The sequence below is a fragment of the Paramormyrops kingsleyae genome, chromosome 5 (assembly GCF_048594095.1).
Source record: "Paramormyrops kingsleyae isolate MSU_618 chromosome 5, PKINGS_0.4, whole genome shotgun sequence".
Classification (NCBI taxonomy): domain Eukaryota; kingdom Metazoa; phylum Chordata; class Actinopteri; order Osteoglossiformes; family Mormyridae; genus Paramormyrops; species Paramormyrops kingsleyae.
Genome location: NC_132801.1, coordinates 24,104,798 through 24,247,079, shown reverse-complemented (window position 1 = coordinate 24,247,079; position 142,282 = coordinate 24,104,798). Strand labels below are relative to the sequence as shown.

The window sequence follows — 142,282 nt, the reverse complement described above, 5'->3', positions numbered from 1 at the left end:
AAGGACGGACGATCCACGAAGCAGCTCACCACAAACCAAAAGAATTAACTAAACTCAAAAAAGAATACAAAGGGGATAACCAGAAAATAAAGGTACTGTACAACAAGGGGTCAAAACCAGAAACGGTAATACAAGAAACTAAGTTAATCACAAAGAAAATGAACACTAATCAGGGAACCAGAGCAATATTTGGAACAGGACTGGGAGACAAACACACAGTAACAATTACAATGACTGACTGAGGAAACGAACAAAGGCAGACACTTAAATACACAGATAACAAGGACTAGCAAAGGGCCGGTGTGGGTTAACCCTTCTCTAACCTTAACCTCTTTTTTCATCCCTATTCTTTGTCCTTCCTTCTGAACTCTTAAATTCAAAATTACAAAATAAACGGAATCTGCATTTATTTACCTTGCCACTGATTTGAAAAGACGCTGCTGTTGCCACTGAATGAAATATTAACAACATAATGCCGGAAGGCCTTAAAACGTTTTAAATTAACTTATATGATTTGAAGAGGAATACATAAAAATAGGAATCAGAATAAATAAAAAAGGAATAAATAAAAACGATGTAGCCAGTGCAACATAAGCACAAAATAGTGTGAACTCCGGTGTGTGGTTCGATCCCAGCTAACTGTGCCAACTCTGCTATGCTCTTTCCTAGCTATGCCTTTGAAGTCTGTTACCTCTGCAAAGTGAGTTTTCAGGGCTAACTGTGTTAAATCTGCTACACCTGCTAATTGCTATCTGCTAGCACCACTGTAATAAAAATACAGTGGTACCTCAGAATTCGAATTTAATCCGTTCAGAACTCTGGATCGAATCCTAAAAAGTTCGAGTTGTGATCGATTTTGCCATAAGAAATAATGGAAAACCAATTAATTGGTTCCAGCCCCCAAAAAATTACACCTAAATATGTTTTTTTAGCATTTAAACACAAAATGAACCGGATAAAACAAGATGAGCATATACTGTACTAAACACATCTATCAAAACAGTAATTTGTAAAGTAAGAAAATAAATGTATCAATGTGTCCTGCCCCGATCGTCCGCTCCTTCGGCGTGCCAGGCCCCCTCGTTAACCCCGTGTGGAATCCCCGTGTGATCAGCTGTTTCTAGTTGTTGTCATTAGCCCTCTGTATTTGGTCCACATTTCAGTTTGTTTCCCAGCTAGTCCCAATCCAGTCCGTCTGCGTTTTGCCTGCCTTACCTGTAATTGAACCCTGTATTCCCCGATACCCTGACGTCTGCGCCTTTGTCACCGTTCCGTCCCCGCTTGGCACAACAATATTATTATAATTAAACGTATTAATGGTTTATTATTCATATATATATATATATATTTTTTACCCCTGTCGTGTCCGGCAGTTTAGCAAGCAGGATGATTATTAATTTTAAAATAATGAATAAGAAATCTTTATTTTCAAATGTATTTTATTATATAATAATAATTACTGTTACTGTCTATCATTGTCTAAATGTATTTTTACTGTCTAAATATATGTATTCAGTTAGTGTAAACATGCACGATGCTATCACAGCTAATGCCAGGCTGAGACTGAAGCGTTACCCTTTGTTTCCGCTGAGGGACGTGCCACGTGACTCATTTCCCCGCGCTGAATACAGTTATCTGAGGTAGGCGTTCACTGAATTCTGAGATTCAGATCGAGCTCTAGGTAATTTTTTTTCGAACTGGTTGGTTCGACTTTTAAGAAATTCGAGTTCTAATGAGTTCGAGAACTGAGGTACCACTGAATTACAGGAATACAGAGTAATAGTGATGTGAAAGGGATTGTTCTCCATTACTAGATTTCTTGAACCAAATTTTGAATTTGAAATAGATGTTTGCCACACTTCTGATACGGACCAAATGATTCTCTGTTTGCACTCAACCTTGCACCTTATACTGGGTTTATCATGTGTGTATATTTAAAAAAAAAATTCTTGTATAGTGTAACTTATTGTTTGTACAGTGTCATTTATTGTCTGTGTACTAGGGAGTCTCAAGCAACCGGAACCAAATTCCTTGTGTGCCCCAGTACACTTGGCAAATAAAGCTGATTCTGATTCTTCACGTCACAGTCATAAGTGATATATATTTGATATATAATCCCGAAAAATAAAAAAATTTACAAAAAGTCAAATATCCGTACAGTCTCTTTTCAGATTTATCCCAGTAGACGTCATGGCTTGAATCGCGGAATGTCCAAACTACATACTGTACAGATACACACCAGGCAACATAGCGACCTCCGGCCTGAACCACCGGGCCATCCGTTTTACAGCTGATGTTGACAGTATAAATATAACCTTTTGTATTTCTTGAATTTCCAAATTTCACTTGACTTAGCTTAACAAATGAAAATATGAACTCAATATATCCTTAAAAGAAACCCTATACAAGTGGTATACCTTGCAAGTACAATACTGTATGTTCATGTTAGGGTAGTAGCAGAGTTTCACCACAAGATGGCCCCATAACCCCATGCATTTCTGTCACGGTTCCTGGTAGATAACGTTGCTTTAGTAGGTAGACTTAGTATTGCTAATACTTTAGTGTTATGTCATGTGACACTTTCAGTGGTATTGCAGTGGAACATAGTATCTGTGGCTTTGTTCCCCCCCCCCCCCCCCCCCCCCCCATTTTCTTGGCCATCACAGGAAGTGAAGACGCCGACAGGCTATAGTGAGGACTGCTCTCTGTCCACCTCGACCTGCAGATCTGGAGCTCGAGGACCCTGATGAGGGCCATCGGTGGTGATTGGTGTGTGACTTCTGCCATGCCCCAAAAATCTCTTTTGTTTTATTGATAGTCAGGGTGAGGTTATTGTTATGGTGCTATTTCCACCAGAGTCATGCGTCAAGAGGGAGTACAGCCCAGGGCTCATGCAGCAGCCCTGCAGAAGTTTGAGTTTTTATTTTTAGAAATATCTTTATTGAAATTATCTCATCATGTACTCATACACAAACATATGAGATCAAACAAGAAAACGAGCATTATTAATCCCACCCCACCCTCCACTCTGCCATCATAGGGATAAAAAGCCTGACATTTAGATTTACAACAGTTTACTGGTATTTTATTATTTTATACTGATTTCCATTGATATTAATTGGATTGTTGGCATGCATCTTCCAAAACTTAGTTATCTGGTTACAAATTATAAAAATGGCTTTTGTACGGCCTGCTATAAGCCTGATTCCCTCTGATTATTAGTGTCAGTTTTTCTACATCCTAAATCTTTCCCTTTTATAGCAATCAATCGTTTGGCTCGCTGTGTTATAATACTTCTGTTACTAACGGAGTTGGTTTGAGTTAGACAACATGCCTTTTCCCAATCACCTCTAGTTATCTCAGTCCAAAGATAATTTTTTCTCACGCAGATAGATACAAAAAGGAATTTTCTTTAGATCCAGTTAGCAGGACATTATAGAATAAGCATACCCTGTCATTCAAGTGTTTTAGAGTGACTATCGTAGATAGTATGATTTAATTTTGGAAGAAAATGTTATCAAATGATAAAAAAAACAAGTATGTAAATGTTGGGGTCAGCCACTTACAGATTCACCCACATAGACGAAACAATGTATCGTGATAATGTGTCTCATTATCCATGTGTGTGGGAGTGATTAACTACACTCAGTAGGAAATCTTAAGGATATCAAGACCAGCATTAATTTCCAGCAAACTTACAGTATGTCGCTGGTTCTGTAGGGGTTTGTGTCCCTCAGAGGAAGTCTTCTGCCTCTTGTACCGATTTAAAGATGGTGTGCTGGCCGGCGTTCGTGATTATCAGGTGGGCGGGGGGAGACGTGCCATAGTGGATATCCAATATCCGCAAACTACCTCTGACGCTTAGATGTCTCGATGGAGAAGTCAGGGAAGAGAGGAGTTTGATGGTCTTCATACCGTGCTTCTTCGAGACGCCTTGCTGCTCTCAGCGTGTTCTCACAATCTTTGTCATTAAGAAACTTCCTCACTGTTGTTCTAAGATGGAGAGGTGATTTGGATTAAGTTGTCCCACACAATGTGTTTTGCCTTATAAGGGGAACGGACGTGAATACATCGCCCAGTTTTGTAGAAATGCACACATATCTGCTCCCCTTGCTTTTTCAAGCACACCAGCTATCCGCAGATTGGAGCGTCTCCCTGGATCTTCCATATCTTGCATCCGGCCGTTTAATGTTTCCACTGTATTCTCAAGTCTCATAACTTTTTGTTGGAGGGCCAAGACGTGCTCCTCTGCTTGTGTGATTCTATCCTCCCCTTCCCCAATCCTCATCGAGTTTAAATTAACTTAGTTTTAATGCCGTTTAGTGCCTCCATTACACCTGTAGACTGTTTAGCGGAATCTTCCTTCACTGAGTGGATAGCATTAATGATATCACTGTTTGTTAGTATATCAACATCAGCCTTGCTTGGCTTGCTGGTGTCTGTTTGCCTACTGTAGCATGGCCTTGCTATCCAACGTGGTTTGTCCAGGTGTCTTCAACTGCTGTCTGCTTTTCGCTAGTTTTTCCTAACATACCGTTAACACACCGTTACAATGTCTTTGAAGTTTCATTTCTAATCCACTGCAATCTGTTTGTCAGGAAGCCCAGGGCCCAAATGAAAATGGTGATACAGAAGCCCAGTTCCCTGAATTTCTCTCCTAACTGGTCTAGTATGATACTGGGCTAAAGTTGCTAAGTGGAGTAGGTGTTCCTTCTGCCCAGGTGTTCGAGGGTGGTGTGAGGAGCAAGTCAGAGAAAGTGACATCCTTTGACCTCCAGTACACAAACTGTAGTGGGTCCACTGAGGATAGTGCCACTTGTCAGAAGTTATTCAAACGTTAAACCTTTTCTGTAGTGCAACAATTACTATCCTTTTGATAGCTGGACAGGGACAAAAAGATGCTGTAGATGAGGGTAGATGATAGAGGCCAGTGATGTTAGCGATGGCTCCATAAGACTGTGTGCACTCACCCTTGCTGTACTCTCTGTACACAAATGACTGTACGTCATGAAGGTCTTACATTTTCAGGTGACACTATTCTGCTTGGACTCAATCACAAACTGTGAATCAGCTTCCTCCACTTACTGGGAGGAAGCTGATTGGTGGTGTTGAGTTAATGATGTTCATGATCTCCACTAGGAATTCAGTGCAGCAGAGTAAGCAGAGCAGGTCATTCAGACTCCCGGATGTCACTTCACAGGACCTCAAGTGGGACAGCAGTATCGCCCAAAATCACTGTTACCTCCTGAATCAGGTGAAGAAATGTGCTTATGGGCACAGCAACTGAACTAACCTCAAGGAATCAGTCACCACATCATCCATCTCCAATTGGTTCCACTCTGTATCTTCATACCCTAAGTGGAAACTGTAGTGCATTTTGCGGTATGCTGAGAAAATCATTGACGGCAGCTTCCCCTAATGACCCACTTTTTATTTCTGCTCCACAGTGGGTGAGGGCCCTACAAACAAGAGCTAGACATCATCCCTACGGCTTTTTCGGTGCAAGTCATAATGTTCCTAGATATGGGCTCTTTCACCATCCATCCCCATTGACACTTGCACTTAGTTGAGACTTCTATTAATAATTATTCAGTATGTCACCCACTGGACATGCAATACATGCTTACTGTAACTTTACCAGCTATTTTCACGTGCTTCTTACTTATTTACAAGCCATACTCTATTATTGACAGCTTGCATCATATCTTATTTGGAGCGGGCAGGGTTAAAAAAAATAATTTCTGCGTAATCACCTGTACCGAGACAAATTGCTCAACAGTTAGTGCTGGATAATAGCACAGATGCCCCGATTCAATTTGATTCTGATTCACGAGCTAACAATTCAATTCAGTCTGATTTAATTCAATCCCAATTCGATATCAATCCAAAAGGGATTATATACGAAATATTATGCAGCAGCTAATTTCCATGTCTGAAAATATGTTTAAACAGCCCTTAATAGAACACAAATTTGCAATTGAAGAATCACCGGAAGCAAACTGTGAAAACCACTAAAGAAAAGGCAAAAGACTTGTATAACAAAATCTTTTTATCTGAGTAACACATGGGTAGAGTTCGATCCTTAAAAACAAAACCCATCTGTCTCTTTCAAAGCACAAAAAAATGACTTCTGACTCAACAGAATAGCTGAAAATAAAAATGGGCAAGTCTAAAACTCACATGCCGTGTTTCAGAAGGATTTTTAACTTAAAGATATATGCCAAAACATAAATTATCTTGTTCATTAAGTCTTGTTCGAGGAACATACGGGTATTGTGCCAGGAATCAGTCATGATTCGCTTCACAAGTCCCCGACTGGATTACATTTTGACTCTAATCAATTTACATTTAGGACACATTCACTAATGTGCGATCAAATGTAAAAACAACAGACACGGCACTGTAGTGTTAACATCGCGAAGCAACGTCATTAAGTTACGTTACATGACTAAAATAAGATAACGAAAAACAATGTATAATAATAAGTAATTTATTCTTGTACTTACCCATTAAAACACCGAAATATTTCGCCGACACGTTACCTGTATACTTTGTCGCTTTCATTTGTTTCACTCTTACTCGCGACATTTGAAAGCCAGATAACAATATTCTCATAACTGACAGCAGGTCACATCCAATGATATCTGTTTATTCTTTACATAGTTTGTTTTTATTTCGTTTTATTTATTTTGCTTTTATATAACGTTATTTCGTGTCAGTTTCAGTGTACTGAAAATGATTGGTGTGAGAATAAAGTACCTATTTAATTTCTTCCTTATATTCACGTGCTTGGAAAAGACGTAAATGAACTAGATCGATGTCGAATTGTCAAAACCACGATTGCGATTAATTATTAAATCGATATTTTCCCCCCTGCCTAATTAACAATAAAACACGAGTGAATAATATAACACGAAACATAACATTTTTGCTGAAAAATCAAAAATGAAAACATAACACTTTACCAAGTTTTGCTTGTATGAATACAGTATTTAAATTCATTATAGAATTTTGTTGTATAGAACCGTTGCCACCGTAAACCTATGTATATTCATAATTGTAAAGGAATTAAAACTGACTTCTTTGCTGCAGTGTAAATATTTACGCCTTAAGTAAGCTTTAGCCTGCCTGCTAGTAGAATGAACCACGCACATCTCAGGTCTCTGGTTATCAATTATTTATAAGTTTTCACCATAATGGTACCCAGCCTGTAATGTGTACATGATGAGAATGACAGTTTTTCCCTAGTTATATCGGGCACTGGATGTTTTCAACAGTTCATGTAGACCTCTAGAGCTACTGTGTTTTGGGAGATTATACTACTAATTATGGAGGTAATTAAGAGTTTTATATTTTAGTTGTATTCTGGTGGTATTGTGCTGACTGGGATCAGTAACCAAAGGGAACGGTGTTGGACAAAAACTGCTGACATGTTTAACAGAGAAAACCTGACGGAAACCCCGTCCTGATCTTATTTGTCTCTGGCCGGGTTTCCATAACTACGAATTTGCATCAGATTAAAAGAATGACTTTTTATTATTAAGATATTAAGTATCATCCAATGCTTCCATTAAATACGGAGTGTAAGTTAACGGTCCTTATTACTCAGTGAGGTAACCCATGTGTCACACAAAGCAAGCAAGTATGATATGTCCCAGACTACTGCGTACATAGGTTACATGAAATATAACATTCATGGAACAGGCTGAGATAATTAGCATAGTAACTAAGTCATACATTTATAGGTGGTGCTGTATCACTTAGACATAAAATGTCGAAAACACCTGGGGAACTCCTTTGATTAGTCACATACTACAGATACTGAGCCCAAAGAAAAGGATCCAGGAAGTGACCTTATCATCTGACATCAACAACAGGGAACAAAAAGCACAAGGAACTATAATCAACCGACTGTAAGCAATGCTCAGAGGAGCGGAAGAGGAATTCCCGGCAGCAGACATCTGGATCCTTCTTATTAACTACTCCCTGAGCCTGGAATAACCTGGAAGAGAAAAGCAGGTGTATCAGAAGAAATATACCCTAATTGCTGTAGCTGTAGAGCTTTGATATGATCGTGCTGATGATGCACTGATCTCTGCACACTGTCAGGATGATTCCTGACCAGGTGGTGAGCTTGATAGGTGAAGAAGACTATTATCGTGCTGGCCACCAAATTCAATCTGAAAGAGCAGCGTTTCCCAGTACAGGCTGGCATGGGAACTACAGAAAACAAATGGAGAGATGAAAAAGTAAAATCAAGAAAGAATTTCAACCTGGGAACCAAGAGGTAAAGAAAGTAGATCTGAGAGGTAAAGAAAATACTTCACCTTTTACTGAAATTCATCAGGATCCAAACGCTGGACAATTCCTTATAGACTTTGAGCTGTGTAGTCCAACGTGTCATTGTCTGCTTCCTAAACCCTCCACAAAGTTAAATTTACATATGATTTTTTGTGGAAAAAATTAAGAACACCACAGTAGTTGAAACACATTTTCTTCACAATAGGCATTGACAGGGTGTACACAAACATACAAACAACAGTGGGATCAAAAGCTGTTTGAAAACCGACGAATAGGTACGTTGACAGCAACAGAATAGACAATGAGCTGATCCAGTTACTGGAGATTAGCCTAACAAGAATGACCTTGGATTCAATGGTCGGATCTGGTAATATTAGGGCATAGCAATGGGGAAGAAGTTTTCACCTTCTTATGCAAATATCTACATGGCTAACTGGAAAGGGAGGATATTTGAGACGTGTAAAGAAAAACCAGCATATTATATTGATACATACTCGGATGACAGTTAGGGCACACAGACTCACAACCTGAAAGAATTAAACACACACACACACACACACACACACATATATATATATATATATATATATATATACACACACACACACACACACACACATAGATACACAGGCACATCTGAAACACATGCCTCCAATTAATCACAGTAAAATTTTCAGTAAAATTTACACATCTATAGACTTCTTAGATATGACCACTTAAATATACTCGCTTTCCACTGTACATATTTAACACAAAAGTATTTTTTAAGACACAGGCATATATTAAGTTTTTCACAGAAAAAGTCTCCACCCCAAGCATCAATCCAAACGGCTGAAAAAAGAAAAAATCAGAGCTGCACAGAATGTGCACAGAATATGGAGACATTAAGAACTTTATTGAAAGCTCTGGCCACAAAGGGATTCTCCAGATCCTCCCGGAGGAACAGACAGAAGAGCTTCCAATACCAAAACAAAAAATCAAGGAAATGACTGACACTGCAATGACATAGCATGTCTAGCAGCAAATGTAAAAATGAAAATTGCGGGGAGGGAGAAGGTGACTTGAATGAGAGCTTTTTTATTATTCTTTATTGAAATGTTCAGCCTGTGATGCGTTGATGCAGTGACGTCCATTCAGGTGCAGCTGGCAGAGTTGTGGGCAGCCTCTCTGGAGGTGACAGGGCTTAAAGAGCCCACCCTTCCCCCATCCTCAAATCCCCAACCATTCCTCTTCACATGTCAGCATCTCGGGCATTATTAGCAAGAGCCAAGATGCCTCCTCTTCTCCTCTTCTGTACCCCCGTCCACCGATGCCAGCTCTGTAATTACCCCCCTACCCACTCGGTCCACAGCATCACCCCCAACCACTTCCCCGAAGGATGTTACCAACATATAATTCTGTCTGCAAAATGACATGAAATGCAATCACTCTGCACCTTGAAGCTAGAAGGATAAGGAGACAACTTGCTGGAAAAAGTGCAACACAAAAGATAAATGTGAGAAAATGTGATGTTAAAGAGAAATTTCCAAAAGGTCCCTGATTGAGGGATGACCATAAACATATGCATTCGTGCAGGTGTCTAACTTGAGGGTGAATGTGTGAGTGCATATGTGTGGTCCAGGTATACCTTACCTTGTGGGGACCGGTTTCCTAGTCCACATTTGAGAAAACTCTATTTTATAAAAATCTGTGACTACAATGAAAAAACTAAAAATGCAAAAAAACTTGTATTTTGTTTGGTTATTTATGGTTATGGTTAGGGCTGTGTAGGGGTTATGGTTGTCATAGTTAGCATTAGCATTTTTCCCATAGAAATGAATGAGCGGTCCCCAAAAAGATTTGATTACACGACTGTGTGTGTGTGTGCATGCGTGTGTGTGTGTGAGGGTGATTTAGATTGCTGTAAACCACATCACAGAAATGATATGGTTAAATCAATGAAAATTTAAACACATTGTCTGGTCCTAAAGAATTTTCTTCCTTAAAAGAAAACATTCATTCACATGCATATATCATCTACCACTAAAAGTGCAATAGCCCTTGGCCGTGTTTAGTGCACTGAGAAAGGCAATAACATGGACGTCCTTATGCTTCCCTGCCTTAACATGTGAAGATGCTGCATGACCCCAGCTGTGCATGTTTTCCCCCTTGATCCTCCTGACAGCATCAGGATGCCACACAGACGTCCCAAGGGACACCTGTACAACCACAGAAGCTCCATTAATCTCCTCCTGCCTACAACCTCAGTAAAGCAATTTGAAGTAAACTCTGACTGAACACTGACCCAATAATCATGGGGCAGTTAAATAATAATAATAATAATAATAATAATAGCTTTTCTTGTTGCTGTAAAATCTTGTGGAAGTGTTTAATAGTGTATGCAAAGCAGAAGCTCGGTCTCTTAGGGCTACAGTAATACTGCATCGGGAACATAAATATTCGAAATGACAAACGATAAATTCGGAGCTTCTTAACTGTACATTTGTTTGTTCGAGGCGCGACTGCACCTAAAGGCGTATAACCACGATGGAGGATTAAATTAGTTACACTACACGTGGATGTTGGCAAATATGTCTAGTAATTATCACGGCTGAACACACTCATGAGCCCTGATCATCCATTTTGTACTGAGACACAAACATGCTATCATCCACAGATGCACAAACATGTCTCTCTGTACTTCTCCGTTGCACTACCATGTTCTGCCCCAAAGCCCAGAGGAGACCTTTCGCATCCCCAGTACTCCAGCGTCCAATTAGGCTTCCTGAAACCTGGCACAACAGCGTAAGGTGCACTTTTCCACCGCTGCAGTAATTCCCCCTCCCTGCAGTGATGCGGTGATTTAACACCCAGCCCAGACAGAGGGCAGCCCGGCTGGTCCTGTGTGGGGGGGTGGGGGGGGGGGCTTCTCTGCCGCATGACACTCCACCTTCCGTGATGGTGATTCCGGTGGTTTCGGCCTGGATCTGACTGATTGTCGCCCCACCGCCATGATGTCTGTAGGGCTGCTTGCTGTTAACTGGGTTTGTAGGTCATGCAGACTGTTAGCATGTCAAAGGGACCAACAAGTTACTAAAGACTGAAGGAGCACGTTTGCATGTAAACAAGGCGATACATGCGAGCGTGTGTCTGTGCCAGACATCCCTAGTCATCTGACAGAATCCACCAGCATGCCGGCTGATCTGGGAGAAACAATGTGAGCCATGAATACTGAAGCGCTGTCAGGTGATATGGCTGCCCCACATGCACCTGCAGGCAGTCCTGGGGCTTGGGGGGGTTGAGGTAGCCCTGCCCCCCTCCCCAGGACATACAGAGCTCCACCCCCCAGCCCCCCATGATAAGATGGCAGATGTGCACGGAGGAGAGCGCCTGCCAGGAGAAGGTGAGGTCCCAGGTGGATTGAGCTGCCTCTTAATTAACCCCCAGTGAGCGTGTGTGCCCCCCCCCTCCGCGGCTGGCGCTCCTGCCCGCGGCCCCCGGGGCCCTGGGAGGTGTTCCCATTCACACGTTATGTCCACCTGCAGCTGCCTGGCCGCCGAAAACCAGCCTTTTCATCTCACAACTGCTAAATAATTAATCATTTATTAATTCATGCTAATATAAACAAAATCCCTATTACATTATAGTTTTGGATTTGGTAAATATACCATCATGTTTCATTTGCACAAAAAAAACATCGATTATTAAATATTGCAAAACACAAAAAACAGCCTCTGCAAACTAATTGCACACATTCTTCATTGTAACATAGGTCATTATAAAGAGATATAGCTAATTATGAGCTATTCATGGTGTAATATATATATAGTTCTTCACACATTGGCCACAATGTTTGTTTTGTATTATTTTTACATATAAACCATATGGACTACATCCTCAATCAAGCTATTGCATGCATTATCACTAAGACTGCCCGAACAATAATGACTAATTTATTTCTTCTGTGAAACATGACATCTAATGCATGCTTGTGATTTTTAAAATTAAAGAAGGAATGAGTGTTTTATACACTGGAAAAGATTCTTTCCCGTGTGACATGACAAAGGTACCTGGCAACAAGCAAAGGGCTACAGCATTTAGGAATCAAAATTACCAAGAACAGTTACAACCTAATATAATAATACATTGAGATAGAATGCAAAGAAAATGACTAAACATGGGTGAAAACAGTAAAGGTTCACAAATAAATATGCAAAAACCGTGTTAGAAATACAGGGTTAAATCCAGTTGCACAGGAGCTAAGGAAAAAACATATACCCAAAGTCATGAGAACGGCTGGACTTCATGCACATAACATATTGCCCTGTATGCATCTCTCTGAGCAACAAGAGGTTCTTTGTTATGCAGAGTTCTTCCCACTCAGAAAGCATGAGAGCTGCGAAAATCACGATAACAGGCACAACTTCTGTGCATCATTGAAATTCCCTAAGGCTGAAGTAACACATTTTTAACTTTGATGTGCAGGAAAAAACCTTTGGTGACTGTTTTACAATATATGCAATACGTGCCACATTTCCCTTGCATTTTGACATTTTCTTTGCTTCTGATATTTGTTCTCATCATTGCAAACCCACAAAGTCATGTTGTCTTCACTGTATATACTGTATATATTAAATGATATGCTCGGTATTATTTCTGGGTATATACTGTATATATTAAATGATATGCTCGGTATTATTTCTGGGTATATACTGTATATATTAAATGATATGCTCAGTACTATTTCTGGGTATATACTGTATATATTAAATGATATGCTCGGTATTATTTCTGGGTATATACTGTATATATTAAATGATATGCTCGGTATTATTTCTGGGTATATACTGTATATATTAAATGATATGCTCAGTACTATTTCTGGGTATATACTGTATATATTAAATGATATGCTCGGTACTATTTCTGGGTATATACTGTATATATTAAATGATATGCTCGGTATTATTTCTGGGTATATACTGTATATATTAAATGATATGCTCGGTATTATTTCTGGGTATATACTGTATATATTAAATGATATGCTCAGTACTATTTCTGGGTATATACTGTATATATTAAATTATATGCTCGGTACTATTTCTGGGTATATACTGTATATATTAAATGATATGCTCGGTATTATTTCTGGGTATATACTGTATATATTAAATGATATGCTCGGTATTATTTCTGGGTATATACTGTATATATTAAATGATATGCTCGGTATTATTTCTGGGTATATACTGTATATATTAAATGATATGCTCAGTACTATTTCTGGGTATATACTGTATATATTAAATTATATGCTCGGTACTATTTCTGGGTATATACTGTATATATTAAATGATATGCTCGGTACTATTTCTGGGTATATACTGTATTCCAACAGGCTGGGTTATGCGTTGCCATTTTTTTTTTTCATTTTTCAGCCTTATAACAATTGTTCCAGCTGTGTGTTCAATGTCTACAGGCTACAATCTTAGAATAATTACACAGAACAACGACGCCTTGGATAAATGGATAGATTAAATAAATGAGGAAATATATGTAAGCAGGTGCGTCCACATCTGAGCTCATCTCCACAGATAGCACTGATCACTTTCTTGCCTTAAAAATGTTTCATTACGGGGAGCCGTTGGAAGCCGTGGCAGCATTTATTCTGACTGCATAAAAAAAGAGGAATAAATGACTCCTGATAAATAAGCTCTCATTATGTTTCAGCCTGGCGTTTCTCTATCTGAGGGCTTGTAACAACCAGGAAAAGAGTGTTTCAGTATTTCTGTTCTCTATCGTGTAGAAGGTCTGATTAGACGTAGAATGTGCAGATGCAGTGGAATACGACACACACATACAAAAGCAAAATAATTTAACTTCAAAATGGCACATGGAAAGAAATGCAAAAAGATTCATAACTTTAATACTGGAGTTTTGCAGGAAGGAATCAATCTGACATAAAGGATGAGAGAGCAAGGCGCTTATGGGAGTCTTACACAAAAATGTTCTGAGGGTAGAAGGAAAGTGATTGGTTCAGAGAGATAACCAATCCAATTGTAGAGGAGGTGGGTCTAAGCAACTAGAGAAGGTGGGACGAACTAATAAGAAGTCTTGGTCCTGGCTCCTCTAGTTGCTTAGTCCCACCTTCTCTACAGTCTGATTGGTAATCCCTGTGAACCAATCATTTTTCCTTCTGTCCTCAGAATATTTTTGTGTAAGTAAAATGAGCGTGCAAAGCTGTAACAATGGCAGAAGCTGCACCCTTTTACGTGCTTGCAGAGTGTGTGTGCCTCAAGGCCCCCCTGTCTGTTTGCCTTACCCCACTCCCAAACAGCAGCGTGTGAGGTTCAGTCTCAGAAATTCCAGCGTAAGCCACTGGAACTCATGCTCACCCTGACCTAGCCACTTCACTCATGAAGTCATTTGGTCTTTTTGAATTGTTTCTGAATCCCTAAATGGTTTCATATTGTTATGATGAAGTATTTGTAGATTAAAATGGGAATAAATACACGAGTAGCCAAAAGTGTGGCTTTTTTTAGAGATTGCAGAACTTTATTAAACTATTGCTCCAGATACTTGTTTAATCATCCAATGTATGATATTTATAACATTCTTTGATTGTTTATACATTTTGTAGTAATTTTTAAAGTGTAATGCCAAAAATGCTAGGTGTTCCCACAATTTAGTGCCTAACATTCCCATGTTTTTTGTAGTGTGTATAACAAGCGCAAAATTAATGCTTTTCCTCTGTTTAGTTTGCTTAAGGCAGCATACGGTGGCAAGAAATGGCCTTTATTAAATGTCTCCTCTGATCAAAAAAGAAAAAAAGTATTGGACAGAGTTAACTAGACAGGTTCATAAACTAATATCTTCCTTTGTCTGCAGCCACAAAATCTAATCAGTGGGCCTTTTTCAATTGGACCCTTTCTATCATGTGCTCTGTGGTAACCTGCTAGAGCAGCAGCCTGTATGGAACAAGCCAGATCATCCTTCCATTATGTTTCATGTCTGTGATTTATATACAGTACATAAGAACCTTTACAGCAAGGGTGGGGAACCTGATCCGTGGAGAGCCGGTGCGGGTTTTTGGGAGGACCTCTCAGTCAGCCAGTAATAAAGCAGGGTTCTCACCTCCAGTCCTGGGGTCCCGCTGTTATTGGCTGATTGAGAGGCCATCCCAAAAACCTGCACCGGCACTCCATGGATCAGGTTCCCCACCCCTGCTTTACAGGATGTGCAACCCAGCATTTTTCATCAACTGTCTGTTGGCACCACATCAATCAAAACAAAGTCCACATTAATAGTATTAGTTAGTGTTTGAATGATGGATCTTACCAGAGCTATGCTCATCATTACTTTCACCCACATGGCCTATGTCATCTTTTTTTCACAGCTTGCACCTACAGATGATTTAGAATGGTTTTTATTGTCATTGCACAAATGTACAACTAAATTAGGTGTGTCCCTGAAACAGATTCAACACAACACTAGCATAGCTACACACACATACAAAGTAAAACCACAAGCAATTTAGATCTAGTTTGTAAAATGAAAGTGCCAGTTCATGTAGTTCCTATATATACACATAATTTTGATCAAACAGCAGAAGGGATAATTCAAATTGATTTCGCTGTGATTAATAATGTAGTTATTTGTATGTGTTTGTGCGTCTGTGTGTGTGCATGTGTCTTTATGGAAAATGGAAAGATAATAGCAAAATGAGAAAATCGTACTACCTACAAATGCTGAGCAAAATATAATGTATTCAGTTTTTAAATTATTTTTTATAGAACTGGGGCGCAAATATTCCACTTGCTGTCTCTGGATTTTTATTATAATGTAGTGGTGCTGTTAATATAATGACCACAAATGATACTAAATTGTGCAAGAAAATGAATGTTGGTGCTGTTTTCAGCTTTAATGCTGAAATAATGCTATATCACAAGAAATAAAGGCGCCGTGGGCAGCTTTGGCATTGGAGAGCGCAAGAGTCCACGAGGGCCTCTGCTTCGGATTACCTGCCGACTGCTTACGTGGTCAGCTTGAATGAAACTTCCCCTGTTTACACTGATAAATCTGTCATTTCTCTTGAGTAAAAGAACCAATAAGATATTTCTTTGCTTCTTAGAGATGTGTGCATCAGCCGTGGTTACGTGAGCCAATAGGGGCAATAGCAAAGAGCAGGTGACGGGGTAAAACTGATCACTTGCATCTCCATAGCAATTGATCACTAGCCCGGAGCCAAGGAGCTCTTCAGGAAATGAAGCCCAGCTGACCCTAATTAGGCTACCCCCACCCCACCCCCACCCTCCATCTTTGTTATGCTTTAAATAGGGTCAACTTCAGGAGAGCTGGTATGAAGTACTTTTCTAGTGAGCTGTGTCTTGCTGACAGGTATTCTGACGGAAGCTTGATGAAGTACTCAGCTCGCTCAGCTTCAGGTTTTTGTTAGGCTCCGGCTGATGCCTTTCATTAAAGGACCTTGTCACTTTTTTTTAATCGTTATGTCTAGCTCCCCATTCTGTCTCTGTGACAGATCTCTGCCCAAATCGCTACCACAGCTGTGTATGTATGTAGCAATGTGATTTGTTTTGCAGTATAATCAATAATGCAATAAGAATCTTTGTCCTTCATCATAAAAGAAATGTTATCTCCTTTCCATTCCGTAGAGAAATTAACAGTGAGACCTTAAACACAACTGTATGCAAGAGATCTTTCCATGGTCTTGGCAAATGGGGATTTTTGTGTGTCGGTGTGTGTCCAATTAAATGGAATTATACCATTAAAATAAATATTGACCAAATGCATTGGGTCCTGTGGTATTTGAGCTCTAATGTTAATCTTGGTATTACATTTGCAAGGAAGTCCTCAAGCTCCGTCCAGAATGCCATGTTTGTTTATCAAAACAAACTAAGCATACTATTTATGATACTTAAATGGCTTAAATTAAGTTAATTAAATATTAGCTCATTCATTATTTATCTGCTTATCCAGTACTGTTTTAGGCAGCATAAGGCAGGGCAACACCCTGGATAGGATGGTCGTCCAAAACAGGGCCCACATACACTATGGGCAATTTACTGATAACATTTCGCCTATTTGCATGTTTTGGACTGCAGTAAGTAACTGGTGTTCCCAGAGGAAACACAAGGAGAAGATGGAAACGCCACACAGATGGGGTAGGATTTGAACCCCAAACCCTTGCAATAGGAAGCAACAGTGCCATCTGACCCCTGTTACATTGAATGTTCTTGCATTGTTAGAAGATGTTGTGTAGCTCTTGCTTCAGCACTGTACATGGGCATCTATTGGAAGCTCTGCCTAGCTGTACTTATGTCTGATTTGTACATCCCTTTGGACAAAAGTATCTGCTAAAGAAAATAAATGTCAATGTACATGTTACTGCGCATCACCAGCTGTAACAAACTGTCGGCCAGTATTCTATTTATTTCTGTTCAATATTCAGCTAATAGCAAACATTCCTATTTTCTTGGGAATCATTCAATTTTTATATAATATTTTAGGAAAAGCATGTTATAATTTGACTCAGGATGTCCACTGATCAGCCATAACATGAAAACCCCCTGCCTAATATTGTGTAGGTCATCCTCATGCTGCCGAAACAGCTCTGACCCGTCAAGGCATGGACTTCAAAAGACCTCTGTAGGTATTCTGTAGTATCTGGCACCAAGACGTTACCAGCTGATCCTTTAAAATGTAAGTTGTGAGGTGGGGCCTCCATGGATCGGACATGTTTGTCCAGCACAAATGCTTGATAAGATTGAGATGTGGGGAATTTGGAGACCAAGTCAACACCTTGAACTCTTTTTCATGCTCTTCAAATCATTCCTAAACAGTTTTGGCAGTGTAGCAGGGCGCAGTAACCTGCTGAAAGAGGTCACTGCCAATGGGGAATACTGCTGTCATGAAGGGATGTACTTGGTCCTCAACAATGTTTATATGCCAGGACCCAAGGTATCCCAGTAGAACATTGCCCAGAGCATCGCACTGCCTCTGGCTTGCCTTCTTCCCACAATGCATCCTGGTGCCATCTCTTCCACATGATGTAACAGAAAACGTAACTCGTAAGACCAGGCCACCTTCTTCCATTGCTCCATGGTCCAGTTCTGATTCTCACGTGTCCATTGTTGGCACTTTTGGTGGAGGACAGAGGTCAGCATGGGTCCTCTGACCAGTCTGCAGCTATGCAGCCCCATACACAGCAAGCTGCACTGCGCTGTGTGTTCTGACACCTTTCTGTCACAGCCAGCATTAACTTTTGCAGCAATTTGTGCTACAGTAGCTCTCCTGCGGGATCAGACCAGACAGGGTAGCCTTCACTCCCCGTGCACATCAGTGAGCCTTGGGCACCCATGACCCTGTCGCTGGTTGACCAGTTGGTCTTCCTCTGACCACTTTTGGTAGGTACTGACCACTGCATACTGGGAACACCCCACAAGACCTGCTGTTTTGGAGATGCTCTGACTCAGTCATCTATCCATCACAATGTGGCCCTTGGCAAAGTCACTCAGATCCTTACGCTTGGCCATTTATCCTGCTTCCAACATAACTTCAAGAACTGACTGTTTGCTTCCCCAATGGTACCCTCAACAGGTAATGAATATTATCAATCAATCAATCAATGTTATTCACTTCACCTGCCAGTGGTTTTAATGTTATAATCGTATGCCGTATTTTCTACAGAAAAAAAAAATGAATCAAATACTTCGCTACTGATGAGTTACTCTAAGGTTCCTATGCAGTTTACCCCCTACCTTTAAATATACAAGGAATGTCCTGTGGTTGTTATGGAAACATTTTGGGAATGTTGAGCTTAAAATACTTTCCCAGAATATTGTAAATATTATTTATAATTGTTGTTGAAAGCCAATTTAATGTTATATGGGGTGCTAAGTAAAATGAAACTATTATCTGAGAAGATTAAAGATTAATATGACATCTTTTTGAAAGAACAAAAATAGAAACTAATGTATCTTTTAAAAAGCAAGGATTGCTGTTGTATGTTATTCTACTTAAAATCTAAATGAGAAAACCAATAATTTGAAATAATTGCAGAAAAAACATATTCATGATAAAAGTGTTGTAATAATTATAGCTAATTAAAACAGCACATCCAATTCTTGTTCCAACATATGTGCAGTAATTGTTTAAGTGTGCTGTATACTTTTTAGAGGTTCTATAAGGTTTTATTTTATTTTACTTTACTTAATTTAGTTTACACTAAGCTGTTCTACCATATAAAAACAAGCTATGATTAATTACCACTGTTAAACATATACCAAGGAGGATTTGGTATTGATTAACTTAGAGTCCTAAAATAATACGGGGTTGTAAGCCTGCCATCTACCAGTGCTCTAGTGTTATTTCTTTAAGAAAACAAATCTCAGGATGAGAATTAACTCGACTGAAGAGTTTTTGTCCTCGTTCTGTCCATTTCCCGCTTCACACAACAGTTGCATCCTTTCACGTCAACTCCTGCACACATCAGTTAATACGTTACACGTCCCACGAGAGAAACCTATCCGAGCAATTTAAAAAAAGCAGATATTTTATAACCTGCAATTGTTTTGCTGTATCGTGATGCAAATCAGAAACTGTAGTATATGAATGATTTGGAAAATTTTGGCTAATCTGTTTCCACATGGAAACAATATTAATTACCCAAATCACTGTGCCAGAATGTTAATTGGTCGACCTTCTTAGTAGTAGATCTTTGAGAGGGGCATTGGGCGGCCTCAGCGTCTTGACCCTTACTCTGCTGGCGATCAGCAGCACAGTTGAATTTTCCCTTAATCTCAGCAGCTGATGATGTATTTTAACTACACATTAATATACGATTGTTTTCAGAATCTATCACTGAATTCATATGAATACATCTGAATTTCAGTGTTTTATCTTGACTCATGCAGCAGGATAAATGAGCCCCTGTAAAATGAGATATTATAATGATATAAAACTAATACTATTAGTCACACAGTCTACAGATACAAATAACATTTATACCAAATGTTTGCATTTCAGACTGAAAAATAATTTTAATTTTTCAGTTACAGCTCTGTCTTGACAGCATCTTCTTTTCTCAGAAGAGCTGAGAAATGCTATAGAGAAGCGAGACAGAGGAGAAAACCTGTCCTTGGGAAGTCATCAGAACACTGCATATCCAGGGCAGCGGGGACAAGTCTGCCTATTCAGCTCCGGCCAAAGCTGCCTGTGCCCCTCCACAGCATCTTCCACAGCGGAGACGCTTCCGGGCCGCTATGGGCTCCTACCATGTGATCGCTATGCTAATTAGCCACGTTTTTGACAATCTTGGAGGAACATTTTCACCAAACTCCTTTGTAACTATATGCAGTCACCAGAAAGTCTTATTATCGACAGAATGTGATGATGCAAAGATGGTTTTTTGACATATAGAACCTATATACTAGTTATTCTCCATTTTCGCGTTTTCAGGCTAAAAGCTCTGGAAATGCAGAACTGCATTTTCCTTTAGGATCAGAGCTAGGATAAGGGTTAGGGTGTCTATTATGGTTAGAGCTAGGATTAGGGTTGCCATAACGGTTAGAGCTATGGGTAGAGTTAGGGTTGGTAATAGGTTAGAGCTAGGGTTATGGTTAGGATGCCTATTATGGTTAGAGCTAGGATTAGGGTTACCCAAAAGGTTAGATTTAGGGTTAGGTTTATGGTTGTTACAAGACTTTAAGGATAAGTTTAGGGTTACGGTTAGCTTGTGCTCTGTGGGATATTACCATATTGCTTCTTGATAGCTTAATGGGCTTTCTGGCTATATTTAAACTGGAATTGGTATACCTCTGCTGTTTAATAAAAATACCTGTCCCACAACACAGAGTAGTGTATGCCATGATGGGGCACCTACCAGTATAGCCATTTTTTGTGAAAATAAGTGTCCATCCCCAAGACCTTGGTATGTATGAGCAGTGTTGGCCTAACTATGAGTTTTTCTGGAATGAGCTAAATCATTTTGCTTCCTGTTAACTGGCTATACTAGCCCTCTGAGTCCCAAATATGTAACTAAGGGCACTTTTCCATTGCACAAGGTACTGTTGTTTTAGTACAGAAAATTCAGTACTTTCCCCTTTTCATTGATTTATGGTCAGGTACCAATGCCAAAAGAACCAGCAGGGGTCCTTCTTCAGGACTTTGGGGCAAGACTTGGGAACATGTTTATTGTCAATTGTTTTATGCAAATAACCTGCTGCACCAAACACAAAATACATCCACTGTAAGCCTGAAAAAGTGTAGTTACAAACTCAGAAAACAATGATAAAGTAAGTTTAAAAAATGTAATCATAATGGATGCGTGAACAAATGGAGACCCAAACTTTAATTGTGATTAGGTCGGAATAAGACATTCAATGAGATATGCATGACAAGAAATAAAAAAGTATTTGCTATAATATACTAGGGCTACATGATATTAGAAATTCTTCAAATATTGCAATGTGAATTTGCAGAAATAAATATGGGGATATTTGTAAAGTTAAAAAGGAGATCAAAATAAAAAAAATTCTCAGAATCCCACCTGGGAATGATTTAAACAGCAAGGAGGAAAATGATTATGATTGGCTCAGAGAGCACATGCAGTGCTCATGCAAAAGCACTGATGGTAAACTACAAACTGATTTTTTAAACATGTACTAGATAATCTTGAAAAGGAACAATCATGTCACTGGGGTTTGACGTAGGGTTAAGTTTGGGGTAGTCCTATGAGATAGAGCTAGGGTTAGGTTTTTTTTTTATAGTTCATGCACTTAATTCCAGTTCGTTCCACAAACCACTGGAATCAATCCAGCCATCAGTGTATTTGAAGAAGCTGAAAAACACACATTGTTGGCTCTAAACTTAAGTTTAGCACTTGAATTACCCTTCAGCGTACAATGATAATGATGTTGAAATATAGTTTAAGCAGCCCTAATGGGCACATTGTGGTTAAAAAATGCAGTATGTAGTGCCTTTTGGGCTGGAATGAGCAACTTTGCCCACTACATATAAACACAGATGAGCCATGTAGCCTTCGTTCTCAGTTTCTCTGTCCTGGATTGTAGCTTAGCTCTTTCCACCTCTGTAATTGCTCCCCACACTGATGTCCTGGGGGGACACAAAGCAGTGCAGCCTGGCCTGACAGCTGACCTTGTTGCTGCTGACAGATCTGTCTGCTGTGGCATTATGGCAGCATGGTGTGTGAAAGGAGCACTGGGCACTGCTTCCAGGGAGATAGCATTATCATCCACTCCAGGAGCTGTGATCTGAAGATTCATCTCCTCTGCCCTAACAGTCTGAAACATTACACTTTCAGCCCCATATCGTCACCACAATGACATACATCCCTTAATTCCCATATTAAATCAGATGTCCACTCACAAAGAAGCGCTTCCCTTTTATTTAACCCGAGAACAACTGAGCATCAGTCTTATGTCAAAAGTTATTGGTCATAGAGTTTTTCAGCACAGATTTCCATTTGAGCCTTTTATTTGTACAGCTCAGCGTTTCTTGGAATCGGAAATATTCCCAGAATTCTGCGTGATCTTTACGTTTGAGCTCCTGTCAGTGGGATTGGGACTGAAGTGATGTCATAATCCCCTTTCTTTTAATTTTGCTGCTTCTTAGTCTTTAATTAAAAAAAGATTTTAATGTAATTATGCAGGCAGTACATTTCTTTGTCACCCATATAAACATCTTTTCAGATGCAAAAGCAAGCAGCCTTTAATATAGATAGACATATAGATAGATAGATAGATAGATAGATAGATACCCACAAACACACACACACACACACACACACATATATATCTTTATGAAGAGTGCAATAATGCACTGTATAACCATAAGATGTTATTGGCATTGTATCATTGGGGCACAGAGAGCAATAACATTACAATGGCATTCCCTGTGTATTTAAAACGATACATAAAAAATACATACCAGCTAAAATAAGATTAAAAGAACAGCAGTCTAATTAATATATAGATCCTCAGGGTGATCACCATAAAGTATACTGAGCATGTATATTTCACAAAATATTGCACATAAGTGAGGTTAGTTTCTATTTCTCCATTATTATATTCAAAAACAGTTTTATTAATGATGTATGTGGATATGTCCGGTCATTCGGTTTTTGCTTGGTATTGAAATGCAGATTTTGTAGCCCAAATCTCATGCCAGGTGTCTAGTGTAGAACTAAGGTGACATGTACAATGCATCCAACATGCCTGGGCCTGCCCCACTACGTCCACCTGACACTTTTGCTGAGCACCATCCTCTACCTGTTTTAAAGTGGAGGCCAGAAAGAAGATCAAGTTCCACTAAAGTGATTTGTCCAGTGGATACTGTAATTTTTTCTGAAGCCAGACAAGTTTGGGCCTGACCGTGGTATGTTTGCCTTTGTCAATGAGCAACAGCCTTTGTTATTGTGTAAGGAGAACAGAATCAGTCAACTAAAAATGCTATAATGCTCAAAAGAAGGGACTCAAAACCCTTTTTGCAGGGGATAGTTATGTAGATGGCATGAGTGGAAAGTGGACAATAGCGGTTTATTAACTACAGCTCTGGAAAAAGTTAGAAGATATTCCAGCCTGGCTCTTCCCTGTTTCTCAGTGATGAAAGGCTTCTTCCTTGCTCTATGAGTCTTCAGTCCTGCTGATGAATTGTCCTAGCAGTGACTTCACATCACTTAATGTTTCCCATTCATCTTGAAGGTCACTTGAGGTCATCCTCCAATTTATGAGGCACTGCCAGATAAGTTGACGGTCATCTCTGGCATTAGAAAGCTGCTTCAGCCCTTTACTTCACTAGTTTCTGGTCATTCCCAGATACACAAAGTTCTTGTGTACTGCTGTCTTAGAAACACTGAGCCTGGAAGCAGCCTGCCTCGCAGTGTAGCTTCTATCAGCAGAACCAGGAATAAACCAGGACTTATAAATGCATATTTTCAAAAAAATATATAGAGATATATAGAGAGTGATCTCTTAATTTATTCCAGAGCTGTATATACAGTGAGGGAAATAATTATTTGACTCTCTGCTGAATTCTTAAGTTGACCCATTAGTAAATAAATGAGAAGTCTATAATTTCTTTGGTAGGTTTATTTTAACAACAAATGATAGATTATCAACAAAAAAAGCAAGAAGATATCATCATGTAACAGTTACAAACCAATTTGTCATTCATTTCAAGAAAGAAGTATTTAATCCCTTGGAACACATGCTTTAGTACTTGGTGGAATAACCATTGTTTGGAAGCACAGCTGTCAGAAGTTTCTTGTAGTTGGTTACCAGGATTGCATGCAGATCGTCAGGAATTTTCATCCACTCCTCTTTGCAGACGAAGCTTGAGTTCCCTCCATAGGTTTTCTATGGGATTAAGGTCTGGAGACTGGCTAGGGCACTCCATGACCTTAATGTGCTTCTTCTTGAATCACTCCTTTGTGGCCTTAGCCGTATGCCTAGAGTCGTTGTCTCGCTGGAAGACCCACCTGTTGAAGGGGTAGCTGAAGGAAGGAGGTTCTCATCCAAGATTTTACAGTACATTGCCTCGTCCATCTTTCCTTCAATGCGGTGCAGCCTTCCTGTATCCTTGGCAGAAAAACACCCCCAAAGCATAATGCTTCCACCTCCGTGTTTGACAGTAGGGATGGTGTTCCTGGGGTTACAGTCAGCAGTCTTTTCCCTCCAAACACGGCGAGTAGAGTTGATGCCAAACAGCTGGATTTTGGTCTTATCTGACCACATCACATTCTTTCAAGCCTCATTGGAATTATTCAGGTGTTCATTGGCATACATCAGACAGGCCTGAACATGGGCCCTCTTGAACAGGGGTACTTAACGAGCACTACAGGATTTAAAATCATAACGGCATAATGTGTTACTGATGTTTTCTTGTTGACTGTGGTCCCTACTTCTTTGAGATCTTTAACAAGCCCCTCCTGTGTAGTTCTGGGGTTAGCCCTCACCATTCTTAAGATCATTGATGCCACATGAGATGAGATCTTCCTTGGGACCCCAGACCAAGGGTAATTTTCTTCCATTTGTGAATAATTGCAACAACAGTTGTCACTTTCTCACCAAGCTGCCTGCTGATGGTCATGTAGTCCATTCCGTATTTGTGAAGGTCAACAATCTTGTCTCTGATGTCCTTAGACAGCTCTTTGTTATTTCCTATGGTGATAAGGTTGAAGACAGGTTAGTGACCCAAGAATACTGTTTAACGAAGTAATGCCATTATGACAATGCTGGTTTGGTATCTGTTAATACTTAATTGAGTACTACTTGTGTTGTGTTAGTGCATATGTACTTGACATAATTTCTTGCTGGCTTGTAGGGGATCAAATAATTATTTCCCTAGATAAATAACAAATTGATTTGTACCTGCTACATAATGATTTTTCTTGTCTGTTTTGTTGAAAATCTGTCTTCTGGTGTTAAAATAAACCTACCAGTGAAATTACAGACTTCTTATTTTTTTATATAAATGGGTCTAGTTAGTAATTCAACAGGGGGTCAAATAATTATTTCCCTCACTGTATAAAACTACATGCCTACTCATGTCTCTAATCTAGATTCAAGATTCAAAGAGTTTATTGTCATATGTACAGTAGAAACTGCATTTCTCTGTGCAATTAAATTCTTTCTTTGCTGTCCACACAAAATGAGGATACACTATAATAGAAAAAAATAGTAAAAAAATACTTTGAAGTGTAATGTGCAAAAGAGCTTAATGTGCAAAAAATTACAGTATGAGGTAGTATGGTATGGTAGTATGGTAGTATGGTGTCCACTAATCATACTCCTGTCAGCTGTTAAGGAGTTTGATGGCAGTGGGGAAGAAGGAGCTGGTAAGTCGGGAGGTTCTAGATTTCACACTTCTGTACCTCCGTCCTGTTGGGGGGTGTGTGTGGTCTTTGAGGATGGAGGCAGCTCTCCTCTGGACTCTGCGGTGGTAGATGCTCTGCAAAGAGGGCAGCGGAGTCCTGATGATCTTCTCCGCAGTCTTCACCACTCTCTGCAGGCGTTTGCAGTCCATAGCTGTAGCTCTGCCGTACCATGCGGTGATGCAGCTGGTCAATGTGCTCTCCACAATGCAGCTGTAGAAGCTGCTGACATATTATGTGACATATTACATATCTATACATATCTAGTGACATATTATGCTGAGATACACTCATTTAAAATATACCAATTTTCCAATATTTGGTCTACAATGGTGCCAAGAGGGTCTAAATGCAAATGGAACATAAAAAATATTTCAGCTTACCAGTGATAGACCTTGAGTACTGTTTTCTCTATAGACACATTGTGAGCATGCCTTTATGCAGGCTCTGGTATGGGTACTGCAACTACAGTCTATTAGTGCAGGATTTCAAAATTCAAGGTAAGTGTTAAGCTGGGACAGAAGACCTCTTTTGATGGCTCCCAGTGATTGGAGGACATGTGAAGAACGCTAGAAGTGTTGATGTATACATGGAAGTCATTGTTGGTTACTATTTTTGAAGAAACATTGCAGTGTTTTTCTAGCACATGAATGACAGGTCAAATAATAAGGGAGAATAGGGATGGATGTCACACATTTTTACTCTCTACCCAAAGTGTTTGTGCCCTGTGATGGACTGGCATCCCATCCGAGATGCAGCCCTAGCTTGTGCCCTCTGCTGCCTAGAATGTCCTGTAGCAATGCTTGGAAGATGGATGGAATGTGAACTATTCAAATGTTTTATGCTTAAAAATAAAGATCCTACCACCCGAGTTGGCTAACAATTGTTTCTCCTGAAAACATCAGGTTAAAATCCTCTAATAATTTTTTTTTTCTTAAAAGTTCTAGGAATACACAAACTAGTGCTGTACTTCAAAGAAAATGTTTCACATGCCAGACATTTTTGAATATCAAACCATCACTGCATTCACCTCCTGATGCCTATAAAAATGACAGAATGAATATTTTGCCTATAAATTTATGCTGCTGAAAACTGGATGTATTGACTTTTTAATGCCTTCCTTTGGGTGCTCACTTCATCTACATAATCTAGTTAACCTTGGTCCATGCACAAGAAAACCCAGTATTGCTATGGAACACGACACCATAAGACATTTTTAAAAATTCACTATATTTATTGCATGGAGTGCTTAGGAATACAAATAATATAAAATCACAACTGCACAGACTTCATAGTCCTTTGGAGGACCCACGAGTTCTAGTAATAAACTTCTGTCATTGTCTCTTCATGTTTTTCCATTTACACAATCAGTTTATGTCACCTTAAAAAAGAAACAATCCTAATGTATAATCAAAAAAAAAAAAAAAGAAGAAATTACCTCGGCATGTTGAAGCCATAATTGTGAAGAAAAAAAAACATTTTCATTAAATGTCTTCTCATGAAATTCAAATATCATTCAATATTTTTTAAACTTCATCATAAAAATGGAAGCATTACAATGATAGCTGAGCAGCGGAGCCACGCACTGGCACCTTGGCGCGAATCATTTTAAAATCTACAATAGGTACGTATACTTACAGACAATAATCATACAAAGCTATATGTAGCTACCATAGTTTCTTTTAAACAGCAGGACTAGCAAACAGCAATAATGATTTCCAGTGCATTAACGTAATCCTTCAGCAGTATTCTCAAAAATGTGTTGGATACAAATCAGTAACTCAATTTTTGTTTTAATCAAATAACAATAAAGTGGTAGGTTACATGTAACTTAGTTTCTATACGATAAAGGAGGACCAAAGTCTCTAATGAACATTTTAATTTATTGGGATTATATCACAAAAACATCAGGAGCAATAGTTCTTCGTGTGTGACCTCAGCAGGATACTGTACTTGTCAATCAAATTTCAAATGAATCAAGAATCAAGGTTATGCTTTTTACGTCTCATCAATTGTGTTTCGCTATAGCAAGTCTGAGAATGAGCAAAAACAGACAATCAATTGTAAACTTCATTACAAATTTCAAATACCCTTAAAGAATTTTCAAATCACCTGCATTGATGTGAACAGTTGTTGGATTTAATTCAAGTATAATAATGTGGCATTTCAAGCATTTGTGCAATGTTAACTGTGTAAAACTGCATTATACTGTGTTGCAATAATCTCTATTGGTCTTTAACATGTCTCTGTGAAACAATAAAGGAGAATGAATATGCAACAGAAGTAGATTTTTCTCTACCCTTCCATGAACTGTAGTCTGTCAAAGTGCGTGTGCATGGAAATCTGGAAGTTATTTTTTTGTGCTTCTTCATATGCTCCCTTTTAAAATTTGCAATATAATCTGGATCAGTAATTTATAAATGTCTCTAAACTATAGGTCATACATAGCTGACACATTTGAAAACAATGATGCTTCAAGGTGATGCCAAAAGCCCGACACAAGAATTAAGAATCAACTGCAAATTAATAAAGTTTCTGTTTGAAAAGCAACAAAGGACAAAACATACATCAAGAAGACAGATTGTTCATCTGTGTTTATGATGCTAATATAGCAAAACTGAAGTGTCTATTTAGGTCCAGCAGATCAGGTGGACATTTGAGGAGGGACTGGCACGGGGACGGGTGTCACAGATATGACTCTGGCCTTTCCCAAGGCTGCATCTCGTTCATGAAGCCCTCACAGAAGGGGAAGCTGTGCTCCAGTGGAAGTGGGATGACCTGCGCCTCCTCCTTGAACTCCTCCCATGGGTGTCGTGGAGGCTCCACAAACATCTCCTCGAAGTGCTGTGCCGGCACGGGGGCCCGCTGCAGGGCCTCGTACGGCAGGACACCCATGGCACTACCCCCCTCCAAGTAACCGCAAGGCTGCTCGAACCCGCCGCCGTACCACTTGCCGGCAGCAGCCATATTCCGGCCCTGCGTGGAGAGGTCCGGCTCACACCCCAGAGAGCTGAGTGCTGCGTTGATGTCCAGGTCCTCGAAGTTACTGCTGCTGCCGCTGAATACATCATCAAACACAGAGCACCAGTCAAAATCCCCCTTAAGCACCTCTGTCTCCTTCACCTCAGGGGCAAACGCCTCTTCTTTGGGCCTCCTTGTCACTTTACAGCTTCGCTTAGGGGAGGACTGCTTGCGTTTGTTGCCTAGTCCTGCCCCTCTCTGGAATCCTCCGTTAGTCTGAAACTGCCCAAAGCCAAGCTGGTAGCCATTCTGATACCCCAGGCCCATCGGACAGTAAGAAGCCTCTGAACCAGATAACGTCTTGCTCTGCCTCAGGGAGCTGAATTGATTAGAAGGCATCCGCCGGCGTTTGAAAACGCCGTTGACGAACATGTCGGCGTACTGCGGATCGATCTGCCAGAAGCCCCCCTTTCCAGGCTCATCCTTCTGCCTGGGCACCTTCATAAAGCACTTGTTGAGTGACAGGTTATGGCGGATCGAATTCTGTGGAAAAAATGGGAAGAAGTCAGGAAAAATTTACCAAATCACTAAAAAAGCAACAATCAGTGGTAAATAACAACTGATTTATTTTCCCTCCACATATTCCAAATATATCTAAGACCTTTTTCATCAATAGAAATACAAAAGATGCACCACATCATCAGCTCTTCCCTCCCCTGTGAGTAAGGCTGTTCTAGCTTTCCCCCAGGGGCTGTCTATATGTGTATATTTGCGGTTTCTGTTTAAATAAACAACAAATATAGGCTATAGGCCTACCAGAAAAGATGAGAATGGCTTTGTGTTACCCAGTGACTAGATGTATAAAGCACACTGCCATATCTGCCTGCACTTGCACGCAAATAATGGCCCTTCTTATTACACAGATTCATCAGGCTCCGTGTGGTCTATCACTGACATCCAGATTACCCCTGTCATTTGCATATGTTTTATGATTTCACTGTTGCCTCGCGGCACGCCGCCAAACACGGTAATTTAGCGCACTTGTTTTTTTGCGCGAAAACTCTTAATGCCAATCAAAATGTAAAAAAAAAAATCTTCACACACATATTTCATGCTAAATCAAAAACACGGAACTAGTCATTCAGCCCTAAAAGTGATATTCAGTTCCATTCCACTCAAAGATATCATTCGGCTTATTGTGTGATTCTGCATTTACGTCAATTTACTCAGTGACTAGACGGCAAACCCTTATCAGCAGCGTACATGGAGCACAGTCCCAAAAAGATAACAGTTTGCAGCACCCATGCTGTGTCATTACATATTGTATAGGTGAGGAGGCTTTTAACTGATCGTTAAAAGGAAGTAAGAAGCAAATGGGGAAAACACACCAAAGCATAAAACATGCCACGATTTCCAGTATGAAAGCTGTGTGGATTTCAAACATTAAACATCCAGATTTGCTTAGAGAAACAAAGACTCCCTAGGACAGGAGGCAGGGTAGAGCCAGAAAATATTACTGTAGCCTATAATCCACAGTTCAAGCATGCATCACATTCACTTTAAGATAAACTACTGTAATGCAAAGCATTTTACAGTATTATTCTTAATGTTTCGCCGTCAAAAGCAAAAGGTTTCTTCTTTCACGCACACAGAATACTTTTATTACTTAAAAAAAACAAAACAAAAAAACGTGTCCCCGTCTTGTTAATTGGCTACTACTCCTTTAGTATAGCCTGAATACAATAAAGGAGGTAAAACCCCAGGACCATTTTGGGCCGTACGAGCGACTAGCCCCTTTGTGTGCACCTGTCACACGCACCCTTCTGCTGCCAGGAACAGCTCATGCATTTTTTACCCTGCGGGTAGGGTGTTCGCACCATTTGCGGGGAATCGGTCCATTATTAGTGGCATCCGCTCCTGTGAATCTATATCGAATGCTGATATTATACCAACCAGTGCTTTTTCTTCACAGGTATTGCGATATAAACTCGAAAAAGCAACTGTCAAAACATCAAGTCGAAAGCGACTCTTTAAACATAGTTATTTAAATTATTAGTTTGCTATTCGTCTGTTGGGCTACATACGTCAAACACGTTTAATATAATTGCATTCAATATATATAGTTTTGTGTTTATATACTTTTTTTTATAACCTTCACCCCCACTTACCTTGTCCCTCGTTAATAATAAATTAAACAGAGTCCCTTACCTGCCAGCTGGGATCTGCGTGTCTGTAGTAGCAGAAGTTTTCTGTGATCCAGTTATATATGGCAGAGAGAGTGATTTTAGTTTTCTTGCTAGCTTGCATGGCCATGCAAATAAGCGTGGCATAAGAATACGGAGGTTTTACTTGGTGGTTGATCTTATAGTCTATTTCCTCATGGGGGTTGCTGGGTGTTGAGACTTGTTGATTGTGGGTTATGGGTTGATGCAGATAACTGGTGCTAGTAACGATGGCTGAAACGCTGCTGGAGGTGACAGGCTTTCCCAGACTCTGGGGCATCCCCGTAGCAGCCGTATCTCCTGCGGTTGGACTCGCCGGCGAGCTGCTACCCCGTGGACACACGTGTTTGTGATGCGCGACGTTTTGCGGGAGATCACCGGAGCTGTGGGGTATTTCCAGGCAGGCGCTCAGGATCGAAAAATCCTGAAGCCACTGGAGGCTGGTAAGACTGTCGTCAAGATGAACCGAGCCGCTGACATTGTCCACATCCTCCGGATGGAGCATCATCCATTTCTCCTTAAACTTGTTGGCAATCTCTGGACTCGTGAGCACGGGCATTGCGAGCAAATTACCGGCAATCTTGAAATAAGAGGTCTTGTTGTTTGACGCGCAGATAGTAACCTGAGAGATAAAGAACAGTCAATTTCTGAATATCACAATATTGTCAGTCTTCCTCGTCGCTGAAACGATATGCAATAAAATATATATGTATTTGTGTTAATAATAATGCACAGTAGTTTGTCGAACATTTCACATGCAATTCATTTAATATATTTCTTCATTTACATTAAACGATAATTTCGTAAATTACTTTATAATCTACCGGATTTCGAAATAAAAACAAGAATAAAGTATAAATGAAATGTCCCTCTAGAAAATAAGCGAACCTCTCGCAGTGACAATCCCGAGTTACAGTACATCCCTCTTTAGCTGATAGATGATGAGACGATCGCTAGATGTAGGCTACCTGTAGCAATACTGCAATCCTCGGATGTTACCTAGCTTTCACAAACGTCTCTGCGGTGCAGTTGTCCAATGTGCAACAAGTGTATAGAGATGATCTTAAGCAAACCTGTTCAAATAGTCGGATTTCTTCTTTTCCTCTATATGAAATTACAAACGTCTGGGTCTTTAAATGCAAACACTCAAATGAGCAACTTTATATCCGTGTGCATCTAAAATAATATCACTGAAAACGATTTGTTATTTACTGGCAATAACATACGAGGCACGAACGTTTCCTTCCCCTCCTTGCGAATGCTAAGGACTCTAATAATCCTATAAGCACATCGCGTGTCGCTGATTGGTTAAATGGTATCCAAGTTTCAGCTTTCCATCCATTTTCACTGGCTCGAACGGAGCGTGCCTTGGAACCATTAGGGAGCGTCAACAACAAAAAGCGCAAAAGGAAAAACGAAAGTGCGTTTCTATAAATGCACCAGTTTCAGCAGTACAAGCGAGATAGCACTACCGAGCCTCAATTTATCGTCAGTTCAGTTTTGTGGAGAAAAAAAATGCTTTTTCTCAATTCAAAAATATTGAAAAATCACAAACCAAAACTAGGCTATTAAAAGTAAAATGGCAAATGACTGAAAACCAAACACCAGTAAGTGAACTGGTGGGCATATACAGCTATGGGAAAAATTAAGAGACTACTCTATATTTTTAAAAAAATCTCTCTTTAAAATCCTGGTTCTGCTGGCAGAAAGCTGCACTGTGAGGCAGGCTGCTTCCAGGCTCAAAGTTTCTACGACAGCAGCACACAAAAACAAGGTGAAGCAGGAGACACTGGGAACGACCAGAAACCAGGTAGAGGGCAGAAGCAACTTTCTAATGCCAGAGATGACCGTCAGCTTATCTGGTAGTGCTTCATAAATCAAAGGATGACCTCAAATGACCTTCAAAACGAATGGAAAACATTAAGTGGTGTGAAGTGCACTGCTAGGGCAAGTTTGTTACAGGCTCCTAGAAGCAGGACTGAAGACCCAAAAAGCAAGGAAGAAGCCCTTCGTGAATGAGACCCATAAATTGAGAAATGAGTGAAAAATTTGCTGTGATCTATTAATTTTTCAAGAGCTGTAGTTAATAAACTGCTTTTTACCACTTTCCAATAATGTCAAACTAATTTACTTCTTTTGAGTAATTAATTAATAGGTGCATGATGTCTTACTTTATAGCTAGTCTAATAATACCTAGGCCTACTGCAAAAGTGATTTTTTTCTGTAAATCTGATTTTGTGGTTGAAAATTCCCGAGGCGGTATTAAACAATCTGGACTGCAAGAGTGACCACTGGTGTGATATTGTGCACCCTATTTATTTAAACTCCAACATTTGCCTTTAGACATATTGGCCTATACATGTAAGTATCTGATATATAAAATGAATCTTCCATTTGCATTATTTGTGAACTCATACAGTTTGCCTTAAATAGAAACTGTTTTTTTAGACTGTAAATTTCGGCTAGGCGATTAATGCCAGACCAGCTGCACTGGGAATTCGCGCCTCCAGACCTGCTTCACCCGGCAGGTTCTTGTCCACATACCACACCTACTGTGTGGCTTGTGCTAACTGAACACCAACCGAGAGGTGAATGACATCCAATACATATAAGCTAACACAAGGGTGTAACTTTGGTTTGAACATTGAAGGGGTTGAGATCTCCACCCATTTAGGGGGAGAACATGATTATTGGGGATGTTACAACCTCTCCACCCTCCCTGTAATTTATGCCCATCAGCTAACATTGGCTGGACTTTGTTGTCAGTTTTGCTTATATGTAAATATCTTCGTGTGCAATTGTTATTGTAAATAGTTGTACTGTGTCCCCGGTCTATGCAAGTGTATTTACCTGTGTGTGCTTCAGTCTGTGCCAGTTACTCGGTTACTCACGTGCTTTTGTGCCCTCTGTAAATAGTTACCACGTGTGCCTTATTGTCCGGCGTCAGACCTCCCTGTGTTGGCCTGTTATGTGTGTTGATGAGGTAATTGGTCTCTGTGTTAGTCCTTGTAAGGGCTATGATTAAAGAGCATGTTTTCTTTACGACCGTCTCATCTTTTACATTCCCACACCCGCGATGCTTCAGTCTGCTGGTAATTACATTGGTGTCAGAAACGGGATGCCAGAATTGACCTCACTGGCACTGCTGGGGCGGACACTCCTTGACATTGTTCAGCAAGCCCACTCCAGCCTGTCAGACCTGCAGGTAGCTGTAGAGTGGCGAATGGGGAGAGGTGGCAGTTTCATGTCCAGGCTGGCCCTGGACCACTGGCTTTGGGAGGAAAAACTTGTTTGCTGGAGCTGCAGCAAGAGGGGACACCAGGTAAGGTCTTTGCCTGGAAGTCTGCCTTAAAGCAACTAGCAGACGAGCTGGGAGCAGAGCAGTGACGGAGGTGCTGCCCAGTCCCTAAAACGCCCCAGAACCGTGCAGTGCATCTTCTAGCCGCCCTTGCCAGCTTGCTGGTGCCCTGTCTGAGAAGACGTCGGCTACCAAAGAAGGTGGTCACCACTGCGGACTCTGATCACTCACCGGCCATCGAGGGCTCCCTACTCGCCAGCTGTGACTGCAACCGACAGAGGCAGTGGGCAGAGGCTGCTCTGCCCGGACGTGAGGTGTGCCACTGGTGGAAGGCCCGCTGGCTCAGGAGCTAAACAAGCAGTGGGAGTGGAATCAGCAGGATTGGGAGCAGCGTTGTAAGTCCACAGAACAGGAGCAGCGCTGCCTGACTGTGCTGCTTAACTAGGAGGGAGCGTGCTCCATTCAGGAGGCCCAGCTGGCTAGGGAGCACTGCGAGCTTGACAACCAGTGCTGCCAGTTTCAGAAGGACCTAGAGCAGCTGCACAAAGACGCCCAATCCAGAGAGCAGGAGGGGCAGCAGGTTCCCACAAAGCCACGTGAGGTGAAGGGTTGGAGCCCAGGGAGACCTGCAATGCCAGCACCCATCAGTAGCTAAGTGTCTGCCAGCCACCTGGTCTCCTCAGCCACGCCAATGCTTGCAAGCGAACGGCTCCCCCCATCATCGGAAATATACCGGTGGCTATCACCGGACCTCTGGAACTTGTTTCAGAGCTGAGTCTGGACTGGGTGTGGTGGTTACAGGGACGGACAACCTTTGAGGAGGGGGCAGTGTAGCACCGGTGAGATGCATAATGGAGCCCATTAGGATTTTCCGGTAAGTGGCCCTGCATGTAATTGCTATTGTATATACACATCCTGTGTCCCCAGTTTATGTCAGTGTGTTTACCTGTGTGTGTCCCGATTCCATGCCCTCAGACCTCCCTGCCATTCAGGTGTCAGACCTTCCCATGTTTCCCCGGTATTCATGTCGATGAGGTGATTGGTGTCTGTCTTAGTCCTTCTAAGGGCTATAATTAAGGAGCATGTTCCCTATACAATCATCTCTTCTCTTATGTTCCTGCCTCAGCGATAGTAATTACAATAGTAATCTGTTTATAGGATTTGCTAATTTAAAATTTTCAACAAAAAATATTGTAGAGTTTAAATATTCTGGCTGAAAATTACTTAATTGTAGTAATACATAAAAAAACATCCAAATATTAAAAAAACATCATTCAGACATAAAGTCACAAAAATATAAAAATTTGCTAGCATTTGAATATGGCTACTAGGCAGATTGTGCACTTCTTGTTTCTTTATGCATAACATAACACTCACCAAAGTATGCTGATCTTGGCATTTTTATTACAGTAAGAGTCCAAAGATCGATATTGTTTTTAGGACTTTTAGGCTTAAAACGAGCTAAAATGCTCGAAAACAGAGAAAACTACCTCTATAAATATGGCATCTGTGACATCATCAGTTTTCGCCTGTGGATTTCAGCACCTACACTGTATATACATGAGCTGTTCAACACATAGCTCTCAGCCTACTTAACAAAAGGAGCCGGGATATGGGCCTATTTGTTCGATCCATGCCGCATGGCAAGACTTTCCAGCCAACCAACTCATAACATGGGAACTATTGACCTCCCTTTTTAGGCACCTCTAGGCCACCCAATAACCTGTAGCCCCATGAAACAGGAACAAAACTTAGCAAACAAAGGCAGTATTGGCAGAAAGACCTACAATTAATCACAGGTGAGGCACTTTTTAACACTTTTATTTGCGGTTTTTAAGACCAGGTAAACTGAAGGTGTTGTGGGAAAAGGTGACCAAACGGAGCAGTTGATTCAGGCAAGTTTATCCGTATAAGTAAGTGTTTGAGCGTTTTAAGCATTTTATTTCGTTAAGGTCCTGTTGCATGTGCTACTTTTAAATAGGGGACTTCTTCTACCTATTACCCCTCCTGGGGCAGAGCCCACCAACAAGGGAGCATCTCCAAGAATAATACCTACCTTCCAGGCATCTCGGTCCTGGGCTTTCCGCTCCAGCTGACTCCAGGTGTATCCCATTCTTTGGGTGTCTGCTTCAAGGTCTCAGCGCCACATATTTCTTGCCCGTCCTCGGGTTCTCTTTCCTTGGGGATTCCAGGAGAGCACTTGCTTGGTGATATTTGAGGCTGGCTTGGGGAGTGTGCAGCTGATCCATCTCCAGAGCCATTCAGGAATCTCATCTTCTACAGGAAGCTGGTTGGTTCTCTGCCAAAGGTCCTGGTTACTCATGGTGTTTGGCCAATGGATCCAGAAGGTATTAACGAAGGTCTGCACTTTCCTCATTGTTTCCACTGTTGTCCTCCAGGTCTCTGCTCCACATAGAAGAAACGATTTTATATTGGAGTTCAACAGTCTGATTTTGTTTTTAGAGTCAGTTACTTAGAGTTCCAGATGTTCTTTAGTTGCCTATTTGTGACATTGGCGTCAGTTCCACCTATCTCAATAACACTGCCCAGGTAGATATAGGCTTCCACCTCTTCCAAATCCTCACCTTCCAACAAATAGGGGGCTAAGAAGTATTCATTCTTACAGTGACTTTCAAGAACTGGCCACAGAAATGAAAAAGAAACAAAAAATGACATGGAGCATTATCATTTGAAGTGAGTAAATAACAGAAAATGCTTTCTTACTTCCAGTTCTCTCACTGGGTGAAGGAAACTCAGATCTTACACACTGTATGTTTCCATTCATTCTTTGGGAATTGTTGGCATACTCAGCTTCTCAGCATAACTAAAATTCAAAGTATAACTAAAACTGAAAACTACTCCTTATTAACTAGTGCTACCTTGCTGAACTACAGCACTGTTTTGTACTGTGTTCCACCCCTCTCTTCCAACTTCATGCTATGGCAAACAGGATGCTGAAGCACAAGAATTATGTTGTATTCACCAAATACACAACAATAAAGCTGGAATGGAGAAATCAAGCAACCAACCCATCAATCAGCTAATCAGTTAATTAACTGAAGTTCTGCAGTTCTGGCATTGCAAACAATGAATGCACAACACTATTAAATCACTCTTTGAAAATTGGCTGGAGACTATTACAGTTGACATTTGTTCCAAATGGAGAACATGGAGCGTTTTAACATTTTAGGCACTACGACAAGCATTCTGGCATTTAAAATCTTTGAATTTGAGAGCTTCGCTTTTTTTCTGAATACAGTTTTTGAGAAAAAAATCTCTTCCTTACTATTATTTTTCAATTTCCTTTCAATGTAAGGTTAGGCCATTTCCTGGATAATGTAGCACTTCAGCTGCTCTCTGGACCTGTACTGCACTACATTAGAGGCACATTTTATGTTGGATTGCAGGCAAATTGGTTTCTTTATGAAGTGGAGGTGACAGAAAATCAGTAGACTGCTGAGTAAACAACGTCTGGGGCAGAATCAAGCTGGGGATCCACCTTCGCTTCGTGCCTAATGAAATCTTAGCTGTTAAAGCCTTTCTTCAAGACATACAGCTCAATTTAGATAAATAAAGCATATTTTATATAAACTTTGTACCAAATGAATTAAAAAATAAGCAATTGATGTTAAATATGTTTTGTGCAATACTTTGCCAGTCAAAGATGCAGCTTTGCTGTCTAAGGAAAGTACCAGCCTGATATATTCATATAGAGAGAAATTATATGTATGAAAGCAGTGGCCCAGTGGCCTTCCCTACAAGCTTCCTCAGTTATCTTTCCCCAAATTGCATAAGAAACACAAAGTCATGGGCCACTGCCGTCAAACTTGCCAAGCAGGGGGATTGGTCACATGGACCAATCATTTGACTCTCAGGGGATCCCTGTCTGATTTTTGGCTCAGAGAAAAGGAAACAAGGACAAGCTGATGATGACATAATGTATAGATGGATGTGTACTTTTATATACTTAATTTGGTTTTTATATAGGCATGTGCATTGGATTTCATATTCTTAGAGAAGAGCGGCTTAACTTGACATCACTGGGAGCCTCTCCCCCCACCCCCACAGCACGCCACTTGGGCTGAAATAGAAATGAGAGAGAATTAAAAATTATGCAACACCAATAATCCACTAATCAGCGTGCAGGGTGCTGCCGGGACAGCATTTCCAGGGGAATGGTGGGTGCGGATAGAAAAGTTTGCGTAGTGTGTCCCCTTGTGTGCTACAGTCACACCAGTAACAGTATGGAATATCTAGGATATAATGAGAATCCCTGCAAACATTAGCAAATGTGGCTTTTTGGAAAAACACTAATCAGCTACAGGATTCACAAGTTGGTTTCATTTTAAAAAGGGGACCAACATTTATGCTCACTGACTAAAACAAATGCTGGATGATTCACTGCCATCTAGAGGTTGTTTTTGCGACAGCAAACAGGCTTACTTTCCTGTAATTAAAGCAGGAGCATCTGGCAAACGCTTTCCTGTGAGACTATACTGTGGGCCCATACTCCAGAAGTGCCAGGAAATACGTATGACACGAATAAACAAGGTTTTGTGTCAGTATGGATTTAAAACACTGCCTCCCAGAAATTGAGTAGAACACTTGCAATCTTCAAAGGCAAGGGTTTGTCTGGGGGGCAATATGGTGGCAGAGTGGTTAGCCCCACACCTCTGGGACTAAGGTTTGAGTCTCTGCTGGAATTCTTCTGGGTACTCAATTCCTATTGGCTGTTTTTCAGGGGTTGGGTTAGACCCCTTAGTTCCAGTGAAGGGAACTCTTAAGACATTTTGGACAGTTCTATGCCTCCAACTTTGTGAGAACAGTTTGGAGAAGGCCCTTTTCTGTTCCAGCAGGACCACGCTCCAGTGCACAAAGCAAGGTCCATACATAGATGGTTGGGTGACCTCAACCACATCAAACACCTTTTGGATTAACTAGGACGGAGATGGAGAGCCAGGCCTTCACATCCAACATCAGTGCCTGACCTCTGAAATGTGCTTCTGGATGAATCAGCAAAGATTTCTGAAGATACACTCCAAAATCTTGTGGAAAGCCTTCCTAGAAGATTTGCAGCTAATGTGATGTCATAAACATTGCTGTAGGTGTAATGGCCAGATGTCTCAACACATTTGTCAATATACTGTACATTCTTATGCGTAGCCATGTTTTGAGAGGAGACCTGAGCAACACAGAACATGTAAACTCTACGCACACAGAGCCGAAAAAGAATTCAAACCCCAGCTTTGAAGATGTGACGTGACGGCGCCCCCCTGAGCCACTGTGCCACCCTCCAGCAAGAACTTTGTAATATAAATTGTAAATGTATTAATTTGTCAAATAATGGATACTGATCCATAGAAAGCTTTAAAAAATTTGAGCATATCAGATTAACACATACCAACATTAATACTAATATTAATATAGCATTAGAGACTTGAAACAAGATTGTTAAAATCTACTGCTAATGCAAAATAGTGGAGGTGGGCTCCTTTGAACATTTTATCATAATTTTAAATGCAGAAGCCATTAAGTTCAATGTAGTCATATTATCCAGATCCCTGTTAAATTGAGATGCCACGCATTTCAATTAACTCTGCCTTCATTGCAGCTTAACGTCCAGTGAAAGCCAACACTTCAAAGACTAGATACTGCATATCCTTTTTAAAAATTGTTTAATAGTTTTAACAGAGAGTAAATTTCCATGCAAAATAAGCAAGAAAATAGGGCCCTTGCTCTCAGCTGTCATCTTGCAGATATAAAATAATGGAAGCTGCTTACTGACTTGTTTCCTACTTGGCAGAAAATATTTTCATTATATATTACTCCAAAAAGTGCAATCCTGCACATCTCAAGACATTTAAAAAGGAATCCCGACTTGATTAAAGAACTGCTTGCCTGTCTCCAACCTCTAATACGTGTTAAACTCAAGTTACTTCATTGCTCTACCAGTATAAATTGCTGCCAAAATACAAACTGCAAAAATTAATACAGGTATATGGGCAGTGAATGACTTTAGATGCTATAATATGTACTGGATGACATGCATATAATCAACAGTAAATATTGTGCAGTAAAAAAATTAATGAATTTACTGGGGGACAGAGGTAACTTTTTGTTTATTAAAATAAAATAGTTTATTAAAATAAAATAGTTTTTGGTTAACCCTCATTTAACACACCTGATTCAGCTCCTTGTGCTAATTACCACACAGCTCTTGAGCCAAATCATTTGTGGTGGAACAGGGAAAGAACTAAGCTACACAGGGCTCCGACCCCCCAGGACTGCAGTTTGAGACCCCTGCCCTACAGTGAATCATAATAAACAAGCATTGCTCACTAAAATGACTCTCTGGGACAAATAAGGCACCTTCTTCCTAGACCAGGGATTAGCAATCTTATCCGCAAAGGGCCAGTGTGTGTGCAGGTTTTTGGGATAACCTTTAATTCAGCTGTTCAAACCCAGGTGTGAGGACTCTTCAGCCAGTCAGTCCTCTAATTAGTAATCTAATTTGCAGTGAAAACCCACTTACAGTGGCCCTTTCTGGGTAAGACTGGCCACCACTGAACTAGACATTAATTCCAAAGCTGAGTAACTATTCCCAAAATAGTTAAAAGGTAGATGACTAAGAAAAACAGCAAATGGGTTGATGGAAATTGTGAAGTTAACCACTATCAGAAGTGACACCTCATTTGGACCCATCATCCCTGCCCACTTCCCAGGTGTATTTTGGATTTTTGGGTATATTCTTAGTTTGTGAATGACAGTTAAAAGACACTGAAAGTTAAATCTGACCCCCAGACAGCTCCTTCACTGCAGAATTCTATAAAAGCCCTTCAAAGCAACTCAAATGCGTAAGTTCTGGATACTTAAGAGTAGCGATTTTATTTTTGAAAGGGAAAAAAAAAACAAAGCCTAGAATTTCTGCCTGCGAGCCAGCCATGCCATGCCAGAGCGTGATGGTAAAGGCACACATACAGCAAAATGTGCGATTCCTGTGTCACATCAGCAAACTCCAGCCATGATTACTGCATGAGGGTGTAATACGGTAAATCCACAATATGTCAACTTATTTTACGGGTGAGATGATAATGGTGGACCCCAAAGGACCATTCTAGCTATATAGGCTCACACTGAACATAATGGCATCATTTTTATGAGGAAAAAGTTATATACTTTTATTCTTTACAAAGTTACTACTGAAGATTATACTGAAATTCCTGTATAGATGAAAACACTGTTAAATTGTTCTTATATGACAATATGCTGTTTACACAAGTGAATCAAAAAATATATGTATGCAAGAAGCCTTTATTTTTAATTTACAAATGCACTAGGTATGAAAAAGGTAACAGGGTATTTAAATTATAGCTATCCCTCAAGCTAAAACATGCATACTGGATAGCAGACTTGCTAAAATCTGCTACTCTAGTTAGCAAGTAAAATATACAAGTGTATGCATATATAAATCTTCGGCTAAAATCAGCAATATAAAACAAAGAATAAAAGCTTGATTCAAAAATACTATTATTTAGCGAAACAATGCTTAGATCTAAGTACTTGAAATGATTTTTTAGATTTTGAGCTTTGAACACAGAGAAAACAGCTCCTTTGGTAAGTCTGACTTTTCACTGGCCAAGTCACATGCAAGGATGCAATGTTAGCCAGACAGAGCAGGGAAACGTGGGGAAACATGAGCATAATGAGCACAGACACAGATCTTAGCGCAAATCGTTACGATTGTAGTTTCTGTTCTGACAGCCAGCATGCAGGTGGTACTTCACCAGCAGTGAAAACCACTTGAATACACAGTTTCTGATTTAGTCACTGTGAATAATGATGATTTAGGGTGACAGCTGGGGGGGGAAGATACTAAATGCAATAATCATTTAATTCACTACATGTGAATCTTCCACCTTTCCCTGTCCGAGTGTTGGGGGTTATGTTTTTCATTTTCCACCCTGGACATTAGTGCAATTTAGGTGTGACAACAAATATTTAATTTCCCTCAAATAAGGTCATGGGTCAACCACGTAACCTTGGGAGGGAACATCAGCGCGATAATTGTCAGCCATTAAAATCAGTTTGATGAAGAGCGAAATCAGATTTATCAAAATGGCAAATCAGATGTGTGTTTGTGCTGCCAGGTATAGATAGTCCTGTGCCATTTTCAGTTGTGATCTCTGCTGTCTGGTAGAACGATCCAGTCTGCCACTGGCACAGATTGGCCGAGTGCTGGCAACGGGGCCTCTCTGGCTGGGGCTGACTTTGGGGAAAAGTGCCTGTTTCCAATGCATTGGTTTTGCACTAAAAGGTAGCGTAGCTGCTCTTCATAGGTGAGAGAGGTGATTCCTGGAGTTTGGACAGTTTTCCACATAAAGACTAGGACACTGAAGACATGGTAGGTGACAACGACATTTGTACAAGTGCTGATTGGCACTAGTCATCCCAAGGCTGAATGCAACCAGACGTGCTCCATCGGACAAAAGGACAACAATAAGGACAGAGAAGGTAGACGACAGCTAGACCAGGCAGGTCTTGGGGCAGGGTGAGAGGGGTCTAGAGGACACGCCCACTGCTAGGGGATGAGCTGCTCATCCTCAATGTGCAGACTGCTGGGGGGGCACAGCAGAGGCTGGCTAGAGCTGTTGGTGCTCTGGCTCTTCAGACTTTCCGTAGACTCTGACGAGCCTGTGGATGCAAGGCAGAGCGAGGAGAGGTCAAGGGGAATTAAAGGAGCAGAAACGTACCCACAACATCCCATTTGTGTACAATCCTATCAGTACTATTCAGAATATACATAAGCACACGGAAGGTCTAAGGCCATCAAAGAAGATGATGTTTAAATGATCTCACGTTGGTGTAAAACTATGATGCGTCTGTCAAAATGTGTCAGCTTAACCAATTCCAAACCTCTCCTAAGGTTAGCCCATACACCAATGTATTTTTTTGACTGGACCGCTAGCGTCCCATGTTTGGTTAATTAATATGCCATTGAGTTAATTAATTTAATTAGTTAAATTAAGCGAGCTGGTGGTGAAATTTAACAAACACATGGAATGGCTGGAGTGCCCCTGAGGAGGGGTTTGGGAACTGGCGTTCTTCTGGCCATTCAATAAGACATCAGGAACTTTTCTTTGGAGAACATAAACAATTCTTGTTAGTTTTTATTAGGTTACTGTTAACTTGCTTATTTTCTCATGTTCAATTGTTTTTTTTCCCCTGAGCAAATACATGCTTATGACCCAGATAAATAGCTTTAAACATTTTCTTTGATTGTCTAAGACATACGCACAGTACTGTATATAATGCACGCAAGACATTTGTCTTATTATAGGACAGATATATTTGCTACAAGTACAACAAAACACAATCAATGATAGTATTATGGAAAAAAAAAGTTGCAAGTTGGTGAGAACGCCAGTGGTGGAGGAGAGAGGACAGCCGGAACCTACCCGTGTTATTTCTCAATAGCAACACGGCAGGAGTCAGGAGCTGGGGCTGTCCCATCAAGAAAGCAAGCAAGCAGGCAGGCAGGCAGGCAGGGAAGGGAAGGGCAGAAGGGTTAAAAAACCAAGGAGAAAAGCAGAGAGTACAGGTGAGGTGCAGGGACAATGCAAGAATAGTAAGCAATTTATACAACCGGAAAGACCATCTACACTGAAGCATTCATTCAACAATCTGATTCCTTTTGTGCATGCAAACTGCAGAACAATACCAAGATAAAGACCATGACAAAAAGCAGAAATTCTTCGTGCAGCAGCAAAGGTAGACAAATTGGACACGGATGGGAAGGGATTAGTTCTCCATGACAGCAGGAAAGATCCAGAGAAGGGAGTATGCACTGACAGCAAGAGTGGAACAGGCTTTGATGGGGAGAGACTGGGTCACCTGGTAGCGACAGCTCCACAGGTGGGTCACTCTCAGTCTTTGTTAGACGGCTGTGCTCACTGCTGCTGTCATGAAAGATCTCACCCATAGAGTGAAGTCGATCTTCTGCACAGTGGAAGCAGAGAGGGGGGTAAGGCATTTTAGCAAGATGTACAACTTAAAAAGTATGTTTGCAAAATGTGCTTAATGTCAAAAGGTGGCTGAGAACAGCTTCAACAAATGAAAAATGAAATGTTCTCATTCTTGTAATGACTTGCAAAAGTTAACCAGAAAAACAGAGTTAATAAGTAACCTGAACATGCACACTGCTAGTTCCTCCTATTTCCTTGTTTTTTTGTCTGTAAGTACGTAAAATCCCTTCTGGAAATTCTGAATTGTTGGTCGCAAGCTCTCGTTTTTAATGACTAAAATATCCCCACACATAACAGCCTAATAAGTATGGCTCTTAGCTCTGAAACATGAGCGGGCTTTGCCACACTCCCTGTGACCCCACCTACGCTTAGAGTATACCCTGTCACCCTGCACCCCATCACTGACCTTCATCAGGAGTGACGGACCCCGGGCCTTCCTCGGCAGCAATGGCCTGCAGGAGACAAGAGGAGAAACGGCTTCACTCTTAGCAGAATGCTATAGGGAGCAGCAGGCCGGGAGGCAGGGGAGGGTGGGGGATCTTACCTCGGTGGAAGCGGGACTGCTGGACAGCAGGGCGTGAGGCTGGCTGTCAGATACCTCGGACAGCTTCTCCTCATCCTCCTCCTGGATGGGCGACGACGGGGACCTCAGGGTGCTACTGGGAACAGACCCATGTGTCAGACATTTCACCAAATGCTTTACAGTCATTCCACATCAAATGGAGTCATTCCATATCAAATCTACAACCCCATTTCCAAAGAAGTTGGGGCCGTGTGAAAAACGCAAATAAAAACTAAAAACGATGGCTGGTAAATTCTATTTTACCTAAATGTAACTGAAAACACCACAAAGACATAAGTTTGAACTGAACTTTTAAGAGTTATTTTTGTAAATACATGCTCAAAAAGTTGAGACGGGGGCTTTTTCCTATCAGTGGGACTATGACCTATGAATAGGTAACAGGCAAGACTATTCTGACTGGTGTAAAAAGCAGAATCCACAAAAGGCTCAGCTGGGTACAAGAAAGGATGAGCTGAGGTCAGCAGTTTAGAAACAACGTTTCTCAATGTATGATTACAAGGAATTCAGGGATTCCACCATCTATGGTCCATAACATCACTAAAAGATTCAGAGAATCCAAAGAAACCACTGTGCATAAAAGGCAAGGCTGCAAATCAATATGGAATGCCTGTGATCTTCATGCCCTCAGACGGCACTGCGCTGAAAACTGACATTCTTTTGTGATGACTAAACAAACGTGCTTGGGAATATTCTGCAAAGCAATGCTGGTAAACACAATTTGGCACAGCATCTACACTGTGTGCGGAATCATTAGCCTAGTATTGCTCCTTGAGATAATTTTCAGCAAAACCTAGGCAGACTTATAAAAGTGAATTTACAAGTTCTCTTTTGCGGCAAGTAAATTTAGAGAGTCAATATCACATTAGTCTATCATAAACAGAAATAAAAGAAAAACACTTGATTATCAGTGTATAAAATTGTTAGGCAATCAGAAACTAAGCGGATTTTTCTCTCTCCAACATCTACAGAAATAATAATAAATTTAGTTGTTCAGTCTGTATTAAGAATAAACTATTGGTCATTCTATTCAGTGCACTTAAGTGAAGGTTGTGTTTCAGACTTTGTGACCTTAGCAGCGATGCATAGCACCTGGTACTTCCAGAAATTCGATTCATATTGAGGTTTTAAAGAAAACCCCCCTTTAATTTGACACATATCTTTGGCACTTAATTTGTGTCATCTTCTCTCTACTCACTTCTCATTTTGTGTCTTGCATTCCTCTGACAGGCATTTTACCATTTCCCCCCCCCCCAAATCTCCGTAAGGTACTTTTCTGACCCATTTTAATGCATTTGCTTAATAATTCTTCACTGGAAAGTGTCCATAGTTTTACTCCAATCAGAAAGTACTCAGAACTTCTGTCATGTGAAATGACAATATTGGCCTGAAGAGAAGAACTAAGTAACATACTTGCATTTATAGACCATGTGCAGAAATATTAGGCACGTTAAGAGTCTACTTTGCAAAGTGGAAGCCATACAATGGCTACATCCAGAAACGCCAACATGCAGAGGGTCATTAACTCAGCCCAGAAAACCATCTCCTGTCCTTAGAGGAGCTGCACAGGTCCAGCTGCTACAGAAAAGCCAGCAGCATCCTAAAGGACACATCACATCCAGCATCACATCCAGCATCCCACTTGTTTAAATTGTTGCCCTCAGGCAGGCAATTAAAGCTCGTACAGACAGACCGAAAAACAGTACATATCCCAGGGCCATCGCTGTTATGGACAATGAACTGAAATTAATGATTATCCAAACTCTCATCTCCACCATACTCTATTTTTTTTAAGTGTACAAACGCTCCTCTACTTACGAACGAGATACGTTCCGAACAGCCGTTCATAATTTGAAATGTTCGCAAGTCATTATTCAACATCATTTTAAGGGTATACGCAAGTACAAAAAACTAGGATGCTGGGAGTCCCCACGCTACACTGCTGCACGGCGGGAGTAGCGGCCAGATGTCGTACTCGGCGGAACTGGCGCGCAGAAAAAAAAAAAGATGTTGCAGACAGGAAACGGGAGCCCAATGAACACATTTTGGACTTAAAGTCCTCTTCGTTTGTGTGCCTGACAGTTCGTAAGTAGATGAGCGTCTGTATTTAATTTAGCTTTTTAATTCAAATTTTTATTGCACTCAAAGGGACTGCATCCAATTAAGTTGTACAATGATAAAGATTTTAATTCTGATGCACTGACATAGTGGGGACGCGCGGTGTGGGCTGACGAGTCCTCCTTTCAACTTATTTTTAAGGAAAACATGTGTCGTGTTTCGCAAGCCAAAGAGGAAAAGGATCATTCTTATTGTTATCAATGCTAAATTCATACGCCAGGGTCGGTCATGATATGCGGGTGTGTTTGACCCCCGGTGGTATGGGGAGCACTATGAAGACACTACAAACCCTGAAGGGTACATAGGCAACATAGGCTGGCATTTAGATGACATCTTTTCCAGGGACACCCTTGGTTATTTCAGCTAGACGCTGCCAAGCTATATTCTGCATGAATTACAACATTTACGCTGGATGGCCAGCAGTCCAGACTGGTCTCCCACTGAGAATGTGTGGCGCACCAAGAAGCGCAAAATATGGCAAAGGAGACCCCAGCAGTGGTAAAAAGTCCTATATCAAGCAGGAACGGGGGGGGGTGGGGGGGGTGGAATTACACTTTATTACAATTAATGTCCTCAAAGTTGCCAAACGATTTAATGTTATCGAAAGGAAAAGTTACGTAAAGCAGTGGAAAACATGCCCCGTCACACTTTTTTTCAAACATATTGCAAACTTCACATTTAGAATAAGTGTTTTATAAAAAACAAATGAAGCTGATTAGTTCAAACTTATTTTAAAATTATGAGTAAAACTGAATTTATCAATTACTATTGTTTGTTTTTTTCGTATTTTCAACAGTATAATAAATGATAATTTAAGGATGCACTCATTTGTTTTATTGTATTTTTACAAACTAAGTAATGTGACCAGGATATATTAAATATAGTAAACAAATATGTATTATTTCTCACACGGATTGCCTAATGTTTTAAACATACAGGGGAATCATATGCTTGTGTGTATCTGGGACACTTAATCCATAGTTATACCACTAGTTATATCAAGTCATAACAAAGGACTGATTTTTCTTTTTTTTTTTTAATTTGTCAGAAACACTGTGTACACCACAAATTATAGTGACACTGTGTTCAGACCCTCTGGCTAACCATTGCAAGTGTGCATTGAGAATTCTCCACTTTAATGTATATTAAGTCTAGTTTTGACTCTGGTGCTCTAATCCCTGAGCATTTTTGACTGAGGTTTTGGCTACAGTCTTTATTTTACGCACGAGAGAGACTGCCATTCCTGACCGGCGGAAAAACAAGCATAATTTATGGCTTAATAACTGTAAAACGCTGAAGCTCTGCTTCCAACCAAAAGCTTTTTTGTGTGTGTCAGCAGTGTGTCTAATCACATTTCAGTGCCAAGTACAAACTGGCGTATGGGTCTCGCGTAACACTGGACACTGAAGATGCACAGCTGAAGTCGCACATGCAGTGGGACACCGGAGGGGTGGGTCCAAACTCAAAATTCTCCATCTGCCTCCAAAAATGTTTTATCATTTGTGCTCCCGGTAGATAACGTCAGAGTACAGACTTGCTACTCTCGCTTCTATGAGCGTTTTTATTAAAATATACACATAAATGAAGAAAAAGGGGCTGTAATCATTCTATGTATTTTGTGGTTAGGGGAACTGGAGCAGAACACAGCCAAGGTTAATGTTTAATTGCGGGGCCATGCTCTCACCTGTCAGGTGACTTGCTGACCTTGCCCTTCTGACCCCGTCCCGCGTCTCCGGAGCGCTCCACCGATCCAAGCTGCCGGCCCGACAGCGGTAAGGGATCCCCGAGACCGCCAGAGAAATGGATGTCATCATAGAGGGGGACCAAGGGGATACTGGGGGAAATGGAGCGCAGGCCGTTGAGCGCCTCCAGGAGGGAGATAGGCTCAAAACCAGGTGGGACGTTGTCCGAATTCTGCAGCAAGATTGATGGAGTGCCAGGTTACATTCAGCGCATATGCACACATGCATGCACACAGACACAAACACCACACACACAGACACAAACACCACACACACAGACACACTCAAATTCCCAGTTTCAATGAGGTCAATGCGGAGGTTGTGCAATATCTGCCTGACTGCCTTTCATTCTCCGTCAGACACAACATTTCAGAGCATTGTTGCTCCATGGATGGCTGCTGGGGCCTGGGAAGGAAGCCAGAGCTATTTAAGGAGCCCACGTTTCTTGATGGTAAAATGTGCAATAAGCAGGCTGGGGGTGGGGCAGGGGGGGAGAGTCTGGCCCCTCCAGTTACCATTTTCCAATGTTTCAGCAGCACAGTACAGAGACCTGCACTCTAATGTGGAAAAGTACTTTTCTGTCTGATTTCCCACATTCAATTTCAAGCCGTGTCGGCAGTATTCGAGAAATTCCAAGGGACGTCAATACAGTAACAGACTTCTGCTGTCTGGCATGGAGCGATCAAACGCGCAGTCTTCCATTTCCAAAAGGTTCTGCTCTCTCTCTCCCCAGCCAGCTAATCCCAAGTTAACTGGGGCAAAGGTAGGGAGTGGGAGTTCCTATCAGTGTAAACCTTCCCAAAAGCAGCCATCCATCCCGACTCACGGGACAAGCTGTAATCTGTGAAAGACAACCCTGAAGTGCTGTACCGAATGCTCATCGTGCTCCATGGTCTGCGCCAAGACTGGGCTGAAGGACACAGGAGACAGCGCCCCGGGCTTCTTCCTAACAGCACGGATCTGGAGCAGGGCCCGGAAGGCTGCAAGGATGGGTTTGGACACGTCACATTAGAGTGCCACATGGCACGTGTAAAAAAGTCAACTCAGAATAAAAGCAGTGCCCGGTCACACTCTTGCAACCTGCAGTATCGTTCCTTCAGCAGCAGACACTTCACATAGGAGCACAGGCCAAGTTAAACAAACAACAAAAACAACAACAGATTAGGGTGAGGACATATGCACCTATGTAACTTACAATGACGGTGACACTGTGCTGTGAAAATGGTGCTGTCCTATAGATGAGACGTAAAACTGAGGTCCTGACTCTCTGAGGTCATAAAAGATCCCTGGGCATCTTTCGAAAGAGTAGAGGTGGTACCCCAATGTCCATGCTAAAACTGCCCACTAATGCCCTATGCAATCTGGACTCCTAATCATCCCCTATATCTAACTGGTAAATTCTCTCCAGCCCCTTCACCACCTTAGCTACTGTGGGGTGAGTGTACTGGTGCAGAATGGTTGCTGTTGCATCATCCAGGTGGGGGCTACACAGTGGGGGTAATGCTTCTGTGAAGTGCTTTGGGTATCTTGAAAAGTGCTATATAAATGAAGTGATTCATTAAAAACCATCGCCATATGGTTCTCTTTCATTACTAAAGTACAAAAGACTAACAGTCAGATAATCACTTGCTTGGGAATTTTTTTTTTTTGTTTAATGTAAACTGTAACACGGTTATGACATCTAGCAGAACACAGAACTAGATTTTGCTCAGGCAGGTTCTACAAATGATCGTGTGTAACTTTTGTGGATCTGAATAAACACACTGTCCACCAGGTGTCTCCATTTTTCCAACTGTTCAGTTACACGAGAACAGACACAGATGTGCTTACTGTGGATAAGAACTGAAAATCGCATACAAAACCATTTTGGCTTGACACCAAAATGTCTCTCTAGGGACAACTATTTAACAAATGACTATCGATACTGTGCTAAGCTACTTTATCTGAATACAAAGTATAAAAAATTAAACAGTAATCCTACCAACGCAGAATTAACTCCAGTTTAATTCTGGGAGGTACACATAGATACACCTTACATTTCAACACTTTCACATCTCTGTGTTTGTGTTTCGACAAACTCACGCAGTCTGCATATGGGGCAGTTGTTGGCCTGGTAGCGCAGTGTGTCTGCACACGAGTTGCACAGACACAGGTGCCTGCAGGGCAGGATGAGTGTGTCGCGCAGGTCCGACAGGCAGACAACGCACTCGTTGCTATTGTCGCTGTTCTCATCATCTGTGGGCTGCAAACAAAATGGGACGCGTGAGATTCAGTGACTGCCAGACGGCTCCCGACAAGCTTCGAGGAACCAACGGAGTGAATCAGCTACACTTCAACATCACAAACAAATGCAGGGTGAACAAGCACGTATCCACACAGGCCAATAATTCAGTGATTCCTAATCCAGTCCTTGGGGATCTGCAGACAGTACCGGGTGCTGTGAGGAAGCAAAAATGTGGACTGTCGGTGGGTCCCCGAGGGCACGGTTGGGAAACGCTGCTATAGACTGGCCGTTATATACAGTGCACTGCATAACTCAGTACACCCACTTTGAAAACTTTAGATTTGTATACATTTCTCAGTGTGCACCAGAACAATTATCCGAGTTTTAATAAACTTTCATTTCATTAACATAAAAGCTTCATCACCAACATTATTAAAAGAAAAAAAAATGTATTCAAGTTGTTGTAAAAATGAATACACCCTATAATTAATTCCGCCAAATTTAATATTTTGTATGGCCTCCATGATTTTTAAGAACAACACTCTTGTAGACATGGAATGAACAAGTTGTGGACATACTGCCACATCTATCTCTCTCCATTATTGGAGAACGATGAGCTCGTTCAGAGCCTGGATGGAGAATGGTGCTCAGCCTGTCCTTCCAGAACTCCCCGTAGGTGCCCTTTGGCTTGAGGTCAGCTGATATGCTTGGCCACTGAATCACTTTCACCCTGTTCTTCCTCAGAAATGCAGCAGTGGCCTTGGATATATGATTTCTTGTAGCCTTAACCTTTTTTTGTGTAAAGAAATGACTTGCTTTCTGAAATCTTGTGACATTTCTCTTCCATTACTCTCAGCATTGTGTGGGAGGGGATTTTATTTGTTAAATATCACCCTTAATTGTCAGTTATTTGGTGGCCACCTGTGTGATGACTGAGTAGAATTATCTGTTGTTGAATTCCTGATAACATTTCATCAAGTTTTATTCCTTAGAACTTCATTGGGCTCGTACTCATTTTTGCAACCAAAAAAAACTGATTTTATGGTATAGGATCCCATAGAAAGTATTAATTCTAAAGAGACAGTTGCTTTCCTGAGAAATCCTTTGGGGTGCACTCAGTTATGCTGGACACTGTACCTGAAAAACTGTTTTCCGCTTTTAAATTCTGGTTGACCAACCAGAGGATGGCAAACGGCCAAACAGCTGTACCTTGGTCTCTTGGTTGTTCTTGTTCTCAATCCCATAGATCTCCTGTAACAGGTAGCTGACTCGATCCACCTGGGCAGAGACATCGCAAAGAAGCAGAAGCTAGCTGTATGCTGTCTATCACAGGGAACCTGCAAACAAGCTCATTACTTGTTCAAACTGGGTTTTCCCACACATGGCATCCCCATAATACTGGTAGATATGTCACTGTGGTCCAAATCCAAATCTACACCGCTGCTTTGAGCACAGACTGTTGACACAAAAAGGTTTATCTGTTCTTGTCTGAATAAAATGCACATTATTAGACATCAGTGTGGGCTAAAGAAAGCAGCTCATAGCTACCCAGCTTTGAGACGACATGAAAAGGCCATTAGGAGCTTGCTAAAAATGTCATTTTCTCTTCAGAAAAGAAATTTTCCTTGAACAGTGACGGTCTCCTCCATGTGACCGATATTTACATATTCTCTCTTTTTAGACACTGTGAAATCTAATATCTCTTTGGAACAGGATCCTTCCACAGTTCAGTCTTTCCACACAGTTACCTCTCTGTTCCTATCTGTAGGGCAGAATCCCAAGCAAACTTGGGTTGATGTTTAACTCTGGTTGGATGCATAGAATTGGATTTAGAATTAAACAGTCAATGGAAAACCTAGTTATTTCATTATTGATACTATTTTTGGAATATCCAACAAATCCGTTATGTAATAAAGACTTCAAAACAAAACCCTGGGTCTGTACAAAACATGCAGTCCACACACAAGGGAGTATTTACTCACGATCTGCTTTTGCTTCAGTGGCTTCACAGAGAAACTGCCGTCTACATGCTGACAAGAGAAGAATTGTTTTACTTTCCAAATAAGTTATACTTGTTCCTGGAATTAACTACCTTTTCCATTGGCTGCATGCTGCCCCATAGCATCTGTGCTACGTAATGTCAAGCCCAGCATCTTTGTTAAAAAGATAATTGTTATTATATGTCTTTTTGAGCTAAACTCTTTCATAAGTGCTAATGACTTTTCCTGGTGGTGAGCCCAGCAAAGCCAGCCCTGGGTAAAATCAAACAAAACAGCATGCTGCTTTTTGTCTGGGAGTACAAACACATCATTTTTCTTTTTTTAATTCCTAACTTTTTTTTTTTTTAGTCCAAACAACAAAGTCAACCAAAAATATAGTGCTCTTAAAAAATAAAGCTAATGCAGATGATGCACCAAGAACCACTTTCACTCCACTGCGGTTTTCTGCGAAAGTAATTTGGAGTCACTGCAACGCAATAGGGTTTAATGTAAAATGCCATGCAGAAAAATTAGCCCTAAACCCAATGAGAACTTTGAAAATGATACTTACTCTTTCAAAGGCAGCCAGCAGCACATGTGCATGTCCAGAAACTTCTATAAAAGGAGAAGAACATTAATAATAAAAGATGAGTGGTGTGGTGAATGAGGTCACTTGTTGATGACATGGCAGAGAGTTGTGCCTTTAACTAGCAGAGAGTGCAGTGGACACAGATGCGTTCTGCCTCCAGTTGCATGTGCGTAGTGCTCTGGAAAGCACTTACCGTCGCCTTCATCCACCACGGCCTGAATCACCATTGGAAAGACTCCTCTGTCCAAATCAAAGCTGAGCTAGAAAGGGGAGTGGGGGAGACATATTTCCGATAACACTCTGAGAAACTCGCACACAAGCAGGACTATGACCAGAAAAAATGTTCTGGATAGATGGGAAATCTCTCTGGCCTAAAAACACAAATTCAGGTCTATAAAGCCACGCAGGGGCACTTGTGTTTACAATGGGACTTTAAAGGCTGTCAGTTTTCTGTATTCTCCAGTCGTGTTGCACAAATCAAAATTTTCCTTTTTCCATCACCAGCCACCATAAAAAAACAGCACAGCTGCTTTCCGCTGCACCCAGTAACCCAATAATAAGTGTGGCGGGAGATGATATCGCAATTACACAGAAGATAACGATGTCGGGGGTAAAATGGGGCTCCGTCACGTCTACAGATGATACGCAACACTAGACCATTGAGGGAAAAAAGCAATTCCGGGTCATTCTTTGGTTCGGCGGCTGAAGCTTTTCAGCAGCAGAGGTCATTAGGCTTATTCGTGGTTGAATTTTTTATTTGACAAATGCACAGCTATGCTGGTACTTTGCAGTGAAATTAAAATCTGGCTTTTTCTCCTGCGGCTGCAGCAAGAATGAAGATGAAGTCCATGTTGAGAAGCCTGATGGCCTGAGGGTATAAACTCCCCAGTTTAGTTTGGCAGGGAAGGGGAGGGGAAGCGCTGCCCCCCTGCTAGGCCTAAGAAGCCTTTGAGGGACACTCACCTCTTCCTCTTTCCACTCGGTGAAATCGATTTTGAAGGACGGGAGGGAGAACTGCTGGCTCACTCCTCGTTTGTAGTGTACTGTTTCTGACACCATCATGGGATTCTTGGGAGAATAACTTCAAAGGAAATAAGGCAGTTTCCATTCTCAGGCCTTAGCAGTAGACAACGAAAATGTTGCTCCACTCAACGGTGACGTGAGCTCATCAATAATGCATGGTGATGGTGCGGATACCAGTTACCAGAGTAGGAGAACTCAAGCAAATACCTGCGTTTGACACACCAAAAATGCTGAGGGGAAAAAAACCACCCACTGACAAAGCCTACAGATATGCACAGTTACTACATAAAATGCTAAAGGCTAAAAGCAGCCTTAATTGAAAGTTCAACATGACTCTGCTGGTTTTAATGGTCCGGTCTGCTATCTTACATGGCCATGCCGTTGGTGAATTCCTCAAAGGCCTGGCAGTACAGGGTGATGGCCACCCGAGCATCCGCATCAAAGGTAAACTCCACGCTATATACCACTCGGGGCCTCCCCCCGTCCTCCGTAGGACTGTCCGAATCATCCTTATACCTGCCAAAAGGCAACAACAACCTTCATAAGCCCTCCTCGTTCTACCAAAGAGAACACTTCTAATGCAGAAAACACACAATTCTGCACATACAAATATTACAGGATTTAACTGCTATAGTTACCCTACAAATATTACGCTAAAGCTCTGACTGCTAATGGTGCAAGCAGGTCCATGTCAGAGGACGGCAAGACATATATTGGACACTATGATGCAAGGCTTCTAGCTGTGGCCTGGTGGATCCATGGTATCACCTGACGAGTCGTAGAGAGTCCTTCCTGATGTTCACCAGGCTTCTCAATGTCTTCACAGCTTCGTGTGGAGCTGGGGTCACATAAGGAAACTGGGCACCAAGAAGAGATACCGGTTAATGTGTTCCTACACCTTAAGCTCCATTAAATATCCCTTTCCACATCATTTAGACAACATTAAAAACAAAGGAAACAGAAGCGTCGGCTGGTGAATGAGTTAATATTTATTTTTAAATATCCTTTGCAAGATCAGCCCTGTGAACTGCTGCATTCTTATCAGTGGGTGTACCTTCCTGTGAAATCACAAATAAGAGGTCAGTCTGAGAGTTCCCCAGACAACTGCACAATAAGAAACATGATCTAATTCGTTAAGAGCCTTTATAATGATTAACTGTTGTAGATGTAGTCGGCGCTATGCGAGTGAAACCCAATATAGCGTCAGCACTATGGTGGTTTTACCTAAAATGTTCCATATACTATGGACATATAAACACCACAATGACTGCCAGTCTATTGCCAGATTGGCCAGGCTTCACAACAATGAGTAAAGGATGCGACTAAAAGCAATAGGGAATAGTGCAATTAAAGCCCTGTGCTCTTCTGTAAACTTCAGAAAACAAGACTGTTTTCCTTTCAGACTCTATGTCCCTTTGCCAGTTGGGGCTGCTAGGGCTGGGAAACTTTGAATTTGTATAATATAACAGATTTATCATTCAAATAAATTCTAGAATTAATTACAATCATACTATGGATCCAACCCCTCACTGCACAAAAGCCTAAGCCAATTGTGTGCAACCAACTGTGAAAGGTGAAACTGGCAATGCTTGTCTACTATTGTCTTAAGAGAGGAAAATGACGGGACAATAACATATAACAACATGTGTATTTTTTAGTTGCTTCAGGGTCTGCACGATACAAACTGCAGGTAAAATAAAAAATTTCCAGACTGCACTTTTCAGGTTTTTGGTTTTCTGATTCACACATTATTTCACTAGTTTATGTGCTGGCTAGTTTCAACCATTTTGGCTAGCACAATTAATATGGCAGTCAGCCCCTAAAACCAAATCCAGTATTCTGCTTAAGCAAAAAGGGCAAACAAAAATGTGGAAATATGATGACTTAATGGTTGCTCATATACATCTTCAAAAATTTGAATATGTAATTCTATGTGTAAATATTCTTTAAATTCAAATTACATGATTCAAATAAGATTAAGGGGCATAAATGAATCTCATTAGAATAACAATGTTGGACTCCCAGCCCTATTACCTGCACAGGTCTGTTGCCAAGGAAGTTCAGGTCCATGTTTTCCCCAAACAGGTATCCCTCAGGATGAGGGGTGTCGAACTTCTCCCCACCCATAAAAAAGTGACTAGCAAAATAGTTTCCTTGAGGAAAAGAAAAGATGATAAACTGTCACAAAAAGAATTTCCCAGAATACTCCATGTGAAACATCAGCTGGGATGCTGCATGTCACACTGGAGGACACGTACACTGCACCCAAACTGCATTGCTGTGGCTCAGTGCCAGATGGTGTCTTCTGCATCAGCTTGTTTTAAAGCAGGATGCCATCTGAATCAGAACAGCAAATCGAGCGTGCCTTGACATAATGACATGATACCTTGAGTAATGAATAAGAAAAGAGATCTGTACAGCATTCTTGTCATTTTTGTTCCGGCTGCAGAATGACTAACACAACCCACAGAAGCTTTCTAGCACTGGAACCATAAGGAGAACTACTACATACAAGTAACAACATGAGTAATCTCAGGTCTCAGCTTTGCCCGTTTCAGCACCGGACGTAAACTGCAAATTAATCCAGAGTCATTCCAAAGCATAATGATTTTATTTTCCAATATGCTGCATGACAAGACACCTACAGAAAGCCAACGGCCTTGGTTTGGGTTACACTACGACTTAACTGAATTCAAAAGCATATGGGACCATCTGATTTAAATACACATCTACTGAACATGCAGTACACTGACTTTTCCGGTCACCTTTCGATTGACATTCAAAGTTTGCAATAGAAATTACAAATTCTAACTGCACTCAATTTAGATATTCATAGGCTATGACCCATTAAGTAATAAGAGTAATTAAATAATCATAATTACATTTAGTAGTTATCCTTTTATCTTCCTAAGTTCAAACATCTCCGAAGGTATCACCAAAAAGAATGCAGAAACATAAAGAAAGTTCTGCATTCGACTGTATAAAATTCTTTGCTTTGGATTTTTGTTCATTTTTAAAAACATTTTCAAAAAGCCAAAAAAGTGATCAGCAGTAATCTCTCCTTTATCTATCATTATCCTTGAACACCTAAGTATTTCCTTTAGATGGTCATTTGGCTCAGTCTAGATGGATACAGTGAATTTTAAGGTGAATCACTGTTCAATAAAACCCAGAGTAGCTGCATACATCACGAGCCCACAAACATAACCCCCCCCCACCCCCCCAGAGCGCTTTGACAAAGTCAATGAATTCCAAGGTCAGGTTCACCCCACAGGGAGGCTTCATGCTTAACTTCATGCACTGAAGGTGTCCTCGAAGCTTTCATGCTAATCTGTTCACTAAACTTTTAACTTGTATTGGGTTAGCCCATCACCTTGGAAACCGGGAAATTACTCCTAGACTGACTCACAATAACTCCAAAAAAAAAAAAAAAAAAGCTTTTTGGACAAACTTGAAACTGTTTTAGAGAAATGTAAATAATTTTATATGAGGACATAAGCCAAACTCAGGCTCTTCTAAAACATCCCTCTTTGTGGACAAAATGCAAACATGAGACTCTGCATGGGTCATCATCGGTCTACCACTCTAAGCAATGATTATCTTTTCGGGTTTTACAGCCCCTTACCAACAGCTGAAACATGCTAATGTAAAATGTTTAAAAGGTTACACAACCAGGAGAAAGGTTAGTTTTTAACATCCCACAATTTATTTTTAACTTGGGAGCAGTTTGTTTAGAAGTGAGATTCATGGTGACTGCTTAAGGAACGGACCACTGAAAATTTTTCAGTCAAGTGAGCCAGGGCACTCCAATATTGCATTTATTTTTTACTGTCGTTTCTGATCAAGTTGTCTTGTTCAGTATTACTTTGGTAAGTATTACACATCAGGTGAAGACTGATACTCATCTTTGGTTTACAAATAAATTTACTAACTTTTAAAAATGCATTTAATCACATAATATTAAACCAGTGGTATCGGGAGTAAACTTGATTCTAATGTAGAGCAGTTTCTTCAAAACTAACTAGAAAGCAAATTAACACAAGTCCCTTCAATTACAGATAAGCTATAAATAATTCATTCAGTTCCATAGGTTGGCTAACAAAAAGCTTTCGTTGTCTTAAATATAACTAATTTTATTCCAAGAGGGAACATGGTCTCCGTGTACATCAACTAGTCTGCTCAATAGGCCAGTACAATTACTGGGAGGCCATTTCCACAAGGACTGATACAAAAAGTTGGGCAGTCCGAAACACCAATGAATATCTGTTTCGATTGTGCCTCTGTTCATTTCAGGGGTTGAAATAACAAAATCGAATGAGATGAAATCAGTTTACAGCTACTTACCAGATTTTGGAGGGTATCTGTAGGCTGAATTTGCTTGGATATCGATGTCCTCAACGCCAGCAATTCTTCGACTGAGAATGGATCCCATCTTTACAACAGATTAAAGCCTACACCAAAGCGACAACGACAGCTCTCACGAAAGGTCGCGCTTTCAGTATTTTTTCTCAACACAAATACATCGTGTATATGCAAGCCTAACGTTATATCAGTTTAACACTAACTCCTGCCTGGTCCACCTACGTCGATGTTTTCCAGGGTAACAAGTCTGAGTAGCTGCTCTAGTTACAGAGACAATTTTCTATGTTGCCTTCGCCAGTAACGGTTTTAAAGAACGTTTCCTTATGCCCAAGTGTATTAAGCTATAATAAATACGATTGTCGTTAGTTACGGAACATTTACGAAAATAAAGAAAAGAAAAACAAAACAAAAAAACTAAACACAACACGGGATGGTTTTTTCACCCCCCCGTTTCTAGCACTTCGCGCGATGAGTGGAAGTCTGTGGGAAGGATTGTGGGAAGTGTAGTTCAAAAGTACCACTGTTCGCCGTGCGTTATGCGGGGTCAATTGCATCTAAAAACTGTACTTTTTTATGTGTTTCTATAAGAAATTAAACTCTTTTTTTCACTCGGACAGACATCTTCGAGCGGGTGGTTCAGCGAGTTAGGATGCTGTCACTATGATCAGAAGCTGGATGGTTCAAATCCCTGATTCAAAAAAGTAATTTTGTTGTTAGGGCCCTTAGAAAAGCCCTTGATCCCTAATTTTCCCTATCACCGCTCTCTTTTAAAAAATGTATGCTGCTGTGGATAAGAACTGTCTGCTAGATAAATAAAATTACATATAAATATTTGGGGAAAATACCATAACTTTAATTCACTTGTATGTCACCTAGCCATTAATATTAATTTTGAATGTCAGTAACATTTCAGTCTGTAATGTTAATCCTTACACTCAAAGGACACCCCATCTGACTCCCACGTTTCTTGCATGTGGTCCATCCACAAGATGGCTCCACGTAGCCATTTTGGGAGGAGCCCGCCTGGGTTACTGGGCTGCTCACTGATGAACATCACCCCAAGGTCTGCCTCCAAAGGTATGTCCTTGCAGGGGCTGGTGTGTTGTTTCTCGGGCTCCACTCAAAAAGCCCCCTAGTGTAGTGACTGTTTGTGGCTAACAGAGGCCCCAAAACCTCAGCCGCCCCACACATATATATGGGTTGAGTGGTGGTACACATTACAGCTGGGTCCTTGTAAACCTATTCCTGACTGTTTACCATGGTTTTTCTTGGTAGTTTTCTTGGTAGGCTTTTTATTGGCTCATGTTTCATCCAGCCACTCCCTACAGACCTGTTTGGCAAGAGAGGGCTTCAGAGGGGATGTCTAGGAGAGGACTCAGCAATGTCTATAGGATCCCCCAGTATGACTTAGAGTCTGTGGCCATGGAAAAAGGAGTCTGGTCTGGTCTGACCTGTTCAGCATGCATCTACAGCAATCCCCACCAGAAGAGGTAGGAAAATAAGATGGGTAATATTTCAGGCAACTGGCAACTCCATGGCACCCAACCATCTTTTAATTGTGATTATTCTCTGAAAATGCTGCAGATGTAACTGTTGCAGCTTGTTGATTCTTTTATTGTGGAATCCAGTTAATGTACAGTATGTTAGCTGAGTAGCAGTCCACGTGAAATGACCAGCCATTTGGCATTTACAAATATTTAAAAAAATGATTCAAAGACAGTGAAGTGTCTTAGTGGGTAGCACTACTGCCTCACGGGGCAGGCCATGTGAATCCCACATGATTTACCCTGCCCTGGGACATTCATTCAACAGGGCCCTTCAGTTTAAACAAAATACAAACATAATCTGTGCTTTCATTGCAACCGTTCAAGTGGAAACAATCACCCATTTGTTCATCGAACACTCACAACATCAAATATGCAGAAATAGTAGTTTAGCAGTTTTATTTCCAGTTAAATATTACTGATCTCTTATCACATGCAAATCAGAGAGAAAGATAACATTAATGGAATTCAGCCTCAAGTAAAACATAGCAGTGAATAATAAGCTGGAACACACACAGTAGTAAGTTCACATAACAAAAGCATAAATATCAGAACTAATTGCAACAGAGAGATTTCATGTATGCCTGTCGTGAATATATTTTGGGTAAACAAAATGATAGACAGATTGCTCACATTTAAGTAACAGAATTTGGGGGTTCTGATCCAGATTACCTCATACCAGGAATAACATACTTATGACCTGTCCAGTCTGTCCAGAGCACAGTTTGTATGACCTCATTTAACAATTAATCCGGTAAAAATTTCCCATTCTTCAGAATTGGAATTAATACCCAAGTGACTCAGAGACAGGGTGTAATGCACTTTACCATGGATATCCAAAATGGAAAACTGAGTAACACCAGTTCATTGAAACACAAAACAAAATGGAACATAATGATAAGTAGTAAAAACAAACAAACAAATAACTAAATAATAATAGCAAGCTGTACCAAAAAAAGAAATGTACTTTTTAGGATTTCATATGTACATATTGGATATGTTAAAGTTATAATTATAGATTATCGCATATTTATATATTGTCAGTTATAACTTATAAGCAATGAAGTGTAAATGTGTATTTAAATAAATTTAAATATATATTTTTTAAATTACATATAATATATATATAAAATTATAAATTTTAATTTATAATTTAACCATAACAAATCAAATATGAATTTCCATATATGGAACTGTTACTTCAATAAAGGATAATTGCTGTATTTGCTGTTTTTTTAAAAAAAAATCTTAAAAATTAATAAACCCTTCTCATTCCAAAACAATTCCATAAGCGTTCAAGCCATAACCAATGTATAATTTACAAACCACATACTTTTCAGAATTTTGTGGCGTGGTTACCATTATCTACAAGTATTAAATAATATACAGAAAAAGAGTTATGTTGTAGTTTGAGGCAGCATCCGGATAGCTGTGTCGTTACTTAGGTAAGAATACATTTTAAACCTGAATGCGTAAATATGTGACCTATTCACACAAGCCGTTCCCAAACGACACACACGCAGACATACAAGACAGCGCCGCCCCGGCTCGATTTTATTGGTGCTTAAGCATTTGTTTACCTTATTTGGTAAGCTAGTGACACAGCGCATGGAAACTGGACAGGAGTGGCCGTCATTCACAAATTTTTGCCCTGCTGAATTTTACAAACAAAACGTGTGCTGCCGGGACTTGTAGTCCAAAGCCAAGCGAAAACAGAGAAGGCGGCTCAAATAAAGATATATTATATATATGTACTTATCTATATATGTGGTCACAGTTACAAATATTTGTTAATATTATTACTTAATAGCAGAGGAAGCTTTCTAAGTCCACATTTTGAACGGATGTTGTATATGATATGTTTCTTTGGAAACCTACAACAAACCGTTTCTCAGCAGAACCCTCAGTAGAGGCGGATCCTTTGTATGTCCCCACCCCCACCGATGGCCGTTCGTCTTTTTCATTGGCTGCTCCTTCCTGTCAATCCCGTAACGTTCAGTACATTGGCAATGCTCATACAGTAAATATTTGTGTTTGCTCAGCCGGCTGTAATGGTGGATGACTGAGAGAGGAACCGCAGGAAAAAGGGGGAAAAAAAACTACAAAGACTGAACCCCAGGCTCAACACTAAATACACGCTTAGAAAATCCGCTCCGGCAAATATGGACGAACTGAAGCACCAAGTAATGATAAACCAGTTTGTCCTGACAGCAGGATGTGCGGCGGACCAGGCGAAGCAGCTTTTACAAGCGGCACATTGGCAGTTCGAGGTAAGGACACTCAGCTATAGCTAGCAAGCTACTATATCGTGGATGTGACAGTGTATTCATGACTTAAATCGGATTGCCATGTTGATTGTAGGTTTGTGTGGTGAATTATGTAAAATATTTTATTCATGCATACATATTATACATATATGCTTTTCTTCAGATATTTGATCGTTGTATTACAATAAAAAATTAAACGTGGATAAATGAGCTGTACGTACGACTGTACTTAACTGTTAATAGTATAAAGCGTTTCCTTCTAACCCAGTAGGAGATCCCTGCTCTGAAATGAACAGACACGAGTGCAGTTTTGATTGTTGGTTAGTAAGCAAGACTACACACTTAACAGAAGAGTAATGTGGACGGCACGTTTTGAAAACAATTTTAATGATTTGTGCGCGTTATCTAAATAATGACCTTATTATCCAACCCCCTGAAGGAAAGGCACAATATAGTGATATTTTGTAACTAGGTAATTTGTTTTCTTTTTGTTTAGACTGCACTTAGTGCCTTTTTCCAAGAAACAAATATCCCATACAGCCACCACCATCAAATGGTGAGTATTATTATTATTATTATTATTGTTATTATTGTTATTATTATTATTACTACTACTACTACTACTATTACTATTACTACTAGCACCATTGTGTCATTGTCCGCCATGTTGCGGAGACGCGAGGCAGCCGCAGATAAACACAGTTTGCCACGTTAAAAGCTCCCCGTCTCACATTTCCAGGATGCCGTGAAATGTCCACAATGCTTAATTTCACGCAGCACCGTCTGAAATGAGACGTGGCTGCCGGAGCCGGTGCCGCACGGCTGGGAGCCCCTCACAGTCTCAGCGTCCGTGTTTTTATTGCGGCACTGGAAGCGTATCTCACAAGCGTGAGGCGGGTGTTTCCAGGAACATGACCAGCATTGTGCTGCAGTTTTTCCTCCTCTTTTCTTTTCTCTGTTCACATTTGCCTTCATTATACCCTAGGGCATCGTTATTAGTAAATACTGGGCATGCATACTGCCTGTGCTTAAAGACTCTCTACTGCCTGCTTTCTACTTTTATTTATTAATGAATATGGTTGGTTGTACAGTCGGACAATGGACAATGAGAAATATTTCAGTCGATGATTACATTACGATGATTATTTATTGTCAGTCTGCTTGGCTAGTTAATGGTGGTTATGGTGTAACTCTGGCAGATTATTAAGGTGTCACTCTTTCGTTGAAATGTCCATACATTTCAGTTTGGATTATATCATAGCTATATTTATATAACCATATTTTTAAAAAAATGATCAGTGTGTGACATCTGCGTATAAACGTAGTGGTCTGGTCACTCGAGGATTTCGGGGTGATTTGTAGAGAAATTCAATATAATAGAGTGTGCGCTGCAATGGCCTGACGTACCTTGTGCTTCTTGGGACTGACTCCAGACTCAGCACACCATTATGCTGGATAAGTGGTTATGGAAGATAGACGGATGTCTATGGAATATTCTTTCCTTTCCAGAAATGTTGCATTTTAGCTTTGTAGAAAACTCCTGTGGGTTCATGTGCCTGCTTTCTTTGTTTGGGTTTGCAAAATCCTTAACTGGGATTGTGCTGGTGAAAGTGCAAAGCTAAGCGTAATTAAATTAAGGAAACCTGTTTAAAGTAAATGTATGCCAAATTGTACACAAAAACGTTTAAAAAGCAATCATATATGATGCAAGTGAAGCTACTTGTATAGAGAAACGTATGCACCATTCATAATGCAATCATCTAAGAAGAAATTCAATATTGAAGTACTTCTGTAAGCCAATATTAACATAGGGACTGCCTATTAATCTGCAGTACTTCTGAAATTGTTGTAATTGAATACTACATTGGAAATGAACCTAGTTGCAATTTTTGGCAATATAGTGATGATTTTTGATGGCATCTCCATTGATGCCATCTTTTGTTTAGTTGCAAGATACATTGGACAGGAGAAGTGCTTTTCTTAAACCCCCCCCCCTTAAGGTTTAATAATGTTACAAGGTGAAACTGTTCTGCTCTGTAGAAATCAGCCAATTGCTGCTTAGTAAAACATGGCCTGACCTTCGAGGCTGGTTAGGCTTCATGAAATCTCACTTTAAACAGGCTGATGATATGTTGGATGGTGGGGGATGTGTACAGGCAAGCTCTGAGGTTCTGTTCCGGTGTGCTTTAGTCGTCTACAGGGGTGCATAAATTGCACTCCTTGATTGCAGGAGAAACAAAAAGGAATGTCATGCACACTAAAATGCAGAGTGAAACCTGTTGTTGCTTTCTCTCTCATTATGCAATCCAAAATGCCGTTGGTGTATCTCCATGTCCAAACTCTTTTAGTCATTTACTACCTGGGTTTCTGATTTCTTGACTGGTAATCAGATGATCAGAGGTTTCATATGTGGCACACTCTCACACAGACTTGTATTTACACTTATATCATGCAACAAAAACGGCTAGTGTTATAACTACATAGTGTCGGCTAGGATCGCCTTGAAGTGTTCTGGAAATTAGCATAAATATTTGTAATTTGGTGATGCTGCATTACTTCAGGCAGGCCCACAGTCTCAGTTTAGGAGTCTAGTACTTGATAGGAAACCAAGCTATAGCATAACGTCAGCTTTAATAGAGTTACTCTCCTGAAAACTTTTTGGCTCATGGTAGAACAGTCGTGTAGGTAGAGGTGCATGGTCATGCTGGTGTGGACCAGCTCCCCCTCAGGCTCAAGCTGCGCAGCAGTGATGCAGCTTGGTGACTGCAGAGCATCGCTTCCTTTGGGACAGAGTCGAGCTGCCATGGTGCTGGGGCGTGTCTGCTGCCCCGTGTGCTCTTCATGAAATCGCACTGTCCCTGTTTCACTCTCTGACCATTCCCAAGTCCAAGCAGGGCTCCTGCTGCTGTACCTTTTGAGAAAGAATCTCCTATTTCTCTGATAGCATTTTAATTGAAGTGGGTATATCTCATAAGAATGCATTACCTTGATTTAAAGTGTGGCTTTCCCCCCGTGAAGCAAGTGTCCAGCCTGTTATGCTGTCTGTAGTTCAGCAGTGAGGTTTCTCTCTGTACACCCTTTGGCGGAGCTCTTGGTCTATAGGCCGGCTGTCCAATATTTACATGGCCTGTTTGCCAAACAGACACCACTCTCTCGAGGGGCTGGCAAAGCGTAGTTTTATTTTCTCCCCTTCGGCCGGATGGCTTACGGATGTGTTTTTCTAAAGTGAAATTTTTCTGACCGGGTGGAGCTGAATGTGGATGAGAGTTCAGTTCTTTAATTACCACGCCACCTGCTGACCCTGAACGGCTTAGAATGCCCTGCCGTGTTTGTATTTTGGTCACTGGTATTTTCCACCCCTCAAGCCTCCTTCTCCAATGGCTATCCCTCCTCCAGCCACCAGGAATCGAGCAGCCGGCTTGTATAAACACAAATGTTGCCTCAGCTTGCACACCCAGAAAACAGTCACTTTCTGTAGCTTGAAGCCAAATGGAGAAAAAAAGTTAGCAGAGGGATAGTGGTTTGACTATAGGCCTAAGTGCTGACCTGGGGTCCATTCTGGAATACTGCATTAGAACATTTACTATTAATATTATTATTATTATCGTTATTTGTTTATTTTTTTAAACCGATTGCTGTTGACCACATTCTGGTTTAAGACTGTTTCCTCCATGAAAATACAAAAAATCCCAGTATTACACAATGTCAGTAAAAGAGGACCAAGTTTATATACTGTGCTGGTCTGCGTGTTGATGTTGATGTTACTGTTCATGGAGTCTCTGGGCACCTTGTTATATCTTGCTTACGAAGATAAGCACAATGGTCACTCATCTAGCGCTTTGCTGTATTGATCTGTAACAGTGAAGAGGTGTTTTTAACTTAAGAATTGCAATAATATCAAACTGATAATATTTAAGTGTGAAATTAAATTGCCATTATGTGAAATCGCCCCATATATATTGATTCAGTTCATTGAATTTAATATTGATGGAGAGCAGTTGTAGTGTATTGAGTGTACAGGAAGCTATCTATCAGAGTGGTGGCACGTATGATTTTTAGACAGTCTGTCATCTAGTGAGGTGATAATTGTGAGCTGTGTTCAGTGTTTGGGGAAAAATGTGGTGCTTCTGTGCACCGTGTTGGGTTCTTAGCTGGGTTAACACTCCATGGGGTTGTTATTGTGTCATGTCATCCTGGTAAAGGCGGCATTATTGGTCTGTGACTTTTGGTGCCAACGTGCGTGGGCTTCCTCCAAAACCTTCTGAGGGGGGCCACTAGGCCATAACTGTCACTTTTAAAAAGGAGAAGTGTGGGTGACTACTTTCTGTCAGGCCTGTTCCCCATCCTCGCCTCCACTCTGCTTCCTACTGACTCAGTGTACATCCTGGGATGTGTCCTTAGTGTTGGACACAAAGGGGCTAGAAAAATTCAGAATGAACAGTTTTGTGGAGAAGAGCATCCATGCAGCTGTGCCAAAAATATGAAACAGAAAAATAACTGACAATAAACAATGAACAATAATAACAATAATAAATGTTTAAGGAAGCATGAGAGTCTTCTTCTGTTTTTCATACTGAAAAGACACCAGCATCCCTAATGCACATGACTCCAGGTGTTTTAGAGAGCAAAACAGAAGTAAGAATGAAATATGCTGATAAGGAGAGTCAAAGTTTAACAGTGTTTTCAGTTCCAGACCTGAGAGCATGACTTAGAGTGTGGGCTAATTGCTATGGGGAGGGGTGAAGTTTTACAAAGTCAGGTCAAGTTTCCATAGAAGCTGTGTTGTTACTTTTGCCAAGGTCACCGTGTCCTTAGTGTCCTGTGAGTTATGAAACAGCGTTTTTCTGTCTCCTGGGTTGTTAGTTGCTGGTTCCTCAGATAGAACTGGGATTGTTTTTCCTTTATGATGTTTCCTTGAATGCTATGACTAGATGTAGCTTTTTCTTAGTCCTCTTGATTGTATAGTGGTTGATTGCCAGACGGACTTATGGATCCTCTATTCTATGTGTGTTGTTTTAAGTGGCGTCTGCTCGGGGCTCCACGGTCCTGTCTGAATGGTACCCCCGCTGCTGAGGTCTGGGCATGGCTCCACGGTCCTGCTCGGTTTCCTGGAGGATCTGTTCCCAGGGCTGAGCAGAGGAGGGTAAGGAGCAGATGTGAGCTGATCGTCTGCTGCTGCTGCTGCTTCATACTTGCTTTCCAGCCGCACAGCTGTCTCTCTTCAGGTGTTTTGTGAGTGTGAGAGTGTGGCAAAGGGGGAGATAAATAGCTAAGCTAAACCATGACCTCCTCAGGGGAATAAATATCGGCACTCATCTTTCTCACGCATAACCCTTGGATATGTGTCAGTGGTGGGACTCTTAGTCCACCTCAGACCTCAACTGAGACAAGAGTATGGATTTTTACCCCTATACAGTATAATGGAGGTTTAGGGCTCGTTCACCTATATACCTGTAGTCTAACGGAGGCTTAGGGCTCGTTCACCTGTACAGTCTAACGGAGGCTTAGGGCTCGTTCCCATAAACCATACGATGCAGGCAAACTTCTTGATCACCCATGCAGATAAACCCCCTTTTTAGGATACTCTGGCTGTTCTTCATCTTGTATTTTTCCTCCAGTCCTCTTCCTGATGGGCACACATGGAGGATTTTACCACCACGCTTATTGATGGGAAAACATCACTGCAGTGTCAACAATCAGCCTGAGGCGGGTTAATGATCAGTCTGCCCTCTCAGTAATAATCCTCCCACAACTAAGGTGCTGGTTAATGCTGGAATAATTTTTTATTAGAGGAAATTCACGCTGCCTGTTTATCACACTTAGAGTAGAAACGGCTGTACAGACTTGGCTTGGTGGGGGGCAGGTTGCCAGGTACTTTATCTTGCAGTATCCAGCTGTCACCTTGAATTGCTTTAATAACTTCCAACTGTCCATCTCTGAACTGTTTATCCTGGTCGGAGTGGCGCCCATAGACAGTCATGTTTTTGGAAGCATGGGAGGAGACCTGCCCCCCCCCCTGAGCTGGGGTATAGGTGCGAGTCTGACGCATCAGCGCTAACCTGAGTGCCACTGAGTTTATGAAGCTGTTATGAAGCTCCGCAGCACCATGCATAAGTATGTGGAATAATGAAGCATTTTTTGTGCATTCGTTGAGATTTGATAGAAACCTATTTTCTCATATTATTGTTTCAAAAAATGTATTTGGCGCTTATTCTACAGTAGAGATATGTATTCCTAGTGGGCATTTCAGAATTTGACAGAGGATGTTCAGATCTTATCAACAGTGAGTCACGTATTAGGCCGAGTGCCGGCTGATTTCTGCACCTAAACTCGCAGCAGAGGCCCGGAACTGATCCCAGATGGCATGGAGGGAGGGGGAAAGTTGTAAACGGAGGGCTGAGAGCCTCCGCTGTGCCCACCAGCACTCCCAGGGAGCCGGGAGCGATGGAGAGGCCTGTGGATTAACTGGGCCCACAGTGGATGCCTCTCATCCAGTTTGCTCTTTCACTGGATTAATTGGAATTACATATTGTTTGTTGTTGCTAGTGCTTTTGAGGGGACCATCCCAGAAACCTTCATCGTAAAAGTTTGTCGTTAACCTGCTGCCTCTGAGGAGCCGGAGCAGGAGCTTCTCCTCATGATTTATGCTGCCCTGGAAAGTGACAAATACAAGATGTTACAGGCCCAGAGTTGAATGATGGCGAGAGTGAGCTCTGTCTGAACACCATGTGACCCAGAAGCACGTGGGGCACATGTGAGTCACGGATAACCTCACACTCAAGTGTTCAGTTTATTTTCAAAAAATCATAATTAATAATTGGTCATCTGTCTGCGTAAATCACTCAGTTACTGTTTGTAAAAATCACACATAAATGAGCCATTTCCCAGGAATGTTGCATGTACTACACAAAATACACCCTTGTGCAGATTAATTAAACCAAATTCTTCATATCGACATTTCAATATATAATATGGCCTCCTCTGTTTTTTGAATGTGATTTGGCATAGCATCCAACAATTATAAAGCGGTCTTTGATGATCTTGGGGTCCCAGTACTGTACTTTGAATTATGCCTGAATAAGCTTATCTTTTGTGGTACCTTCCATTCCACAAAGGTGTTGCTTGCAGATTGGTCACAGATTCTTTATGGAGTTTAAATCCGGGCCAGTAAAGAACCTCAATTTTCCTCTCCCCATTTTTGACACAAGGCACAGGCTAGATCATGCTGAAAGATGGTCAATGATGAAATTTCCTAACCCATTGAAAACATGACTCATGAAGGCATATTGTTGGCTTTCTGGAAAGAGACTGAAAATCACGTTTCAATTAATTTGCACAAGGGTGTACAGTTTCATTGTGAATACTCTGAAGAACGCAAGCCAAGCTGGCTTTTAGCTCGTCTGACTTCTTTGGGATGCCTGATTGTTCTTCCTTGTTCTTTTGGTGACTTAAATTTGACCAGCATGTCAGCATGGAGTGACGTGGTCCACAGGCAGAGGGTGCTCACTTTTCATACCGGCTGATAGACAGCATTTCTGCAGTGACATGCACGCAGTGAGCTTCCTTAAAATCAGGGCAGCACTGGGCTTTCTGCATCGTCCATTCTCTGCAAATCCCCAGGCCCCGCTCAGGGGGGCATAGCCAGCATTTTCATGGGGTGTGTTGCACTGGGCTCGGATGTCACTCCCCCGTGCTCTCTCCGTTACTTGGGCACCCTGCTTGGCGCAGTATGCAGGCTTCCGTAACCAGCCGTACATTTATAATGGGCTCCGTTCCGGATTCTCTTATTGCCGATCGATAAGTCCTAGTCAAGGTTGTTCCAGCAAAGACGGGGCTACAGATCTGTGTGAGCTCGCCAGATGTGGAATCAGCGTAAGACAATCTAACAGTATAGCTTAGCTTATCTGGGTAGGCAGAATCGCTCTGGCTGTATTTCGTTTTTTATTTTTTTTTATTTTAAGGCTTTCATCTTCTAGAAGAGAGAATCTGCAGTAATGCTACGTTGACAGGCCGACGGATTCATGCCTTCCTCTTGACGTATTGAGCGTTTGGCAGAGGCTCTCCCGGGTTTCGGGGCACACGCGCCTCTTTCCGTCACAGACCGGCTGGGCCGCCGATGCGGGCACCTTCGTGGTCCTTCTTTGTGTCCTGTGCCAGGTTTATTGGCACTTGTGCCCGCAGTAGGACCCCCTGTGATGATGAGCAGCATGTGCACTCATGTAGCCCTGCTAAGGGGGTTTGTCTGCGCCGAAAGGCCAGATGCTTCCTGACACAGGTTCTTGTCATTTAGTCTTTTATATCGATCATGTTAAAGGACTTGCTTAATCTGACTCAATATGGTATTAAATTAGCATTAAGACCCCAGAATTTTGATTACAGGGGCTCAGTGGCAGTACTGCAGTCTCATACCTCCAAGGCTGCTGGTTCGAATCCCACTTCTGCTCTGGTTCTCCAGTCTCCTCTCACAGTCCAAGGACATGCAGGCAAAGTGGCTCTAGATGATAACTTTGAGAACCTGTAGGTGTTTTGTCATTTTGTGTATTTTAAATTAACAATGTACATACAATACTATGTACAGTACCTGTACAGGCAATATTACATACATTTTTGGAAGAAAACTTTTGGAATATCAAATTTCTCTTTATAAGGAAAAATAATTTTATTTCTATAGGAAGTTAAGCATATCACCCTTAAAAATCAAAAAGCATACAATCACAGCACAGTAAGTGTAAGTAGATAGATAATCAATATTACAAACCCAAGACAGTGCGGAATGTTTTTGGTGCAGCAGACCCACATAAATGGGGTAAAAAAAAGTATTTTAATAAAGTACATGACTGCTTTTTAAAAATGAAATACTCTCTTTATTAACAGTCACTATCAGTTTAATAATAGCAGTGGCACTGATAAGGAAACCAACAGTTTACATGACCCTCGCAGTTACACGTTAAAGCAGGGTTCTTCAAATCTGGACCTCGATTCCAAATCCAGGCCTTGTTTTCAGTTCTCCCAGGTAGTTATTTATATAATTACTGATTCTGATTGGTCAGAGGCTTCACACCTGACTGACAGGTAACGGACGGCTGGAAAACCAGCAGTGCTCGGACCTCGAGGACCGTGATTTGAATAACCCTGCACTAAAGGTACGCACACATTCCACACCAGACATTATACAAGTACGACATTTACAATTAACATAAATACACAAATGAATTTACACCATTTAAAGATGAGCGCAGTGTGGTAAAAGCATGCGGACTGCTGACCAACCCCATGGAGTCACGTTATGTCAGCCTATTGTCGCCAGTGGGTGGGATCACCGCTCATACAGTGTCGTATCGCTAAAATGACGATCACTTTTGAAGTATGTGGCTACCTTTAGCCAGGAGGTGGATAATTTACAACATCTGCTGATGTATAATGAAATTCAAATTCTTGTCCTCGAAAAAAAACTCTGTCTATTATTCGCGCCAGTAGACACTGGAAAATGACAGGCATATCGTAATTACCGTGGTTCACATGTTCGATAATGTACTGTGTACTGTTACACCCTTAGTGTATGGGCCCTGTGGCCCTCTGATGGACTGGTTCCTGTCCAGGATATCCAGTACCTGGGCTGGGCTTGGCCCAGTGTCATTCTGTACTGGACAAGCTGTCATGGACCTGGGCTTTAAGCAAAGTAATTCTGTGTCATTTAACAGATTTTTGTGTTAAGCAAATTGGGACTTGCCAAGAATAGCAGGTGAGCCCTGCTGTTGCTGTGCACGCCTTCCGGTTACGGCACGGCCCATATCAGCGTCTAAACAGGCGTTTGCTGTGTCTCTCGGCAGCTACTGAGCCGCGGTGACGGTCACACCGTGTCCTTGCCCTGACCCACGCGGATGGTGTCCACTGTGGCCGTGTTTTTCTGCTCCAGAGGGTTGTTGGTGGAGCAGGTGTCATAAAGGGGGAGGCAGTCATCCTTGATGGGGGGGGTATTGTCTGCTGAGGCATTCGCAGGGAGAACAATGCAGGGTCAGGTCAGGCAAGGTCATCGTGCGGAAGGGAGCGGGCACCAGAGCGGGACAGGGTGATGCCAGGCTTGGGCTCGGATACAGGAAACAAAGCCATTGAGTGGATGACTCTAAATAAACAGGAGGAACCCCGGGCTGGGGGCAGGAATGTCGGCGCGGTCTTTGGGGATTGGGGGGGGGGACAGTTTCCATTCCTCTCCCTCCTTCTAAGAGGTGAACAGAAAAACAACAACACGGGGATTCCTGCACAAACAACGGTTAGTAACAGTTACTAATAGCACTAACTTTCGAGCGGGAAACACCTCTGCGGCCAGTGGCAAAGGCAGATGGGATTGACAGTCCGTCAGGGACGCTAACGACACCTCCTGCGTGCCCCTCTTGTATGCGTGACGTGCCTCTGCCCTCCCCCGTCTCACTTCAGATGTGCACTCCGGCCAACACGCCCGCCACGCCCCCCAACTTCCCCGACGCGCTGACCATGTTCTCCCGCCTCAAAGCCTCCGAAAGCTTCAACGGCAGCAGCGGCAGCTCCGTGGCCACCTCCCCTCCGCCAGGGACCGGGCAACAGGGACTGTGGACACAGGGACAGGCGGTCTCTCAGGCGCCCCCTCCTGGCTGGCCCGCTGCGGTCACTCAGCAAGCCTCCGCTGAACAGAAGGCCAGCGTTGTCATGGAAGCTGAGAGATGAGGGCCTGGACACTGGGGGTCTCTCACTATACTGGGGGTGGCGGGGAGGGGGCTGGACAGTGGAAGGGTTGGGGAGGGGGGTAAGGGGCTGGTGGATTTTCTGTCCACTTTTACTGGTAGGGAATCTTGGAAGGTGGGTATGGGCTCCAAAATCAAGAAGAGTGAGCAACGTGGACTGTTAAGGGGAACAACCAACACACAGCTACTAAAAGGTAAAGAAAAGATGCGCACATTATTAACTTCATCACAAATGCCATGGGAGGTTTGTTAGGTTCCATTTGATCCCTAAAAATGCATTAATGAGAATTGCAAATGGAATTACAAAAGACTCATGTTACATCTCAGCCCAGGATCGCTTCTCGTATTGTTTGTTAAATATGTCTGTGGCCTTGATTGGCCACACGCTTTTACCAAAACTCACATCTCACTCCGGATCTGGTATCTGTGCCGAATTTCAGGCCTCCACTGCCAGCATCTGCGCTGCGTGAGGAGTGTGGCTGTCGGTCACTGATGATTATGTTTCTTGTCACTCTTCATCCTTAATGCATGTATGGTGTCTTGTCTTTTCACACACCTGCATACATACCACTCAATGAACCAACCCAGACACATTTTCCACCCCAGTGGCGGATGGGACACTGCTTACCTCAGCAGTCACCTGACTTTATTAGCCAATTAGGGATCTCAGCTGTTAATTACAACTTTCATGAAACTGGGTTTAAATAATTACATCTGATTTACTTTATTCAATAGAAACATTGCAATGAATTTATGAACATGGACTTGAAAAATAAAGTCTTTTTGCAGAATTATTCTAAATCATGGTTTATTTTACATTGGGGGCATTTACATTTTTTCCCCCGGGGGAATGACAAAGTAAGGTCAATTTTTAAAAGCTACAAAAACAGACTACTATTAAAGTTTTGAGCAGACTTTACTTTTTTGCATGATATGTTTAAATGTTTACCGTCTGTTTTAAGCAAACACACATGCAAATATACATCAGTTTCTCTTGTTTTCCAATTAACTTTTTAAGAGTATTACACTTAAATTTTGAATATATGCTCTTGAAATGAGGGAAGATATTCTACAGGGAGATGGCGAGCAGAGATATGCAAATTCAGGCTGGGATTCATCACATTTTTTACTGTCCTGTTATTAAAACAAGTGTTATGTCATTTTTCTCTGAAGAGAAGACAGAGTGAACAATTCAAATGAGGATTAATATTACTGTCCTTTTGATCTGATTTTGTTCATTTTTAAATTTTAAAAGAATTTTCTAATCAAAATATTGTAGGATCATCTGTTCCTGAAAGTTTTTTCCATGTATGTTTTTTCTCCCTCTATGACTGTATTGATACCATTCCCACAATATTTGTGGACTACCTGATAATTAACTTATCATATTTGTGTTTTTAAATAAATATTTTATGTCCAAATCCTGTGCCTGTTTTCATTCTCTATATTAGCAGAAGTTCCCTCATCTTACAAACATTACAGTAAACAAATCAACCCACACCTGCCTAGACAGCCTGGGAAGAGGACGACATTTTGCAAGAATAGCCGGGACAGCAGATAGAACCACAAGATATGGGACTGAACAGGAAACGGTCTTTATTTTGGGGAAAATATTTTTATGGGGAGCAAGGTAGGGTAGGAACAGGACAGATAGCATACATTACATTATGCATTTCAGCATGGACTGATTTGACAGCATCAGGCCAGGGCTGAGGAAACTGCTGCGATGCCAGAGACAGTGAAACATATTTATAAGAATGGAGATCCTGCCAAGTTACTAGAAAATGCCAGTATTACCCATCAAGGGCATGAGCATCAGTCGGTCATTAAGCAGGACATCAAACCTGGTCACCTGGTTCCCCTTTTCAAGACTCTTACCTCCCACCAGAGAATGTTTCTTCACCTTTTTATTAAATATTTTTTGCTTATTATTATATTGAAATGCCTTTTGTTAAATGTAGTTTAACAAATGACCATTACTTGCATATATGACTTTCTATTTCTTTTTAAAGGCCTCGTGAAGGGGTTACTAAGAGTTTAAATTAAAGGAGATCACACTGATTTTGCAAATCCCTGCCATCTTGCCACTGAGCTGTTGCTGAGGTTCATAAGACCCTCCCCTCCCCCAGCTGTCCAGGAGCTGATGTCATGAAGAAAGACAGCTGTGCAGCCACAGCCTCACACATTGACTGCTCACGACTACTAACCTTAACTACCCACATAAGCCTAAACACATATTCAAAAAATTTGGGAGCAGTTTTTAAATTATTATTTGTAATGGGAACATCATATTTTAAATACGCTTTAAAAAAGGCTTTTCTTCAGTGTTCCACCATTTTCCCCATTTCTGCAGTGAAGCGCTGCTTCAGGGTACTTCACTACAAATTGAGCATAAGCTTTTTACCCGGCTGGGGCAGCAAACTGTACACACAGATGCTCTGAAAAGCAGCTGCACAGTGACTCAGACCTGATTTATCTCTCTGTGCTGCAAAGCACAGCTTCCGTTTTTGAGCTTACAAAGGTTAAAGCTATAATAACTGACAAATTGATTCAGTTTCATGGAGCCATTTGAGGTACTGCTCAACGTTAAGGCCAAAATTGATGGTAAGGTTTGCTCTAGAGAGACCCAAAGAGAAGATTTTTTCTAGTCTCTTCTCTTGGCCACATTTCACAATCTGCCATATATGTCCTGCACCTGTAATTGAATCACTGTAATAGAAACTACAATGACAGCATTGGCTTAAAACTTTACTGCTGTCAATTTTGTATTACGGATACCTTCCTGGCCCCAGCTTTGCACAAAATGCACTTGTGACTCGTGTTATTTTTGTAGTTCTATCTCACGAGCCACGTGAGGAGATTGACCTCAGCAAGAGTCGGCTGTAAGCTAAAACCTTTAGTCTGGCGATGTCCCACTGTCCCTGCAAATGGTACTTAACCTGCATTATTTCAGTCTTCTACATGACAGGTCAGACGATCGTGTATTTGGCTCACAGCCATATCTCATTCCCTTGACCTTCTGTTAGGGTCACGGCATACAAACAGGGAAGTGCTGCGTCCCTCCTGCTACATCAGAGGGTGTCTCAGTGGTGCCGCGTCTCCCTCCTGCTACATCGGAGGGTGTGTCAGTGGTGCCGCGTCTCCCTCCTGCTACATCGGAGGGTGTGTCAGTGGTGCCGCGTCCCTCCTGCTGCATCGGAGGGTGTGTCAGTGGTGCCGTGCTCCCCCCCTCCTACATCAGAGGGTGTGTCAGTGGTGCCGCGTCCCTCCTGCTACACCGGAGGGTGTGTCAGTGGTGCCGCGTCCCTCCTGCTACACCGGAGGGTGTGTCAGTGGTGCCGCGTCCCTCCTGCTGCATCGGAGGGTGTGTCAGTGGTGCCGCGTCCCTCCTGCTGCATCGGAGGGTGTGTCAGTGGTTCCGCGTCCCTCCTGCTGCATCGCAGGGTGTGTCAGTGGTGCCGCGTCCCTCCTGCTGCATCGGAGGGTGTGTCAGTGGTGCCGCGTCCCTCCTGCTGCATCGGAGGGTGTGTCAGTGGTGCCGCGTCCCTCCTGCTGCACCGGAGGGTGTGTCAGTGGTGCCGCGTCCCTCCTGCTGCATCGGAGTGTGTGTCAGTGGTGCCGCGTCCCTCCTGCTGTATCGGAGGGTGTGTCAGTGGTGCCGCGTCCCTCCTGCTGCATCGGAGGGTGTGTCAGTGATTCTATGTCTTGCCTTGGAGGCCAGGAATATCATGGATGATGCCTGTACTATACATAGTAACAAGCCCATTAACTTACTCAGTTATATCAGGGCTATAACCTTCACATCAATCTGCATGACTAGTAGCTGCCGCTCTACCGACCCGGCAAACCCCACTGACGAAAACTGCTGTGCAAGTCATCAATATGAGGTATGAACTACTGTCTATTAAATATTTATATGAACTGACTGGAGTCTGCATATTAATAAAACAAGACAAATGTACAATACCGACAGTGCAAAAATGGGACGACAGCGATGTTGTTCACGTGAGCGAGAAATCTCGACCTAAAACACCTTTGTAAATATCTTGCTGCATAAGCTATGTTTATCACACTTGATAAGGCCGCTACATAAATAACATGATGGCTGTCACAATCACATCATTCTGTGCTGTAGCGAAACAGCCGGAGCTGGATCTCGACACAGCGTCTTGTCCTAATGGGAATGTGGATGGGCTGTCCTTAGGTATTGCTTTCCCATTGGCCCCGACTGGGTGGCAGCCTTGGAAATGAGTTCTTCTGCAGAAACGTGGAGAAGCTATAGCTCCTCAAAGGACTCCGGCTGGGGAGCAGGAGCCAGGGCACTGGGAACAGGGAGGCATGGAGGCGAGGCTGAAGGTGTATGCGGAGCTGTCCGACCTGCCGATGGGGAAGGAAAGACACCACAAGAAGCAGGACAGCCCTCTGCATCGGCAGATCGCCAGCCAACCCCAAGTCGTATAAGGTTTGTGAGGTCACAGATACACGGTGAGTGGTGGCCAAGCCTACGACGACTGCCTTAAAAACGCAGGGAAACGCGCAAAGCCATAAGCATGCGTTAGTCCGGGGCCACTTGTGGGCAACGTGTCGCTCTGACATGCTCTGGCATCCTGTGCGCACAGCAGCTAATGTGTCAGGGCTCTGGGGCGTCGGCTTCACCGTCAGCTAAAGGTCACGCATAGTTAATACGCCGGCACTGTGTGACAAGCTCTGTGCAGTGAGGACTTCACCTGAAGTGAAACGAGTGCAGGTAAAATCGCAGAATATGCAATAAGAGGACACAGGGAGGTGGTGAGAGATGGGGGGGGGGGGGGGGCACAGGTGCTGCGGCGGGAGAGGGAGGAGAGGAGGGGAGAGGAGGGGAGAGGAGGGTGGAGGAGGGGCCATCGTTCATCAGCATTCTGCATTACTCAGGCAGTACTCCATCATACTGAAGGCATAAACACAAGCATGCCAGCAACAAGATACCTTGGCAAGGGCGGCACAGGCAGGCTGGCATTAGTTAAGCGTGTCTCGTCACATAGGCCCCTGCAACTCTTTTTCAATTGGAGAAATGCTATTGGTATATATTGAAAAGTTCCAAGTGAATCATAACTAAACCCCCCCCACCCCAAAAAAAAACATTTTGTTTGGCACTTCCCAGCAACCCTCATTGCACCGTATACCCTCTCCGCCTTCACAGCTGCACTGAGTACAGCTGCAGGGTGAGTGAGAGTGATTTCAGTAACGCGGCTGCTGATTGGTCCCGTGAAACAGCGAGAAGGTAGGGGGGTCAGCGCCCGCTGGAGGTTTCCCACTGCATTCACATGTCCCCCCCACCTTCCAAAAGGCTGACTTTGTTCTCTGTGCCAACTCCCTCGTCCATGTGTGCTTATGCCAGGACCAGTGACATATTTGCATGTTGGTGTAAGAATGTGTCATTGGTAAGAAGAGGCCAGGATATTTGGTGATAATGGAACTTTGATGTATCTAATGCCTGAGCTGTCACTTCTGAAGAGCATGTTTCAGCTACCGGCTCTGTGTAAATGATCTCTGTGTAGGCTATTGTTCCTCAGACAATAGTATATGTAATAAATGAGAATTCAGTGCCTGAATTTAGTGGCTGTTTACTGGTTTGTGTATAAGCACTGATGACACTGGTTATCTATTCACAGGTGTGAGCATAGAGGCTGTGACACTGAGCCAGTCTCCTGTCACTGTATGTGGGACATTATGCTACATCAGAGTGTCTATTGGCATTTATTTTAGCCTTTTATTTTCTTGACATTGCCCCAATTATGAAGTCATAATCTGGTGAGTAAATTTGCCTATTTTCACATGTATATTAATCCAAAATTAAGCTTATGAAATCTTAAACTTCAGCGGGAAATATTTCAACTTCAAAGTGTGCTATTTCTAAGAACCTCTGACTTAATTCTCCTACACCGGTCTGTTGATGGAGTAGTTGGATGTAGTTTTCACACTTTCCCGGTCAGGCTGTTTTTTTTTCCATCTGATGGAACACGGAGGGACATGGAGCTGATGGTCACATGGGGTGGTCATGCCTGGGTACTGAGATGTGGTAGTGGGTGGGTGGGGGCACAGAGGGAGCAGCCCTGGGGATCTTTCAAGGCAACGGCGCCACAGAGCAGCGTTTTGTGGCCAGCTGGGATCTTCTCATGTGTCGGGGTTTTGATTCCCTCCTCATTACTCACAGCGAGGCTCCAGCTGTTCTCCGCAAGCAGGAAGTGGCTGTCAATGTTTTCATTCAGAAAAGGCCCAGACAGAAAAGCACATTGTGGCCATACGCAATGGAATTTGCTCAGAAGAATGCAGCAAATGGGAGCTAGTCTGTCTCGGGCATCTTAGAGAACTAAGCTACACAGGGCTCCGGCCCCCCAGGACTGGAGTGACACCCCTGTCCTATAGAGAGGGAATGGTAATATTTTATATGCATATCATTGATTTACAGAGATACCAGATAGCCATGCAGTTATCAGTTTTGTTTATGGGGGTTCGGTGTGTGGCTCTGTGGGTTTGGACTCAACGATTAGAAAGTTGCCGGTTGAAATTCAATGGCTTGCAGAGTGGTTTCAGCACTGGGCCCTCGAGCAAAGCTCTTACCCCCCAAGGGCTCCAGGGACACTGTCTGCCCCCGGTCTCTTATCCTGGCTGGTATTTCACTTCAGACAAAAGCATCTGCTAGATAAACAAATGTAAATGTGCTGTGAATCTGATTGTTCAGGAACAAAGGCACAGGACATAAATAGCTATAAATTATCACTCACAACAAACAGCAGTAATGCCCTCTAACTCGATAACACCCTTTTATTATCATTTTCACTCTAGATTTCTCTCAGCCAATAACGCCTGCTCATATCTGCCATCTGCTGGTGGAGCTGAAACGCTCCAGATTAAGCAAAGAGCCCCTGGCGAGGGTATCAGGGCCATTCCTTTTGGGAACAAGGCAATTCGATTTTCACAATCTCTTCATCCATCTCCTACCCGCATATCCTGGTCAGGGTGGCGGGGGGGATCCATGAGTGTATGGAGCCATTCCAAGGCAGCACAGTGCAGAAGGCTGAGATACACCGTAGACTGCGTGCCAGCCCATTACAGGGCATACACCCACGCACACACGCACACGCACACGCACAGATTAGGTATCTAAATCTTTGTGTGGACTCTCCATTCATTTCTAAGGGCATAACCCCTAACCACTTATAATTATTACAACCTTAAACATAACCGAGCAGAATACAAGACTTTTGGCATTTTTCGTTTTTTGATTGCATTCAAAGAATTTTATAAAATTGAGTTTCCCCATGTGGGGACCGAAAAATGTCCCCACAAGGTCAAAATAACGGGTTTTTAAAATTAACATTACCACAAACGCAATCAAATATGTCTTTTTTAAAGACATGCTTTTTTAGTAGCAAATAGAAGTCTTTTAAAAGACAATATTCTCTAAAAGTACAAGGTCTCATTAGTTCTGTACAAAGGTGGGTTTAAAGTATTAAATCCACTGTCACCGGGGGCCAATCAGAGGCCAGCAGTCAGAGTGACCAGGTCTTATTGGTGTTTCTTGCAGTCCAGCCTTCATTAACACGCCACTGTGTTACAGAGTTACGTCCCGCAGACGCATATCGACATCCATTCCTAGCTTTGTGAGTCTGCACAGAGACCTCATGAGACCTGTAGGTGTGGCTGCAACATCAGCCCCAGGAGCTGAGGCAAGCTGGACTGTAACGCAAAGTACAGCAGTACTTTGCCTTAGAGTGACATCTATTGGTGAATTTATGAACAACAACAGACTATGAATGAATGCCTATCCACCAGCCAGATCTCAGTACAATGCTCTACCACTCTGGCATGCATTGGACAGGGTAAGAGCTAGTGTTTTAAACATAAAAAGGTCATTTTTAAAAATAATCATTATTATAGCTCCATTTCTCTGTGAGCACAAGTAATATAATAAAATGCAAATTTTGTTAGAAAAATCAAAAATGATTACAGCAAAGATTTGATTTTACTGCAATTAAAAGGTAAAACAGGTGATAAGTTCTAGGACACCGAAGGAAAATTTGCTGTAACCTTAAAGGTGGACACAATTTTTATTTAACTTGACAGCCGAAGATTGAAATGATTGATCAAATGATTTAAAATGTAATCAGACTGTTATAATACTAGACTCTCACTACTGCCTTAAAATCTATAAATAGATTAAGGGTTCCGCGAGCTATTATGAAAGTTAATGAATGGAAGCACCAAAAGCAGTGATTCTCAACCCATAGGTTGTGACCCAAATTCGGGTCACGCCAAGTTCAGAAAGGGTCATGAGGCAGAGTTAGAAAAGTAAGAATTTTAAAAGCAGCAAGCTCCTATGCTGATCCACGATCAGATTTACCAGCCCAGTTGTAGAACATAACATATAAATGGATCTTAGGTCTGCGATTGCTTAGCGCAAAACTAGTGAACGCTCAACCAATCCAAGAAGCCAAACCACAGATGCTTAATTTAAAATTCATTGGCCCATCCAATCAGGTTTGTGCAATAGGCATTCATTGGCGTAAATTTCAGAGTGCACTGCGTGCTTGATCTAGTGTTAATATAAACCTAAACTTTACCTAGGTTACCGACTGAGCTAAGATGGTAAAGACTGGGTCGCAGCGCAAAAAGGTTTAGAACCACTGACCTAAAGAGATCTGGAAGGGGTTAGCCCTAATCATAAAGCCGTGAGGGGTTCGGGACGGGGCTAAGCCTGACCATGCTTTCACCTGTATTAATGAAGCAGTAGATTAAGAAATACTTGATAAACCACAATGCCTGTTTTTTTTTTTTTTCTTTCTTTCAAATTCAACATTTTATTAATAATAAATCAATGCAGTTGACATAAGAAAAGCAAATAATTTAATCATGCGTTACTGTAATTTAATCACTTTGGAAATTTACCGTTTTATGTATTTATATTCCATATAAATTCAGAAAAATATAAACGCATGTAACTCAAAGGTTAACATTTGTCATCAAACTGTTTTATAATGAACAAACCTGTGTCTAAACCTTTAACAGCTGTCAGTGCATTTTTATTAAGATGTTTGTTCATTTATTTATTTTGCATACGTTACATAATTCATCCCAAGTCTTACTGATGTGTAAAAATAGCCCAAATAAGGAACCATTTTAACCTACCACAGGCATATAGTCCCGTGTTGGAAAATGAGAATATTTTACAAAAACATACCAGTATTCTCACTGCACATCACCAGCTTTATTGACAGAAATGAGTGTATTATACTGTATATGTACATATATATATAAACAAACACACACACTAGACAGTGTATTCATTTCAAATATTTACAAAATAGAGCTCATGAATATGCCACATATAAAAATATGCATTACATCTATATAAATATATACACTGTGTGCAAAACATGGCGTACAAACAATAAATGAGACAGCATATGAAAAAGACTTTAAAATGATGATCAGATAGATCTTTGATACCTCCTTGGAATAGTTTTCAATAGTTTTATTCCTGCAACAGAAAATACTGAAGACGTGGAAGACTCAGAAAATTCACAAGGAAGGACTGACGAGCAATTACACAGAGAAGGCTGACAGAAATACCTCAGTTACACTCAATCAGCTTTCAGCTGAAACTGTCATATTATCCTTATGTTCTTAAGTTAAAGTGAGCCTCCTTAAAGCTAGAATTACGACATAAGCAGTGTGCTTCAGAATAACTACCCTAAGATTGCCATGGTGTGGCAATGCACTGATTTCACATCCAGTGCACTGCCGATCCCTGCTGCTCATACCTTCACTCAGACATTCCTGTCTTTTGACACCCAGATCATAAATGGCTGACTCAGTGTCAGGGGACTGAAACACTGAAACACAGAGATATTTTTCCCCCTTTTGTTTGGCCTATTTGGCTGCCAAGTGGTTCTTACTATAAAATATCCATTTAAAATAAAAAAGTAAATCTATGTACATCTTCACCATCCACTGAAGTACACAAAAATGATTGTTCGCCTCAACAAAACCACAGAAAATAAAGGCAGATAAGGGACATCGCTAATCTACCACCCTCTTTGGCAAAATGTATGGACTATATGATTAGACTCCCACTGAGTTCTGTCCTCCACAGATAAATGGCTCCCCCTACTGTTGGGGGTATTTAACTCAATTACACTGACTCCTACTTTCTTCTTTTACACTCCTACCCTCAGACCTAAAACCAAGTGCCACGTGATTTAGAATGTGTATTATTAATCAGATGAGAATGATGTTCTATATTTGGCACCAATCCTACTACCCAGGGAGATAAGTGTAAGTAGAACTTAATGTCATACATGTATCTCTTAGTACTTTGGAGGGCCATGGCCCCTACTCCCCCAACACCCATATGATTTCTGAAAGCTGAACATGAGATTTTACATAAATACTGGGGCGCGTGTCCCAGTAAAAGGGGTCTATCGAAGCCCATGATTAATGCAGCGATGCACATAAGCTTCAGAGCAAATAGCTTCACCGTGATCCTCTGGGATGCTAGAAAAACATGGCTGCTACAGTCGATACCACATCTCTAGCATTCTGTATGTAGTGACCTCACCAAGCAGTAGGCGTGAGGAGAGCATGAGCCCCAGCATGCAAGGCAGAAAGGAGAGAAACACGGCACACCCACTGTGGCAACCATGCTGCCCCTCTACTGTGTTGCTTACTTTGTTATAAGCACAGGAAAACTGTGCTGTGGGGGAGATGGACACATATCATGATATAATCTCTGGTGTTCGCAAGGCAAGTGGTACTACTGCTTAACAACACTGATTAATGAGGCTGATCCCTTGTGTTTCTCAGTGTACATCTGACTATTCTAAACTTCAAATGAATTACCCCTCCCCCCACCCAATAAACACAATCTCGTTGACAGTTATCAACTCTGGTAGAAAGTCTGTGATTCTCATTTAGGTGGGCACTGATGTTAAGTGCAACAAAGTAATAATCTCTGTAATTTGCATGCCACAACAGCAGATGGCGCCAGTGAGAGGACTTAACAACAGAGCGCTACATTCATCCAAGTGTCCTAATTTGTTTCTCCATCTGCATTTCCATCAAATTTCAGCAAAACATTGTTCTGCAGCATGAATATAAGATGTGCAAAATGTGACATGAAATATATGGTGCACACCGATGCCTTGTGCAGGTTATTAATCTCATGCATTTTTTTTTGGTAACCCTTACTGGTATCTGTGCCCAAAACAATGAATTGGTCCAGAACCAGCTGTAGAGACACCAATAACAGGTTTACTCTACCATCTTTGAACTCTTGCGCTCACACAGACATATACACAGATAGACAAAACAGGGCAGACAGACATGTGCGTGTGCGCACGCGCGCGCACACATACACACACACACACTGTATCTCATTTCACAGCATCACCAAATTTTACAGAATATGCGACTCTTCCACATCCTAGATGTGCATGTATCCAGTAAAATTCCAGCAAGACTGTACAGCAGTTAAATGTTATAAAAAAATCCCTACTCAAATCACCCTCATCATAATTTACTTATTGAAGTATTTACACAATAGACTGCTTGTTCAATTTACATGTATTTACATGATGGTCAAAGCTTTCATTTTTTTGTACAAGGACAGATGGCTAAAGTAAGCTCCTCCGACAGTGATCTTTTCTCAAACAGCTAACCAAACGTTTGCTGGCTAAGCGAAAGCAGACGTGTACCTCTCTTTCGACCATCTCAGGAGCTCAAGAGGGTTCCTTAGACGCCAGTCACAACTCGATAGTGATGTGGTGCAGAAGCGAGGATGTATCCTCTAGGGGAACGCAAAGCGCAGCCCCCCGACATCCTGCTAAAATGCAGCACCGATTTTCCCTCTGACCGCCTGAATCGCACATACATGACCAGATGGAGGCAATGTTTGTGGGCCGAGGAAGAAATTAATGCGCTATGTTTTTTCAAATGTGAGATTCTTTCATATGCGACAGATTAATTCAACTCCTCATTCTTCTCTGTTATGCAAAAAAAAATTAAAAAAATCAAAGAAATCACCTGTTTCCAGTTTCTAAAGAGTGGGAGGAGCTACACTAGTGTCTGTGGTCTTAGTGTTGAGCACAGAGATGACAGTAAGCAAGTGGGCTGCCAGCAGCAATCAGTGGGCTGGAGCAGGATGAAGGAGCCTTCAATGTCAGTCAGATCCCTCTGAGGGGGGCAGCGGCAGTGCTCACCCATACTGATGTGGTTAAATGTGCCAAGCTGTTTGCTATAGGGTATGTGGGTAAGAGAAGGACCATTACAGTATGGATAAACAAGGAAGACAGCATAGTGTGATCAACCAGAAGGACCAACAGCCTTTCAAAATACCCTTCTAACTCACACATTCCACCTGCATTTTGACCGCTTTCATAGTGATATGTAGCAGCCAATGATCCCTTTGTTGCCACAGAATACAAAATTACAATAATAAAATCAAGAAATTCTTTCCAGCTGTTAGAGCACATGATTATGAACAATTTCAGATACCAGCACACCCCTGAAGGACAGCCAGCCGAAAAAAAGAATAAAAAAAAAAACACACACAGCAATCAAAATAAAGGTCAGTTAGTGGTGCTTAAGTAAAGAGTGTGTGGAAGAGTGAGTCCATCATCGGATTCCGCCGAACGTGGAAAGTGTGACCTCACAGGGCCTTAGAGTGGGACCCCCATTGTGAGCACATGTGACCGGCCCTCTAACTGCTAGGGATGCGTTTAGTGTCCTCCTTGGCTCAGGCAGTAACGGGAGGCGGCTACACGCTTCGTTTCACTGGGCATCCTAGAGGTGACGGGGCCTGTTCTGCATCAGTCCCAGTGTAAGTGGAGGTCGTGAGCGTCAAGTATGTCAGAGGATATACCCAGTGGCGTGAGCCCTCCCGGGGGCCCCGGCATGGTCAGGTCCAGCCACTCCATGTTGTCCAGATTAGCATCCTGGAGGTCAAAGGAGGTGGTAGGCACGGCGTCGGCAAACGTCAGTTCCGACGTGTCCATGGGAGAGTGAGGCTGTTCCAGCAGCTGGCATTGAAGCTCCTCCCCCAGTCCCAGCGTGTGGGGCTCGGGGTCTTCCGACAGAGTGCCGTCCAGAAGAGCTTCCAGCTGGTTGTCCGAGGCCAGCATGGCCAGGCTGGGTGTGGAGTCGAGGCTCATGGAGGCGGCTGGGGCCAGCTGCACTTGGGGCAGGGGGCGGGACAGCACGGTGTTGACAGGGAGGGTGGTGACGCTGGCTGTCACGGGCAGCACTTTCCTCACCGAGGGCAGGTCTTGTCGAATGAGGGGGGAGATTTCTGTGCAAGAAGCAAGACAAGACAATAAAAAGAAAACAGTCTGACTTTGAAGTTCTGCAAACAGTGATCCCTTATATTATAAACATCATGACAGGCTGTGTAGATCTACATAATATACTTAATGTTAACATTAATGTTTGTTTATTTCCTTCTCGGACCACATGGTGTTGAGGCGGGGCATGGCGCAGGTGGAAAAGGAGTGATGATCCACAAAGTAACTCACAAAAACGGGAGAGAAAGGGACCCCAAGGGGTCAAGAACCAAACAGGAAAAATAAGAATCAACTAAAAGAACCACAAATTAATACACTAGGGAACAGAGCAGGCACTTAAATACAGATAGAGATACAAGGACTAACAGGGGGCAGGTGCGGACCATAACAAAATCAACCAATAAATTGTGGAATAAATTACAAGTCCAGGAACTAGGGGACACTGACGAACACTGAGGGCTAACACTAGGAAAGACTAGTAACATAAATACAAGCAGAAGAGAATTAAACCAGGTGCAAGCTGGGTAAACCGTAAACAGGGACAAACATAACAGAAAAAATAACAGACACCAAGGAACCAGAAAGCAAAGAGTTCAGCCCGGGGAGAAATCTTAACCCTGCATGCCAGGCACATTTAACAAAGTTTCTTATAACAATGAACCCCATCGTACATGTGGCCTTGAAAATGAATAGCTAGAACATTTTGAAGCACTGGTTCATAATAAATCATACATGCTCAAATCTGAGGCACACAAGTGTTACTCAAAAGTGTTTTGCCACAGCTGAAAAACAGCACATGCTTACCTCCGCTCTCTATCAGGATATCGAACAGGTCATCCATTTGCTGACTGGTGACTGTAGGCATCTGTAACAGGAGACAGAGCACAGGATGCAGAGTGTAAATGGAGGAAGAATAGGCTTCAGAGTCACCTTGACATTTATAAAGAAAGACTTTGAATGTATAATTCAGAGCTAAGCATTTCCAGACAGACTTATTTCTCTAATATGATTAACGAGAGCATCGACAGTAACTATTCGCTATTGTGGACAAATTACCAAATACCCCAACACAGTCAATCCTTGAATTCTCTTCAGCTGAAAAGTGTAATGAGTTTGCATCTTTTTCCAACAACAAAATTAAAGACAATAGATCACTTATTTGTTCCAGCCCCTTAGGCAATGACACGACAACCATCTTACTACATAAGCAGAACATGGCTGTCATGTTTGAATATAATGCTATCAGCTACAAAACCCTGGAGGATTTAGTGCACCACCATAAACCATCTACCTGCTGTCTTGATAACATAAAATATTGTTAGAAAGGTTTGAAAACTGGGAAGGCCTATCAAGTAGAGTGTTGAGATGGGTCAAACCATATCTAGAAGGCACTATAGGCAGTTATGAGTCCAAACATACTACCATAAAGTATGAAGTCCCTCAAGGATCAATTCTGGGGCCCCTCTTATCTTTATATGCTCCCACTTGCCCAAATTCGTAAAGACAGCAAGTTAGCTTATCATAGCTTACTGGATTTATTTAGCTCTGTCACCAAATGACTGTAGTCCAGTAGATTCATTTAGTCTGTGCCTCAAGAAAATAAATTACTAGATGCAACAGGATTTCCTCCAATTAAACAAAGACTGGAATAATATTTTTTGGTAACAAAGTTGAAAGACTCAAACTGAATGCTTTTCTGGGCCTTAGGACTTTAAAGACTTCAGGTCAGGTTAAAAATCTTGGTATCATAATAGACGAGGACCTAAACTTCACAAACCACATCAAAAAGATAACTAAGGTGTCATTTTATCATCAACAATATATCCAAAATCAGAGGCTGTCTACCTAAACAAGACCTAGAGAAACATATGTGTGCTTTTATCTCCAGTAGACTGGAGTACTATAATAGTTCCTGCTCCCTCCTGGTCGACCCGTCTGGGGTACGGCGGCTAGTTTCTGTGCTAGTTGTGCACCTGGCCACTTAAATGGCAGCGAGAATGAGGCGTAAGCTGATAAAGCTCACCTGGGCGACAGTGGGAGCCTGCAGGCTGCGTGTCTGCTTGACAGCCTCCTCATAGCGGGGCGGGTCTTTGCTCTTGGGGGTGTGGCTGGAGAAGGTAGATGGCTGGAGGATGAAAGTGGGAGGAGAGGAGGATGGAGCCTGGAGGGAAGGCAGGGGAGGCTTTTCTTAATGGAACATTCCAGGCACGACACTGTGGATAACGTCACACATTCGGCATGTGTCGGCGTGCGGAGGACAGAGCAGTACCTTGCTCACGGGACCGTTGGGGAGAACGGTGGGGGGTCTGCTCTCCGGGGAGCTGTTCAGGAAGCACTGGGGTATTTCTTTCAATAGATGGTTCTGGTTGGCGCTGTACTGGAAACCAGTTTCTGGAGTGGTGCATAACGGAAAGGTCTGCAGAGCAATATGAAAAAAGGAAAAGTGGCCTGAAAGTGAGAATGGCCGAAGCGGGGGGGGGGTTCCTGATTCACGCGAGAGCAGTGATCTGGAAAAAACGATATGTTGCGAAAGTGCAAAGGTTGACTGGACAATTTAAGCAGAAAATAAAATAAGAACTGTGTCCCAACTCAGTCAGTGTGCCAACTTAGTGCTCTTGATAAGATGAACTTGAGGATATATATTTTTATTTACCCACTGTAAATAGAAATTAATATAAACATGTATCATAAATTACCTGTCGTTATTTGAAGTACTTCAATTCACAGCAATGACCACGCCTCAAGTTGCTTTAGGTATTAATACGGTTCATTTCAGGTAGTCTACAATATACAATGGCGGCTTCAAGGAACAGGCACATTTACCACTGAACTATCTGCAAGGCTTTGTTTAGATTCCGCTTTGATCATGGGGCTGGGTTGCGGAACAGGAACTAGAGGGCCGGCGGAGTTGGCTAAAGCCTGCTGAAGTGCCAGCAGCCGCCTGCGGGGAGAGACGCCCAGCCCTGTGGGCCGTTTGGCAAGTCGTCACCCAGGGTCCGGAGCCACCCACAAGTTTGGGACACGTCCAGCTAGCGTGTGTCGGCGAGTGACGGGTATTCAATCGGCAAACCGGCCATCGGCAGCCATTTCACAGGTTGGGAGGAGAGTTTAGGGACCAAAGTGCACACACTGCAGTTACATGTGCAGATTTGGGTACATTTGTTGATACCCTTCCATGACAAAAGAAGAACCCACAATTGTCTCTGAAATAACTGGAAAATGACAAAAGTAATTGGCACCCATCTTTACTCATTCCACATTTAATAAAAATCTGACTTTGCTTGAGATCAAGCAGGATATTTGAAATAACACAAATGAAAATAGCATGGCCAAAAATGATGGGTCTCTTAACCTAATATTTAGAAGCCTAATCAACTTTATGGTAATGAGCTACGACGTGGTTTGGCGGCAACCAGTCGGAATGTAGAGATGCTCTGCCAAAGTGTGTTCCACAGACCACAGGCGTGTAAACCTGTGTTCCGACCAAACAGTTTCCAAGCATCATCGGGTATAAACCGTGAGATAGAATACATCTCCAAACAGCATTTTTACCCTCTAGACACGGTAAAAAAATACCCGTTTAGGCAGTATAAAATCGCGCATTAAAAAAAACCCATATAGACTTGCATTTTTATTCCAAGACAACACGGTATAATTGCACGTATTAAGAAGGTCTTTCAGTACAGAGATATACCTAATACTTTCTGTTCAAAGGTAAACGTTTCAGTCAGTAATGCATTATATTGGTTGCTGTATGATAACATTTGGGCTGTTAGCCATTCATGGGCACTGAGACTGAGCTCTCTGAAACTGGGCTGTATGTTTTGCTCCAGAATGTCTTGATAGTCTTCAGACTTCATTGTGCCCTGCACAGATTCAAGCTACTCCATGCCAGACACAGCAAAGCAGCCCCAAAACATAACCAAGCCCCCTCCATGTTTCACAGTCGGTCTTTTCTTGTAAACCTTCATATTTCTTTTTGTCTGTGGACATAGAGATGATGTCACTTGCCAAAAGGCTCCAGTTTTGTCTGACATGTCCAAAGGACATTCTCCCAGAAACACTGAGGCTTGTTAATATGCATTTTAGCAAATTTCAGTCTGGCTTTTTCACATTTTCCTTTCCACAGTGGAGTCCGCCTGGGTCTTCTTACACTGAGCCCACTGTTGCTGAAAAAGCGACGGATCGTGTGACCAGACACTGATGGACCTTGACCTTGGAATTCATCTTGTATCTCTTTGGAAGTTGTCTTTGGTTTTTTTGTCCACCATTCTATCGTTCTGCTCAATCTGGGGTCGGTTTTCCTCTTGTGGCCATATCCAAAGAGGTTGGCTACAGTCCCATGGATCTTAAACTTGTTATAGCCTTAGTGCTTAACAAGCGTATCTATAATTTTCCTTATGATTTCCTCAGACAACTCTCTCCAATACTTTCTCTGGTCCGTGTTCTGTGTAGTACGCACAAAGATACCAAACAGCAGAGTGACCACTTTTCTCCATTTAAACAGATTGAATGACTGATTACAAGATAGAAGATACGTGATGCTAATTAAAGAAAACAGTTTGAAAAATCACTATAATCCACTTATTTATAATCTTTTCTAGGGGTACCATCAAATTTGACCAGGCCATTTTAAAATTCTACTTTGTAGAATAAGCAATAATTTATTTGTTTTCACATTTTACTCGATGACATATCAAAGGCACAGGGGTATACCTGAGACAATTGCTTTTAATCTAATCACTTTTCAGAAGGCATAAAGCACTATTTTGAATGCGCTGTAAGGGCATCAGAAATTTGTCCATGTCTGTATTTATTTAGCAGTCACGTTTCTCCAAAGCAACATACAAGGGAAGCGAAGAGCACATCACAGACATAATGTGTGCCAGGAGGCTCAGCACGGAGGCAGGCAGGCAGGCAGGCAGGCAGGTGCTGTGATATGAAGCCCCCTGCTCAGTGATGCACAGCTGCCCAGCTCGTCCTACGCTCTGCTCAGGCTGCAAGGGGGCAGATCTGCTCCAGCTGCTCACATCTGTCATCACTCTCTGTCTGATTTTCACTAAGTACATCTTACTCCATAACAGGGCAAAGAAATATCACAGTCATTAACTGAAACCTAAAAAGTGGCCATTGCAACACCTTTTGTGCATGAATAGCATTTCCAAAGACTGTAAAATACCTTATTCGTTTCATAAGACGGAATGGAAAGACTAAAAACTAACAGCATTCACAAAGAAGTACATCCCCTCAGAGTTAAAGTCACTGGAATATTCACAATATGTTCTAATTAATTACTACTTTGCCGCTGGAATTTTGCTGTATATGTTTGCGATGATATTATATATGTTATTGCTTGAGTGACGTTACAATGAAATCATCCTTGTCATTTACACGATTAAGGTTAAGACCCTCACAAAACCCTGAAAAAACAAAGTTTAGCAAAACACGCAAAAGCTTGAAATAGACACTTAAAGTCAGTTTCATTACACATTATACTTTTTAAATACTTTTTACAGCCAAATCATATACTTGACTTGTTTCTCTGCTGTTTAAATCAGCCTTTAACAGGTCCCATCGCGTGTGACTTACCAAGACGGTTTGCAAACCAAATATCTTCTCATTGGTGATTGAAGGTTTCTTTCATCCATAAAGCTTGTTTTCCAGAGGAGTGTTGTAATCTTTTCACAGTGATTGCTTCAGTAAAACCTCACCTCTTCCTCCCCAAGCTGGGCAATCATTAATTCTGACTCACCTTAGCAATGTGCTGTTCTTGCCTGCTGTATTGGGAGGGCGACGTGTCTGTTCTCGGGGCAGAAGGATGCACGAGACCTTGGCTCTGAACTGGGACAGCAGTCTGGACAACTGGCTGCGTCTAAACAGTCAAGAAAACTACACTTAAACACAGAAAGCACCTGACGTCCTTTTCTCCTTGTTTAACACCTACTGTTAATATCACTTTACAACTGAAAGGCTTTGTCCAACCATGATATCACTATAATAAAAATAATATTGGAATATAATTTAATAAGCATACTAATTAATATCTATATATATGACAATCAAAATAAATTATAATGATTAGGTTTACACACAGAGAAATAACCAAGATCAATTCCATGATGTATGCTACTGTTTCCTAACCCAGCCCTTGGGGCGATTCTGAGGACAATCTCAGCCCAACAAACAAAGTCTGCATTGTGTTTGGGCAGCAGTGGACACCACCCCCAGGTACGGCCACGGTACCTTGAGGTTTACACTGGCGCTGGGTAGCTGGATGGTGGTGGCGCTGGCAGGGAGAGAGACGGGCACTAGGATTTGGGTTGTGCCAGGCTGGGTGGGGATCAGGGCCTGGGGCTGCCCGAGGACCTGGGACACGTGCGGGTGGATGAAAAAGGGGGGCAGTGCGACCGGGGGGATGGGGGCTGGAGGAGAGGGTGTGACAGGCTCCTCCTGCTTGACCGTAAGCGAGGCTGGCTGGACGAGGGGGGCCCAGACGGTCGTGCAATTCGGGGGGATGCAGCTCTCCTCCTTCACAACGGCAGCAGGGGCTGGTTCCGCGGCCTGGCAGACCTGCTGGCCCCTCTTCTCCACCTCCAGCTGCATCTTCAGCTCCTCCACCAGCCGCTGCTCCTGTACTAACTTGCGCATCAGCTCCTCGATCTGTCGCTCCTTCTCGTGGAGGCGCCGGTCCTTCTCCTCAGGGCCCACTTTGTGTGGTGATTTCGAGACTTCTGATGCCAGCACCTCCTCCAGGCTGGCGCTGGAGAGCTCCGAGAGCAAGGGCGAAGAGGGGGGAGTAGCGTTCATGCACTCTGTCGCCCCCTGCTGGATAGATGACAGGTGCTGACTGGACAACGAGGTGGTCACCTCCATAGAGGCAGGGGGCACACCGCTGCTGGTGGAGGTGGTCTGTGGGCCGGCGCCGCTGGAGCTCTCCTGGTAAGGCCGAAGCCGCTCTATGAGGTCTGTCTTCGTCCCTGACACGGGCAGGCCTCTCAATTTCAGCTCCATCTTTAGCTCGGCCACCTGCAGAAACATTTTACCAGCCGTAACAAACAGATTTCATCTCCTAGCTTCCAGACATCACTGTTCACCGCTTAAATGGTGCATTACTCATACATCAGCGTCAGTGGAATCCCTGCATCCATCAAATCTCTCACCTTCATCTCCTCCAGGTTTGGCGGCAGTGGGCCAGGCTTGCGATTGGTCAGGGTGTTGCTAGGCCTTATGGGGGCAGCGGTGGGCAAGGACACCATGATTGAGTTGGGCAGAGCATTGTTGCTGTTGAGGGCCATGCTGGCAGTAGCTACGTGCCCGTCAGCCAGTGGCCTACAGGGGAAGGAAGAGGGGGAGAGAGGAAGAGTCTGGCTAGACTTCCTGCTGTAGCTCTGCTCGGGAAATAGCGGAACAATAAGACATGGAAACGGCGGCGAGTCACACAGTATTCCCATCAAAATAGAAATGCTGGTATGAAGGAGACCTGCATCCCCCCCCCCCCCCCCGGCTGATTTTAATGCCACTGAATGCAGCTAATCTGCCTTTTTCTTTGATTTTGGCTTGGATTATAATTCATACTCATTTTAAATCATCCACAAGTATTCCACAGTAAGTTACTAAAAAATACTGAAACTCAGTGAATGGAAATGAAATAAACACTGTTCTCCATAAGCAGAAATATGGAAATTGCATTTTATTGGCCAGCAAGGGTAATATAAGCCCAGCTTATTCATCCAAAGGTGCAGTACAACTACTGTTTATGTTGTAAATCATTACTGCTACTTCAAATATTCTGTCAATCAACAATTACTCTATAAATGTAACTGTTTAGATGTAGGAGAGATAAAAGATCTTGATCAGTATCTCTCACGCTGTCTGAAGCGTGACTCCAACCATTTCTGCAAAACCCACAGACACTGGAAAAAAAACCCTCTTAGCGGCTTCTGGCCCAAGTTCACCCGCTTGTGCTTCCTGATTGGTCACTCGCTTGTGCTTCCTGATTGGTCACTCGGATCTCTGTCAAAAAGCACTCGTTTTTTTTTTTTTTTCTGCCTGCAGTTGCCTGCATTTTCCTGTTAGTGACCAGTGACTTCCATGTGCCTGTGGTTGCAGGATCTGCTATCCGGTGGACCACATTCTCCCGGATCAGCGAGGCAGGGCTAGGGGCGTGGCCTACTTCAGAGGGTGGGTATGATGGTCTGGTAGGGTTAGGGTTAAGGTGCCTGGGGAGTGTAAGGCCGGGCTCATGGTGGGTCAAGGAACCTGCTATCTGACAGACCACGTTCTCCCAAATCTGTGAGGCGGGGCTGGGGGCGTGGCCTACTTGAGGGGGGCGGGTAGGATGGTCTGGTAGTTGTAGTGCTGCTGCTGCTGCTGGCTCAGAATCTGCAACTGCAGGAAGAGCTGCTGCTGCTGTAGGAGTCGGGCGTATGAGGAGTCCATGGGGGCCTCACTGGGCTCCACCTTCTGGTCGGGGGGGATGTATTGGTGATACTTCAGTTTCTTCACCCGGGGTCTGGCCTCCTTGCCCTTCTTGCTGCGACTCTTGTCATTCGCTTGTTTGGGCTGGCTTTGCTACAGTGAGGGAAGGAGAACAGGAGGAAGAAGAAGAGGAGGGCTTCATAGAGGGAAGTAAAAGTAAGCCTCCCCATCAGGTTATCAAAAGGCCGGGAACAGGAGCCTCAGGATGGGTGGGGGGGGGGACGCTTGTTTCTAGGAGGAGAAATTTTACCTGAAATATCTCCATACAAATATCAAGAATAAGAAGCAGAACAATAACTGTGTGAGTGTATTACTATTGGCTACGATTAAAAAGCAAGTGAACTAGAGATGGTTAATCCAAATGGAAATGATGGCAGTTTAAACGAAAGCCCTCACTGTCTCTCACTGAAACATCAGCTTTTGTCTGGAAAGACAGGATAAGGAAGTCATGTAGGAACAGGAACATAATTTAATATGGGATGTGACTTTGTTACAGGATACGCCACATAAATAACCCTAAATAACAGCAGCCATCAAATGTCAAACTAAGATAATGACCTTGTCAGACTGAACAGGAATGCTCAGAAGAGAACAGACACACCGCTTTGAGCACCTGCCCTTCTCTGTTATTCTCAAAATCAGGATTTTACTTGTAACCTTTGAGCTACACTCAAAACATAAATTCTGTGACCCTAGCCACAGACAATACATACTGATTACAATACAACTTAGAAGCCTACTACTTGGCCGTTAATGTAGTAGGTACAGTATGCATTCGGACACACCACGGTAGCCATCTTGCATCTTTCCTGACCTCGGTGTTTTCCAATGATGTAGCTTGACCCCCGTGGAAGTTAAAAACTGATAAAAAAATATCAATGAAACCAGTCAAATTAAGCAATTGGGTATTGTTATCTACTTTAATTTGTACAGAGGCAGTACTTCCTCCACCATCTTGACTTGACTATCTGAGTAAGCGACGTTATTCGTCTCTGGTTGCAGTTCTGGTGGCCTTGTGTGGCCTGATACAACAAACAAAATATTAACACCAAATAGCGTAGCATCCATCACTTGCACACTTAGGAATTTCATAGAACGTAGTATGTCATCCAGGTACCATTCACCTGCTGTCTCATCCATACTGAGCATACTGATCACCTTGCATACTATATTTCGACTCCTATGTAGTGAACAAGTATGTGATTTTGGATGAACCTCCTGGCAGACAAGTTCAAGCTGAATGATAAAAAAACCTGCTCTTGATTTGGCTACATACTAACTGGGAAGATCCACTGAACAGAGAATTGAGAATGATGTTAAATGAGCAGCACATTCATCTGTCAAACTGGAAGGCTTCCCCATGTTTAAACCACACACCAGGCCCTGCATCAGAACATGTTGCGTCATTGGTTTACCTTGACTAGGGTGGGCCCGGCCTTTGATCCGGAGGCTACGACTTGACTACTGATCACCACCCGATTGGCTGGCTGCTCGCTGATGGATACGAGCTTGGGCATGTCAACCATAACCTGGGAGGCAGCTCGATAGGTCTGGGTCAGAGAGGAGAGATGAATATAAACAATATGGCCCAAGACGTTGACAATTTATGTTCGGTTGTGTAAGAAAGAAAGAGGAACTCTACCAGGAGACAAAAATACAATTCAGACAACATCTAAACACCTACAACAGTCTCATACTCACTTCAATCAAACCCACACTTTGCCCAGATTCTACATAACCAAGAACTGTGTGCTATTATTGTCACTTCACTAATAATGAGACACTAATACTGGAATTAGCATCTGTTATATGATGCTGATGTGAAACAGAATTACCATTTTTGCTCACAGGACCAGATGGACTGTACAGAAGAGACTAAATGACCTGCTGTCTTCCTAAAAGGGGCTCGTAATCCATGCCGGATAAGTATGGAGGCCCCGAGAGGCGATGTTACCTGTGCCTGCAGGCTGGAGCTGGGCAGCAGGAGCACAGCCTCGCTGGGCTTGGCCTCGGGCTCCCCAGGGGAAGCTGCAGATCCCTGGGACTCCTGGCTGGCCGGCTGCTCTGGGGACAGGGCGTCACTGCTGTCTTCCTCAAAGGGGCATGAGTCCAGCGTCTTCGGGTAGTTCACCTGGCCCACTTTGGGGCCGGCACATGGGACAAAAAGGGGCATGGCTTGTCAGAACAAGGTCAGGTGTTTAATGTTGAAAAATATTGTCACGGAAATTATACCAAGGAACTAAGATTCACCCCAACGCCATTTTCACCACTACAAAAAGCTCAGGGAAGTCCCCCCCACATCATATACAACAAACTCCTTTATAATATTAACACCAAAATAATTATTTTAATTCTTTATAAACATATACAGGTAACTACAAAATGATTGAAGCACCAGCGTAGACAAGCAGGTTCCTGAATTCATAGAGCAGCTTCAGAGAGCCGTCCTGCTAGATCGGGCTTGAGCTCGGAGCTCTGTGAAGATAAACTGAACTGTTTAGCCTGATTGGTCGACGGTAATGTTTCAGCCGCCACAGGTGCTGCGCCAGAGTCTCTACTAAGTGTTCGACTGGGTGGAGATGTGGTGACGGAGGCATGGCGTGTGGTATTTCATGCTCAAAAAACGTTCAGTAGCTACTCCAGAACTTTGGGAGAGGGAATTCCTACCTCAGAGGATAGCGTGGGTAATATTATATCTGTAGAGTTTTTATTTGATCTTCTACCAGTTTCATTTACTTGCAGGTGACGTCTGGAATCAATGTTCTCTTAATTTTTAGTCATTTATTCTAAAAGTCATTTCCATAATGCTTTCGGGTTCTCACCAATGATGGCCTCCTTAACGCTGGAGTCCACAGGCAGGATGTTCTTCTCCACCAGCTCCATGGGCCCCGGCCGCTGTGCGATCTTCTCATTGAGGTCGTCGGCCAGTCGGGCCCTCTTCAGTTTCAGCTGGGTGGCCTGCAGCGAGGGTTCCGCCAGGGTCTCTGACAGCACAGTGAAGCCGCACAGGTTAGGCCCAGCACCACAGTCGAATGCAGCGCTCACCTGTCCCACTTCATGAAAAGCCTTCCCACTATCCAAACCATATATGTTAATATGATGTAATTTCTATCAGGGTTGCCAGCTCTCACTAATCTGCCGTGACACTCACGCTTCCTGACTCTCAGGCTCATGCAAGCAATCTTACAGCAAATCTATATTATTCCATAAACCTAAAATGAGCTACGTCAGAACTGTCGAAGGTTGTTTGCAAACCCTACAGACTAGTTACAAGGTAATAAAACATGTTACATACCTGTAAATGAGTGTGCAGACTTCTCTCAAATTGAAAATCTCATGTCAGCAAGCTGACCAAAGTTGGCAACCCTGTTTCTATATATAATTTGAAAATCTCAGGTCTGTTTGTTTCAGACACAAACATTTGGCGTAAAGTGGCATTAAAGTTTTTTTTATTATTAAGCGACATGTGGAGGAGTCTTGCAACAAAACACCACTAGCCTGGGTTTCTCATTAGATTTTGATACAAGGTTTGCCAACGCTTGATGAGGCCCTGGACACCTGGGCCTCGAGTCAGATCCCACTCCACTGGGAGAGGAGGCGCAGGCTTCAGGTGTCAATCCTGACCTTCAAAGCTCGCCAAGCAGATGAGCTTGTGAAGTTCCGGCCATGCGGCAGGGCTTACCTTGTAGGATGTGCATGCGGACCAGCTCAGAGCGCTCAGGGCGGCTTCGGATCTTGTGTTTAAGGAAGTTCTCGGTCTGCAAAATGGAGGCCATTTTGTCTTATTTTTTTTAATAGACGCTGAAACATGCATTTTTAATCAATACTGGAAATTCTCATCTTAAAGAGATGTGATGTGATTAAAGAGTTCTGATCTGGTTCCACTGGGCAGGGGCGTCACACCACCCTTTATCGCGGACTTGCCAGGGTGAAGGGCTAGACTCGGGGAGTGGTCCGGTAGAGACGCAGCAGCATGCAACTTACCCTGGCTCGCTCCAGGCTGCGGATCTGCTCGTGAAAGGCAGCGGGACTCTTCAGAGCTGCGGGGGGGGGCATGGAAGGTCACGGCTGAGCACCGGTCACTTCGAACACACTCACATCTTTCATTAGCTTACAAGCCATGAATTTCTAGTAGTTTCATCCATGGCAGGAGGAGGGAGGGTATTGAGACTATTTCATGCACAATTAAGTCCTGCTTCACTAAGAAGGAAGCAGATCATGGGACTCGGCTAAGCATGAACTGATGTTTGACAGTTTCAAGCCACATTTTAAACATGGGGGGAGCAGTGTGGCTCAACAGGTTAGGCCTCTGTGTCTGTGATCTGTGGTCGCCTGTATGAATCCTCTGCTTGGCAGAGCAGTCACATTCTCACCGGACCCGTGAGCAAGGGCCTCAACTGCCTGAAAAAAGCCCCAGCAGTGCTGGAAAGACAGCCGCTCCTGTGCTCAGACCCCAAACTCTCACCTCTACATGCATGTGTATGGAGAGCAGTATGGAATATGGGAATATGTGAAAAAACATTACAGTGTACCTGTACTTATACAAATTTGTCTGTAAAATCATGATGACAAGGAAAACTGGTTTCATTAGATCAGTCCTTTATGGTTACTTTTATAACTTCCATAGACATTTTAGGGGAATGACCATGTTAATCAGTTATACAGTGGTATCTCAGAACTCGAACTTAATCCATTCAGAACTCCGGATTGAATCCTAAAAATGATCGAATTTTCCCCATAAGAAATAATGGAAAACCAATGCACGATGCTATCACAGCTAATGAGAGGTTGAGACTGAAGCGTTACCCTTTGTAAGACGTGCTGCGTGACTCATTTCCCTGCGCGTACGTTATCTTAGTTCGGCGTTCATGGTTCGACTTCTGAGATTCAGATCGAGTTCTAGGTAATTTTTTTTTCGAACTGGTTGGTTCGACTTTTAAGAAATTCGAGTTCTAATGAGTTCGAGAACTGAGGTACCACTGTTTTGGAACAGCAATGACAGCCCCCATGAAATCACTAAGAGAGAAATTGTGTATTATTACTGCTAGAAAACAAATAAAAATAGATCGCAATATTATCTGAAAAAGAGAACAATATTAGATGCCTTCATGCAAAACCTACAGTTTAATATATTATTTTAATAAATACTACTGTCATACTCATACAGGAAAGACAACTTCTTAGATAAAACAGGAATGTAATGGAAAATGGAAAATTATATGAGAATGTAGAGCAGCCCCAGATGTGAGGTATGGTATATCACTGAAGGTATGGTATATCACTGAAGGTATGGTATATCACTGAAGGTATGGTATATCACTGAAGGTATGGTACATCTGAGGCTATGGTATATCACTGAGGCTATGGTATATCACTGAAGGTATGGTATATCACTGAAGTTATGGTATATCACTGATGGTATGGTATATCACTGAAGGTATGGTACATCTGAGGCTATGGTATATCACTGAGGCTATGGTATATCACTGAAGGTATGGTATATCACTGAAGGTATGGTATATCACTGAAGTTATGGTATATCACTGAGGCTATGGTATATCACTGAAGGTATGGTATATCACTGAGGCTATGGTATATCACTGAAGGTATGGTATATCACTGAAGTTATGGTATATCACTGATGCTATGGTATATCACTGATGGTATGGTATATCACTGAAGGTATGGTACATCTGAGGCTATGGTATATCACTGAGGCTATGGTATATCACTGAAGGTATGGTATATCACTGAAGGTATGGTATATCACTGAGGCTATGGTATATCATGAGGCTATGGTATATCACTGAGGCTATGGTATATCACCGAAGCTATGGTATATCATGAGGCTATGGTATATCACTGAGGCTATGGTATATCACTGAGGCTATGGTATATCACTGAAGGTATGGTATATCACTGAGGCTATGGTATATCACTGAGGCTATGGTATATCATGAGGCTATGGTATATCATGAGGCTATGGTATATCACTGAGGCTATGGTATATCATGAGGCTATGGTATATCACTGAGGCTATGGTATATCACCGAAGCTATGGTATATCATGAGGCTATGGTATATCATGAGGCTATGGTATATCACTGAGGCTATGGTATATCACTGAAGGTATGGTATATCATGAGGCTATGGTATATCATGAGGCTATGGTATATCACCGAGGCTATGTTCACTCAGTACAGTTGATGTTAACTGCTATGTTCACATACGGTACAAATTAGGGCCGTGTGATATTATATCACGATATACTGGCGATTATGTGGCTCGGAATCATCACCAGGGCTTTAGATGACAGACTAAACAATTGTCTGGATGCCAGCTTTTCGGTGATATATAGGCGTTAACTTACACCCACAATCTGTGATATCATGCAGCCCAAGAACAAAGCACATCCTGCTCCTCAGTACGTCACTCTGTTTAACATTGGAGGCGGCTGCATCTGCAGGAAACCATTAGCGCTGTCCAGCAGTGAGCCGCAGCACAATCCCAGGCCCACGGGTAGAGCATCTAAACTCTGGGAGAACCCCAGCCCTGTCACGGAGAAAAAACCCCCCCACCAGGGCACTTCACACTGCAGCCCACAAGCTGTCGTGGCACAGCTGGTAGAAAACACCCGTAGGAACAGCACATGGCACAAAGGCCGTCTCCGTCCAGCTGTCCAGGGCCAGCGCCGGGCCTGATTGGTTTACCGGAGCATGATGTAATAGAGCGAAGTCCACTTGTAGCTCACATTCACTAGCCTCCTTCCCTCCCCAGTAACGCCAGTCCCTGGGGGCGACCCTGCTCTGGAGGGCGTGTGCCAGCCCTGAACCAGAGTTCGATGTCTTCAGGGCAGTTTATAAACTGTTCTATAAACACCGCATTCCTGGTTCGCTGCCAAAAGCCAAAACGCCATTCCGCACAGAGCCTGGGGACCGACACCAGGGAGAAGTTGGAGGGAGAGTTGATGTGCCACAGACATGCTCAGCTTTCAATTATTTCTGCTAACATGATAGATACTAGCAGGTAGGGAGAGCCATGTTTTTCACGATAAACCTTTCACTTTTTAATAAATTGTGACGCTACCTTAAAAGTCGCGTGAAACATACTCAGTTCTGTAAGGGGGCTGGAGAACTTCATTGGCATCACAAACACTTGGATGGATGCCTTTTGTTACCACTGGCGACTTTCTTTACAAACTATGCAATCAGTAAGTATTTGAGCCAAGCCGACAACAAGGGACATGCCTGAAACATAAATGGCAGTAAAGGCTTTGTGAGCCATGCCCCTCGCTGGCACATGCTCGGTGCAAAAATCTCAAATGTCCAGCATAAAATGGGAAACGTAACAAGAGAATGGCCTTTCAGTACTCAGGCGCTGGGCGGGCTTACATAGACACTGCCCCCTGGGTGCTCTGTTCCCATGACCCATGGAGGCGCCGAGCGAGCGGGCAGGCGACCGTACTCACGAGGCATGATGCCCTGGTCCACCAGCTGCTCCCGGGTGCGTCGCTGCTGCAGTCGGAGCTGAAGGACTGTGGGAGCAACAAAGCAGAGGTTCAGACTCCCTGCCTGCTCGTGGGCTCCTCAGGGCAGGATGTGCTGTTCCATTCAGAAGGCAATGTTATGTAACACGTATATACACACACACACACACAACCCTAATCACAACAATGACAGCCTTAACCCCTAACTAGCCCTAACCATAACCAGAAGTAACCAAAAAAAAATACAAGACTTTTGGCATTTTTAGTTTTTTGATTGCAGTCACAGATTTTTTAAAAAGGTGGTCCCCACGACATCTAAATAATAGGTTTTTTATCACATTGTGATAACCCCCCCCCACACACACACACACACACACACACACACACACACACACACACACACACACACAGATATGCACAGATGTGCAGACGCACTTGTATTTCTCTCTTCGTTAAGTCCTCCCAGTGAATTAAGCTCTTGATTTATTGCATGTTTCCTAAAAGAATAAAAAAGTGCATAAAACAGCTTTATGAGGATGTCTTTAGAAGGTCTGATGGTCTGCTCTCTTTGTGAGGACCATGCTGAGAAAACTGCCACCATGAAAAGCCAAAATGCACAGGCATCGCTGCCCGAGCGCCACAAACATCCTATGCATTTCCTCTCCATCACGCACTAGCAAATGACTCTGCCAGACTGTGGAGCGGCTGCTGTCTCTGCGCTCCCAAAAGGCGCAGCAGTGTGGAATGAAAACACAGAACCTCGTACAAAAATGTAGTCAACTGTTTCTTAATACTCTTCTGAAACTTACGTCACTTAACTTACATAAAGTTTAGTGACTTAAAAATGCTGAGGGAAAATATGGAGACACCGGTTACTCTAAACACATTCATCTGGATACATGAAATTGTCGAGTATTTCTAAACACAAACTTCAGGGTGCTGGTTATACAAAACAATACCGCTGGGTATACAGAACTGGTGACATGTTACGAGCAGCGAGCCCTGATCCACGAGACACTGCGACTCTCAGGCGAGCGACTCGAGCTGGCAGCCCGTAAGAGATATCGCTCCGTCCGACAAAAACACTGACTCACAGCGGCAAAAATAAACGCAGCAGCTGTGAGAGGCAGGCTCGGGGGATCACTGAAGCCCCGTTCTGGGCCAGCTCGGAGTTACGAGTTACGAGAGGCTTCCCCGACAGCCCTGAAGGATGGTTTCTGCTTCAGATATTTCTGGTAATGGTGCCCAGTGTGTGCTCACCAGCACATCCTGCCATTTCTGCTGTCAGTCTGACCGTTAATGCAGAAGGAGGTCCTGTAACAGGTGCTGTAACAGGTGACAGTGCCCTGAGATCATGTCTGTAAACAAAAGGAGAACATTCTGACTTCCATGTGTTGAAGGTCTTTGTAAAACTTCCCTCTTTAAGTGCATAGCCTTCATTATTGTATTGCAGGCCAAGGCCATAGTTAGAGATGAATGGTTGTGGGGGCATGACAAACATATAAAACAAAAAGTTATTCATGACTTAAGCCAATCAACACACAATTACTTGGGGGGGGGAGGCTAAAACATTTTAGTGGGGCTAATGACACCCCTACTGCAGGCTAACTTCTGTTAAGATAAGAAACATTTCCATTGTTCCATTGTTGAAAATTGGTGAAACACACAAAAAAACGGCTCTTTACCAACAGAGATAAAAATCATGAGCCAAATATACAGAACTGATCAGACTGAGTAGACAGTAGAATTACTGAAATCAAGTTCAGACCCCTAAACCAGGAATGTCTGTGACTAAGTGGTTATATGCAATTCTACATGCCAGAAAACATAACCAATATACACTCACCTAAAGGATTATTAGGAACACCTGTTCAATTTCTCATTAATGCAATTATCTAATCAACCAATCACATGGCAGTTGCTTCAATACATTTAGGGGTGTGGTCCTGGTCAAGACAATCTCCTGAACTCCAAACTGAATGTCAGAATGGGAAAGAAAGGTGATTTAAGCAATTTTGAGCGTGGCATGGTTGTTGGTACCAGACGGGCCGTTCTGAGTATTTCACAATCTGCTCAGTTACTGGGATTTTCACGCACAACCATTTCTAGGGTTTACAAAGAATGGTGTGCAAAGGGAAAAACATCCAGTATGCGGCAGTCCTGTGGGCGAAAATGCCTTGTTGATGCTAGAGGTCAGAGGAGAATGGGCCGACTGATTCAAGCTGATAGAAGAGCAACTTTGACTGAAATAACCACTCGTTACAACCGAGGTATGCAGCAAAGCATTTGTGAAGCCACAACACGCGCAACCTTGAGGCGGATGGGCTACAACAGCAGAAGACCCCACCGGGTACCACTCATCTCCACTATAAATAGGAAAAAGAGGCTACAATTTGCACGAGCTCACCAAAATTGGACAGTTGAAGACTGGAAAAATGCTGCCTGGTCTGATGAGTCTCGATTTCTGTTGAGACATTCAAATGGTACAGTCAGAATTTGGCGTAAACAGAATGAGAACATGGATCCATCATGCCTTGTTACCACTGTGCAGGCTGGTGGTGGTGGTGTAATGGTGTGGGGGATGTTTTCTTGGCACACTTTAGGCCCCTTAGTGCCAATTGGGCATCGTTTAAATGCCACGGCCTACCTGAGCATTGCTTCTGACCATGTCCATCCCTTTATGACCACCATGTACCCATCCTCTGATGGCTACTTCCAGCAGGATAATGCACCATGTCACAAAGCTCGAATCATTTCAAATTGGTTTCTTGAACATGACAATGAGTTCACTGTACTACAATGGCCCCCACAGTCACCAGATCTCAACCCAATAGAGCATCTTTGGGATGTGGTGGAACGGGAGCTTCGTGCCCTGGATGTGCATCCCACAAATCTCCATCAACTGCAAGATGCTATCCTATCAATATGGGCCAACATTTCTAAAGAATGCTTTCAGCACCTTGTTGAATCAATGCCACGTAGAATTAAGGAAAGTGAAAGGGGGTCAAACACCGTATTAGTATGGTGTTCCTAATAATCCTTTAGGTGAGTGTAATAAAATAAATAAATACCAGACAGTGACGAGGTGGGTACCTGGAACAAAAATCCACGAATATGACCAGGCCACCACAAAATCATTTTGTTTTTGAAGTACTGAAGTCAATCTGCAGATCTTAATGGTTTGTTATTTAAAAAAAAATCATCCAGCTGTCAGTGAAATTGCAGCTTCACCACAACTAAGCTCAATATACAGACATAAGCCAACAACACTCAACCATAAAAATCTACCTCAAAAGATCATCAGGCAAAAGGAAATAAATGCAGGAAACAGGTACGATCAGCCCTAATCACCGTAAATACAAATACAGAGTGAACAGGAGGTCTTTGATTACTATGATCACATCATTAGTACAGCGAAAGCCATGCTTTTAAACAAAGCCAGGACTGCCTTTAATGCCTGTGTTTTACTGAAAGACACAAATCCAGCAGCACACTGTTAAGCAGCTGATTTCTGCCTGGGGCCTGGGTGATGTCACCGGGGGAAAGGAAACAGACAGGCACACCTGCATTAAATTACCCCCCCGCCCCACTACAACACTGAAGGTGGACACTGTTCGGACTTGTTGGTGCTGGTCCAAATAAAGTAGGACAAAGAGCCTCCGACCGGGACATTTTGGAGTGCTACCTCAACCCCTTTTATCCCGCTCCCTCTCTTGCATTTCCACCAATGAGAGCCAGCAGGATGGAGCTTTCACCAATGAGAGGCCAGCAGGATGGAGCTTTCACCAATGAGAGGCCAGTGCTATGCCTTCGCTGGTGTCAGACACATTGCTCACAGTACTGAGCACAACCACACAAAACATACATATATAAGTTCTTTATGTTTGTTGGCCGTAACTTTAAACTTTAAAGTTAAAAACATGTCAATCAGCCACGTGACATTGTGTCAGACACTAGCAGAAACTGTCACTGCTGCGGTTGCTCAATTAATGGACACGTCGTAAAGGGTCCAGTTGTGTATTAGAAAGTTAAATCTTCTGTGGTCTACAGTTGTGAATCAGAGAAATGCTCAAAACAACATTCTCATTTGCTTCTAAGCAAGAACTTTAGTCAACTCCAGGAAATGTACATCTTCTATAAAAAATAAAAATAACAATAATAAAAAGTTGCTGAAGGATGGGTTAGACCACCTGTAAGGCAGTGGCGACAGTCCAGGCAGTCTCCATGGATTGTGACACCTCCACTCAAAAAGAAATGAGAACACAATCAGACATCTCACAAGGGGGGGGGGGGACGGGACAGGCCAGTGCCCAAACTGTTAACGGGTGAAGGAAATGGCAAGGTCAAGTCAGACGTCAGCTAAGGTGTGATTTTCAGGCACCGTCAAAGTGAGGTGACCTCAGCTGAGGCCTCTGCCAGAGCTGGTTCTCATAATGACCTGCAAACAGTCAGGTCAGGGCAGGAGGCTGCTGACCATCACAGAACATCAGTGCAGCTCTTCCTGCCGCACGGCTGTATTCCAGCATTCGGCCAGAATGACGACAAATAACCTCAACAAATCCAATTTTCTACCTGCCTTTTGTGACAAAACCAGCCTGATTCCCTTTTCTTACATACTCCCCACCACACAAAACCTGTTCCGTACGCAGAAAAAATGCACTGCCAAAAAGTTACATTGGCAAAGATTATTTTGAGATATAATAAATGCCTTAATGCTTTTAACAGACATTTTAATTTGATATATAAAAGCTCACACATGACCCTGCCATATTCCACTTTTAGAACAACCTTCCTAATTAGCACATGGATGATAGCTGATTTCTGAAAAAGTATACTCTGTGCATACAGCCTCAGCTTGGCGTTTTCCATATTTCATAGGAGTGTGAATCTATCATGCTTCAGACTGCTCTACATAGGTGTGGGACCATGTCATGCTTCAGACTGCTCTACATAGGTGTGGGACCATTTCATGCTTCAGACTGCTCTACATAGGCGTGGTACCATGTCATGCTTCAGACTGCTCTACATAGGCGTGGTACCATGTCATGCTTCAGACTGCTCTACATAGGCGTGGGACCATGTCATGCTTCAGACTGCTCTACATAGGCGTGGGACCATGTCATGCTTCAGACTGCGCTACATAGGCGTGGGACCATGTCATGCTTCAGACTGCTCTACATAGGTGTGGGACCATGTCATGCTTCAGACTGCTCTACATAGGCGTGGGACCATGTCATGCTTCAGACTGCTCTACATAGGCCTGGGACCATGTCATGCATCAGACTGCTCTACATAGGCGTGGGACCATGTCATGCTTCAGACTGCTCTACATAGGTGTGGGACCATGTCATGCTTCAGACTGCTCTACATAGGCGTGGGACCATGTCATGCTTCAGACTGCTCTACATAGGCGTGGAACCAGGTCATGCTTCAGACTGCTCTACATAGGTGTGGGACCATGTCATGCTTCAGACTGATCTACATAGGCGTGAGACCAGGTCATGCTTCAGACTGCTCTACATAGGTGTGGGACCATGTCATGCTTCAGACTGCTCTACATAGGCGTGGGACCATGTCATGCTTCAGACTGCTCTACATAGGTGTGGGACCATGTCATGCTTCAGACTGCTCTACATAGGCGTGGGACCATGTCATGCTTCAGACTGCTCTACATAGGCGTGGGACCATGTCATGCTTCAGACTGCTCTACATTGGCGTGGGATCATGTCATGCTTCAGACTGCTCTACATAGGCGTGGGACCATGTCATGCTTCAGACTGCTCTACATTGGCGTGGGACTAGAGCAAAAAGGGGAACTTAATAAGTAAGTTCTGCCACTGTATTAACCTACTTTATGGAAACAATCATTGAGAAGTCATCTGCAATCAGCCTGAAGGCACAAATACCCCATTCACGGTTCACAGCTTAGAGTTGGGTAGTCAATCATTTCGACAGGTGGTATTTCAAGCCTTCCTGGACCAAAGGTCACTGAACCTGGGTCTCTGCAAACCTATTCAATGCCCCTGATTTCGGAAAACATGCCCCCCCTCCGCCCTTGCTCTCACAAATCAGTTTAAGGAATTCTATCAGCAAACAGCACAAAGTTTCAAAAGGAAGTTTAAAATAATAAAGTGAACACTTTCCAGAAGGTATTAAATACAATCTAAAATATTTAAGATAAAAAAATATTTAATTGAATAATGAAGATAAACAGATTTCAGAAACCCATTTAATTTGGCATTCCAACATAGTTCCCACCAAATTTCCCAGCGTATAAGGGGATAAATTACGAGTGTTTCTAATGGCTAAGGAACCCTATAATTCCTGTCTAATAAAGCATACTGAGACTGCTAAGCCAGGTCTAAGACATGCTGTGACACTCGAGCTTCACGGAGGCCAGACATCAGACGCCTGAAGGATACATACAGCCACTACTTACCATTCTTGCGTTCGTTGAGGGTTGGCAGGTTCTGGGTGGACTGCAGCGACAGTTCCTCCAGCTCGTGGGTCACTGTCTCACTCTGTGGACTGGGAACCAGCAGCCCCAGCATCCTTGCATCACCCTCTATATCCAGCAGCCCCTGAGGCTCCATTTCTCCTGCGGGAAGGAGTCAGGGGTCTACCAGCAAGAACTGAGCCTCGGACCCTCAGTGCTTCCCACGTACTACCTGGCAATCAAAGAGAATTTATTTAGGTTCAGTGCATATCCATAGTGAATATAGCCTGAGTATCCTATGAACTAGATGGCCTGATTTACAGTATCACTGTGTAGTATAAACTAGGGTGACCAGATAATCCATGTCAGGGAGGACACTCTGAGCTAGGACAGGAATTGTAAATTACCAGTTCAATTAAACGGACCTGGATTTCACTTGAGCACTCAGTTCTTGCTGTGTGCTGATTGGTCAGTCTCCTATAATCATGCATGTGTCACTAATGCTAATGTGAAACAGCTGGATGAGTCTTTCAGTCAAGGAAACAAACCAGTCAAAGCACAAGAAGAGCTAAACTATTTAGCCGAGCACAGGAGCCTTTTAATTAGAAAGTAGTTTGTAAAACCCGAAGTAGCTCAAAGTGTCCTCCCTGACATGGATTGTCTGGTCACCCTAGTATAAACTAGTTGCAGTTGCTAGCATGTTATAAGCAGTGTTGGGAAAGTTATTCACAAAGGTAATCCATTAGAGCAGGGTTCTTCAAATCTGGACCTCGATTCCAAATCCAGGCCTTGTTTTCAGTTCTCCCAGGCAGTTAGTTTAATAATCACTCATTCTGATTGGCCGCAGAGGCTTCACACCTAGCTCACAGGTAAAGGAAGGCTGGAAAACCAGCAGTGCTCGGACCTCGAGGACCGTGATTTAAATAACCCTGCAGTAGAGAAAGAGGTGGACAGTTCCAGTCTAGAAAGTACAAATCCAGACCAAGGTTTTGTTTCAACCAATCAGTGGAGCATGAAGAGTCACAGTCTATTCAAACAGAGTATTCAATTGGTTGGTTGAAACAAAACCTTGGTCTGGATTTGTACTTTCTGGACAAATCAAAATTTTCAAATTTCAGTTGCATAAAATAACCATGACAGAAAATATTCAACTCTAAACAGGCCATATAAGAGATGAAGCCTGTTCATAAAGCTGAAAGATCTGATACCCTGTTGGCCCCCTAAGAAATGGCAGGTGGATATGATCTGTTTATAAAAAGAATTTGACATACATCAGACTCGAAACTTGGATATATAGCATACCTACAATTTTCATTAATAGACACTGATATTTAAAGCATCCCCATAGTAAATATACATAAAGTACATGCACTGCATATCAAGAAAATATTTATCACCTAAAACATACAGTACAAGTTCATCCATTAAGGACAGAACTTTATTTACTACCATAAGACACCCTAACAAGATGGAAATACATACACCACACTGGAAATGATGAAACTAGGACTGTCACTTTGGTGAACATCAGAGAAATTTAAAGTTCTGGTGAGTAAACAAACAGTGCGGTAACCATGGATACAAAACAGGCCCAGCCGCAATGATAAACTGCTTCGTAATTGGTTTCATGTTGAGATTGTGTTCACTCACTCTGTAAATAGTGCCTTGAGTAGCATTTCATCAACTTTCGAGGCTGTTCTATACTTATAACATTATCAGTGGGATAGTCCTGCAGCAACTTCAACATTGTTACTAATATTTCTGGGGAAAAGTGTTGAAGACGTGTCGTCCACACTGAAATGAGGGCATGATCCAGGTCTTCTGGAACTAATCACAGAAGCCAAGACAGCAAAAGGCTCCAGGATGTTGAAAAATTACTCTTATTCAAAGCAGGAAAAGAAAAAAAAGGAAAAAATTACACTGAAAAGTTGCAAATGTAAAATCTTTCCAAAAGTTTGGTGATGTTTTAAGAGATTAAGGAAGATTGTCGGTAATCAAAACAAATCAAACCCTTTGGCCAAGAGAAGGAGCCATGCAGAGCTTTTCTCCTAAAAAGGAGGTCTTTCACCCTGGAACAAAAATTCTGAGAGGGTTACAAATGACACGGCGCAGCTATGAACATCGCTCAGCTTCAGATCTGCCACCTCACTGCACCTCTGCCACTTGTAACATGAACCCAATGCTAGGTCCCTAGTTTCCGGAAGATAGCTTCTGTGTAGCAGACTACATTAGCCTATTTTTGGGGGACTTGTGGGATATAGAGCAAACTGCTGACCTACCAGAGTGTTTGCAGAGGTTGGGGAGCCCGATTTAAACTAGTTTTCATTTGGAAAAAGTAACCCTCTCTCCTTGAAAGATCTTCTGCATTTCAGTCTAATGAGCTAGCAGCGCTTAGCAGGCTTTGGTGAGCTCCAACCGCTATCAAGAAAATCTCAGTCATGCTATGGTGAAAGATCAGTGGGTTTAACAATACTCACTCGGCTTATTCTTCATGAGTGAGAATGGCAGCGTCTCTGCCGAAGAACAAAACTCAGTACCCCATTTTACTTGGAATATACAACCAACGACTAGATCTATAGCACACAATGAAGGCACTATTCAGCCAGTTCCCCCAGAAACTGGCATGTTAAGTAGGTGTGACTGCTATGGAAGCTTGGATGACAACGTTCTCTTCCTGTTATCAAGGTATGCCCAAGCAGGCAGGAAAGGAATTACCCGGCATATCCTGGAGAGCAATCTTAGAGCTGCAAAGTGTTCTGATTACCCACTGGAAGGAAACACATTTCATTCCCCCACTTTTTAATCTTTACTCACTCCAAAAGAAACGGCTAAAAGGATAATGAGATAAAAGCTAAGAAGATGAGATGACTGAAAAGGAAAATGAGAGCATTCCAGGACTGATTCTTGAACACCGTGCAAGAATTTGCCGGAAGTCCCCATTTTCACTGGTAAACCCACTGACAAAATGTCACCTGGGGCCCCCTCACCTAATTTTACGTATTCGAGGGCCCAAGTAAAGTGCTGGGGGCCCCTGATTCTGTCAGGGTCTTCATACGCCAACCGCAACCCTGCCTACAATGATGGTCATGTAAACATTGATGTCCATTGAGGAGTAAGAGCCAGCAGTGTTGTCAAAGTGCGGTTTGGACACGGACATGTAAAACCGTCTCACAGGCATATGCGGATGTTAAAACCACAGCATGACGTAGCCAGACCTGATCTCATCATCCCTGGATCCTGCCTCATATTTGATCCCCACCCAGTTCTGCAGACACTGGTTTTCCTGTAAATGGTACAAAAAACTCCAAAACCCCCAGACCGCCATGGCATTCCACAGAAGTGGTACTGTTAGGGGGCCTTTCCAGGAGACATGACCCCGCTTTAGCTATGCACAGTGGTATCTATGGGCCGGTATGCGGCTTAGCGACTGAAGCCTCTGTTACTCTTATCAGAAGGTCACCAGTTTGAATCCCATCCTTGGCAGAGTACTCGCATCCCTGTTGGTGACTATTGATTCTAAATCATGATGAACCATTTTTTAGCATTTAATTCTCAAAAAAAATAAAATAAATAAATAAATTCTGAAAAAGTAAACCACTGCATTTCATAAACATGCCAGGTTCTCCGGTCATGGCCATAAGAATCAATAGACTTTTTTCATATTATTTCAGGTCAAGGACTGGCTTGAACACATGTCCATGTCAGATTTTAAAACCATCACCAACCTGAGAATACAGATGTCATAACAATTATAAATAATTCCAGGTGTGTATATATTAAGAGGCCTGAGTCATTTTGGATAGACTCAGTATGACATGAGCAATTAAGATGTTCTATGGTGGGTGACGAAAGTCATTATGAGAGAATCATCCATTCTATCATTGTGTGGTATCATGATACTGGAGTCTTTCTAATACAGACGTTCATAGCTGCCAGGCTCCCAGATTTTTTAAAGAAAAAAAAATCTATTTTTTTTCAGTTTTCATAAAAGCCAGCAGATACATGTACGGAAGGTTACCTACAAACAAGGAGAAATACTAATTGTTTGCTACCCACTCAGTTACACAATTAAGCTTGCAACAATGTAACTGATAGGACAGAAAATGACTAACAGACCAAGAACACAATTTACACCAAAACGAGTTTTAGAAATTTAAACAAACACTGAAAAGCAAAGAGGGCTCATAGGGCATAATCCTTTACAGTGATTTGAATGGATCTCCAGCATCCAATCAAACACCTGTGGCCCCATCTCCAGAACAGCTCCAGAGTTCCAGAATGTGTCCTGTACTATGGCAGTTGGGATAGTTGTTAACAAAAGGCAAACTAAGGATATAATAACAGCCGATACATGGACTGGGAATCATACAATGAGATGAAAAACGAAAGGTGTTTCCCATAAGCCAAAACGGGGTCTGGCAAGAGATCAACCAGCTTTGTTGGGCACATGGGTGGAACTTGCAATATTAATGAAAATCACAAGGAATGGCTGTGGTGACGAGTTCACTCATGCACTTCTTAGTACAGCACGTTCTGTCTGGACATAATCCCATGTGTGTGACGCAAGCACCCAAACACCCTGCAAACCAGTAGATTCCTTTAAATACCATAATCAAGACAGTGGGCCAAACTGCAGCTCCTCACTATTCAACTACACTGTAATATTATAACTATAATTCCTTAATATATAAATCTTTATGAAATATGTTGATGAAGCTCAGAAGCTCATAGGTGGATTTTAAAAAGACAAAAGACTCTTGAAGAGATCATCCATACAACAGTGGGATAAAAACAGATCTGCAGGAGATAGAGGTGGAAGGAAAAGAGCTGGTTATGTCTTCTTTAACTACACCATCCCCTCAACATGCTCCTCATTGGGAGCCATTGAGCCCGTGACTCCCGCAGATCTCCGCCAAACACCCACTGCGGCTTGTTCCGCTTGGCAAAGATGTCATCCCTCCATAATCTTTGTGCCTCCCCAAAGTGAAACATCTACACCCCCAGATCTCCACTGGCAACTCTCACCACATGCCCTCATTAAATTGCTGTTCTACAAAGGAGCAGTAAACTCAGAGCGAAACCATTTCACATAAAGCACGAACATGAGCTGATTTTTGGTTAGATCCATTAAGTTCAATGCGAAATCTGTCAAACTAATTCAAATTTTTTCCCACCCCACGACAAATATCAGGGCACAAACAAACGTTCAAAGGCAGATGACAAGGCTGGTTGGCAGGAGTGTAAAAAGAGAATGAACACTGTTTGAACCTAAATCTAAATAGTATATAAAAATTCAGTGACATCGGGCTAAATGTTCACAGCACATTCCCATTAAACACCTTCTAATCCTAAAGGAATTAATACAGGGAGCTATTTTAGGAATTCCATGTGGCTTTATCATGCAGCTTAGGCATCTGAAGTACTGCTTTCACCACAAATCGGCTTTAGTTGAACCCAAGTTGAAACAAAGAGACGAACACTCAAGCAGGTATCAGATCTATCTGCGACCCCTCCCAAACCACAATCCATGTTTGTTCTGTCATGAAGCCCATTTTCCACTAGTGTAGGTTTTCAAAGGGCGCGGTACAGCAGATCTTCAGCTGTGGTAGATGCAGGATAATGGTCTGCAGGACGGAACGGCCATTGGCTGCCATCTGTGGTTGGGGCTACAGTCCTGCCTGGCTACTGAGCCACACCTGTGTAGATAACTGACCCCCTTCCAGCAGCACCACCACCCAGACCTTAATGGACAGAAGTAGAGGCAGCATCTTTCAGACAGGCAGACAAAGATCTTCACATCTTTCTGTCAATTGGATATGCTAGCCAGACGGTTCCCACAAAGGAAAGGCAGTGTAATTGGCTATTTCAGACATGATATGTCAATAAACCAATGGAACCCTAACATGGTATGTCAATAAACCAACGGAACCCTAACATGGTATGTCAATAAACCAACGGAACCCTAACATGGTATGTTAGTAAACCGATGGGACCTTAATATGGTATGTTAGTAAACCAGCAGAACCCTAATATGGTGTGTCAGTAAACCAGTGGAACCTTAACATGGTATGTCAATAAACCGATAGAACCCTAACATGGTTTGTCAGTGAACTGATGGAACTTTAATATGGTATGTCAATAAACCAATGGAACCCTAACTGTAACCCTAACATGGTGAGACAATACAGACACTCCTCTACTTGCGAACTTTCAACTTATGAACTTTCAGACATACAAACTAAGAGGACTGTAAGTCCAAATTGTGTTAATTGGGCTCCCGTTTCCTGTCCGCAACATCAATTTGTTTTTTCTGCGTGCCAATTCCGCCTAGTACGACTCCTGGCCGCTACCCCCTGCCACGCAGTAGAGTAGCGTGAGTACTCCCAGCATCCTAGTTCTTTGTTTTCCCTTAAAACGATGTTCAATAACGACTTACGAACATTTTACGTTACACAGCTGGATCCGTGGCAAGGAGGCAGCCTCCTAGCAGCATGGATCAGATGGATTCTGCTCTTTGAGAAGCAGCGCAGAGAAACAAGCAGGTCTCCTTAATGTGTGTGAATCATGGATGCAGAGATGACCTCAGGCAAAAGAAAAGACGTCTTACAAATAAGATGATGTGTCTTTGCCAATTTTAAGGTATTAATTATTAAGTGCAGGTAAAACTGTTTGTTTAGGAGAACAAAAAACCGTGCCCACAATGCAATTCCTTACCATACGTCTACTATCGATTGTGTAAAATAAATGTGTAAAAAAAACATTGTCTTTATCATTTAGACTGATACCCAACTAGTTTCCATTTCTGGTCTGGTGTACTTCGATCAGTGCTCAGTTGCTGAGCTAGCCAGGGTAGAATAATCCGATAAAGTGGTATAGGTTTCATGACAACAATTTCAGGTGTAAATTAGACATTAACCCAAGCTTATATTACTGTAACAAAGGATGGCCATATCATAACAAAATTTCTTATGTATCATGGTCGATAGTCTCCCTTTGTTGAAAAATGAAACTTTAATGGAAAAAGTTACATAAAATACCATTGGGACAGTGTTTTGTTCTGCAGGTTAGGACTCTCTGCTAGTGATCAGTAGGTCACTGGTTCAAATCCCATGGTTGGTAGAGGAATATCATTGTTGGGCCCTTGAGTGAGGTACTTAACCACAATTGCTCCAGGGAAAAACATCAACTAAATAAATGTAAAACATACAGAAATGCATGCAAGAATATAACACCACAAGTGTTATAGTCATAGAAATTCCCTGGTATATATTTTAATTAAATGCCTAAGGGATTCCGGTAAAGAATAAATAAGATTGTGCAATTCATGAGTCAGAACAGCCTGCACTATGTAGCTAGTATTTACACAAATATCATTGCACATTTATTAATTTTCTGCAAGTTCCCTTGCAGGTAAATACATGCGTCATTTTACTAACATTCCACGCCTACTCACTAAAGGTCCCCGTCAAAGCAACAACGCAGACCTTCCAGCTCCACCAGAGAAAAGCACAGACAGGTGGTGAGCCGCCCAAGGAAATGCAAAATTATTCACAATAAGTCAAAGAGGAACAGGGAACTCTTAATGAACTGCAGATGGTCATGAACACAAAGGCAAGCAACAAGGGAGACGCAGCAAAGGCGCGGTTCTGCACCTGGGACTCCAGCGGCACCATCACCGCGTTTTAGGGAACATTCACGAGAGGGCTGACTCCAGCCCAGCTTCTCCGAGACGATTCCAGTGCACCCTTTGCCTTTTTGTTTTTTCACTATCCAACATACAAAGGAAAACCTCAGAGTTGTTATTTAAAACAGAGAAAGCGAGCCAGAACCTGAATTCATCCCAGACAGACATAATGAGATGTGGTTACAGGAACCGACGCACGACCTTCAGAATCCTGCAAGCAGGAGTGTCACACCAGCTGTCTATGGACTCACGCTGCTTTTGACGCGGAGAAGAGCAGCGGGGCCTCTCGTGCGGATGGCAGGCTGGCCGACGGCAGCTCCGAGTCTGGGTCAGGCGGCCTGCAGGGCGTGAGAGACGGAGCGCGGTTGGGATGGGAGAAGCAGTCAGCCAGGGTCTCCCAACTGAGCGGCGCAGCAGCGGTCACAGCGCAACAGGCAGCGCTGGGCTTTAGTTTAATTCTGTACAAGTATGCAACACATAGTGAGTGAGTGTGTGTAAGCGTGAGCTCAGAAATGCACTGGCATCCCATCCAGGGTGTACCTGGCCTTAAGCCCTGTGATTCTTGGGATTAGCTTCAAGCTCATCATATCTTATGCTACTAGATAAGCAGTATGGAAGACAAATGGATGAATATAGTGCTTAATAAAACCACGAAACTTCATTGCAATGACTCAAGGCTCACCAAGCTGTCTACTAGGATCTGAATGGGTGACAGAAATGTCAGCATCCCGCTGATTAAAGCTTTCCACTTCTCTGTACTCAGACCAATAAAGGGTTTGTTTAAAAAGTGAGCTGAAGCCCAAGGCGTTTGCAGCTGATCCAACCTGTTATGCCTCATGCTGTACCAAAAACAAGCTTGTTCACATCAAGCTACGCACAGAAAACACTACCCCTGTCTTAGAGCGAAGACAGCACTTCAACCTTGAAAATATTCACCAGGGGACACAAGAGAACTAACTTTACACAGTAAAGGGTGTGCAGGGGTCCTCTAACAAGTTTTGGTTGTATGCTACAAACTCGGTGACAAACCAGATAACTAGTGGCTCTACTTACTTGTAAGGGAAAGTGCCGATCAGCCGTGCAAAGAGCTGCCCTCGCCTGTTCACTACAGGGCACACTAGGCCATTGTGAGCAACCTGTAAAAGGGAGAAAGAGCAAAATATGTCACATATGTTCTAGGGCAGGGGTGGCCAATCTTATCCGCAAAGGGCCGGTGTGTATGCGGGTTTTCGCTGCAACTCCCTTATTAGATTACTAATTAGAGGACTGATTGGCTGAAGAGTCCTCACACCTGGGTTTGACCAGCTGACCTACAGGTTATCCCAAAAACCTGCATACACACCAGCGCTCTGCGGATAAGACTGGCCACCCCTGCTCTAGGGAAATGGACAGAAACTGGGCCTTGCTCTTACAAAGGTTCATTCTAGTCCATCAGGTTGTTTTCTGGGAAGACAAAAGCAAACTGTTTTTAAAAGACAAGGATCATCATAAAAAGATCACAACCCCTTTCAAGTGACAGATGAAAGGGTTTATCACATCTATATGTTTAAGATTTATAACCATAAAATGTCAAGTAGACTGGGATTCGAGTCTGGTTTACAGTCCATCCCCAGTGATCGCTATGGAAACGGAAATTAGCCGTAAGAATATGCAACAAGAGCAACAATAGCAGGACAGGATTTTATACATTTAAGTGGCTCAGTAAAGCACCATTTGCAAAAGGTAGCGTGAGAGAAGCCTTGCCTGAATGCTCGTGCGTCAGCGCCAGAGGCAACATGCTACCCTCAGACATCAGTGGAAACAGATACCTGCTAAACATGCTCTTCTCAGATCCAGAAATTATTTTGAAATTGCACCACAACTGCAGTATCTTCGCACTGGATATGGAGCAGATGAGACTTGCTATGTATCCAAGTTTATTTTCATCTGCACCAATATCGCTGGTTAATATAGTCATACGACTGGCAGGCGATGGAAAAAACTGTCAAGCAACTTTGTAAAAACATAAAGAACAAAGCATAAATAGAAAATGTAGAATACATTTTTTGCTGAAAAAAGAGAAACCTTTGGGAACAAAATGAATTCAGCTTTATGCCATGGGCAATATGAAGCCCCCACCATCCATTCATGGTTTTTCCATAAACACTTCTCCAGTGCGGCAGTGTGGAGAGCATGAGACGTGTCCCAGGAAACACACAATAGTTTTTTAAACATTTGTTGCACGTCCTGGTGTCGGCATCCTTTCAAGTGAAATGCAGCTACACTTCAGATCATTTAGCTTTAGGCATTTTAACCGTGTTTAACGTAGCTACTAGCTAACAGTAGGCATCTGCTGACATCAGGGCAAGTGTAATGTTAGCTAGTGATGGTGCGTGAGGTGGAGTGATGCTTCTGTTGCCTGAGCACCAGAGGGCAAATACTTCAACTGACGGCTCAGGCATTTAAGTGGCACTGAAATGAGGCACCAAAATCTGCATTGCAATATTGTCCAGTACGTACTGATCATATGGGAACCGACGCCATATTGGCACTGGGTTTTGGTACTGAACCCTACAGGATGCCAGTCCAACACATAATACACACACACTCAGAGATCCACCTAAAACACACGCTTTACTTTAGTGGGATGAAACCGGGGCAACCGTGAAGAGCAGAAACAATGAAGTTGTGAATGTAGCACACAACCAAACACCCAAGCTAGGCAATCTGCCCAATGAGCAGCAACACGGCAGGAAGTTTATAAAGCAGAACAGTAATTCTTCATCTTCATGTGGGGAAATTGTCTTCATGTGTCCCACATGGACAGAAGTGCAATTCTATCTTTGCGGCAAATGGGGGGCCCCAGGCAGCATCTCGCGGAGGAGACGCGCTGTGCAACTTTCGACTGCGTGAAATAACATTTCTACAGATGACAGCAAAGCCGATACGTCGCTTATTTCACAACAGGACGGGTGAAAATGCCCCAAAATGGACACCGGTCAACAAGCCAATACAAAAAGCCCAACAGCCAGTCTGTTCAGCTTTACGTCTGAGGCAAAGAGTCATTATTTTATCTGTGAATCTGGCCGTGACGGGAAGCTGTCCCATGTGGGTTGGGAAGTGGCAGGACGCGTTCCTGGAGGTCCCTTCTGGCTGCACCAATTCATTGCCACCCCACTGCAGAGTCGCAGCAGCTGGACTGGCTTAACGTGCAGTGACATGAAGACTTAACACTGCAAAGCTCTGGGACCACTTTCACACTCAAAGTCACACCACAAACGAGTCTGTGCCAACAAGGACGAGCCAGAGTAAAATTCCCCCCCCCCCAGTCCCGCCTCTACTGCCAGTACAAAAGCTGCAGGTCACCCACGTAGGGCTTTTAGAAAACTGTAGATGGTCCCTCGGAAGAGTAAACACGCGTGGCTGTGAACTCCAAACAGCCCGATCTGATGCCACATAGTCGGGTCCAAATGCTCCATAGCGAGTCAAAAACAGCCTCCCATCAAAAGGAAAAGCTCGCGTGCAAGGAAGGGTGCAGAAGTTAGGGGCCAATTCACCAGCAAGACACGCTTTCAGCCTTCATGCGAGGTGTATTTAGAAGGGGAAAGTCCAATGGTTCCAAACAAGAGGGAAATCAAATGGTACAGGATGAGGCGGAATGGGACAGGTAAAGCAGGCCTGCATACAGTGAGGGCAGCAGCATCAGGGGCCACAGTGTAAACATACATACAGAACCTCCTGTCCCTCCTACTCTGTCACCACCACAAAGCAAATCAGCTGGAAAGCTAAGAATAGCAGCCAGCAGGAAGTAGAGCCACACTGCATAGTGTGTGTTGGTGGGGGGGGATGGTTACGAAAACAGAGGGGGGGAAAAAATCACTGAAGAAATTCAAGGAGCCTCAACAACAGGCGCACAAGAGCTTCATCATCCCTTTACATCTGCTAAGAAACTAAACAAACTAGAAAAGAAGCTTCTTGGTTTTACAGGGACAGCAAAGGCAATGGTGATGACCCTCGAGTGAAGACCCAGGTCCCAGGCCTCCCCTGATGAAAGACGTCAGCCAAAGAAAGTGCTCCATCGTGGCACAGGTTTCACGCAAAAAGGCATCCAGACGTATGCAAACGTTTCGCATGTTTTGCACGTTGCAGGGTGCGGACGGTCTGGCTGGACCGACAGGAGACATTTAGCCAGAAGACAAATCTGCCGACAGTGACGAGATTCACGACCAGCCAGGAACAGGAAAACATCTCACACCTCTTTCACCTTAATTCTTTTCTTTGTACTTTTAAACTAAATAATGACTCAGTTGACAGTTTCCCAGGTCTTATTGTGCTTTTGAAAGGCCTGCCTGCTGACCAATCCATCTCATGTTCTAGGTTGGCTTGTACCATCTAGAATACCATACTGTAATTAGTCACCTGGCCGGGTAATTCCTGACAGATTATAGGCTCATTTAAAAGTACAGACCAAAAAAAAAAGTTTTCCTTTACAAGTTACCATTAACATTACGTTGAGTTTAACAGCAAGCAGTAACTGCTATATATGCAGTTAATGAATGACAGGCGTTAGAAGCAGTACAAGAATAAACTCCAACGCAAGAGAGACAGAAAACACAAGCCAGACCTGCAAGGGTCTCCATAAACATGCAACTATGCTGGAAGACAGAAGCGGCAGGGTACGAGGACCATGCACCCTCTGCCAAGGCAGTAAGGGGAAAAGACTGAGGACATCTATCAGTAGAGGAGACTTTCGGAAAAAGAACGAGGGCTTCGGCAGAGAGCAATGCTGTACGGACGGTGAGGCAGAGCAGGGCCCGTGGACAGATGGCATTCCTGAGTCTTCTTCAGATCATGGGTCTCCTACTATATTTGGACAGCCGTTGAACTTGAAACTTATATGATGATTTACATTGCAGGTGGGGAGACGGTATAGTAAGGCAAGCGAGGTACTTAGCAGAAACCCCCATCGTCCTACCGCTCATCCCGGTCAGGGTCGGCGGAGGGGCTTGGAGCCTACCCCAGGCAGAACAGGGGACAAGGCCAGGTTCTATTCTTGATGGGATGCCATCACTGGACACAAATACTGTGGGCAACGTAAAGACCATTCCATTTCAGAAGTAAATCCACATAATACAAAAAGAACACGCAAACTCCACACAGAGAATGGAGGTGGGATTCAAACACACAACCCTGCAGGTGTGAGGAAGCAGTCTTACCTAAAGAGCCACCATGACACTCACAGTAGTGAGTAGTGACCCAATAGTGATAATCCAGCTTTTCCAGAATGCCACTCATTATTAAAACATCAGGCACACAACGCCATATATACGAAAAATAAAAACAAAAGAGCAAAGCGAGAGGGATTAGCAGAAGGCTCTTCCTGGCCTGGCTAGCAGCAGAGGTGCATTGCTGGTGGGCAGCAGAGCGTGATCTTCTGTGGGCAGGCGACTCCCACATCCACCAGCATCAGATGCATGCTAATCAGGCGCAGGCGAATGCGCGGCTGCTCAGACCTGTGCATGTGCCAGTCGGGTATCAGTGTCAGAGCATTACAACGGCAGAAAGCAGCATTTGGTCTCAAAAAGTCCCTGCACTGGCATTTTTGGCAGCATTCGAAGCGGTTAATAAATACATATTCAGAAGGAAATTGGAAACAGAGCTGCTTTTAAATGATCCCATAAAGAGATGATTAAGATGACTGTGCTCCCGCGAGCCAAATGAAGTAGAGCCTTCAGAATGCGAGACACTCTCTTTACTAATAATAATCAAGACATACCAACTTCAATGCTGGATTTACTTTTTTAAAGAAAAAGATCCAGAAAAATGTATAACTGAGAGCATAATGTAGCTGAAATTCATCTCGCAGAACCTTCAGTGAGCTCAGTAAGATCGATGAGACGATATAGTTTCATGCTTCTCGTCAGTGCGCGTATTTGATACCTGCAAGCACCATCTCACACAGATGAACGAGTCCTTAAATTTGAGCCCTTGGTATTTACTCTGCGCTCCATGAGAGCAGCATTCTCTCCGGCAAGCCACACCAGCCAGCGTTGACGGAGCGGAGCGTGCGTGGATGGAGACGGCTGACACTGAGCAGACGTCCTACTGGAGGACAGCTTTCGCACACACTGCTGCACCCCAGGAAAACTCCGCAGTAACATTAGTAACACGGGGCTTGCCAAGCCATTCCACACTCGGTACGTTAAGGCTTAGTAGCAAATGGAAAAAGATCTGGAGACTTTTGCAGTCCAGGTGGTCCCCCTGGGATGAATTACAATCCAAAGTCACTTCATCTCTATGGCAAATATTCATATGAGAGTTAAAGAAGGAATTTACACTATTCATACGATTCAACATGTGCCTTAATTTCACAAGGCTGCTGGGGTTAGTAGAAAACGCGTCAGCAAGTGGCACGAGGTGTTATTTTGGAACGTAACAACATTGCTTTTCCCATTCTGTGAAGATTAGGAGTAAACCTGGAAAATGAAAGAGGTCTCCATACAACCAGACCAACCACTTGCAGCTAAAACTCCTCCCTCAGAGAATGACTGGGACAAAGCAGTGATACGAGGACAGAAAGACCAGCTATTCCAGCCAAATATTAATGTCGGCGTTGGGTGCTTGTCTTCAATGGCAGGCGTATTAAATTGTCTGTTATCCACCGTCCACCGAGTGTCTCTGCAGACCCCAGATGGTGAGCTCTGATCTGCCCTCCAAGTGAGTCAGAGAACATCCATCTGCAGGAGGTCCTTGTGATGGACTTTTGTTAGTCAAGCTGTATGCATAACAGAATGTTAGAAAGCTTGGTGACTGGCTGCTATGTGCAGTTCTGCTTGTAAGAGAATGCATGTAAATCAGCAATGGTTTTGGAGAAAAGCCAGATGGTCTTGACATGAATTGTTTAGAACAACTAAGGATGATTCTGAGGTTTGTGCCTCAGATGATACCTGTCATTTTTCTTTTTGTTAGGTTTTTTTCCCACATTTGAAGGTTTCTTTTGCAGTTTAGCATCAGTTTTAGCTAATCATATGAAACAGATCTGTGTTTCTGGATTTAAAATATTTCATTCAAAAAGTTTGCCTACATAGCAGACATCCAGCTCACAGCTAGCCCCAACCCTAAGGGGGAGAGCCTGACTCAAGGGCCCAGTGGAGAAACAACTATGCCAGTCGTGGGATTTGAACTGGCAACCTTCCGGGTATGAGCACAATACCTAAACCCACACAGCCACACACCAGCCTATGCATGACTGCTCTGTTACGAATGGTGATCTCACTAAGACATTAAAGGGTAAGTGAAAGAACACAAGTGATTGAATGAGAGATTTCCAGTAAATGCATGAAAACAGAAATGCAAACAGGTATTGTGGGCTGAGCCAAGACCAACAAGACCACTTAGTAGCAGAACATTTGGGCTTAAAGGGAGTGGATTCAGAACAAAATATTTAATGCATGAGCAAGCAGACTAAGTTCTTGAATTACTTGAGCCATTTAGTCCATTACAACTTTCGGAAACTAACAATGATTACGACTATTTAAAGGCAGACATATATAACTTTAATCTAAAGTATAATTGCCTTATTTCCCTGCAAAGCTCAGTCTGATTGCAAATATAGCCTGGACTTGTTACATGGAAATGTAGATCTAAATGTGCCAGTTTAAAAAAAATGAGCCACTGGTTTATAACGAGTCAACTTTGTGGCTGGGGCTCATCAGACAATCTCTTTGATGTGCACCTGCATCACTTCAGATCTCACTTTCATCTCTATCTTTCCATCTTTCATCTTCTATATCTTTATTGGTGCTCTCCCAACATTTTTTTTTCTTAATTTCTGCCTCCAAATTGGGTAACAGCTGTTGCTAAACTGAATGTTTCCCTCTTCTTCTGCAGTGAATGAAATATTTGCCCCAACAAATAGCGAAAGCCGTCATGGATTTTTGCGACCATTAAAAACATCCTAGTGAACAAGACTACTGACTGTGAATGGAATTCCAAACAAATCCCATGATTTATTTCCTCCATTCCCTGCAAATCCCCAATGACCATCGTCATCAGATGCTTGTGCAGGTAAATGTTCCCTCTTTTCTTCACAGATCCATAATTAGTCATTCCTGTTTAGAGTAAGACTTGTCACCTTAGAAGTACCCGATTTGATCATTCAGATGGGGGGTGATGCTTCACAAAGTCCTAAAAGTTAAATCTTCCAAAATCCCTCTCTGTACTTTGTCACACTTCCTATGTTAAAGGACACCTGAGGGCCCATTGCTCCCAGTGGCACAGCCTGCTTTAATGTCCAGGGATGGATTTTACATCAGCATCTAACACAATCATAACCCTGACCTACTACTGAGAAAACTCTCCGAAATGAATATTAATCATTTCCTGTGCAAACAGATTCTCACTTTTTCAGACTAACTGGAGTAAGTCTGAGGAGCAAGCCTTACTTTGCACTAAGTCTGAGGAGCAAGCCTTACTCGGCACTAAGTCTGAGGAACAAAGCCTTACTCTGCACTAAGTCTGAGGAGCAAGTCTTACTCTGCACTAAGTCTGAGGAGCAAGCCTTACTCGGCACTAAGTCTGAGGAGCAAGCCTTACTCGGCACTAAGTCTGAGAAGTAAGCCTTACTCGGTACTAAGTCTGAGGAACAAGCCTTACTCATCACAAAGTCTGAGGAGCAAGCCTTACTCGGCACTAAGTCTGAGGAGCAAGCCTTACTCTGCACTAAGTCTGAGGAGCAAGCCTTACTCGGCACTAAGTCTAACTTGGCTCTCACAAGCCCCCGTCCGGTTAGCCAGGGCACTATTGTCAATCCGGTGCAATCCTGTAAATTCTCAAGCCAACTCCACCGGGATGAAAATGTCGCTTGCACTGTAAAGCAAGCACAGTGGTACATGTGCTTCTTAAGACATCCCAAGACGCTTGGCACTGAACAAATTATTCTCGTACAGTTAGGCAACGACTGGCTCCAACCTTCTGTAGCGGTGCTCTACAAATCTAGAAGGGCCACCAAGATTGCTGCAGATCTCCCAAACCCTGGTCATCTTTTATTTCAAAAGCTTATACAAGACTTCTTTTTTTTTAAAGCAATCAAAGCCAAAACCAGACAGCCAGACTATTTCTTTATCAATGCCAGATCCCTGCTTGGCTGGCATCCTTCAACTACACATCTCAGTTGAAAAAACATTGTGCCATCAAGGCCAATTGCCCCAGGGGCACTGGACACTGGCTGACCCTGCACTGTGACCCCAAAACTTGCTCTAACCAATCTGTGTGTCTTATAGAGAATAATAGGGTATAGGTGAAAAGACAATGTCCCCGCAAAGATGAAAAAAGTACCATTATTATATTGTACAAAACTTGTACATACTGTAACATCTGTTTGCATACTTGCACTACTGTGAAATGCATGTATAATGTCTACTGTACATTCCACACTGCCAGCACGAACTGTGCCTGTACAGTGACTCCCTCAAGATCCGCACACTGTACAGTGTAATGTTCCCTTTTGTTAACGATCCATTTGTTACCATCAGCGCTTCTTTTGGACTAGTGACTAACAGAACTTTTGATTCTAATCAATCACACCCCATCTACCTTGACGTTCTTCAAACTGCACGTCTCTAGCCGACGGACGGCAAACGAAACAGAGTATCGCTAATCTGGTTGACGTGTGCATTAGGGGCGTTTGATATCTAATCTACCATCTCTGCTGCCAGGAATAAATATCAGCAGTCAGAAACAGTCCAGTTCAAACTCGCACATACTGCCTGCGACCTGCGCATCACTCCCCCCCCCCCCCCCCCGCCCCCCCCAGCCACCCACCTCCTCTGCCTCCTCCTCACGTCTCACAAGGGACCATGCCGGCACATTTTTCAATGGAAAAAAAAAACAGAAGATTGTCCCCACAGACATTGCAATGATCCTCCTACTGGCTGCCCTCTCCCCCCTCGGAGAGCCACCTGGCTTGATCTTTTCTCCTCCTAATAACTCTGGTCCCTCTGTCATTCATCCTTGGGTGGTTATAGCTCTTTGGAACACACGTAAACTTTTCTGTCCTTTCCCCAAAAGTGGGTCACATCCACATGCTTATATCCATCATCACTGCTTGCCTATGTGCTTCATTTTATCCTCAGGCTTTTCCAAGTCTAATCTACAACATCCCACATGCTGGAAGACCTCAGCACTGCCACCCCGCCACCCAAACCAAATATATTTGTCATTTAAATACAGCAGCCACATTTCCAAGACTGTTAGTATGCATAACTTGGGATTACCAAACTCTTGTGATCATTAGTATCCTGACTTGCCTGACATTCTTTACATACATGCATCAGGGATAAAATGTAGAACAAAATGCCAGCATTATCACAATGTCATTACCTACTAAATTATATGATATGATATCTCTTAATTATTATTCAGATAATTAATCTGAATGAGATGTCCTCTGCTATGTCATGATGTCATATATGGATTAAATGCTGAGGACACATTTCATTGTTGTGCACTGTGGTGTGTCAACACTGATCACTGAATTCTAAAAATTCAATATACTGTACAAGAAAGAAAGACCAGTCATCAACATGTTAAGGTGCTCTGGTTGCTTTATACAGTCCAAAAACACACACTTGGGTAATCTGTGTTTCTAAAGCTCCCTGTCTCTGCATTCTGTGTAATAACCCTGCCTTGTGTGGTGACGAGTTCTTCTAAAGTTAAGGGTGATCATAGTAACAACTCACTACACACCGGATACGGAATAACCACATCTTATCTTAGGTGATATCAAACCAATTTGAAAAAAAAAAAAACTGTATTGCAAATTAGTATAGTGCCGCTAAACATCGTCTTCAGTATTTGTTAACATGGCAGGCTTTTATTTCAGACACATTTCAGCAGCACTGTCCACTTGGCTACTGAAATGTGTAAGACCCAATGCAGGCTGCTGGGCTAAAGAGTCCTATTCCGGCACATATAGGCTACCATGACTCAGACCATATCCTGGAGTTTAATAGTAGCTCAAATGTAGACAAATCCCATACACATTTTATGGGTTCCGTAACATGTATTCAGAATACAGCCACATGCCTCATGACACTGTTTACATGGACACAGTAAGAAAAGACACGGTGACAGCGTTACATGGGAGCGATCGAAGCACCAGGGTAGAGTACCAGAGTACCGTGCCTTTCTTGACTTCATATGTAAGTACTTCAGTAGACTGACCACTAAAAACTCCCAAATTAAAATAATGCCATCAGCAGTGCATGTCACGTTATAACGCAATTGAAATAACATTGTAAAAAAATCATTCAGGTTAATGTGGGAATGATTCAGGTAGAACATGCCGACTACAGACCGATATGAGAATTTTTTACTCGATCCTGCCGGCTACAGACCAATGTGGGAATATATTAGGAAGACCATGCTACGGACCACCGCCTCCCATGTGATGAACTTGGAGGATTGACTGATTAACGTGCCGAAACAAACCACGATGTTTCCCGTAAAATAAAGCAGATCGAGCAGAAGACAACCTGTGTTACGGTGTCTATCAGCTCTGCCCTCACACTGATACACTGTCGCTCGGCTGCTTATTACTGCCGCATCTCGGCGAATCCCGTCGCCCGGCTGGTCGCATACACTGATCGGGCGATCGCGGATCTTACCCGTCTTGTCCGTCGTCCCGTACTGAAGCACCTTCAGGCCGTTATTCTCGCCCCTCTAGGTCTGAGATTACGCCAAATACCAATGAATAGTCATTTTCCCGTAGAAGTGAAGTTGCTGGTCTTGGAAGAAGATGGCCGCTGCAGCTCAGTTTGGGTTTAACTGGGTGACGTGATGGTGATCTTACCCTTAACTCTTTAAAGTCCCCAAGGCAGGCGGCCTGCATGTGCGCCGAAGAGCTGCACAGGAATAAGTAAAGATCATTTACGCTCTGCAGCCTATATGGGACAAATGCGAATAGTCGTGAATAAAAAGTATGCCTTCGTGTGTATGCCTACATTAAATTAATGAAATGTCTTACAAATATATAGGCTAATCAAACCCAGGCAAACTGATTTTGCGACTCCTGGGACACCGAACCGCAGTAATTTAATCACTCCATGATATTCGTATTGATAAGCAGGGGACTAGTTGGACATTCGGGAGCCCCTAACAAAATGTATCTTTGCCCCCGCCCTCTTACATTATATGATGTACACATACACCTCTGTTGATAAGTATTTGTTTTATTTTCCCATGCTGCTATAGCCAGTATGGTTGCATTGCTGAGTCCATACAGACCCTATTTATTTTGGCTAACAATGGTGGGTTATGAAATCAAGCCACTTAACATTTTCTCATTCATTTTAAGGAACTGGTCCACATATTGATTCATTTAAACAAGAAATTAGATTCCTAAGTAATTGATTACATCATGGCTTACGAAAGATTTTTTTTTTCAAACGTCTTTATGGGTTATTTCGAGGTTAACTGGACTTGTAAATAAAAGGTCATGGACCCTCCATATATATAACGAAAACATCTTTAGCACACCGAGATGTAAAATCCGGTTTAGTTTTTTTTACATTAAAATGTCGTGGTATGACGCAGTATGCCCGGTAACGGAATAGCTGCAAATTCAATTTCCAGTTCATTAATGTCTTTGCCTTGTTATAATGGTACTCATTACTTGATTTGGGCTTTGAAATGGGTTATGGGGTCAGCATAATTTAAGGCGAGCCTGCACTTGGTGATTTGCCTCTGTGGAGGTAAATGTATTAATATAAATAAATGTAAAATATGGCCTTCAAAATGTAACTGATTTGTGAACTTGATGGATCTAAAAAAGAAAAGGTGATGCAGCACGAATTTATTAAGGATCAGCGAGGAGGATTAATATGACGGGATGTACGATGATCCTGTCACTTAGATCAGCATGATTTTATCACCTTGTTAAGAGATAATTTTCAGAATTCCCAACATCATAGGCTGATGCCTTGTCGGTCAGTGTGGTGCATGTTATATAGCCGAAGCCTTCCTGTAAAAGCGCTTCCTGCCTTCAGCAGCTGTAAGGACTCTCAGAAAGGAAACAGGACGTCTGTTCACACACTTTACAGCATTTTCCCCAAAGTCTCCTTTCCTCCCCAAAGTACCGAAAACAGGAAATAAACAGCTGTTGATTTCCCACCAAGACCAACAAAGCCTATTAAAGGAAGAACTTGCATTAAGTTATTTCGAAATAAAGTAAACCGTCGCTCAGTATACTTTGGCAAATGGCTGGAGGCATGTCACCACCTTTAGATACCCAAAGTCTTCCGAAAGTCAACTATTAACACGACAAAGTTTTTTCGTGCCAGAACAGACAGACAGCAGTACTGATACGTGATCATGGGTTTCAAGGAGCATCTCTGAGAATACTGGTGCACACAGATATTAATCTAGTTTGAGAACATCAATGAATATATGGGTTCTATATGGTGTTATCTAATGTGCAGTGAATTATTTAAGAGCCCTTCATGCTGCTGAAGACCGAGCTTTCAGCTTCCACTTAGGACAAGTATTGCAAGACAGACAGTTGTGCGCATAACTTCAGTTGATGGTCGTCTCCAAGGAGACACAGCTTTCAAAAAAAACTAGCAGAGGCAGTGAAAACTGCTTTATGAGATTTTGTATTTAAATATTTTAAAAAGGAATGGCAAACAGCATCCACATATATACATTAAAAATGTATCAAAATAAATAGCTGTCTGACAGATAGCCCAAAATTAGACGGCAGTTCATAACATGTCAGCTCGTTGTGAATCTGTAAGGAGTTCTTGGTCCCATCCGATTTAGAAGCGACAAATGCTGGTCACCTCCTGTCCCAAGACTCTGTCTCCTTTGTGGCCGGCTGGTCGTGCATGGAGCCGTGGAGGAACTGGTGCAGGAGCCGGGCGGTGATGGTGCTGCCCAGGATTTCCGCCAGCCTGTCCTGGCTGAGGGCGGCTAGGTCCGCCAGGCTGCCGGCGTTGTTAATGAGGGCACGGAAGTTGTTGGCATTGACGCCGGGCATACGCAGCAGGAAGTCGTACGGGCCAGGGTTGTAGAGGTCAGCGGACTCCGCCACCGTGTCGGATTCGGCGGTGACGGCCTGTGCGGCGGCGGCATCCGGCTCGGTCCGGCCGCGCTTCAGTTCCTGGAAGAGCTCGGCCGTGACGTGGGGGGAGGGACACCAGAGCAGGCGCAGCCGGGGGAAGTGTAAGGTGAGCAGGGTGAGCTTGGAGGTGACGTCGCTGGCCGAGATCTCCTGCCGCAGGTCGGATCGTGCCACCAGGGAGAAGGGCTTAGCTGGGTCGAACTCGATGAGGAGGACTGGCCTCCGGTAGAAGCGGGTCATGGAGAGGCACTGCGTGTAGAGCCGGCCGCTCTGCAGCGAGCCGATCAGGTCGCTCACGCTCTTGCGCTCTACGCAGATGTCCGCCGTGAGGATGTAGTCACCCACTTCCAGTGTCACAGGCTCGATGTCCAGGCCCCGCCGGTGCAGCAGGGATGGCAGCTCGCTGCGGAACTCACGCATGTCCACGATGACGCGGGAGGGGGGCGTCGCCGGGTCCTGACCGCCTAATAAACACAGACACAGAGCGTCACACCGCACCGCGCCGGGACAGGACACGAGCGGGGAGCTGCGGGGCGGATGGGCGTGGGCTCGCCTGCTTTGCGAGTGCTGGAGCTGCCGTCGGCTCCCTCCTGGCTGCGGAGCAGGTCGAGGTTGGTGTCTCCCCGTCCCTCTCGTTCCTCAGGAACCACCATGCTTGCCTTCTCCCTGCACGCACCCGCAGATCACAGCGTAAAGGCGTGGAAAGTAACAGAGGCCTCCCCTCCTTCTCCCAAGAGAAGGTGAAAGGAGAGACGGCTACACCTGCAGGCTGCTGACCTGATGAGATGTTCGAAGGCCTCCTTCTCTTTGCGCAGGGCAGTCAGGTACCGCTGCTCCTCTGTGGAGCCACCGTATATGAGGAAATAGACCCTGAAGGAGAATTGCTGAATCATGATAAAGACACAGAAATGACTGTAACTGTTAGCCTGACTGATGTCCACCCACCTCATGGCTCTGCCTGGACGGCTGGCTTTATAGATCTCCAGCTGCCGCACGAAGGGCAGCTCTGCGTCGTACAGCACCACGTATTTGGGCTCCACCTCATGCAGCATCCGCGTCAGGCTGTAGGGGTCGCTGCAGCCCTTCAGTGGGTGGATCACAGTCAGCGGCTCCTTCAGAATGCCATAATAGGCATCTCCGGGTAGGTCTAAGAGAAGCTCCTCTTCCTCCTCCTCATCCTCGCTGCTGCCCATCTTCTGCACCTCCAGCCCGCCCTCTCTCACCATCTGCGTGAGTGTGAGACGGTCCTTGTTCTGGCTCTTCTTGTCCCTCTTCTGCTTGCCTTTGGATTTCCTGCCTTTCCCGCCCTTCCCAGGCTGTTTCCCGTCCCAAGCTCCGCCCCCCTGCTCGAAGGCCGGCTCGCGGGGAGCCTCGCTCCTGCCCAGGGTGCGAGCGTAGAGTCGGCTGAGCAGGCGCTCGCCACCTCGGCTGATGTACTCGCGCAGCTGGGCACAGGTTCGGTCATCGCTGGCGCAGATCAGCACCCGGCCTGAAAGTCGGGGGGGGGGGGGGGGGGGGGGCGGCGGGGGATATATAGACTGAAACTTCAAACACTTTCTTGTGCTTGACCAGACTGCTATTGTGAGGCTTAGCATGAGGACTGTGCGACATTTTAAATTTTTTCGAAGAATGCAAATGAAATGACTGGCCCCCACAGCCCACGCTCCTGCCCTCCTGCCCGCGATCAGGCACAGACAGGGCTCCCCTGCCCGCTACCCCCACTCGCCCCCACAGCCCACGGTCCTGCCCTCGATCAGGCACAGACAGGGCTCCCCTGCCCGCTACCCCCACTCGCCCCCACAGCCCACGGTCCTGCCCTCCTGCCCTCGATCAGGCAGACAGGGCTCCCCTGCCCGCTACCCCCACTCGCCCCCGCCGCTCACCTGGGTCTTCCTGGCAGCTGCTGTTCTCTCTCTCGATCTCCTCCATCACCTGAGTCAGAGCCTCCCACTTGGGGCTCTTCTCCAGGACAAGCTCCCTCCTCACCTCAGCTGAGGCTGTATGTGGGTGAAGTTTGGGGAAGGGGGACCTCATTGAGAACAGGGGGACATGCACACGGAGGCCAGGGGCCAAGCAAGGCCGCATGGCGACCATGACGCGTACAGTTAGGGTATCTGGGCAGCATGCTGTCCATCCTGTTATGGGCGACTGACTACCTGCTCATCAGGCCCCTCCGTGTTCAGTAAAAAGCGAGCCCCTTTGCCCCCCGGCATACACCCGGCTGGGGGGTGTCAGCTACCTGTGCCGTCCAGCTTCTTCTGAGTGTCGCCGCCTCCCTTCAGCTTCTTGTGCGCCTCCAGCACGCGGTACACACGGGCGCGGGCGTTGACGAACATGGACGTGCTGGAATCCAAGAACAACCAGCCTGTGGAAAGAGCGCACTGCTAGGAAGGAGGGGGAGCGGCACGCCGGCGGCCACGGCCCCGACTATCACGCGATTCCCGATCGGGCAGCTCGCAGGCAGGGGAAGAGCAAGGCCAGCATCCCACGAGCAGGAGTGACACTCAGAATCTGCACGTCCAAGGTCTGAATGCACAGAACTAAAGAGCAGCAGCTTATCAGTGGTTCTGGATCATTAAGATCATCATAGTACAGAAATGGTGTTAAAGTTACAGAAAATTTTAGCATTTGGTCCTATACAGGCGGCCTTGGAGCATTTCGGGCTCCCCGGTCTTTACCTGAGTTGCTTCCGAAGGCTTTCTGACTGGAGCGCAGGGACTCCAGTAGGTTCAGAAACGTAACACAGTCGTATTGGGTCAGGTAGAATAGCAGCGTGCGCAGAACTTTCAGATCGTGAACCAGGGCCTTGGTCTTGGCCCCCAGCTGGTGCCAGAGTGGATCCAGGTAGTGACGGATCGTCTTTGCGGGGAAAAACACACCGATGAGTCACAAAGACGTTTCACATATGATCACGAGCAAGAAAATGCTGAGCATCCATTAACTGCTCAGTAAAACAGCTAAGAACGAAATACGGGGCAATTTGTCATTGTATAGCATTCATACGCACAACAAAAGTCAGCATCTTTTAAAGCTGGACCCTTTAAAGAACACATATTATATTTGATTTAAAAAAAAAAGCCCAAGTGCATCAATGGGCTGCTCACTTTCTCGAAGGCGCTGCCCAGCGAGTTCTCCAGGGAGAGGTCTTCCGCCTCCAGCGTGGGATTGTACCGCTTGAGTTCCTTAAGGCAGGCATTCATGACATCCAGCACAGAGCTCTGAATGGCCCTCATAGCCGGAGTGAGGGACACGTGGAGCTCCACCACATCCGGCTTGTGTCTGTCCAGCACTGAGTTGACAGCAGCGTGGAACCTGCCGGACATTTAGGAGAGCGGACTTGAGGATGTCCGGATTTAACACAGAAAGGCACGTAGAAACCGCTTCATTTATCTCCCCAATAAACAGACCTTTGTATTTAAATGATTAAGTTGTGCTCCCCAAAATATCAATCTCTTCTACGCCATTGTACATACACCATAGCGTGAGCCACAGAATGGGTGGGGGTGTGGGGGGAACTCAGGATAATCACTAAAAATGCAGTGGAAAAATTACCTACAAATAGTTTTCTCAGTGTGTGTTAAACTATCTGAAAAAGCCTGAATTATATGTTTTTCAAAAGCAGACACCATTCAGTTCAGCTCTGTGTTTGTACAGCCAAAATGAAGATACTAGCCTGGGCCAGAGAAAAAGCTTCTTGACAAAAAGGTTCCTCATGACCCGCTCGACCTGGCAGAAGCCGGATGAGAAAGCAGTCGCCTTGTCTGTGAAAGCCTTGATGAACCCGGTCTTGTTCTTTTGCCGGAAAAGCCTCAGGATGAAGGCTTCCTGACAGGACTCGATGATTTTATGGGCCCGATACACCAAGATCCCTAAAGAATTATGACATTACATTAAAAAGAATTAAACATCTTCCTCCAGACATCTGGTGCTGGAGATTTTTTAAACATTCCACAATAAATAAATACAGTATGAGCCACAAATAAAAGCATAATAGCATAATAAAATGTCTGGACCAGCACGCTTAACACACAACTGATATTCCACCTGAGATAAGATGTGCTGGGATGCGATCTGTCAGAAAGTCCACCACCAAGATGCGGCTAGTGACGAAGAGGACGCCCCCTTGCGTGTACACGCCGTATCGCTCGCTGCTCTGCACGTCGCTGGTCACGGTGCGCGGAAGGTGGCTCAGCCCTTCTGCTCGCAACCGCTCGGTGAAGTACTCCTACAAAGTAGTGAAAACATGTCTGTTCGGTCAAATTACTTAAAACTGTCGCATTAAATGGGTAAATCGTAAGGCTTGCAGCTCAGTTCTTAGACGGATGACTTCCGCGTTGTACTTTAAGTTCTAAGGACGTTTTCACATAAAACACGCTTGACAGGAATATATGAAGTCGCGCTTAACAGCGGAACCCACTGTATGGCAAAGTACTTTAATCCGAGATTAAACGAATACTGTATTAAATGCGGCCGCTGAATAATAAGTAGTTTCTGATTTTCTGCTTTCCGGAGGTTAACCTCAGTGCATCCCATCTAACCTCACTACATACCTGCCTGGTTAGTGCTGATTCCAGGTGCCGGATTAGCAAGATGAGGGCACGCATTAGTCATTAGGCTGAACGGATTTGTGTTTTCTCTGCCTATGTTTCTTAATGTTAACCCGCCGTAGTGCTTCTAGACTGAAAAAGAAGAAATGCCTCTGTGTGCATCAGACGTAGAGAACACAGACTCACCTCTTCAGGAGTAGTAGTATTTAACAGAAGCACAAGGCTCCCCTCCTCTGAGTATACCCGCAAAAACTGCATAAGTATACGGTCAATGCCCATTCCCTCTGCTGTTACAAGCAATCCATCCGTCTCGAAAAGACCGAGAAACATCTCAGTCTCAAACTCCACTAAATTCTTGGCCATTGTAACTCCAAATCCTTATATGGATTGATGTAGACAACTCTCCTAAAAAGCTGTACAGTTACCGTTACATATATCGACTCATCGTGATGAAGCTTTCCGCAGATGATTAATAATGGGGAACACAAGAATAACCATTGCAAACAACGCTATACAAGACATAAAAAATAAATGTAGCCATAATCCGACACACTGTCACAAACGATCGGCGTGCTCAGTAATACTAAAGTTTTTTCCAAGGTAAAATTGATAACCATTATTGTTACAAAAAGGACCACAGGAGACATTTAAGACGCATTTGCAGGACGCTGACTGTAGTCACAGTGGAAACGAGAAAAAAATAATTTACGTCTTTCATGACTGATAAAAAGTTTCTATGCTAGACAGATACATACTTCTCACCATTAGATACAGGCTCTTTAAAACACCTGTCCTAAAAATAATCTAACACCGGCTATCAAACTCGACTCCGGAAACATTGCAGCACCATATTTTGAATTTTGATGTCACGCGACTACGTCTCGTTCTGCTTGGGAAGAATACGCAGAAATCGGCACTGCCCTCTAGCGGATCGGGGGACTAACAAAAAGAACAGTCAAAGCAACATAAATAACACTTATGGTCCGTGAAATTTTAATTTAATCAGCAACTCATTTACAGGTAGACATAACGGAAAGGATATTTGATTTCATTATTATACAACAACAACGACAACAATAATAATAATAATAAGCCCTGCGATGGGCTGGCCCCCGTCCAGGGTTGTTCCCTGCCTCGTGCCCGTTGCTTCCAGGATAGGCTCCGGACCCCCCACAACCCAGTAGGATATGCGGGTTGGGAAATGGATGGATGGATGGATAATAATGATAATAATAATAATAATAAATGGGCGGCATGGTGGCGCAGTGGTTAGCACTGTTGCCTTACACCTGTGAGTGACTGGTGTGTGAGTGTACCCTGCAATAGGTTGGCATCCCATCCTGGGTTGTTCCTTGCCTTGTGCCTGTGGCCTTTGGAATAGGCTCCAGACCCCCTGTGACCCTGAATAGGACAAGCGATTACAAAAAAATGAATAGAACGATGATTAAAGATCAGGTCAGGTTGGGGAGCGTGCACTAGTGCAGCCCATTGCGCACCCACCCCGTGACTAAACACCTCAGGTTCCTGGTTGGCGACCCCCCAAGCAGACACACGGTCCAGTCCCACCCTCCGGAAATGACTGTCTATCTGTTGCAGCCAGGTGTTACGTAGGCATCCCCTCGGCCTGGTCCAGCCACTCGGGTCCTCAGCAGTGAGGATCCTGCGAGCCGGATCACCGTCAGGGAAACACGTCACATGGCCGTAGTGCCGTAACTGACGCTCCCTCACAATGCAGGTAATGCGCCTCATTTGGGACTCCCTGATCAACTGCTAGTTTGGCACAAAGTCAAACCAGCAGTACCCCAGGAATCTCTGAAGAGACAGTACCAAAGGAGACTAGACACTGGATAGCATCCATGTCTCACAGCATACTAGTTATTTAATGCTATTATATATGTAACTTTTAACTTCTGTGACACCAGCAGAAATTAAATTGGAAAGTATAACAGACTAACTAGAGGGTAATCATTAATTCTTAAGATAAAGCATTTTTAAGAAACAGACATCACAGTTCCTGGAGACGTGAGCTGCACTGGCTTTGGTTCTTCTCATAACGTGGCCAAAATTAGGAAGCTTCAGTCCAGTCATTTTTGGTTCAACTGAAGGACTCAGAAGTCTGCAGTTGTTTTTCCCCTTGCAGTCCATGGTATTCTTAAAAGTCTTCTGTGGCTCCAAATATCGAAGGCATTGAAATTCATCTTGTCCAGCTTCTTCCTTGTCCAGTATCAGCTGTTTGTGGCATCGGCATGGGTCTGAACCTGACAGTAGCTGTGTGTGGAATCTGCATGGGGGTGGAGTGGTGGCTCTGAGGCTAAGGGTCTGTGCCCACAGTTAGAAGGTTGCTGGTTCAAATCCCACGAATTCCTGGAGTGATTATACTCCACTGGGCCCTTGAGCAAGGCCCTTAACTTGCAATTGCTTTATCCTGGGTATGATGTTAATCTACATGCAGGTCCTGCAATTTTCAGGGAAAGGTTAGTGGTAGGACTGGGACTCCAGCCACTGGGGGGGGGGGGGTAACTCACACTGTACCATGTGGTGCTGAGGTATTGTCCACTGCATGGCTGCACTCAGATTCTCACCCCTGAGGTGGTTTGCCATGAGGTGGGTGCAGCAACACATTGTACTTTTATGGAATCTGCATGGGTCTGGCCCTGCTATTGGCTGTGTGTGGAATCTGCATGGTTCTGGCCCTGCTATTGGCTGTATGTGGAATCTGCATGGGTCTGGCCCTGCTATTAGCTGTGTGTGGAATCTGCATGGTTCTGGCCCTGCTATTGGCTGTATGTGGAATCTACATGGGTCTGGCCCTGCTATTGGCTGTATGTGGAATCTACATGGGTCTGGCCCTGCTATTGGCTGTATGTGGAATCTGCATGGGTCTGGCCCTGCTATTAGCTGTGTGTGGAATCTGCATGGTTCTGGCCCTGCTATTGGCTGTATGTGGAATCTGCATGGGTCTGGCCCTGCTATTGGCTGTGTGTGGAATCTGCATGGGTCTGGCTGTGTGTGGCTTTTTGAATGTGACACCCTGGTAACCTGTCAAGCATCAGCCCTGACAGAAGACAGGAGTCAGAGTAGTAATATATTAGCTGAACCACCATTCAATCTTTTTTTGTCACAGCCGACACAGGCGTTGATGATGGTGTGTTTATAGTGTTACGTGAGTAATGGAGATTAATAGCCGTCCTCCTTGCCAGAATTGCAGCATTTCCCTCTGGAAAAAAGAACCTGCAATGAGCCAGAAATGCATCACTATGTCAGCTTCTGTGGTTCATGATGCCAGCTGCGAGAAGCTGATTTCTGATGCTTATGTGTTTTGCTAGTTATCACGTTTTTGAAAATATATTTTTACTGCCATTTTACAATAATGAGCATACATTTGTCAGAAAATATAATCTCTCTCAAGGGCAGATCATGTCTGTCGTGCCTTTACAGTCTGGCTATAGAGTAAATCCGATTAAGATTAGAGATTATTGATGTGAATACTTAAAGAAACAGTCGATAAGGACCGACTGGCTGCACGTGGCAAATAATGATGTAATGTTGTATTCTAGTAGTATTAAGTGGGGCAGTGTTCGGGTCAGCAGTTTAGGAAGCTGTGCTCCTGATTGGAAGATTGTTGGTTCAAATCCCCTGACAGGTAGTATGATTTCACCATTAGGCCCTAGAGCAGCGCCATAGCTCAAATTGGTTCTCAAACCGTATATCACTTTCTGTCTGCGAAATAAATGTAGGAAGGAGGTGCAGCGATACAACTTACTCTCCACAGACATGTAAATGAGGGAAACATAAGCAACAATCTGCAGATAATGACTTAATAAAAATAATTACCTGCTTTAGTAGATTGGGATCAGTTTTATCCCCTGTAGCAATCAAATAATGTAATAGATTTCACAATGCGATTATCGCTTATTAAGTTGCTTTGTGATTTACTTCGTGAAAGTACCACTAGAGGGGAGTAGAGTACTGCGTTATTGCAAAAATTGTGTTTCATTGTATTTCCCTGACATTTAAGAATCAGTTTACAAAACAAGAAGAAAACGTGATTAAAGAAAAATAGTACAATTGATAAGAAGTCTTACCATCACATAGTGCCCTAAATCAATGCAGAAGAGAACATTTTTGCATTTTGGTCTCTGCAAACACATCCATTTTATCCATTTTCATGCTGCAGCACTGAAGTATTTGGGTGATTATTCTCCAATGGTCTTTTATTGTACTTCTCAGTAGGGGATAGGATTTGGTCTCTTAAAAAAGATTAAGACAGCATTCCTTGGCTAGTGTGGGTACAGATACTGCAGAAATTATATCGCAAAGGAAAGACCACAATGTAAAATGTCAGCTTCAGTCCACGTTTAAGTGTTCCTGATAACCATGAATAATTATATATAATGAATGATTCAATCAGTCAGTGACATTAATGAAACTAGCTTGTATGTTACATATACCATGGTCTTGGGATTTTCTGTATTTTGGCACTGGTTAGTGCAGTTATCAGGGGCTCCCTCTGTGACCTGCCTTTTCTCGCCATGTCTGCCCAGGATTCCTCTGGGTACTTTAATTTCCTCCTACAGTCTGACAGCACAGTCAGGTGACTTCCTGTTTCTAAGTCACCTGCAGTGAGCGTGAGCATGCACTGCGTGCCCTGTGCTTCCTGGGATAGGCACCGGGCTCACAGATAAAAAGCTGGAGCATTTTTTAATTTATTGATTTACTATTATGAAAATCAGTAACCTTATTGAGTTTACTTAGGTTAACCATTTTGAGGTTATTGAAGTTGATAGATGAAAGCTTAATTCAGAACAACCAAAGAAAAAGGAGGAAAATCAATCCAACAAGAATATTTCAAGGGTCAAAAACATTATCTTTCGGTAAATAGTTAGAAAAGGCATATATAGACTAATGAATGTCCCAAGATGCGTTCCAAACAGAATTGTGTTAAGTTAATATTTGTTTGGATGTAAGACACCCCCCCCCCCAGCCCTGCCTTGCTTAATTTTGCCAGGTCCTCAGTACCCTTGTGTGTTTACGCAGATGTTTTGAGAGTTTGGTGTGAACCCACCTGAAATCCTGCACTAAGCAGAGGGAATCAGTGCAGTGGAGGACAAACACGTAGCAATCAGAAGTACAGCGCTCCTCTTCAGCTGTCAATTCTGATTCAAAGTGTGCGTATTTGTAGATTAATGCATCACTTTTTTACACATAAAGTATAATATGTAAACTTCTTAGTGGAGCTCAAATAATTACCAATGCAGGCTACACTGCCTACATAAAAATATCTGTGGATAGATGGTTATGAAATATGTCGGTGTAAAATTAAATTAGAATAATTTGCAAAGTGTGTGACAAAGTAGCTTAATGGCATAAAAACATATTCTTTGGTGTTGGTTCACCTTCTCAATTTTTCCAAATCTAGCTGTTATCTCTTATGGATCAGCTGCAGATCTATTCAGTAAATAATTGTTTAGTATGATATACATTAATGTGCAAAAGTCTTAGGCTGTTAAAGAAAATGATTAAAGCTATTTATTTGGGTAGTAAGTATATATTTGCTCAGGAAAAAAGCACACAATTTAATAGGAATATATGCAAATGAACAGCAACATAATAAAAGCTAACAATAATTAAATTTGTTATCTTTAAAAGCACAGATATTTTGTTGGATGGCTAGAAGAACATGGCTTCAGTTACCAAACTTCTCGTCAGCAGAGGGCGCACCTAATAGTTCGATAAAATGCCGAACCACGATACCGACCCATGTGCACACAGTGTCATTACACCCCAATTAAAAGGTGTGCTAGAGATCCAGTCAAAAACTACATGGGAGTATTGGACGGTTGCTGCAGAATACTGGGGTGACTCTAAAAGAGGTTTCGAAATGGCTAAGCTGACAGACATAATATCATAATTTTACACCAACATAAATGAGATCATTTAAACATCAATTTCTTTGACTACCTAAGACTTGAGTGCATATATTGGATAGCTGAGGCCAAACCCTGTCAAAATTACTGGCAAAAAATACTGCATCACATGGACTGTACCTGAGCTGCAGCAACTATGTTCTTAAAGGTAAACACAATCATGATAAACATGATTTTTATTGTAGCAACTAGGATACAATAATCAGGTGTAGTAATCTTGTGGGGTGGTGTGATTATGTTGGGAGTTGCTGCTTCGTTTGACACCTGTGTGTGTACTTTGAATGATTTTCCTTTGTCGGCAGTTTTCGCCTGTGTTCCTCTGATAGCCCAAGGACTGGCGTTTTATGTAGGGTGTCCACTATCTCCTGGGCTTCTTGGGACAGGTCCCAGGGTAACCCAGACTGTGTACCGGTGGTTTGAAGAAGGATGGATGGATGGATTTAGGGAACGAGACCCAACCAGCC

At 43.1% G+C, this 142,282-nt stretch overlaps 5 protein-coding genes across 15 annotated transcripts; 1 reads left to right on the top strand and 4 right to left on the bottom strand.

The window, feature by feature from the left end:
* Positions 1–27,427: 27,427 nt before the first annotated feature.
* foxj1b (forkhead box J1b) lies at positions 27,428–41,823 on the bottom strand. Of its 3 annotated transcripts, XM_023835773.2 has the most exons (4): positions 36,732–41,823; positions 34,907–35,024; positions 31,364–31,999; positions 27,428–29,698 (listed from the first exon to the last, which is right to left on the bottom strand). In XM_023835773.2, the coding sequence occupies exons 3-4, from the start codon at positions 31,934–31,936 to the stop codon at positions 28,880–28,882; spliced, it is 1,392 nt and encodes a 463-aa protein (XP_023691541.2). In that variant the 5' UTR covers positions 31,937–31,999; positions 34,907–35,024; positions 36,732–41,823; the 3' UTR covers positions 27,428–28,879. The 3 variants fall into 3 exon arrangements, with proteins under 3 accessions (XP_023691541.2, XP_023691540.2, XP_023691542.2); XM_023835772.2 differs by lacking the exon at positions 34,907–35,024; XM_023835774.2 differs by lacking the exons at positions 34,907–35,024; positions 36,732–41,823 and adding an exon at positions 32,346–32,638.
* Positions 41,824–41,968: 145 nt separating this feature from the next.
* On the bottom strand, positions 41,969–59,804 carry mgrn1a (mahogunin, ring finger 1a). Of its 3 annotated transcripts, XM_023835771.2 has the most exons (17): positions 59,297–59,804; positions 56,987–57,105; positions 55,721–55,809; positions 55,322–55,468; positions 54,893–55,010; positions 54,123–54,189; positions 53,912–53,955; positions 53,344–53,391; positions 52,571–52,639; positions 51,220–51,379; positions 50,008–50,117; positions 49,080–49,309; positions 45,242–45,356; positions 45,104–45,149; positions 44,567–44,671; positions 44,131–44,176; positions 41,969–43,366 (listed from the first exon to the last, which is right to left on the bottom strand). In XM_023835771.2, exons 1-16 carry the CDS (start codon positions 59,382–59,384, stop codon positions 44,136–44,138), a joined length of 1,596 nt encoding a protein of 531 aa, XP_023691539.1. In that variant the 5' UTR covers positions 59,385–59,804; the 3' UTR covers positions 41,969–43,366; positions 44,131–44,135. The 3 variants fall into 3 exon arrangements, with proteins under 3 accessions (XP_023691539.1, XP_023691535.1, XP_023691538.1); XM_023835767.2 differs by lacking the exon at positions 44,131–44,176; XM_023835770.2 differs by lacking the exon at positions 44,131–44,176 and having other exon boundaries at positions 45,242–45,353; positions 59,297–59,803.
* A 3,058-nt stretch (positions 59,805–62,862) lies between these two features.
* On the top strand, positions 62,863–75,264 carry ubald1a (UBA-like domain containing 1a). Its single transcript, XM_023835812.2, has 3 exons — positions 62,863–63,128; positions 63,622–63,681; positions 73,560–75,264. Exons 1-3 carry the CDS (start codon positions 63,021–63,023, stop codon positions 73,824–73,826), a joined length of 435 nt encoding a protein of 144 aa, XP_023691580.1. The 5' UTR covers positions 62,863–63,020; the 3' UTR covers positions 73,827–75,264.
* Positions 75,265–83,066: 7,802 nt separating this feature from the next.
* Positions 83,067–129,046, bottom strand: mrtfba (myocardin related transcription factor Ba). 4 transcript variants are annotated; one of them, XM_072712450.1, is made up of 18 exons: positions 128,892–129,046; positions 118,300–118,382; positions 117,498–117,584; positions 109,566–109,794; positions 103,109–103,174; positions 99,625–99,680; positions 99,323–99,398; positions 98,463–98,624; positions 97,595–97,779; positions 97,056–97,190; positions 95,483–95,733; positions 94,323–94,491; positions 93,406–94,188; positions 92,915–93,034; positions 89,432–89,578; positions 89,186–89,323; positions 87,967–88,027; positions 83,067–87,170 (listed from the first exon to the last, which is right to left on the bottom strand). In XM_072712450.1, exons 4-18 carry the CDS (start codon positions 109,717–109,719, stop codon positions 86,692–86,694), a joined length of 2,982 nt encoding a protein of 993 aa, XP_072568551.1. In that variant the 5' UTR covers positions 109,720–109,794; positions 117,498–117,584; positions 118,300–118,382; positions 128,892–129,046; the 3' UTR covers positions 83,067–86,691. The 4 variants fall into 4 exon arrangements, with proteins under 4 accessions (XP_072568551.1, XP_072568552.1, XP_072568553.1 ...); XM_072712451.1 differs by having other exon boundaries at positions 109,566–109,790; XM_072712452.1 differs by lacking the exon at positions 117,498–117,584.
* A 1,803-nt stretch (positions 129,047–130,849) lies between these two features.
* ercc4 (excision repair cross-complementation group 4) lies at positions 130,850–136,774 on the bottom strand. Of its 4 annotated transcripts, none has more exons than XM_023797248.2 (11): positions 136,078–136,774; positions 135,389–135,569; positions 135,018–135,213; positions 134,449–134,656; positions 134,023–134,203; positions 133,584–133,709; positions 133,228–133,341; positions 132,290–132,833; positions 132,122–132,214; positions 131,898–132,010; positions 130,850–131,808 (listed from the first exon to the last, which is right to left on the bottom strand). In XM_023797248.2, the coding sequence occupies exons 1-11, from the start codon at positions 136,252–136,254 to the stop codon at positions 131,060–131,062; spliced, it is 2,682 nt and encodes an 893-aa protein (XP_023653016.2). In that variant the 5' UTR covers positions 136,255–136,774; the 3' UTR covers positions 130,850–131,059. The 4 variants fall into 4 exon arrangements, with proteins under 4 accessions (XP_023653016.2, XP_023653017.2, XP_023653014.2 ...); XM_023797249.2 differs by adding an exon at positions 135,895–136,023 and having other exon boundaries at positions 132,122–132,833; positions 136,654–136,763; XM_023797246.2 differs by having other exon boundaries at positions 132,122–132,833; positions 136,078–136,200; positions 136,654–136,762.
* Positions 136,775–142,282: the final 5,508 nt, after the last annotated feature.

Excerpts from the sequence above, each read along its gene's own strand:
- foxj1b (XM_023835772.2), bottom strand. The coding sequence starts at position 36,788 with ATGGGATACACCTGGAGTCAGCTGGAGCGGAAAGCCCAGGACCGAGAT. Across the intron at positions 32,000-36,731 it reads AGGACCGAGATGCCTGGAAG|GTTACTATCTGCGCGTCAAA; the intron begins GTAGGTATTATT and ends TTTATCTCTCAG. Across the intron at positions 29,699-31,363 it reads ACGCAGATCCCAGCTGGCAG|AATTCGATCCGCCATAACCT; the intron begins GTAAGGGACTCT and ends TTTTTTCCACAG.
- mrtfba (XM_072712450.1), bottom strand. The coding sequence starts at position 109,719 with ATGGAGCCTCAGGGGCTGCTGGATATAGAGGGTGATGCAAGGATGCTG. Across the intron at positions 99,399-99,624 it reads GCAGCCTGGAGCGAGCCAGG|ACCGAGAACTTCCTTAAACA; the intron begins GTAAGTTGCATG and ends TCCATTTTGCAG. Across the intron at positions 89,579-92,914 it reads AAGAACAGCACATTGCTAAG|ACCTTTCCGTTATGCACCAC; the intron begins GTGAGTCAGAAT and ends ATTGCTCTGCAG.
- ubald1a (XM_023835812.2), top strand. The coding sequence starts at position 63,021 with ATGGACGAACTGAAGCACCAAGTAATGATAAACCAGTTTGTCCTGACA. Across the intron at positions 63,129-63,621 it reads CGGCACATTGGCAGTTCGAG|ACTGCACTTAGTGCCTTTTT; the intron begins GTAAGGACACTC and ends CTTTTTGTTTAG. Across the intron at positions 63,682-73,559 it reads ACAGCCACCACCATCAAATG|ATGTGCACTCCGGCCAACAC; the intron begins GTGAGTATTATT and ends GTCTCACTTCAG.
- ercc4 (XM_023797245.2), bottom strand. The coding sequence starts at position 136,254 with ATGGCCAAGAATTTAGTGGAGTTTGAGACTGAGATGTTTCTCGGTCTT. Across the intron at positions 133,710-134,022 it reads AGCCTTCGGAAGCAACTCAG|GCTGGTTGTTCTTGGATTCC; the intron begins GTAAAGACCGGG and ends CTCTTTCCACAG. Across the intron at positions 131,809-131,897 it reads CTCCAGCACTCGCAAAGCAG|GCGGTCAGGACCCGGCGACG; the intron begins GCGAGCCCACGC and ends TGTGTTTATTAG.
- mgrn1a (XM_023835767.2), bottom strand. The coding sequence starts at position 59,384 with ATGGGATCCATTCTCAGTCGAAGAATTGCTGGCGTTGAGGACATCGAT. Across the intron at positions 51,380-52,570 it reads AGAACAACCAAGAGACCAAG|CCCACAGATGATGAGAACAG; the intron begins GTACAGCTGTTT and ends TTTTGTTTGCAG. Across the intron at positions 45,357-49,079 it reads GTCAGCAAGTCACCTGACAG|TAGCACCCTGAGGTCCCCGT; the intron begins GTGAGAGCATGG and ends GTCTGTTCCCAG.